Below are 144179 nucleotides of genomic sequence, written 5' to 3'. Positions count from 1 at the left end.
CACACAGGCCTTGAAGAACTGTATTAATAAACAGTCTATCCAGACCTGATGGATACTTCCCAAACTGCCTCCCTTCAGTGCCACGTGAATGCAGGTGTCAGAGCATGAGAGAAGGTAGGAACATGCTCTCGCCCTAGTCAAAAGAAAGAGAAGCCTAAAAAAACATAGCCAAATGACAGAGGTTTAATTTCATGGCGTGAAAATTAGTTGTTCCGTATGAATGTGCTATGTTTATGTTGTACATGATATACCTACTATGCTGTAGTAATACTGCTGTTGTAGCTATGATGGCCTAAAGACATAAAGAAAGCAAACAGGGCCTCCAACACAGAAATCCTTCTTCAAGGCTTGGAAGATAGCTTAGATGCTAAAATGCTGGTCTGCTTCTTCCAGTGCCATAAATGGATCCAGTAAGGATAAGCATACTTTTTTCTTTCCACTCAGCTGGCCTTGCTGCAGACATGTGTGCAGAAAAAGAGAATAAAACAGGTTACAAGCAACACAAATTCTTACCCCGGAAAGAGAAATGGGTGGCTTATTTCAGTGGGAGAGTTTCAGAAACATACTGAATAAGGACTTCAGAAGTTGGCCTTAGGGCTGTAAAGCGAGGAGCAGGCTTGTCCTCAGTGCTTGCGTGCTTGCCCAGGGGCTGCGGGACACGGTGCCATGGTTTCTTAGCCACAAGGTAGGTGCTTCATTAGGCCCGTTTTTTTTTCTCCAAAGCACTGCTGAACAGTGAGAAGGCTATATCCTTTTAGTTGGACCTGTCAAGGATCTCCAGCTTTGCAGGAGTGACTCCATGTGGCATTAGACGCTTTTGTTTATACATCTGCGTTTGAAGATTTTTAGCAAATCTAGTTTTAAATGTATAAACTGTAAAAAAAAAAACCAAAAACCCCTCATGGCTGTACTCCTGCCTATGTACTATTAAAATACGGTGGAAAAGACTAAACTCATCTCTAGCGGTGTGCTGGATAAAAAGCAGTGTTTCCTTAGGTAAAATTACTGAGATTTTTTTTTATGTTCTGGTTCTTGAAGTGGCATTTACAGCCACAGGAAATAAAGAACAAGGTACCTTAAAATGTCCTTGTAAACTTTATACAGCCACTTAAAATGAAGCACAGTAGTAATTTATTTCCAAAAGGCTGAACTTTGTAAAAAATTTTGTTACTCAGTGAAGATTTCCCTTTCCTTAGCCAGGTTACATTAAAATGCATAATGCTTGTTCTCTGAAAGGCCTCGTGCCCTCTCTCTCTGCTCCTGTTGCCCTGGTGTTCTCCTTTCTCCACTCATACCAAATACATTTGTGGTTAAAGCATTGATAGTTAAAGCAGTGTTAGGTCCAGAAACTTTATCTTCATGCACAGGGATGATATTTGCCATTGTTTTAGCAGCTGCATAAAAAAATGTCCTACAGTATTAAACAGAAGCACTCTGTTTCCAGCTTTCTCCTTGTTTTGGAAACTGTTTGGATCACTAAAATAAAAACAAAACTGTGCAGGCAGTAATTTATATGCCTGAGAGAGGGATTTGTTGTTAAAAAATGCATTATGTTAGCAATAACAGTATTCATTTGAGTTAGATGATATGCAGTTGGAAGAGTTGAACACTTCTAAAACCATATTTTTACAGCCTTCAGTCGTGTCAAATACAACATCTTGCTACAGATCTTTTGCTATTATCTATTTGAGGTTCAGAATAGTATTTCAGTTTGAGATTTCACCTCTGTAAAAAACAAAACAATCAACACAGTCCATCAGGATCACAATAAAGTCTTGTGTCATCAAAATTCAATGTACGGTTCAGAGCAAATCAAAGCCAATCAGAGCATTTTAGTTGGACAGATAGTCATTTTGGTGTAAGGGTATTGCACGTGTCAGCATGGCAGCTGCTGTGCTATGAAAAGATCACTGTGCATAGAGCTGAGGCATAAATAAAGCTGGTCTGGATTCATGTTAAGTTTGCTGTGGCCAAAGAAATTAGCTTCTTCTGCAAAAGTAAGTCAACCTTGAGTTGAGTATGCATTTTGTATTTGTACTGATTTCATGCAAGCTTCATTCGACAACTAGCCCGTAAGTACACTTGCTTTTTGAGAACAGTCTCAGAATAATTAATGTGTATGAGCACTGAGCAGTTATCTGATGAACTGTGTATTGCAACAACAGAAAAAATTTTCTTTGAGATGGATTACGACTTTGCCTTGCAAAGTGTTAGGAAACTGAAGATATTGCATATGTGCATCCAGAACATCTCAAGCTACAGACAGAGGCTGCTGAGACCCTGTCCTCTCCTCCTGCCCTGTGTTGGCCCTGGTGCTCATGTGGCTGCACAGCAAGTTGTTTCAGAGAAGTGATGAAAACTCGTCCTATGAGAAAAGTCATTACTACTTGGTTAGATCAGCTTTCTGGATGAGCAAGGCTGGGAACACACAGCCAGGAACAAGGGGGAAAGGCTTAGGTGGACTTAAGTTGCCCTGGAGGTACTTTTTGAGGCTGCTTTTGCATCCGTATGGCAAAATTCCTAAGAGGGGGGTTGGAGGACCAAATCTTTTGGGTGCATATTCAGTGAAAATTGTTGCTTTCAAGAGGAAGGGACCTGGAAAGCCATGGTAGGAGGAGGAGGCTTCTTCACCTTTGCCCACTAGGTAGATCGAGGTAAGCAGATCTGCTTGCGTAGGTTTTGCTTGCCTTGCTCACAGTAATTTGGCTGGTATAGAGCTACAAACAGTTCCCATGGTGAGTGGGATTAATTCCTTCCTGGATTTCTACACTGTACAGATAGAAGGTAGAAAATAGAAAATTCCTTGCTGAATGTCTGCCCTTTCCTGTTCTTCACAAATCATTTTTGTACCATACCTAAAGAATGGGTGGTCTCACACTACAAAACCAGTACAAAACAGTACACACACAATCTCTGCCTCTTCTATATCATAGTAAAAGCGCTGCAGTTTGTGAAGTCCCATGTTGCTGTTAGAAGTGACCTGTCCTTGCTCTTTCATTATTGATACGTTTACCCACTGCACTGAAAGATTCTTCACTCACAGAGTTTTTCAGCATGTGACTCTCATCATAGTGAATCAAACACCATAATATTGCTAAAGCACATCATTTATCAAACAGGCAGAGGACCAAATTCAGTTCCGGTCTAAATGGATATATAAAGATTACTGTACATGTGGCTTTTCTGGGTCACTCTGTTTTCTGGCAGTATAATGCTTCATGCGAGCTGGGCCGATTGTGGCTGGCGCTGCAGCTCTAAGCAACATGAGATATTAGTGTATGCTGTTTTACCACCATACCTACAAACTCAGGGTACAGCAGCTTTGATGAATAAGATTGTATAAATCCCGAGATGCCTATGAAAGCACTGCAAGCACTACAATGGGGAAGGATTTTCCCCAAACTACTGGCAGTGAAATATACACAGGGAACTAGGTTTGGGTCCTGAACTTGTTCCCTAAGCCAGAAGAGCCTGTGTGAGTTTTACACAGAGAACATGTTTCTCTTGTGGGAAGGACACTGCAGTCTTGGAGGCAGAGGTGTAGGGCAGTGAAAATCAAATATAATGATGCTTCTCACACAGAGGGAAGGTTGCCATGATAAAAGACCAGTTGAGTAAGGAGGCAAAGATGATTAAAAAGAATACACTGCACTCAGGGAGCAGGCCCCCTCTTCCTCTTTGCATACTGCTTAGTCATTGTAGGTATGAAGGTCAAGGCTCTTCAGTATTCTAATGTCTGGAATCAGTGCGATAGCTAACAGCTTGTTGTTTTACATTATAAATTCTTTGCTTCCCCAAATAAATAAAGCTATCTGTATTAGTTTTTTTCTTTTGTTTTTATCTGTGTTATACCCATTAAGTAAAAAAAGTAATAAAAGGAATTTAGGTAATGCTGCTTTTCATAATGCAAGGAATCAATTACATTATTATTACAAGGAAACTATAGGTGTGCTTTCTATTGCTAAGTACTTCTCCTAGAAAGACCACAACATAATGGCCATCCTAAAACCTGGGACGAAGGAGAAGCCTCATCTTGTCTTCCAGGATTGTTATTTTATATTAACTCTTTTCTTGTTGGACTGGAGCTGTCTTTTTTGTCTAATCCTGTTCCAGAGCGGGCATTGCACCAGGGCAGGCACAAATGGGCGAGTCATGAAGTCAATTAACTGCATATATACTGGATATCCCAGTCATCAGATAAAATACCTCTAGCAGGTACATGTGCTCTGACAGGCCTGATTCTCAGAAAACAAGGCTGGTGGTGCACCAGGTCGCGAGCTGGCATGTACTATCATGCACCAAACCAAAAAAACCATATGAGAACCTAGAGACCTTGTACAGCACTGAACAAACAGAGCTGGCTGAAAAGCTGGGGAGTGAAGCGACGTGACAGAAGAAAGTATGTTGCTACCGCTATCTCCAACGCGTGCTTGTAGTTTGTCTCATTCTCTGCACCAGGTAAAGCACCCGGAGCGGTACAAAGGGGTTGTCAGGCTCTGGTGGGGTGCAGATTCCCTGCATGGGGCACAGGGTTAGGGCTCGTGTACCCCTGCCCTGCCCTGCCATCAGCAGGGGTGTTGCATACCAAGCAGCAGAGACCCTGGGCAGCTGGCGGGAGAACCCCGGCTGTAAATGAGGCGCCCTTCCCTGAGTGTGCCGAAAGCCATCACAGCCTCAGGGCAGCGGAGGCGCAATGCTGGGCACCCCGGTGCAGTGCACTGCCTGCTAGCATAGCGGGAGGGACCGCAGCCTCCAGTAACCATGGCATCCTTCGCTCTGCTCCAGGACTGGAACCAATTTCTGTGGCCATCCTGTCATTTTAGTGCATGAAACTCTACTAGTCAGTGTGCACAGATACAAACTTTTTTTCTTGAATATTCTTCTACCACCGGTAATGTCACTAGGTGACCTAATTCCTTCATTCACACACATTTATTTTTAGTGAATGTCAGATAAAATAAGAGCATCATTGTGCAGGAAAGAACAAATCAACTGTATGAACTTCTTTTCTAGAGGTGAACAGTCTGGGGGGGAAATTAATGTCAATTTTTAATTACAACATGACAGTAATATTTGACTCCCACTAAAATTCTGCCATTTCAAATGCAGGGGAAGAACTATGGTCTCCTCTTAAATGCATTAAATAAATAAATACAAACTTATACGAAACTACATTTGAAATGTGTGATTTAAGTGTAAAATAGCTTAAAATGCAGCTGCTATTCACCCGTAGAGGAGAGAGACGTTAATTAGTATAATTTGGCAGTTAATTGTCATAAATGTTATTGAAAGATTCTAATCATAATCATCCATATCTAAGCAAATACCTGGAGACTATTTAGAATCCATAAACTACTTTATGCTAATATATTTATATACTCTAATATAATACATATATGTTATGTGTGCCTATCAATATATATCTCTCTGTCTCTATACACACACCACATACGTGCTATGTCCCTTAACAGAGAGTCATCTATTGTAGGTTTGCATCTATTGCAGGTTGTTCTATAACTAGAAGTCTCCTTTTCTTTTCCCTTCATATGTACCAGGTGTGGTAGATATTGGCCTCATTGAAAATGAAAGCTAAAACTTCCAGCCTTATGTCCAAATTTGTAATTTAAAAATAAAATTCCATTCAGTCATTTTACACATAAACCAAAAGTTACATGTTTGTATGTGTATGTACACATACATATTTATGATTACAGTATTCGTAATGGTAGTATGGTAAGGCTGAACAGCTTTCTGAATGCTGGAGAAAAGACTCCAGCAATTTGAAAGGTGAAAACTGGTCTCAAATATTCCCTGTATGCAAGCTTTTTGCTGGTAGAATTCAATCAGTGTAAACATTTTTATTTTGAACAGAACAGAAAGAAAACAGGTCACTAATAATAGGTAATGAAGTAGAAAGATAAATTACTTGAAATCAAATAATGTATCAGATTAGCTAGTGATTAAAATAGATTTTCTTTTTCTATCAGGAACCTAACCATTAGTTCCAGGCAACAGTATTCACTGTGTCAGCTCCAGGTTTCTTATAAATTCATGTCTGTGGCAATCACCATCTAATCAGTGATGCACCGAAAAGATTTTCTAGATGTTAAAGGCTAGGCTTTGATTTACGCAGAGAACAACCTCTGCACTCCAGTTTAATGGTGTGGCTGGGACCCAGGCTCCGTGAACCTGCTTCCCCAGAGCCTCGCAGAATTCACATCCAGGCCTGAACTCCATGGCGTTGGTCTGTCAGCCCAGGCAGAGCTTTCACTGTCCAAGTGACAACTCCTGATTCCCTTCATTGTATTTGCTATGAATTTTCCAGTGAGACTACACGTGGGAGTTGTCAGAGAGAGCAGATTAGCTGCATCGAGGGTGAAGTAGATGCAATGTAAAGGGTGAGATCAATTTACAGATACCTTTCATTTGCGGGGGGAAATGATATTTTGTGCCTTGGATTAGCAGTAGAAGAATATTCTAGCTTACCTAATAGACTTTTTAGGGGTATTATGAAGAATTTCCTGTGCAACACTTAGCATTGCTCATGAGGAAAACAAAGTCACGTCTGAAAGCAAGCCATGGGTAAAAACGGTCTGAAGAGCACTCCTTTCCTAATGCCTGATTGGACTCAATTAACTACAGCAACTTCTGCTTTGTGTCACTTGCCATCTGCTAGTCCTCGATTAGACCGTCCCCTGGGAACTGACCTGCACAGCTCTGCCCCGGCTGGGGCACGCTTTCTCCCACGGTTGGTCCTCAAGGCTCCCGTGAAAGTGCTCGATGCTGGAAGCGCTGCCCAGCCCAGCTCTTCGTGGCTCTCCAGAGGGAGCAAGCGGACGGACCGTGCTCGAAGCGCTTGGCAGGAGCCATTCTCGCAGGGAAGGCAGCACCTGTGCCAGGCGGCCGTGGGGTATGGTGGAGCAGAGAGGGTGGGTATCCACGCACTGGTATGTCCGATGGGAGCTGGGGCAGAAGCACCTACTGTAGTACACTTCACCCCTTGGCCACTGCTGAGGGCTTTTATGCCAGTGCTATATGTTAGAGCAGGTCCTTTGCTACTTTAATGCCAGGGTCTTATCGGCCTAAATCACGGATGTTATCTTAATAGCTTCATCTGCTGCTCAGCTGAGTGGAATTTGGACACAGAGAAGAACTGAATCCCTCTGCTTTATGAGAGAATATTATCTTAAAGCACTGCTAGAAATATTGTGAAGAAATATTCCTTTGGAAAACCTCTCAGTGCCTGCCCAGTCTCAAGAAGTGCTTTTGCAGGTAAAGAGAGGGAAATGTTGTCATTTGAGGAGTGCTGTCCTGCCAGAATTTAGTTGGCTTAGTTCTTCAAATGTTGCCTTTCAAAACCAAACTAGCACTGCAGCAGCCTACCAGAGAGTCCTCATGCTGGAATCATTTCTTAAGCAACGATTTGCAGATAGAATAACTGAGCAAAGTTTAAAGCCATATGCCTGAATTCTAGGAAGAGGACTGAAGTTTTTCTGGCCTTTGGAATAGCAGTATAGCTTATTATTGCCTGTAGTCCATATGATTAGGATAACATGAACATGCTCATAGGAAGTAACTGAGGAAGTGACCATTTATGCTGCTGCTGCCCAGAAGTCTAGAGCATATGGTTATTTATTTATCCACTGCAACAATTGCTTTGTAAACACCAGTACATTCTTGGAGAGAAACAAACCAGTATCTCTCAGCAGGGAAGAGGGAGCCCACTCGTGTGTCCCACCCAGCGACCATGGCCAGCCATTGTTTGGGGCTTCGCTCTCTGTTATCACACGGGGGATCTCAGCCCATGCTAAACACAGCCCAGAAAGCCACATTCCTGTGTCAAATGTTGTCATCCTCAGAGTCCAGATGAGAAACTTGAACTGAAGCAGGTGAAGTCATCAACAAGGAAGTGTCCCATTTTTGTGCTGATGTCCATGTTAAATAAAAAGTGTGAGAAATTAAGCAGAGAAAATGATACTAAAGTAAAGCTGTTATTAAAAGGGTACAAATTCCACTAAGCATCAACAGCACTGAGTTCAGTAAACAGAAAGGTCATCTTTCCATCACTGCCTCACTCCCAACTGCAGCATGACTCAGAAGAATAAACAATTGAATAGGTTTTGTTAGATGCCTGCATGCAGATTTGTCTGGGTTTTTTACTACTTGAAAATTCTTTCAGTTAGTTGTTTGTACCACAAACAACAAAATAAATTCTTAAAAAATGCAATTGTAAAAGCAATATTTTTTGGCATATGTTTAACAATGAAGTGTCCTGATTTCTGAAAGATTTCAGCCACAGATCATTTTATTACATGGCCCTGCTTCGACAGAACTGTAGAAATTGAAGGCAAGAAAGGAAAGGGAGAAGTGAGAGGAAAAGCCATCATGGATTTGTGCATGGATCTAGAGGTCGAAAGTGCGTACACAGCAGGTATGCATGTGCTCCAGAGATAACCATAGCAGCAGTAACAGTTGTCATAGTCTGAAGTGAAGAGGAATAAAAGGAATGCTGGACACCACTGAAACTTCACTTAAACCATCAGATTTGGGCTGCCTCTCTCTGCAGGGCAGGCTTCTTTCCAAATGTTTTGTGCCCTTTAGGGCAGCCAGAAAAATCTATTCCTTGTGACCTTTTTAAAAAAAAAGTGTAAGTAAAGTTTGCAGTATGATATTTGTATGCAGGGATTAGCTCTTGGTTTCTTTGCTTGGTACCTTAGGGTATATTTTTAAAGCACTACACAGAATTTCAGTCTCATTCGTCAACTTCTATTGACTTTAAACCTCATGAGTCACTTTGACAATATATCCCAGAGGCTTTCTATCTTACATTGGCTTTTATTTCAATTTCCTTGCTTTTTGGGAGTTATTTCTGAATTTAGGGTTAGCTCATATGGGAAGTTGGCCTTCAGGAGAATTTTCTTAGCTTAGAGTTGGTCTGCTTTCAGCTTTTCACACTATTATTTTATTTTCTGGTTTTCTTTGTGGAAAAAAGACATTTTTGTTAGTATCTGCAATTTCTTTTGCTTATTTGGTTTACGCATGCCAGCAATGGCTGCATTACCTCAACGTCACTATGCATGGCCCCCTTGTGAATGCTATTGTAACTTATGTGTAACTGTAAAAGTATGTACTCAGTAAGACCCGCAGTACTATAATGGCTAAGTGCTATAAATAAGACCTAGCAAAGCATTTATAAATTATTTTCTTTGCAGAATGGCTATTTTCTTCTCTCTTAAGAAGAAAATCCCAGCTGATTTTCCATATCAAATCTTTCAGTGAATCACATGATGTGATAAAGCTTTATGAAAGTGATACACTGCTCCATAGCAGCTGGACGCACATCAAATCCTCTGCCTCATAATCTGTTAAGGTGCCCAGACTGGTGCATTGGCTATTATTTGTGGCTCTCACATAGAAGTTATGTCAAACAGAGAAATTCACAAGGGTGAGAGAGACATTTTTTCTGTCCCTAGAAGGGATTTCTCCTGATTCACTTCATTACTCCTCCCAAATGCTACATAGATAAATACCGTGAAGAAGGGGAGCTTAGTGAGAGATAGGTCTGTGTTCTGCTAAATATGGATGGTAGCTAGAGTTACCCTGAGTTCCTCTCACTGACTGGTAGTACCAGGTGGGCTAAAAGGCATGACAAAGAGCCAGCTTCCTCGGTGCCAGAAAAATCTCAGTCAGTGTTAGCTACCTTTGCCAGGCTGTGCCATGATGTACATCTGGGTATAGCATCAAACAAGTTGTTGACAAAAGAGTAAGTATTTCCCCTGAAGCGCCTGGCAGAAAATAAACAGCTGGAGCAACTCTCAGTAAATTCTTATTTCCTCAATAGCATTCTGGTAACAATGAGAAGAGGAAGGAAAAGCCAAACAAACAGTACATCTGTTACAAGTGACACAATAGTCTAATTTCTCCTCTCGTGACTTTATGTGGTCACATACCAGTATGCAAATGGCGATAAATACTACTGTTAATAAAGGCAACTGATTTCCATCTGGGTATTCAGGTAGCAAGATGGTGAAAAGTCAGGCTGAGTATTGTTTTCAAAAACATTTTCTACTTTGCCATGAAATATCAGCTGACCTTCCATTTTCCTAGTGTCTATCTCATCTAACTGACAAAACGTTGCTCCAGGATTGGTAAGCATATTGAAAACATGAAACAATATCAATGACATTCTTATTGCAATTGAGCAGAGAAATTACACTCTCAGCCTTTCCTTAGAATTGTAAAGGTCTGGGCTATAACTATGGCATACATGATATTGCTGCACATCATTATCAACAGTATTATTTTCATTAAAAAACATCTTCTCTTAGTGTCACTAACCATTTCTCATTTGATTTTTGAATAAAATGCTTTACTGAACTCTAATTAGTGTAGGTGTACTCCATTACCTTTGGCTAGAGAGTTGGTTATCTTGGAAAAGGAAGATAAGATTTTGTTAGTATTTAACTATATTAAATAAGCCTGTGCTACATTCCATTCCATTTTCTTTGTGCCTTCAGATCAGATTGTTTTCCCCTTCAAAACTCTTTCTAAAGCTTTGCTTTTTGTTTGGATCAGTGTAATGGGCCTGTAGTGGCCCTGACCACTGTTTTTCTCCTTCCCTGATGCTTCACATGTAGCTACTACATACGTGATTTTCTGGTTTCTTGGTACCATTCCATTTGATAAATTTACTGCTAACACTTGGCATCAGACCTGGAATTTTCTGTGGCCCTCCTTTTGAAATTCAGTCAAGACCTAGGCCTTCACATGTGGAGATTTGTTTCCAAGTCAAGGCAAGTTCCACACCCTTTTTCCAACCTGTCCCTGCTTAATTTTAGGAACACAGCTATATGTTCTTTAATAACTACCTCTTCCTTCTTGTATAATGAGCCTAATTTTATATTTCCCTGCTTTTCAGTTTTATGACTAAAGGGCATTGTTTTCATTTCCTTTGACTATTGAATATATTGAGTTTGTTCTTATACCTCCTGACCAATAAGGTGTTTGTTTCTTGGTTGACTGGCATTTTTTTTGTCATTTCCTTATCTTCAGTAATGTTTTTGAGACTTTTCCTACAATCTTCTGCCTTAGTGTGTCAGTTCCAGATAGGATTGGCACCTTTGACTTAATGACATTCCCGCCTTCCTGAAGAAAGAGGTTTTTGAGTTTTTTGCCTGGCTGACTTCACTAGTCCCCTCACTTCCCTAAAGTATGTCCTTTTAAGTTCAGAGCTTTCACTATTATGTGTACTGCAACACTCACAGTAATAATAGCGCAGTGTAAACATCCATGGCAACTTTGAATTAGGTTACTCATGCACTACTCTAACTGTAGCAGTTAGGTTTGCTCAGGCTAACTGACTCTATTTCTTACGTAGGTTTTGCAGCCTGCCCTGAGCTCCAGGCTACTTCACTTCACCTCCTGCTAGTGCCCAAGTTCATTACAGACTGCTGAGTTACAGCCCGTGCTTTCTGTTTGTTCTTCCATTCCATTTAAATGGCATCAGCTTCAGATCATTCAATTCAAGGTTATTTCCTATGACCAAGTTCTTTTATAAATGTCCTTATTACTAACAAAACCAAGCTTAAAATAGAATTCTGTCCAGTTGTTTTAACAATTATTTGATGAAAATATCTGTTGGTAATTGTACCGGGGAATAGCTGGCCTCTGAATTGTTAGTGGCATTTCTCTCAATGCTTTTGCTTGGAAAGCTAACGTCACTTACAATTTGTTTCCTTCCAAAGTCACAAGTTTCTGTTTACGTACGCAGAATCTCCTCTAAATAGTTCTTGGTCAGAGGGAGAGAGGTTTCGACTAGACCTCATTTTGTCACTTGTTCCTAGGCAATAGTCTCTGTTTTGGCTGCTGCTTTTTCTACCATCTGAATAGTTGGCTGTGTTTGCTCTTAAATATCTTCATTTCTCCTGTGACGGAAAAGTTACATCACTTGTTCCTGATCCAAAAGAAAACAATAGATGGCTATTTCTTTGGTGGACTTTCTGCTCCAGTTTGATACCCTACCATTATCTCTTTGTATAGCATCAACCCTGACCTTAATGACCTCATTTCCTTTTGTATCCTTCTAACTGGTAACAAGAGTCTTTGCCACACTTCTCTGTCTATGTGGCCGAGAGGCTAGCTGTTGCAGTGCCTGCTGGTAGTTGAGGAGCAATTGTTATTGACTTGTAGATGAGAGGCACTTCAGCGATGTGCTCTTGGCTATCGCCAGGTTGAAGGGTAACAAAGAAAATCAGGGAGAGTTCTCTCAAGGTCACAGAATAAACCCCATCCTCGTTCCTATGCACTGTTTACCCACTGACATCCCTTCAATGAAAATCAGACAAAAACCGGGTTTCTTAAGGAAATGATGCTTTGTTTATGGAATTTGGTTTGCTATTATTTATTTATTTATTTATTTAGTATTCTCAAAATTTTTGCTGAAAGGGTAGAAAATTGGTGCCTGAAAGCAAAACTGGAGGAAATTCAAAGCACAAATTTAGAAGTTTTCCTTGCATATTCATGTAGAATAAATATTCCATGTTTTGTCACTGTTTTCAGGATATTTTCTGCCTGAATTCACAGATAGACTGTGGGTAAGTTTTAGAAAATGTAGTAGATCACCAGGCACTCTGTTTAAATAAATGTCATAACATTAAAAGAAAACTGACAATATTAACTGTACAACACAAGGATTTGTGTTCATATTAATTTTATTTAAATATCTGTGAGAATGATAGTAATTTTTATCACTCTCTGAAACAAGTCGGTAAAAAAATGCACAGGGCAAATAAAATCCACCAGTTAGAAGCTTTCTAAGTAGGATCCATTAAGGATGAGGGAAGTGCTTCTGTGCACCTTTCACACTCATGATGTACTTTAACTTGAATGTGAGGCCTCAATTACTCCACTTAAAATACAGTTCAAGCTTCACCCTAATGCATTTTCATTTAAAAATGAAGTTTTGACTATAGATATCGATAGAAAAAATCATCCATTCAGAAAACCTAAACCTTCTTAAAACTGTTTATTTTTGAGCAGTGTTCTTCAAAGTTAATACAAGCTATTTACATGCAGATTGAGCATTACCTATGTATCTCTGGTTTTGAGTCCTTTTTCCCTCTGTGCATATGTAGGGAAAGGCAAAGGAGGGGGGAGGGAGAAAGAAGGAGAGACAGAAAGTTGAGAAACCTCTGCTTTGATTGCTGATAAGTTCTCTGCAGAAGTCACTGATGTTCAAGGAGGCTATAGAGAAGTTTAACCACCACCATCAATAAAATATTTCAATGGTTTATAATCTCAGAGTGAGAGCCCCTTTCAAATTTGTTGCCTCTTTCTATTACAAAATCTGCAGCTGGCTCTTCAGCATGCTTCGCCTGATGCATTATGTTAATCAGTTCCCTTATTTTTGCTAGGCAGCACCCACTCCTCCAAAAACCCCACCTAATTGAGTGCACTATTTTGGGGTGTTTTGTCTTGCAGCTGGGAAGCCAGACTTTTTGCCAGTAATTTGTAGACTCTGCTTATGAATGAAACAACTTTGTAGCTTCCTCACGCTGGGTTTTTGGAAGCTATTTGTCAAAGCATTTTTCATAGTTCAAGGCAGAAGTCTCCACTGCGGAAGTAATGAAAAACATTTGGTAACTAGTGGAATTTGTTGATACTAGTTTTTCTGTTTTTAATCACAGAGGTGGTCTCCTGCTGGGAGTTTCCCCCTTTATATAAATCTTCTGTAGAGAGGACATTTCATGTCTTTCTCTTGTAAGACGTTTTGGATTCTCTAGATTCTTTCTGAAAAGTCTGTCTTTCTTCTTCTATGACTTGCTTCTTTTCCTTGTTTCTTTTCTTTTCCTGTGAAAACTTTACATATTCAATAATATTTTTAAAAGTTTAAATTATGCTCTTTGGGTTTTTTTTTGTCTCCTTCAAGGCTTTAATTTTCTTGGAATTTTACAATCTGTGTCTTATTAAGGTTTAGTTCTTAGCTTTCCCTGCCCTTTTGCCTTTATAAGAGCAGTCTTCTGGTAACTAGTGTTTCACGGTGCTGGAAAGATTGCAAAAATACTGACATGCTCTTTCCTCCCTCTGAAAAACTGCCTGAGACAGATTTTTCTCAAGCCTGTTCCATTTCCAATTTAGTCAAGCCACTAGGCTGCATCAGTAACTCTTCCTCAGTTAAGATTGTTTAAAGCAAGTACTCTATTTTCCTATTAAGGTATCTCCCTATTTCCCTCTAGAGAAGCGCTGCTACTAGAGATTGCAGGGCTGGCTGCACAGCATTAGGAGATATCAATTTTTCCCTCACCAGCCATGAATGAGCCTGATCACGGCCTTCAATTTGATTATGAGTGCAGGAATGAACGTTGGCCGAGGAATGGAGGAAATGTATAAAGCATGGCTATTTCTGTTCACAGGCACTAGTGACAGAGGGTAGTACAGTGTTTCTCTCTAAGGAACGACCATTTCAAGTCTTTTGTTGGCGCTCTCTGTTGCTTTGGCAGATGCCCAGGACTGATGGGTGCGGGGTGGGCAGGCATGCTCCTGCTCGAGGAACGGGGCCAGAGCGCCCGGGCGATCACCTCCGCGGCAAGAGGAGTCACAGGTGAGAGCTTTGCCACAAAGGACAGAGGGCAGGAAGCAGGATGCTAATGCCAGAGCCAACACAACGGCCAAATATAGCAGGACAGGACCTGGTGCAAATGGAATGGTTAGGAGTTCAGTAGGCTGAAGTCTGGAGGAGGAGAGCGCATAGCAACTGCTGAAAATCTAGAGGTGGTAGAGTTCTAACCAGAGGCAGTAAAATTCTAATTATTTTGTCTTCCTCTTCTCCTCATGTCTTCCATGTATCTCATCAAAACTTGAAATTTTCAAGGGAAATATTGACCTCTTCCCACTTTGAGAGCATGGTGCTTGCTAGAGTGCTGGGACCACAGAAGGCAGGCAGTTACCTCCTGGGTTGCCTTCTAATTGGATCTTTGCTTACCTCCTACCAATAAGTAATGGTCTAAGAAGTTACACTTGTGGTATTTACAGCCTTTTCTGTAGAAATGAAAAGCATTTTTTCTATTAAAAGTGCAAGTGAATGTAGAGCATTCCCAAAGGTTCTTGACTTTAGTAAAGAGACCCTTTACCCAGGAGACAGTCTAATCTTTTAAACTTCCTTCCCATGAGCCCGTTTTTTAGATAATCCATCTTTCCCTGCTAGCATACTACTCTTGATAATGAGCCTGTCGTCACATCAGGTTAAAATGTATCACTACAATTAATTTCTTTAAAATATATTGTTCAGAGGATAATGAGAACTAAGCCCTATTTTAAAGCTGATCAGACAGTGCAAGACAAGAATCTAATTCTTTTCATGAAAACCGACAGACTTTTACTTCAAAACCAACTACACTTCATTAAAACTGTGATAAAAGCCTGCAAAGTAGAGCTGAAATACTGCAGCTGCGAGTTCTCCAAAGAGAGGGAAGAATTCTTATATTGTTTCAGTATGACACAATGTGTATGTAATGGATTAACTCTACTTCCAGACACATTTGGACCTGAAGTATTGATTTTCTTCCTTCCTGTTCATATAACCAAAGGAATTTGGAGCCAGACCCACTAAAAGACTTTTAGGCACCTTAGGTGGAACTTAGGTGGAATTTAGATGCCTATATCCAAAATCTTAGTGCTGAAAACCTCTGCTTCAATTGCCAGGTGATCTTGAAGGTACCAAAATTCTTTCATTTGATCTAAAGCTTTCCAGGCATTTTTTGCACAAGCTCCAAACTGTCTCAGTTCTGTGCTCGTACCTAATCAAAATCACAAACTAGAGAGCAGACGCTTTTCTTCTTAGGGGCTTGAGGCTGCAGGTATTTCTGGAATGCATTTAATATTGCTGAGCCCTCTAAAAATAAATTTGTGATAGCCACCACCTTCTTTTAAGGCACAAGAAGAAGCACGTGTCATTTCTTCTACAGTGGCCTAGGGCACTAAGGTACCCTAAGAGATCCAGGTTTGGTCCCTTCCCTTCCACCACTTGAGGAAATTGAATAGCGTTCTCGATGGATGGCATATTCTGAATGGTGAAAAAGGGAGAACTGAAGAGGAGCAGAAAAATGATTAAAGATTTCACTGAGCTAAGGAGGAAGAACATAGAGGGTGGTAGAACTCTGTGCCTAGGAAGCTAAGATAAACCTCATAGATGGTAGGGAGGTAAATTCTGCTTCCACATGTCTTTTTCAATGTTTAATGTAAAACACTATTTTATATTATCCAGTAATTTTTTTACTAAATAATCTGATTCAAGGCAAATCAATTTTCAGTATTATGGTGTTATTGTATTATGATGTTATGTTCCAATAGAATGGCGGTTTGTTTTTTTTCTTTTTTTTTTTTTTTTTAAATCAACTTAATGGTAAATGATGCAATAAAAAAATACAAACCAATACAGGAAGGGTAAAACAAGTACAGAATTATGTGGTGTATTTATCATGTGCTTGTAGCTTGCAGCTTGCAGCAGTTTGCCAGTTAAACTCTTTAGGAAATGTAATAAATAGTAACAGAAATATGATGATCTCATCTATATGTCATGGAAATACTCTGCAACTGAGGTGACAGCTGAAACCCACCATTCTTTCTACAAATAAGCAGTTCAAACACATTAAAATTCTAGGGATATCATTTTTATGAATAAACTTAGAGTAAGGTTTCTTACTGTTTAAAACATAAAAGTTAAAATTTCTTAGCTAGTAATCATTTCCCATACATGAGAGCAATCATCCTAAAGGATGGCTTTGGCAGCCTGGCAGCGTAAGTGGTCAGAAAGCTGCCGGTGGACATTGTGGAAAAACATAATAGTTCCATATGTAATTATGGAGATACTCCTATCAACTCATACAGTGAAACCAACTCGTCAGACATGGAGGTCATTACAAGGGATGGCATTACATCTGGGAAGCAAGATGATGTTATATAGCTTTTGTTCATCAGAAATGCAGACAGTGTGGTGATGATGAGGACTTGTCTGCTGGATGCCAAAACAAACTGCTGAGAGACATCTATGGGACAGAACTGCAGTGCCACGGGAAAACACTTGGAAACGTTTGTAGGGTTCTCTGTGAAAACAACACAATGATGCACAGAAAATTTAAATTTAGAAAAGGGGTTGAGAGCAAACCAAAAAAGATTACTATAACACTTTGTGGACCTGTAGTGTTCCCATATCTTGACTATTGCATTAAGTTTGATGATTTCATCCCTAAGTGTATGTAGAAGAATTAGGAAAGAAGAACAGAACAGGACAATAAAAAACAATCAAATGTTTTGCATAACTTCTGCACGAAGCTAGAGAAGAACAACTTCAGAGACATGATAGATATCCATAATATCATGAATGATATGGAAAAAGAAAATGGGAAATAGTTAATGAATATGTCTCACAGTATAAAGGGGAACCTGATGAAATCAGGTTTTAAAACAAACCAGAAGAGGTTGTGCTATTGTGCAAGTTCAGATGTGGAACCAAAGATGTTGTCTAATCCAAAAAAGGGCTGGAATAATCTATGAAAAATAAGGAATCTTCTTAACATGGTCATGTAGATCCAACATCTAATTTAGGAAGTACTTCTGTTCCTGACCTAGAGAAGGTTCATACACAGTGCTTTTGCTCTGACTCAATATGGATTTCTGGGGTAAAGAGAAGACTGGCAACATGTAAACTGTAGTTGCTGGAAGAACCATGTTAACAACTTTCATGAACATAAAACATTGCAAAAAATGGCTTAGAGAATAGCGTGAAAATTAAAATAGAGACCCTCTACAGTCTTTCTCCCCAGCCCAATCAAAATTTGTGAAAACTTTCTAAGTCTTAAACTTGAAAAAATGCAGAACTGCCCATTTCCAGAGATGCTATCTGTAGCTGGTTTAAAGTTACTTATGATTGCAAAGCCTGGTACAATGCTTTAGGAGTGCTGTGCGACAGCAAATTAAGTAGCTGTGAGCTTTTTGTAGAAAAAGAGTAAAGAAGTTCTGGGGAGAGGAGCTTCCTTATTGGCCCACAGTGAGAATTTTGATAACATCTTTTCTAGCTAATCTTAAAGCCAGAAGGTTTTTTTTTGTACAGTATTGAGAAGAAATGTTGATTTAGAGAAATAAATTAGTTCCTTAAAATATATATTTTTAATACTGCAAAACAAAGGAACCATTAGAAATATCACTCCCAATGCTAGAATATGTCTCTTTCCCCTGAATACAAGCATTTTCATACAGGTCTAATGAGGATTAGGCCACCCTCTGAGGCTATGAATTTAGTGATTGGTTTGTGAAAGCATATTAAAAATCACTGAAAATGTTACTCAATTCATTGTCTGATCTGCCAGTAGGCAGCATCTGAACAAAAACATGATTTCCCTTTGTGAATCATGGGTACTATTGATTGTCTTTCCAGTAAATTTGTAAAGCTATAGAAAGAATAATATAACTTGGTCCTGTAAGTCATATTCTCAGTGAATGAGCTTTTAGAAGTGGAAGTTTTGGTGATTTAAATTTACAGCAACTCAGTCTGAATTTTAGTAGGATGCTTGTCAAAACTGAACCATGCCAGAGTCTAGATGGCTTAGCCAGTGCTCTAGGAGTCATGGGATGTACAACAATTATTATGGTTACTACTAATAATGAATAGAGCTCCTCTACCTCTCTTTCAGCAGATCCTTCCTCGAGGCTGAAAACATGCAACTTCCCTACCTTGAAACTAGTGAGAGTTTGGATGATTAGAGCCAAGTAAGAATAAGTAAATAAATATGCATATTAACTTTGTATCTGTTTGTATGGGTAAGAAATTTTCTCTTATTTCGTAAGAGCCCAGTGCTGCAAGATGCTGATTGTTCTTGATATACATTTAAGGAGGATGTCCAGCATTTTCTATCAGTTGGTTGGCATATTTGAAGCCTTTATGATCTTTTGAGCTTTTGGTAATCCCGAGGTGGTGTATGCTTAAAAATGTCAATACACAAAACTTACCTGTCTTTCACAAAATTTTAGTTAGCATAAAGGAATTCTTGGAAAATATGCTGAATCACTGACCTGGAAAGCAACATCTATTTAGGTTCCACTGCATCCACTAGTACCTTACCTGTTGACTTCAGTGAAATGGGAAATTATTTCAGATGAAACCCAAGTCGTACCACTATAAAATTCATCTTAATTACTCTGCCTTAACTTTGGAATTTCTTATTTGGAATGACCATTGCACAAGTCCATCACCTTGCTCAGTTTGGGTTTTTCAGCTCACTTATATCTATGTATATAATAATATAATGTAGAAAATTGGTGTAACTCAGGTTAGTGAAGCTGTATCACTGCTCTATCAATGACACGGAAAAGCACAATTGTGTATTTGGTAAGTGTAAGAAAGTAGATGGACTAATATACCTGATAGGACACGGCCAATATTTTGGGTTGACCCGACCCTCTCTCTCTCTTCAGCTACAGACACTGTCTTAAGAATTGAGAGGCATGATAACAATGTGCTTTTAAAAATATTCATGTTGAATTATTCATTGCATTTTAATAGTGAATAATCGTATGCAACAGGTGTTTTTCCTCTGGCTTGTTGAATTGCAGTATAACTAGCCTCCGGTTATTGGCCTCAGGGAAAGAAGCAGTAGAACAAATCAGCCTTATTTTAAAATAATTACTGCAATCCTACAGTGCCTGTCAGTTGTTATTTTCCTGTTTTATGTCAATGTACAGTACATGTACAAATAGGACTCTGAAACTGGGAGAAAATATGCAACCTATTAAATAAAATTTGAGAAAATAACTTGTGGATTTAGTAAATATGATTCCCATAGAAGCGAAGGGCTCATTCCATACATTGTGTTAAAATCCTTTTGAGCAGTGTGATGGTGAATTGCTAGCATGACAATAAAAGGAATAAGGATTATTATAATTTTGCTCCAAATAATTGCTACGATATAAAGATGTATTTGGGGCCTCAGTTTGTGGCTTTTACGTCAGCATTTAAACAAGATTAATTTAATTTAAGCAGGATTAAGTAAAATTTCAATAGGGATTGAAAGTATGTTTCACCACTCTGATTCTTTTACATTTCTAAAATACAATGGCAGTTAATAAGACATTAGTGCTATACCTAAGTGATAAATGCTTACCTATTTAATTCGACCGATGGAGCACAATCTTCTGATGGATTCTGGATATTAACAAAGGGGAAATCCAGCTCATTCCTCCCTCCCACGCTTGCGCACTTGTAACACTGCACAAAGTCTGCAGGTCAAGGGAGAGCTTGCAAAAGAATCTCTCTGAATTTGGGCCTCTCTAAAATCTACAGAAAACTCATATACTGGATGGCCCATTTTGGAAGAGGGCCTAGTGATCAGAGACATGCATGTGCATGTCCACCTCTCCAGCTGAGGGTTTCTGTTAGATCCCTTCTCTTACACACCACTCAGACTCCAACTCTGAATAATCTCTGTCTGATGCCTGGTCAGGAAGATGCTGCTTGCTATGACAGCGACTGATACTACCACTATTCTTGCAGCACATGTAGGTGCACTTAGTAGGTGGAGTCTTTGGTGCCCAGATATGATCCTCCTGAAGGTAAGTCAGTCACCTACGCCTAACGGCAACCATCTGTGACCACCTTTGAACAATATAGTGCGGCCCTATGCATCGGTTTAGGTCAGGGAGTTAAGAGGCACAGTCTTTTCAGAGGTGACAAATTACTCAGAGATTGATTAGGACAAGCACTGCTGAAAAGTTGCTGTAGTCCTCTGTTTTTTTCAGTCTCTCCCAGGCTAACATACTAGCAGGACCGCGAGCTGTGGACTTCTGATCAGCTGCAATGCACTGCGGCAAGATGTTGCTCAAGCATGCAGCTTTCCTTGAGCTGGTGCCATGTGAGGTAGAGTTGTTCCCTGTAGTGGACTCAGAATCTGAAAAATTTATTCCACTGTCCTCAAATCCACTCAGTGGAACGTAAAGACAAATAAAGAAACAGTTAAAGATTAAATTTGAAGCTATTAAACTTAGGTAAACGTGTAGACTGTTAAGAGGACTTTCCCAACCACAAAAACAATATAAATGGTTTTGTTACGGTTTATTCTTGCAAACCCAAAGCTGATAATTTTTTAATAACCTATATCTCTGCAGTGGTAGGAACCCAAGGCCAATTTACTTGTGCTTCTGCATGAGGCTGGGGAGATTTTGTTTCTACTTTAACAATTAAAGATGCTCTCACAGCACAGACATGGACATAAATTGTTTATAATTTTCACGTTGTCCCCTCACAGAAAATTCTCTTCAGAGCACATAGTGCTATCCAAAAATTGAAAGATGAGATAAAAGCATGTTTTCGGAATTGGAGAGCAATACAAATAAGTACTTATCATACTTCTTTTCACAATCTGCAGCATTTTCAGTAGTGTTTCATAATGTGAAGACTGGATGATATACCAGCACATAGGCAAATGATAACTAATGTAACTTATTTTTTCTACTTGTTTTTATTTCATGTATTTTGTTATTTTGGTACAGTCTGCACGTTAACTTTTTTAAAGAATAATAGTATTCCAGTTAGCTTTTTACACATAAAACGTTAAAATAAGAAAAAATGTAGTCCTTGCATTTAGTCAGAAATAATAAAAACTATGCATTTAAAATGTTAATGAAAGCTGTTGAGTAATTAAATAATTTTGTACATTTATTCTTCAAATTATTCACTAGTCTTGTTTTAGTGAAATACATAGATAATGAAAAGTAGAAAATAGACTTCACAGTTCAATTAAAGATAAAACAGAAGACACTTTAAAGGTTTTCCTTTCTATTCTATTTCTATCCTGTATCTCTCCCTCTCAATTTCAGAGGGAGGCAGGAAGCCAAGGAGTTTCTGCCATAATAAAACAGCACTTCCAACATGTGCCTTCCCATTTCTCCCTTTTAGGTCCACGCAAACATTTACTTCCCTTTCCTTCAGCCAGCAGGGAGACATATCGTGGGCCTGATTCTCAATCCAGAGGAACTCTCCATGGCCATCAGTGAAGTTATTGTGAACTTACTTTGAACTAACTGAACCGTAACTAAAATCAGAATCCAACTCTACATCTCTGAGAGGAGACGGACCAGCTGAACAAGAGTAGGCATGCAGGAAAGTCCTAACACCCTGCCCTTTTCTTCCTATTTTCCTCCTTTGGCATCTTCACAATTCCTCCTGAAAGCTGGAGCCACAACATGTGGGAATCCTGCATTTACTCCAAACTAAGGATTCAACAGAGCAAAACAACTTATTTGCAACAAATTTAAGAGATGAGCAGCTTAGGTCTTGATGCCTTATTTCTTGTGAATTGTATTAATAAAGGCACCCATTTTTTCCCTGTCAAGTCAGATCTGGAGCAAGGTTATTTAAGAATTACAGAAGTTTGAATTATTTTAATATTATTTTCTCTCTAACCAGATGGAAAATATGAAATGTTTCTTACCATTTAAGTCTTTTTTCCTATGTCTCTTATTGTTCTAATGGTGAACGATTAAAAGTTACTTAGATGAAACATCAGCCTAAGTAAAGTTAGTTATGGTGAATCTTCCAGTTGTAGCTCAAGATTTGTTAGATGTAGCCTGCATTTTCATTATACAGTTTAAAAGACCTACATCAATTCCAGGATTCCTTAATCTAAGAATGCATATGTGTACAGACTAACGTATCTTCTTTGGAGAGATGGTCCTCGATTTATAGGGCTTTACCTCTGTTAGAAACAATACAATTGAGGACCTTTTGGAAATGTGGACCCTAGTGGGATACTTAAAAATGCTCTACAGGTGTAGATAATTAAAAGCTCAGTAGCAGGTGCCTATGTGCATCTTCAGTTATATAAACTTTTTTTTTAAACACCCGAGAGCTGGAAATTCAGCTCTGAGTCCATTTTCAAAATGAAATTTAGGCTCCTAAAAAAATTTGTATGTCCTCATAAGCTTTACTCTGTAGCCATTTTTCATGGTTTTGATGTATTGCATCTATCAGTTACTAATTAGTTTAATGAACATATTGATATAGAAATTCTTCTAAACTCAACATATAAGCCCTATGATATTGTGCCACAAACACTGGTTCTTATCTCATCTGTGTGTTGTTTTTATTCTCATCTTTTACAAGGTGCATCTGTAGAAGGAACAAGCACACAAAATTTACAGTTATTCTGCCAGTATCTAATTGTGACCGGAACCTTCTAATTGTTCTAACAATACTAATTAACCATCAGGATCCAAAAGGTATGTGCACACACTCCTCTACTTGGATTTTTAACTTTTTAATTTTTTTTTTCTTTTGGCTTCTTGAAGCAGCTAGTGACAGGGTACATCAACTGTCTGCTTCACTAGAGAGGAAGCTGCTTGGGAGTGTGTCTGTCACTATTGTTGCCTGCTGTAATTAACCGCATGCTAAGAGCTGTAAGCAGCCTGGGAAGCTTGATTGCATCATGCATCAGGGAAAGGACAGCTCAAGAATTTGTGAGTCTTTTTAAATTAAAAAACCCACCTTGGCCAACCAAAGAAATAACTTTAGATATAGTCCTGGGTTCTGTGTGTTTGATCAAAAATCCTAGGTTAACAAAGTAAGTAATGAAGGTGATTTGACAAGAAGTGTCACTATAAGAGATAAATTAAATAAAATAAATCAAGTGAATCACTGATAAAATTAATTTACACATATTTAAACTATGATTTGATTTGATCATGCTCAGTGTTTCTGGTTCATTATGATTATAGGGTCTGATTTCCCAGCTCTTCACTCCTGATTTATGCTAAAGAATGAGGTATACCGTCAGTTTCAGGCTTTCTGTTTTAACTTAATGCTAAATTAACCTTAAATTATGGGTTGGATCTCATTACATTTCTGATTCCCCAAATTAAGAGCATGTCTGTGAAGCAGAGAGGGGGGGAAAGAAAGCGAGTGCATGGGAGAGAGAAAGCAAGAGTGTGATGTACTGCCCAGATGTCTCTAGTAGGAACTGTCTCTAATGCTGGGAAGCAATACGTTACACTGCTGTCCCTACTTCTCTTTTTTATTTGTGAATGTTTGCCAGAGATTATTATCATGCTATTTCTCATCAGAGCTGGAGTTCTAGTTTATCAAAGTGTCAGCATAAGGACTAACACTAGGGCAAATTTGCTGCAATATGGCTAGACTGTGAACCCTGGTCTGACAGCAAACTCACTAGAATCAAACCTATCTCTGTAGCTAAAAAGGGTTTGTAAAAATTATTGGGACAGATTTTACAGGTACTTAAGCCCTAAATAGTTTACTGTGGTGTCTACTATTATAGTTTTCAAAAGCATCTGCATGTCCGGCACTGTTATTTTACTGGGAAGCAAGCATACAGGCATTTTGAAAAATCATAGTGATTTTTTTTCTTGGATTACTGCATGCCTGACACTACAAAGCATATGCAATTTCTCAGTCGCGGGGGCTTCACAGGGCAGGAGGTGCCACACCTCTCAGGAGTCTCCAAATCTCTTCCTTAGAGCCTATCCTCATAGTGACAAGGAGAGCTCCATCTGAATTTATGATACTCCCCCCGGTACTGTTTTTCAATTGTTCTAATCATCAAGGAATTAATCACAAATATTAGAGATTTTCTAATTGTGATGCATATACCAAATATGAGCATGCATAGTCATCTTTTTAGAAATTTAACTCATTTAACAATAATTGAAAGAAATGCAGAACATTGTGCTATTTTGCCCCTTTCCCCTTGACAGCAGCTCTGCACCTATAAACTTCAGGTATTCCTCACCCCAAATCTTAATTATATTTGAGCTTTAAAAAACTCTTAGACTATTTGCAATCTTTTATATGTTTAATGTATTCATGAAGACAGAAATGCAAAGTTCATGGCTCAAACAGAGTAGGGGACAAAAGGGAGGCAGTAAGATGAGGGGCTGAAAATACCAAGGAACTGACATTCATCATTACATCAACAGTAGCACATAGCTGTACGGACACCTGCAGCGAACTGTTTGGCAGCCTCACCCCAAACAAGCACAACAGAAGGCTGTCACAGAAAGAGTCTGCAATTCCTTTTTACAGACTCCAACTCTTGTTTTGCAGCTCTGAATCACAGTATCATTCCCACTTACATCACCTGGCCTTGCAGAATAAAGCTGAACAGTTTGGTATTGTAATTCCCAAAAGCACCATTAATGCAAGTAATCTCACGGACTTCTCCTGGGACCAAATCTTCCCCAAAGTCATGAACCCCTGCTGTATGCTCTGGTGACTAACTAAAACTTTAGCTGTGACTGTAAATTGATCATTTATGTCAGCAGTTTTAACTATACACATTTTTTCCTGAAGACATGCGTTTGTTTAGTGGAACTAGAATAAATATTTCATAGGATGGTAGTAGCAAAACTGAATGGGAAACAAACACCTCTACTGATCTTGGACTTGCTGCCTTTCATCATAGTGAAAGACACACTGGAAACTCGTGAATGGATGACTAGTCGCTGTTCTCTGTGAAGCACTATGTTGGTACTCAAGTCCTGGGCCTGAACTGCTTATGCAGATAAAACACTGTCCATTGGAAGTCTGTGGGAGTTTTGCCCAGGTAGAAGTTGATGGAATAGTCTCAAAGAGCAGTCTTCTACAGGGGACCTCATGGGTTAAGGTCACTGCTGACTTTCTACAGGAGAGGGATGAAGGACCTTCTGTCAGGAGTGCTTTCCTGGGTCTAGTGACTCAGACTCTGGTATTGTTGACAATCATCGTGGGCAGCCACTGTGATGAAAAATTACAAGCACATCTTTGAAGGGTGCAATTTTTGTGATCTAAAGATTTTTTTGTTTAGAAATAGAAGGCAAACCACACATATTTAAGAGAGTTCCTTTTTCCTGCCACTGAAGGGATGTAAACATGAATTTCAGTAATTTTTTTGTTTGTTTTTCTATGGTTCTGGAGCCCATATCAAATCTCTGTTGTTAATTATTTTTGTTTTGTTTTAGAAGTATCTTAAAACATGCAGTGTTCACTGAGTATTTTCTCCAGAACAAAGACTGTTCTGAAGGAGAACATCAAATGCTAAAACACTGCATGATCCAAAACTGTTAGTTTTAAAAGAAAAGCATTTCCTCCTTTTTGAAAGTTTCTGAATTATTATGAGCTCCTTTCTGCATCAGCTCTTTGCTACTACAAGAACTATTCTGAATAACCAAAACTTAGAAAAAGGAAAAAGCTAGTTATAGAACAAAACTCCCTGAAGAAAAAAAAAGATGAAGCAAAATAACAACTAAAATACTGTCTTCTATCAAGTCTGTTTTTAAAACTGAACTTTACTTTCTTCTCTAGGGCTGTGACCAGACTTTTATTGCTAAACTGAGGAGTTTCATCGAAGATTTGAATGACACGGTAGTATACATTACACCCAAAAGTGTATATTGTGGGTTGAATGCTTGCCTACGTAATCAAGGCCCCAAGACAGTAGCATCTTGCACTATAAGCACTATCTGTAGGTGATGCTGTGTTGAAAGATGCCGTACTCATACATGCCATCTATTGCTATTTATTGTAATTCCTTTTTAAGACGATTCACAGGACTTAGAATGAGGCAAAAAAATGGTTTGTGTAAGTATATGTCACTATGCAAATTCACTGGTTTGCTCTTTAGGTTGCAATGGACTGTGAAAACTTCAGCTTAGTTGGAAAATGGTGTTTACGAGCTTATTTATCAGGGTTTGTCTGTGAAATGCAGGTATACTTGAGCTTTGTCTAAGGTTGAGAATTTGGCTTTAAATATAATTCATTTATCTAATAAAAACCTCTGTTGAATAATTCTGACTCTGATTTTATGGCTGTGTGAATATGTTTCTGTTATTTTTCAACTTACTAGTTTCTCTAAAACTCTGCTATTTCATTCCTGGTTGTTTTGAACTTACATGATTTCATTTGGGGGGGGATGAGATTTTGTAGAACTGTGCTTTGAAAACGTGCTGTAAATCTGTTGTGCAGTTCACCTAATTGCCCCCTTCAGTGCAGGGTGCAGCTTCGCATTACACACATTTGGTTTACCTGCTGTCAGATGCTAAAAATGACAGTCCTGTTTTCTTTGTCTCTCTGTCCCATATAGTTCCACTACATCCCTTACATAAAATCTAGGCTGAAAAGTGACTTACTTCAATTCACTGGTGTGACAGCATTTTAGTTGCTACTTGGCATCATCTTTTTTTTTTTTTATCTTGCTTCAGATGAGTCAGATTTCTGCTCGAGTGGCAAGCTGGTCCAACTCACCCTACAGCCACTGAGTTAATAGGCTGAACGTAAGCAAAATGAGGGCCAGACCATACAGGTGATGTATGACATAAAATAGCAGTCTCAATGACTGTTCTTTACTCTTGATATTTGCTATGTCTGGGCCAAAGTCCACTGCTCTGTGCTGCTGGAGCCAGCTGCATCTACATTACCTGTAGCAGCAGGTTTTGAGCTGCACTAGTTTTGATCTCTGAATCTTCCCCACCTGTGCCTGAGTCATCCCTCTTGACAAGCCAGCATAGGGGTGATGAGGGAGTTTTGGCTCAAGCCTGTGTGTTGGTATTGTCATACTAACCGGAATACCAGAATTTATAGCCATTTTTGTGAGGCCAGGTTGTAAAGTTGTAGCATCCCACTTCCAAGGGGCTGGCCAACACACATGGCAGAGCGCGGCGCTCTCAGCATGACTGCGGTGGCTCACCCTTAGCAGCAAAGGAGTGAGCATCCTCATCACCCGGGATCCAAGCTCCTGGCATCTCTTCCATCTACAATGGAAGTGGTAAGAGAAACAAACTGTACTAGTTTGTATTTTGTTTCTCTGAAAGAAAACGTCTAATATAGGACTGAAGAAATACATACATTCTTTCACAGACCTTTATTTTAACTGGGGAATTTAATCCCATGTAAATATATTGCATTTAAGTAAAATAGTGCAAATATATATATTCATGTAATTAGAAGACAGTTATCTGCCCGAAGGACCTTTTAATGATTTTGTTGTTAGACTTTTTCCCTAGAATGAAGAAAAATTAATGTGAATAGAATCATGTGAAGTCTCTGGGATACGTATCCCATGTATCTTCTGCACGTAAATTTACATATATTTTGGAATGTAAATACAGTGACAGCCTACTTTATATGGGGGGACATTAGAATCTAATAAAAAGTGTAATAACAAAAAGTGTTGATGTGAATAATAGAAGCTTTGTGTTTATGCCATGGAGAGAATAAGAATTTACATTAAGTTAGATAACTGGAAATATGCATAATTTTTACCATCACTAGAAAAATACTTGGTGGAGGTCAGTGAGAGTAGTTGGTTACCATTGTCATTTGTCTGAATATTACCAAAAGAGACAGTTGACTAGAAAAAAAAAATACAGCAAATATTTTTAAAAAAGTGAAAATCACCATGCAGTTTCTTCTTTATCATTCATAGCATGGGATGCGTATTAGTCATCATAAATGCTGTACTGGGGGAGTAGATGCTTTAAAAGCTTTCTTCCTCTTCTGAAAACATCTTGGATGAAGAGCGTAGAAAGAAATCCCTAGAGAATAATAAACTATCATGTTTATAAGAACATCCTATTGACTGACTAATTGGAAGGATACTAAAAAATTCCCAGGGGAAATGATCTAGAGCTCTATGACTTTTACAGTCAATACTAAGAGCAAAACTTTTTTTATAATGGCAGAGAAATCCATTTAAATTGAAAATACTCTGTATTAAACTTCCTAATCTGACCATAGATTCAAAACCAACCAGTGACAGTGAAGAAAATTATAAAATTAAGCATGTGGTAGAGAAATAATTCCTATACTGATAGTGTGGCTATAAGTTCAAAGCTGCTCTACTAAAATTTGTGAGTTTATTTCAGGGGGAAAAGAATCAAATACTGTACTTGACAAACAAAAGGATTGCTTTAGGAGAAAGAGGATGAATGCCTCATATCTACAATGCCCTGTCCAAAGGGTTGGTCTCTCCTCTGCATTTCATTTTCATGCCACCTTCTACTACAACAAAAGTACTACAAGTGGAATCACAGCAATGTCACTAGGGAAAGTCTGCAAGCAGAAGCTGAGGGGGTTTCCCTCTTTACAATAGAAAACATGGGAAAACTCATGAGCCTTTCAGGGAGGGGGTAGGGAACAAGCAGAGGAGGAGGTCAGTGAATCCAAGCATTTTACTTTTCTGGAGGCTTCATCCACCAACCCTTGCCCACCTTTCATTTAGTTTCTGATCTCTCGCTTCTTCTGTCTCCCCCCTCTCTCTCTCTGTCAAATTTCTTTCTCTCCAACGGAGCCAGCTTCAAGGAAATTTCAAGATCATCTTCAAGAATTTACTGTGTCCATTGCCAGCTATTTAGAGCTATACTATGAAAAGTACTACTTAGCTTTTTTTATAAAAAATTAACCTGATTATAGCAATATCTGCAGAACACCCCCCCCCCCCCCCCGTAATTGTTACTAACTGGAATGTGATACAGCTGAGCCATATCAGTTTATTTGAATGTCCAGAAAATTATTCATGTCCTTTTCTTTAAAATGATGAACTGCATTTTTGGTGAAAATTAATAATGTTGAACTTGAAAAAGATACAATTTTGTCCCATATTCTTCTTGATTTCAAAGCCATCTTTGTAAGACAAGTTACAAGTTTGTTTTCAGTATCTTTACAATGAAAATATCTTACACACGTATTATGCACTCACAGGCCTGAAAAGCAAGATTCAGTTTATAAATGCAGTATGCTGTACCTGTCTGCTAGTAAATAAATATAAAAGAATATTCAATTCAGCAATGTATTAGACATACCACATATCCTTTGTACTCTTCCCAGGGAGGATATATACGATATGAAAGATTTATATGGATTGGTTTCACATAATATCATGCTTTTCTTGGTGTTATGTTTTTTTGATAGCTTGTGTATATAACATCAGCATAGCCTAGAAGTTTGTTTTCATCTGGAGCTCTGGTACAGCTCTGCCTATCATATAAACAAGGAATTAGCATGGCTGTCTTCACAGTACGCTTATTCTGAAGGTCTCTCTAGCTCCGGCTGTGATTGAGCGGCATTCTGCTGTAAGTTCCTGTATTATTTCACTTCATCCTAACATTTCATTCCCTTTGTCAGTTCTTTCTGGCAAATACAGATGATTCGCATGGTGAGGAACGAGAGGTGAAAAGGAGAATAAGGTGTCCTTTCTCAGTGTCAGGCCTGCTCCCTTCCTACTTCCCAGCTCACAGCCAGAACCTAAAGCGTGGTTTGAACAGGTCTCAGCAGGCACATGGCGACAGACAGACAAGGCTGACCTGAAGTGTGTGGTCAGACTTATTTTTTACAACGATGGCGTGCCACGTTTTTAGCAGCAACATTTTTTTCAGAGTTCATTTGTCCTGCCAAACGGGAGCATTGTGGATTTTGTTTGGGAGACCTACACCACCCACAGTCTTCCCTGCCTAGGTGCCGAGGCGTGCTGGAGCGCACCCCGGGCTCCCCCTTCTAAGGCAGGCTGTGCAGGTGGAGGTGTTTCACATCACACACGGTTGCATCCCAGCGCTTCCTACAAACAGGGCAACGTTACAGTGGGTGCAGCTCACTTGCAAGTCTGCCAAGTCTTGATAGCTCCTCAAATCCCACCATGCCCTCACACCCTGCACACATTCACCACCCTCAGGCACCCATTGTAAAAAGCCAGTCGGTCCCACCTTCTTGGCACCACAGAAGCAGCAAAACACCAAGGAGCAACCTGAGCTCAGAAGAGATTCAGACACTCATCAGTACAGAGATGAGGATTCATCTGCTCTGGCAAGGAGGCTGCCTGACAGGACTGTATTCTGAGCGTGGCAGAGCTGCCCTAGGCTGGCTGTTCACAAAGCAATGAAGAGTTACGCTTTAAGTTCAAAGAAGTATCCACATCTGTGACACTAACTTTTGCAGGGAGACAAGTCTCCAGAATCCAGGACACCTGCCTGTAGCTGCTTTCTCCTCCTTTCCCCTTCGTAAGGACCTGAAACCAGGACATGTGGTCCAGCTAAACATCTGGAGAGGAGCTGAGTTGTGGTGAGTGCGTTTAATGTTTTGGGAGTGGGGAGCAAGTGTTGTGTAGGTGATGGTAGACTGCTCTGCTTAGATTTGGGTCATCTGATAATGATGGGCAAGTTCTAGCCAGACAAAGACAACAGCAAAGGCAGGACATAGCACTCTCAAGGAGAAAGGGAGCCTTTCAGAAACAACTTACCCCTTCCCTACCCATCTGCTCTCCCTTCCTCCTGGGCAAAGGGGAATTCTGGACTGCTCGTGGACGGAGCCGTTCCCTGCGCTGGGGAGAAGCGGTGGTAGCTGTAGCAGGTTGGCTGGCAACTCCACCTGGCAGCAAGCTGTGCCACGGCCAGGTTACTGCTGTGGCTGACTGCAGTGCTAGAAGGCGTTTCTTTCCAGAAGGGCATAGACCTTCCCAGGCACCTGCAGGTGACTTGCGCACACAACCCTCCTTCCCCCTTCTACGCCAGCCTGGATTAGCTGCCATGGCAGCATGTCCAAGTTGTTCCGTGCAACTGCTGAAGGCAAACACACCATTCAGATGGGTAAACAATTACCTGGCAGGACGCTGTTATGACTACATGGCATGACCTGGTCGTGACCAGGCGCTCCCCACCCCAGCTAGACATCCTCTCCGGCGCCTCCCCCTTCTTCTGCCCTTGGCTTGAGTCATGGGCTTGTTGAGGCACAAGTTAGCATCCTTCCCCTGGGGATTGTCTACGCATGGTTCTGGTCACATTCGGGTTGCTTTACCTCCTCATTGCTAGCTCACTAGTAAAACAGAGTATGGCTCTGCACAACATCAAATAACCCTATGAAGGAGAAAGATGCCTCCTGGCCACCCACCGGGACGGCAGAACAGGTTGGCGCCTGCTGCTTTCTTCCTGTGGAAGTGATCTCAGGCAAAGGGACGACAGCAGGGTTATGTGCCAGGTTTGGATAAGGGCCATGTCACCCACTTGTCTCCTAGCTGCCCATGCCGCCAGGTCCTGGGTGAAGAACTCCATTAGTACGGCTCACAAATGTGTATCCTCTGAGAATAAGGAAGTTTGGGAAAGGGGTGTTGTTGGTAACTCCCTGTGTGGACCCTGACAGACTAGTTAGGGCCATATGATCCAGAGCCCAAGGATTGTACTGTCTGCGGGGCAGGTAGGTAACTCGACATCACGAATGTCTCTCTCCGCCGTCAGGAAGGGAGTGCCACCCCGCGTGCGCTGAAAAAGAGCAGAATACCTGGACAGGAGAAGGTGAACTTGGTCAGTATAACTGGTCATGGCACCTGGGCCGCTTCAGAGTGAGGAAACGTGGAAGCACCCTTGGCGGGCATCCTATATGGGCTTGTTAACTTGGCTGTAGGTGTATATTTAAAGTGGTAAAATGTGAAAGTAGGTTCCCCAATTTTTCTGCAGAGAGGAATGTTTAACACTAAATTTGCATTGTGCACACATATGCTTCATCCTTGTCCAGGCACTGCAATAGCTAGCAAAGACTCTGGCCATGGCGGGCCTGGAGCGCTGTGTGGTTGGTGCTATCTTCTCTTGTCCCTGCCTGGCACTCTACGAAAGTGAGACTGCTTTGGACTACACTTGAAGCCTGGTCTAAAATCAGAGGCAGGCCTGCTCTTCTCTGGTGCATGGATACGGTCAGGTGAGGCACGCTAGATCCCCCCCAGTTTGCCTACCCATCTGGCGGTGATGGAGGGTGGCCCTAAAGTGGGCTGGCTGCCCCTCGGCTTCCGGGTGGAGCCTGAAAGACAGCAAAAAATGAGATCTGGATTATTTAGAGCACGCCGGGGTGATCCCAGGAGATAGCCGAGGCAGGGGAGTTTACTGAACTTTCCATAGTACAAAAGCACCTGGTTGTAGATGGCAGACCTGTGGGATAGTTCGTGGGGCTCCTCGCAAAGCACGGGACGGACATCCTGATGGGCTTTGCCGAGGCCAGGGCACCGGACTGGGTCTGGCAAATGACATATGCATCTGTGTGCTGTTAACAGAGATAGAATGGGCACAGCCAGAGTAATCAGTTTAATTAAATGCTTTGTATCTATAATTTGTCTGATTTTAGAGCATATTAAATTGAAATTAAACTTCCAATATATCATTACAGGAACATATTCAGTTTCCTTTATGTCCCATTATAGCTGTGATTAATATATTCAAGAGTATACATTACACTGCCACAATCATGAACAGAGCTAAATGAATATAAATATCTGCAGTAAAATACAGTGAAGTCCTGTGGTGCAATGGCAATGTTAGTCATTTTTGCATGAATAAATGAAGGTAGAGTGTGAAATTCCATAACTCTCCTATGAACCAAAGTCTCCGGCTGGGATGGAGCGTCAAGTCTTTGCAGAACTAGTCTATTGTAAATATTTATTGCTACTAATTTAATGCTTAGTCACAAAATGAACCTTTTTATTTTTCTAGGTGATTCCTTATCTCCACTGTGTTCCATTTTCATTCTTTTCTGGAAATGAAAGCTTGAGATTTGATTCTGACAGGGTGGATGTAAAAATCAACAGAGAAGCATTTGCTCTAGTCTCTTACAACAAGTGATTCAGCACTTGTGGCTGATTGCAGAGGATCCTTTGATGCTGAATTTTATTGGCCAGATTCATTGATTTTTTAAGACCAGAGAACAGTATCATTTGGTCTCAGCTCCTTCATAGCACAGACCATAACTTTAACTGAATTAGAGCATATTTTAAAGAACAATAAAATCTTGTTTGCATAGAAAACTCCACATGCTTTGGTAAGCTACTCTAAAGATTAATTATTGTTATATTTAAATATCTGCACCTTGTTTCTCTTCCCAATTATCTCATTTGATCATTTTCATCCACTGTATCTCTTACTTAAGCTGGGCAAGCAGTGGAGTTTTTCTTTCAATAGATATAGGATAATAATCCATCCAGAACCCCATGAATGAGCCAGTAAGGCTGCATAAAATGTGGGTGGAAGCTCATGTTGGGAAAATATAGATTGGCTTTTATTTTCAAAGAGACAAAAAATGTAAGAATATTTTGGGTTAATTCATAATATCTTTTCTATAAAGAAAATTAATTTATTTCTTCAAATGGTTAAATAAACTCTTTTAAGCTTTTTTCTTTTAAAATATTTTTCAATTTCTCATTAGAAGTGCTACAGAAAAGGCTTAAACCTTCATTTTAAAAATGTCTTAATGAAAAAATTAAAACAATTCTGAAAGACATTTAGCAAATGTTGAAATGAAATATTCTTATATCTTAGAAATTCTTCACATACCTATTGATCTTCTTTCTTTCTTTTCAGATACATTTGCCACCTTGTACTGAAATTTGTAATTTTCTTGGTTCTTCTGAAATACTACTTCACATAAAATGAATTGATTACTGAAATAAAAAAGTCAGCAACCTATAATCATTATCTTCTTGACTACTAGACTAAGGAGTCCTTTGCTATTCAAATCTTTTGCAGTGCAAATACATAGACAGCATAAATAAGTCAGCTCTTATTCTGTTTCTGATGTACACTGGAGAAGTAAAAAGTACAGTGTACGACAGGCTTTCCAAACTTCAGCCCAAGCTTGCAACTCTTTTCTAAAGTCTTTCTGATTTAAAATGCAAATTCTGAAAGGGTATATAGATTTTCTAGTACTTTCATTACCAAACATGAATTCAGAAGTACTAGCAATGTTGTTATACTGATTGATAGTCATAAAATTGGAGAATCATGTAGTTCGGAGGGGATCTCCAGACCTTGTCTGGAACAATGTCCGGCTCAAAGCAGGGCTAGCTAGAGCGGATAACTGAGGGTAATCCCCCGCCTGTACAAAGATTACCTTAAACCATTGCACTGGAACTTGTATTCAGATGTTATCTGCCATGAACCTTGATCCTTTTTCTGAGTCACCTCTTTCCAGGTGAGCAAGTACCGACTAAAAAAAGAATGGTTTAAGTCTGTTGACCTTTTGGATGCAATCTCCACATCTTCCTGAGAGATCCTTAGTGCATGTTAAAATGGCAAAAAGTAACTCCAATGTATTTCTAAATGTGCTATTAAGGGTACCTTTGGCATGAAGGAATCCTGAGATGCCCCAAAGGCAGCTTCATGTCCCTCCTTGCTGCCCCTGCCACAGGGACTTACAAGATTAGTTTGGGGATGGAAGAGTAAGCCAGGAGTGTTGTTCAGTCCACGATCTGTGGCTGGTTGCAAGATCTGTAGTTTCTCTGTTTTTACAGAAGAATTCTAGCTTGTGTTGGGGCGTGCTTTGGCGTCAGGTAGCTTCTGGAAGAAGGGGAAGCCATTGGTTGCTGCCTTCCAGAGGGTGCCTGGAACAAGGCCAGGGAGTCTCCTTAGCCTAGTCATTCGTACATCTCCAGATCCCCTTTAATCCAGGCTTAGTAGACTGAAGAATTCAACCTGACAAATACTGCTGTGACAGTAGGTCATGGACAGAGCCCTGCTGCCAGGGTACTGGAGCTGCAAGAAAAAATAGTTTCAACTTGAAAATACACAGTTGCCTGCATCCCAGGTGAAGTCCTCTCAAAAGCACCTACTGAGCATTTTGTACTGCTGGCAGGTTTTAAGAGATCTTGGTAAAAACCATACGTAGGAGCAAAAAAGGTCACATTTCTACATCATGGCTGAAAAGTCCTCACACAAAATGAATATGCACATTCTTCTAGGAATCTGGAGACAGTAGAAAACGTTTCTTACTATTTACCTTGCTGATTATCAGGACGAGATAGCAAATTCCTGGGCTAACCACTTTTTTGACATATAAAAGCACGTTGTCCTATTTAGAGTTCAAATAAGGTTTTAGTTACGTGTTTGCTCTTTTCTGTTAGTGTACTTCTGTGCTGCTGTCTTCAGCAGGTTATGCTTGAGCCAGTTTTTTTTTTCTTTTTTGAGACTTTCACTATTTCTATTTTTGAAAATAAAGTTGTAAAAACTATGTCAATGTCAAATACTGGGTAAAAACTGCTAGAGGTGACAGTATCAGAATGTAGTTTTACAGGCTTGTATAATTTTTGAAAGTGATTAAAAAACAAGAATAGAAATTCCTGTTCTGACATGTTAATTCTTTAAAAAAGTAGGTTTTCTTTGTTCAGCATAGATCCTTGAAGGTCTTAAGCAATCCCACTAGAAACCTGATTTTATTAGCATTTTAAAAGAAATACTTGTGGAAAAATTCTTTAAAATTTGTTTGGAAAACTTTGGAACATAGCTTTACTTTACTCATCCACAGTATTGTCTGATCTTTTAAAATGAGAATTTTGCCAGAATTGGCTAAATGTTATGATAGCAATGGTCTCATGCGGTCAGTTGCAAGCTGCTGGCTGCTGGTACTGTTAAAATACTTAACATGTAGCATTAAGTCATTCTCTTCTGTCATACATGGATCTCTCTAGGAATTTGTTAATAATCCTGGTCCTAAAGCCTGTATTTGACAATCAGAGGCTTTTGGTCTATGTTATGACCAGTGAAACCACTGTTTTCATTTTCAGGAAAATGGGGGTTTAATTTACAGCAAAAGCAGGTTCCTTCACATTACATCACTTTGTGCTGACTTTCCCTAGTGCCACTTCTGCACTTTCTGCTGACTCTGCCAACATATTAAAGGGCAAGACCAGCAAGCAGTCACAGGATCGTCAAGGTATGTGGAGGGACTGAGGAAATCTTTAGACTCAAGTAGTTCTTCAGGATTGTATTTCTGCTACCTGGTCCATCAATTTATTTTCAAAGTGTACCACATAAAAAACCTTACTATTTTCAAAGTATATTGAAAGTGACATCAACTCACTTAAAAATCTTAATTGTAGGGAGAAGCAAGAGATTTTGAACAGCTGAACTACCTCACTTCAAAATCCCCGTGATTACAATTTCTGCGATAGGAAATATTCCTATAAATGAACGCTTTGCCCTATCTCTGAGTAATTTTCAATGTTACTTGTGCCACATATCAGAATGGCTTACTCATCAGAATTACACACCATTTTGAGCACTGAGAAAATGCCAGTGAGTTTTTGTAGTACTTGCCAGGCAGGCTGTGTCCAGATCTGGGTTTAGCCCTTTTAAAGCCAGGCCTGGACCTAATTCTTCAGCTTCAGGAAGTACGTACTGGAGGACTTTAATTAGAAAACAGGGAAGAGAGTTAAAGAGCTTATGTTTCAAAGAAATAAAGTGAAAATTGAGCATCCATATCAAGGTAGCACTCCGTACTACAAACAGTCAAGGAATCTGAATGAGAGGAAGTGGAGTGAAAACGCTCAATAAGAACAGTATATACGTTATTGAAATGCCCTAAGATCAACATGCTTCAAAAAACCCCACAGATTTATGTACTTCTGGAAGATTTATTAAAAATGCACTTTTAAAAGAAGAATAAAGAAGATGACTATGGTATTTTTGAAAACTACCAAGAACCAGGAAGAAACCTTACCTGACACAGGAGAACATATAGCAATCATTTGACAGCTTACATTCATTTAAATGATAGATAAACTAGAATATCACTGACTTAACTTCTCAAGTTACTGTTGAATCTTGTAACTTTGGAAATGAAAACAATTGGTAGTGATTTTCTTACTGATTTACTCAGAAGTATAAATATTATATTAAGCACAAGATTTTTCTAAGATTTATGAGAACTGCAGTAGAGCAACCTGTTTTCAGAGTATTCTAATTTCAACTATAAGAACATCTTCCTTTTTAGAAAATGGAACCAGAAAGTACAACTTTTTGTATTTTAGGGGTCTCTATGCATTGTTTACTATAGACTTAATGTACAAATGGAAACTATCATTCTGCTACATCTGGCATATCTCAGTAAAGCCACTTTATCTACCTATCTAGCCATTAAGTGCCTAACTGGAACTTAAGTGCATGCCAGAAAAATAAAAGCATCAAAAAATAATGATGGATGTTATTTCTTTTAATGTCATTTCCTCTTATCTGTTACACAGGGAGAAGCTGTGACCCTGTAGTCACGGAAATATATGCTTAACTTTACAAACTTCACATGTCAAACTTGGCTCAAAAGAATTACCAACGTGTAGGAAGTTAACACATACAGGGATGTTCAGACCTGTTATCTTAAAGAAAAATAATGATAGAGAGAGTACTACTCTGCATTTTTCTGATGGTTTCTAGGCTTTTTACAGATCTGAAATTAATGAAGCCTAACAATAACCTGAAAGATGATATTGCAATTTGTTTGTGGATCTGTGCTGAAAATCTGAGCTGTAAAAATGAAGGATTAGTTACAGTAAAAAAGCAAAAGCACCTATAAATTACATGCCACAACTTGTAAATTTAAGGCATCTGGTGCTAAGAATGGGATCCAAAACCAGGCTAGACGCTGGTCTTCCCATCTGTCCTATGTTAGACAATCACTAGAAAAAACTAAAAGAACTGAAATAGTTTACAGCACTGGAACCGGAGACCAGGATTCCTTACTCCTAAGGGAATGCACTGGGCAATACAAGACAGGGTGGTCCGATGGTAGGTGGATAGGGTTTTTCTGGATATGTTTGTGTCCTGTTTGATATATGCATTGGTATTTTTAAAATCTGGCCCTAAGCAATTTGTTGATTCCACACAGCAATTTAGCTGCAAAACTAATACATGTTTCTCTACTGTGACCAGCAACTATAACTCCTGCAGAGTGCTCTTGAAAGAAATTTTAAAAGCCTGAGGCAGATGTCAGCAATTGATGTGACATACAAAGGTGTGGCAAATGCCAGGGACTCTGGTTACCTCTCCTGAGGGAGGAAGGGTTTTTCGACAGCTGACAGAAGGGCTGATTCTTTTCATTGTTTGGCCACAATGGGTTGCGTATCCCAGTGTAAGGTGGGGAAACCATGTAAGTATCTGGGCAAGAGTTCTTCCTATATCTGTATTCTTGACATAGGTTTGGCTCAGCTCTGCTGGGGATTATTTGCCACTCGCTGCTTGCATCTTATTATGTTAATGAATCGTATACATGCATGATGGGAGAAATTTGGATCCTAGCGGAGTTACTGGCAAACATCCCACTGACTAAACAGGAGACTTAGTTGAACCCAGTGAAGGCTAAGGACACGGATGGATTCGTGTGGGGTGTTTCTCAGCAAAAATGACCTGCCCTGCAGCTGGCAAGCCTCTGAAACAAGGAAACCATTAGCTATCCCATCAACTCTTTGAGTACTCCAGATAATGTATTTAACTGGAAACAGAAATGAACCATTACTTTTATTTTTCAGACAAAGCTAAAATGACACTTTTAGAAAAGTGAAAATAAATGTTCTTTTTTAAAGCAAAGAGCAAAATCAACTAGTCAGCTTTCCGAACGCAATCTGTATGATAAATGTGTCTCGAAATACAGACATTTCTATAAATTATTAATTACTTCACTTCTGGACTGTATTAAATTACATTTAGCAGTTTTGAATTTCCTTCCATATATTTTTATGAGTAAATAATATTTTTTTTTTTTTGGATGATGGAAACCACTTCCTGTGTAATTTTATTCTTTTTGTTAAAAAATCTCACTTGTTTGCCAGGCTCAACAGAAGTCCAAGTTGCTTCCTAGGGGCAGAGATGACTTTTGTGAGCAGGAATCTGAGGAATGTGCTTATTTTTGATTATAGCTATAGTGTCCAATATTTCAGACACATGAATGTTGAAGAGGGACTGATTTTTTTTTTAAAATCTTTTGCTTTTTTACAAGATAGCATCATTGTAGCTTCTCTAATTAAAATGATTTACATAGGTGAAACTATATGTAAGTTATGAATACAACTCAAATGCTTGATTTACCTCAAAATACCCAGAATGACTGCAATTTTCTGTTTTACTAAAAAGAAAAATTCCCCTAATTGCAAAAGTAATTTGGTGCCGTATTAGTTGTTTGATGTAATAAGCTTTATAGTTCACAAATACATCTAGCGCTTAACAAGATTATTTTCTGTTTTCTTTTCAGTCTTATTAAAATGAAACTTTGTAAAAAAGGATTAGATTATAAGATAACAAAATGGTAATAATGATAGCTACTGTTTAATAAACACCATATTTTCTCTTATTCATGTGTTCAAAGATAGAGAGGAGTGCCACACCTCTTTCATGTGCACAACAGATTCACTGTCAGAAGAGGAAGAAGTTGGCAGGCTCATGAATAATGCTCAAGGAGGAGAGCAGCTGTTTAGTAACAAAACCTTCTTAGCAGAGCCTTTCAGCCAGTTGCTGTACCATTTGACATGGTACTCGTGAGAGCGTGCGCGCATGCGTATGTAACTGGAAAGGCAGGAATGTAGGAAAAAAGATCACAGTGGAAGCACTGATTGTCATATTAACTAGGTAAACATCATTTTTATAAGAGGAAAGTATTTTAAGATTTTAAATATGAAAGAACCACCTGAAAGGAACCTCTCCTCTGGCTCTTTTTAAACTTCCTTTTGTCAGCACAGCATATCTATGTCATTACTTGTTTCTGCAACACCCAGTCAGGTAAATTGTGGCTTTTGGACAGTCAATGGAAGTTTTGCCATTCATACCAACCAGGTCAAAATTTTACCCTATGACTTTTCTCAGCTGTACCAATATAAAAAAAAAATAATAAAAAAATCATGCAATTGGAAAGGACAGTGTAAAAATTACTGAGGAATAAACAATGGGAACTAAGAAAACCAACTAACCAAGAAAAAACCACACTTGAAAAAATTGGCAAAGAATGACTTTCAGACACCAAATGAGAAAAATATCTATGCTGTTCTTTATTGGGACAGTTCCCATAAATGTATATGCATGTAAGTTTTTCCTACTCAGTAGAGTAGTTCTCTTGACTGCAGTCTGTAAAGTCTATATATAGAGAATGCGAAGAATAGGCCTGTTAGCCTGAATTCATACTACTGGGCAAAAGGAGAGAATTCATATCTGTTCAAGGCAATTACCATCTATTATGAAAACATGGCTGTTCTGCATTCTTCACACAGGCTAAAGAGCCACATACACTTTTGGTGAAAAAATAGAACACGTGCAGGAACAATAGGTTTCTAGGGGTTGTACTCCAGAGTTGTATTTGTTTGCTGTTGTTCAGGACTCCAAAACACATTCTTCACACCGAGGATTTAAAGATGCCAAGGTTTTGCTTTTTTTTCTTCCAAATTTGGGCTGTTATACTTCATGGCAGAAATTACCTTAAAAAAGAGAGGTGTACCACATAATGTCAACAAATCCTATTACATTAATAAATTTAGATTTGCATTTAAATGTGTTCATACAAATCCATTAACTCATTTTACAATGACAACAAAAGATCTTTTTCCTGTTTATTGTAGGTTCATAATAACTTGGGCTTTTATTTGGCAACACCTTTTAAGACATGTTTGCTCAACTGACTGTTTTCATGCATATGTGTTTTAATGTGTGATTTAGATGTAAAGTATTTGGCATAGGCATACAGAACCTATTTCAGAGTCGCAGCTCAGAATCCAGGTTTTAGGAGTAAATGTTCTTAACTTTTTGTTAACTTACTATGAGTTCAAATGGCCTGAATTCTCCTAATGTAGTCTCATCTTACTACATACTGGATTCATACCACTGGGCAAAAGAACAGAACTGCGTATCTATTGAAGGCAGTTAGCACCTATTAGGAAAATAATGTCTGTTCTGGGTTTCTTCACACTGAAAAAAAGAGCCACATACACTTGTGGTTAAAAAAACAGAACACATATGCACAATAAGTATATTTCCAGAGGAGGTATTTCGTAGCTGTGATTGTTTGCCTTTGCCCAGGATTCTGATACATATACAAAACAAAAGCCTGTTCAGCCTCTCCAACTTTTTAAGACAAGATCTGGTAATCCTTTCCAGCATACTTCTTTCCTAGCTCTCTGTTTACGTCTGGGGAGGGAGGACACAGGGAGGTACAGCTCTATAATTGTAATTTGGCTTGAAAGCATTGCAACCTACAATGAACTTCTTGGTAGTTGGTGAACATTTCTTTATTTCTATTAGATTTGCTATTCAAGACAATGTCTTAATAAGTAAAATATCTTTACAAGGATAATTTCAATATCAGAAGTCAATATAATCAATCACGTGATCACTTTCTAATTGTAATGTGTTGGTAAAATGAACATCGCCCCTGCTCCTTCCCATAGAATTTGTTGCCCTTAAATCTCCTCAGATGTTTGCAATTTGGAGGCAACTGCTCTTCTTGTGATATTAAAACAGTGCAGCCTCTGACAACTCTTTATTAGAGAAGGAAAGGTGCTTGCCCTATAAGGAAGACTGCTTTGAAACACAATGCTTAGTACTGTTTCTTTAGAAACGTAATATTTTAGCATATATTTCTTGTAACATCTAAACTGTTAGTATCTGATACTACAACAACTTGGTTATTGAAATCACCTTGATATGTTTGGAATTTGACCAGTAATATTGTAGTCAAATGAAGTGATGTATTATTCATGCTTAGTTAGGTCAGCTGAACACATTTCAGCCTTACCGTGTTTGCAATCATCTTGACTAGTGTCATAATATTTTCCATCACCTCTCCAGAGGCACATTTAGCACCTTTTTTTCCCCCTTTTAGAAAAAGAAATTCTCAATTATAGCTGTAAAGCAAACAGTCTACTGAAATCCACCCATTTCCTAAAGCTCTATTATCCCTGAGGCATCTGAAACAAAAACCTATCGATACTAATTACTTAGCAGAAAACAATCAAGAAAACCTTCTTACTCCCAACTCTCTCTTCTCTCCTTACTCCTACAACCAATATGCCTCTAAACAGAAAAGCCTTGGTTGTCTGAAAGCACACAGGGAGACATGGTGATAGCAAAGCAAGCCTCCTTTATGACCTTGTCCCCAGGAGTCTTTTCTGGTATCTTCTCCTCACAGCCCTCTTCTTGTTCACCTGTGATAAGTGTAATCTCTTCTGAGCAGGTCCCAATGCTTCACTCACTGATTTCAACAAGCAAGCAAGCAACAGAAGAAGTGTTGTTCATAAAAATCTATCCTCCTCTCCCTTCATCAGACTGACACCTGTACTGAAATGAGGTATCATCCGTAAGTCCATAGGAACCGGTATCCAGACCTGCGTGGGTTACAGCAGTAGCCTCTGTCGGCTGGAGAGGATGCTGCCGGCACGCCTGCTGCAAGCCTCCAGCAAAGGGTGCAGGGTGCTGCGGGTGGCCCAGTGCTCTGCTGAAGCCACGGCTTCTGTGAGGCTGGGCTAGAGCAGCCAGTGGTTGGAGCAGGAGTTAAAACTGGCTCATTATAAGTAAGATACCAAACTGAAACAATCAGCTATTTCCTTCTCCATGTTGAGCTAGGCAATAGCTCTCTCCTCAGTGTTTAGGTTTCATTAGTATATATGTAAGTGCTAAACTTATACCAAAAGGATTTTTTTCTTTCTTTTCTAAACTAAAATACATAAGGTGTCTGGCTAATTTTCTCTTCCAGTTAATTTTTAGAAGCAGAACTGGATTCCATGTCTTTGCACACTGTCTCTCTCCCACGCTCTGTTGGATCTTTCTGCACTCTGGGATTTCCAGTCTCTAGGAGTCATGGGCTCCATATTGGCCGAGTGGAACGTAGTGTGGCTTAGAAAAAGGCAGGGAGTCATGGCAGAAAGAGCGGATTATGTGAATCTGGTAGCTGTCACTCCTGTATTGGAGTGTGATATGGATGTTTTGATCCAACTTAAATCACGGGACAACTTCTTATGTATGAGAGATTTCAGTTTACTGCTCTTTCATGAGAGGAATTTTTTGTGCCTTGCTCAGGAGTAAAGTGGGACAGGAAAAAGAACTTTCTTGTACAGAGTGCTCTGCTCAAAGTCTCCTTCAAAACTGCTTTTGTTTTTACCCCTATCAAGTGAATATTTTTCCGGTAGTACATAGAAATATGGTTATGTAGCACCGTGCTGGTCCACAGGCGTGATCAGGATGACAAGAATGTGATGTGTTGGCATCTATAGGAAGATAAAAAAACCTGTTAAGTAGTAGTAGAGATACTGACCATACTCAGTTCCCTTGCCTATGGTTTGCCTACACGCTGCCTACTATTAGGTAATATCATCTAAAATAATGGATTTTGTGGGGAGAAAAAAAAAAATAAACAAAAACCCCCACCTTTGGATGCTACCTCATTTTCTTAGAGATGTGGAAAGAATGATGGTTCTGTCACTCACACTTAACCAAACCATAGTGAAGCCACGGAATGAGAAAAAAAATACATAATCTTGTGAGTATACATAATAATATTCTTGACAGAGAAATCATTAAATGAAATTATGATTTTAGGAAACAGTGTTGCGTATAGCCAACTTGTATAAAGCAATGCATTGACATATTCAAATATTTATTTACATTTCAGTTTTCAATAGATAGAATAGCATTCTGCTGCACAAAAAGTCAATAAAAATTTAAGGGGAAAAAATCTTCCATAATTTATTGCAAAAATAATTGACTTCTAGAAACCCAGACAGTGATCCATAGCTAATTGATTGTTTATTAATAGCCTTTTGTATTTATGTGAAGAATCCTTAAGAGAAAGAGTATTGCAGGGAAAAAACGCTTGATTTTGCATAAGCCAGGTTCAGTGCAATCACTGATCATGCTCCTGATATTCCCTTTGAAATGGTAGATCATCCAAATGAATAAAAAATGGTGATCAATGTAGTATTAAATTTAAAAATGAATAAAAGATTAGTTTAAAAAAACCACAACCCTAAAAACCCAAACCCCCAAACAAGAACAAGGGTGGGCATTAGAAGAAAGATAAAGAAAGGTAAGATAAAGAAAGATAAATATTCTACCTGCTATTTGTTTTGTCAGGTGTACTGATGATCAGGAAACCAATAATGCTGGTGAGCTTTCCCCTTAACACCACCAAATTATGCAGTGATGCAGGTCTCTTAGTAAGTGAATGCATTTATCTAAATGATTCCTATTAGAAACTGAGCAGGTTTTCCTCAATAATTTGAGATGACAGTGTAAGTACGCTTCTGTTTTGCCCTCTCTTCCTGTATACAAATGTTTTTACACACAGCGCAATAAATTAACATGAGCAGAAATAGTAGAACAATTTCAAAGCGTGTGAAGATTTTCTCACAGAGAAGGTGCTGTAACATTGATTCTTAAACTTTATGCAAAACAGTGCCTTTTCCTCAAAGTGAGACAGACCTGGCAGTTCTGCTGTTTAATGAGGGATGTTGGGGAAGAGGTCTGAAAAGCACCTTGAGGTAGAATAATATGTGCAGGTTCCATGTTCTACTACCAAAAACAGTGCATTGATTTTTGGTTCAGCACACTGGTAAGATTGCTTGCTTTGCATTTCCAAGTGGTGTAAAGAAAGCAATGATGGAAGAGTGAAGGCAATTAAGAAAATGCTGTACCCATGAGAAGTGTGTGCATTGCTGCTCTGGTTTGTGGTTTGAAATCCCCCAATTCCAGAAGCATGGGGAAAGTGAGATACAAACTTTTCTCTTGTTTGGCCCTGCTTAATGAGACAGAAAGAGGCTGGGAAATGGTGGATTGTTGATGCTGCTGTTGTTTTCCATCCCTAAAGCCCTGCTGTCCGAAAGGAAAGACAAGCAAACTACCCATTCTTTGCTCACCTTGCATACACTTCCAGATACCTAGAAGATGCTTACTTTATTTATGTTTATAATCAGCCCTTGCAGTATGAAGGTGTTTCTAAGGGGAAATCTGCTAGGCTCAAATAACAATAGTTCTTATAAATAACAAATGCTGCACATCATTAATGACTTTCTTCTGAGTTTCTCAAGGTTTACTAAAACATTTCTCTGAAATGTCTTTCTGTATAATTAACAAAACACTAACCTAGCTAAATTATTAATCGGATTTCATTATTATATTTTATTTTTATGCCTTCTCTAAGTTATAATGCTCCCTGTATTCTTCTCAGTCATGGAAAAGATTTTTTGAAAGATTTCTTCTGACAAAGATTCACAAATATTTCTGAACTATTTAAGTAAAATTTTATATTAAAAAATACTTTGATTGAGTTGTTGCCATTTATCGTATTGCTTCATTAGTGACATGAAATCTTTAAGTAGCCCTATAGCTCTAATTATTATGCTCTTATAAGGGCATAAAACTATCTGTACATCTACTGTTTTCTCATGGATTTGCAATTTTCTCACCACTTTCCCTTTGAAACTTTATAAACCTTGCATGTCTTCTTAATATGCATCTGAAGTGGGCTATCTCTACCCAATAGTTAACATCAAACTGCAAAGCTTATAAATTTCATAGAGTCTAGGAAAAACACTGTGTCATAAATCTGCTTATAACCCTGCTTGCTGGTTCATTGGCCATAACTCTTGACTTTTTGTAGCTTCATCCAAAATCAAAGGGTTTAATAAGCTCTGCAAAATCATAGCAAGCTGCCTACTGTAGCCTGCCAGAACTTTGCATACTTCCTGGAAGGCAACAAGCAAATGGAGTTTCTGCACATCAGTTTTCTCTAACTGCAGTGATCTGAAGTGAGGAAATCTGTATGAAAATCAATTTCTGACTTCACAGTCTTCCTCTATTATATTAATTTTTTGGGTAATATTTAGGGTCAGAGGAATAAGAATTAGCTGATGTAATTCTGCCTGGAAATCTCTTTCTTTCTTTCACCGAGGACTGCTTTGGGGATCTACTGGGGACTAACATCATAGGAAGCTCCTCGCGCCTGTTGCCTTTCGGCTGGTCGCTGTGCAGCGTTGTGAAGAGAGTACCTCCACCCTCCCTGTATCTAATGGTGTTGCCATCTGCTTCTAACTGAAGCACTCCTTCGCTGTCCTTGCGTGCTCCAGGTTTGAGCTTGCTGCAAAAGGTTTCCTGCTATTCCCAAGCTCATGTCCTGCTCCATCAAACTTCTTTTTTCACATCTATACCTATGTAAGCCTACTCACTTTGCTGAGGGTTTTTTTGACTCAGATCAGGATCAAAGTAAGTGATACAATCAATTCCTACATGAGCGGTCTTCTACATGAAAGGTCTTCTACATGATGGAACTTTACGAAAATTCATTAATATTAACTGCTTAAGGTAATTAATATCTACACAGTTTCAGAAGGATACAGATCTCACTCCTTTAAATTTCTATTTTATTAAGCTAAGAAATCTCAAAAGATTTTTCTTCATATGTATATAAGGTTTTTGATTCTGGTAATGTGAAATGGGGCTTTAATACCCCAAGGTATGTATTTTGAACAAAAAAACCCCAAGAAAATAAAAATCAGGCAATTCAAATTAAAATTAAGTTCTGATTTTAGGCTTGTTGAGCTTGCCTTTCTTTCCTTTTTTTTTTTTTTTTTTAGAACTAGGATGTGACCGCAAAAAACTCTTGAGCAGATGCTGTGATTACAATGCCAAATAATTTTATATCTCTTCAGTGTGGACCTACCTAGATGAGTATTTCTAGAAATAGTCTCCTGTAAGGCAGCATCCACACAAGGCCGTTCGCTCAAATGTAACACAAAAAGGTTTAGCTAGTTAGAATTTTCTCAAAAATTCAAGTTTACAGGCAATGTGCCTTTAGAAAGGATCTGAATTTTTAAACCTTTTAACTTCCTAATTTTCAGATGTAAAACACAATATGTAAAATTGCACAGAACAAACCATACTGTTATGAAATATTATGGTTACAAGTAAAATGCTCAAAACTCGGACTGTGCCACGAATAAGGTTGGAGTAAAATATTTATTTGTCCCTTTGTATGTATACATAGTAATGAATGATCCCTAGAACATGCGTTTCTGCCTACGCAGAAGTAAGGTGTACGTGCATGATGCCCACGGATGCCCTGTCCCCTGCAGCGGATAGAACAGATGAGCACCTACTTACTAGTTTTCGCTGTGTCCCAAGCCTCACCTCCCACTGCCTGTGGAAACCCAGCTCCAAAGGCAGAAGCAGAAAAACCCGTGTTGGCCGCTTCGCAACACCACCACTGCACGAGTGCTTCACCGGCCTTCGTTACAACCCAGGCGGCCTCTGAGAGTGGGAGAGGGATTTCACCTCCCACTAGCCACCTGCAAAATGGTGGCATGTGGGGATAACGCTGAAAATCGTGCATTACATTCGGTTGCTGAATCTGACTCCTGAATTGTCAAGGCGGCTGGTTATCGTCTGCGACGCAAACGTCCTACGGCTCCCTTGCAGGCGGACGTTACGTCTGTAGGCCACAGAGGGGGCTCTGCTGCCAGTCCTCGCTTTTTTTATGATTAAAAAATGAAAGCAGCACTGTGTTACACTGGCTAAACCCGGGAAAAATTGTGAAAAGTTACAGGCAGCCCGGCAGGAGCTAAGCGGGCGGGAAGAGGGCTGACCAAGGCAGCATTTTGGCACCTTTTAATTCCATCTCGGCCAACTGCCATTTTCCTCCCTTGGAGGCACCGCTGCTGGGTGAGAGCACAGGCTGGGCTCCAGCTCCCTCTCCCTCTCTCCCCCCCCGTCCCCTCGCTGGGGAACAAGCCCCATCGTGGCCTACGCGCCGTGTGGACGGCCACCCCCGGGAGCCGCTCTCACGCCGGGAGCGCGGTGGCGTCCCGGCCTGCCTCGCTGTCCGAGGCGGGACTAGAACCCGCGGCCCCCCGCCTCCCGGCTCCTCGCGCTACCCGTGCGGCCACCGGGGCGCAAGCCAGGCGCCTGGCGCGCGTGCCCGCACGGGCCGGAGAGAGGAGGGGAGGCGGAGCGGCGCGCGTGCGCGCGCAGCTGGCGGCCGGCCGCGCGCACTCTCCCAGGCTTCCCAGGGAATCCAGCGGCAGCAGGAAGAGGCGCTTCCCCGCGCACGCGCAGCTGGCCGGGCGGGCGCGCGCTGAGCCGCGGCGGCGGGAGGGAGGGGGGAGGGGAGGGAAGCTGCTGAGGTAAAGTTAGGGGGAGAGAGAGACTCCGTCAGCGAAGCGAGAGCCGGGGAAGCTCGGCGGCCGCCATTACTGAGTCGAGAGCGCCGGGGAGGGAACGGAGAGGTGGGACGGGGCTGCGGCTGCGGCGGCCGGGAGCGCTCGGGAGCTGCGGGCCGGAGAGCGGAGAGAGCCCCGCGGGGAGGAAAAGCCGCCGGGGGCGCCGGCGTGGAGAGAGCGTCCCGGGAATGCTGCCGCTCCCGCCGCCGCCGAGGAGCCGGATCCCGACGGCGCGAGGTGAGGGGAGGAATTCGGTCCCGTGGGACCTGGCCCGGCCCGGCGGCCCGGAGCGGGGCGGCCGGCCCGGCAGGCGGAAGGGGAGCGGGGGGAGGAGGCGGCTGTAGCCCGGCGAGCTGGTGCGGCGGCCGCTGGCTGTAACCAGTTCAAAGGGCTGGGGCTGGCGTGGGGAGAGGGGAGCCGGCCCCCCCCTCCTCCTCCCCCCGCACTCGGCCCCCTCGGCACCTCCACGCGAGGGAGGGGAGGCAGGAAGGGCAGGGAGCGGAGTGCTTGGTCCCAGACAGGTGATGAAGGCCTGAGCAATGGGAGGGTCTGAGCCTGCCGTACGAGGCTGCCAGCTGGTCACGGCTCTCCAGGGAGGGAGGAAGGCAGGAAGGGGAGCTTCCCTGCTCCTCTCTCCTTCCTTCCTCATTCCCTTCTTTCCCCTTCTCCTTTAGCTTTCTCCCTTCTTCCATTCCCACTGCCTCGCCCCCCCCCCCCCCCGTTCTGTTCTCCTTTCTCTGTACTTCTTTTCCTCCTCATCGCCCCCTTCTACTCATTCTCGTCTTCTCTGTTCTTTTCCTTCTCTACTGAATTTGAACAGTTGTCAATTTCTCTCCTCCTTCCTTTCACCTTCAAATATTGCTCGATATTAAATTTCAGAAAACTTCACTCTCCTAATGATGTGTGTGCATTTCTGTTTTTCCACCAGGTGGATTTTAAGGCTTTGAAATAGGGTAGCCAGTTGCAGTGTTGCAGCTTTCAAGCGTTTTGAATCCCTTCAACCAGCATAACCTTTAGACTCTCTCCACCCAAGGAAAGCACCAGAGATATACAGATATAATGCCATGGTGTTGTAAATGTAGGACATAAGGAGTATAAACCATTGTTTTAATTAAAAATAGAAGAAAGGTCATTTTCTTATAAAAGGAAGACATACTTGTCACCTTCCCCCTAGAATACACCCCACCCTTCCTCTGTACCCCGCTTTTGCCCTCTCCTGCGTCGCTTTTGATATCGGCGTGGAGTATTGCCTTAATAAGTAGGAGGGAAACGTTTTAAATCTAGACCAAAATAGGCCTGTGGGGGTATGTGTGTATTCTTTAGTTTAGTGTCATGCAGATAACCGGGGGATTTTTTTTTTTTTTTTTTTCTTAATAAAGATCCTTGGCAGAAATTTAAAAACTCTACACTGCAGAGTAAAAACAGTAAAGAGAGAACAGCATTTGCTGGTCAATTGGACGTCCATTTTAAACCTGTGTATTGAAGCCAGTTACAGCACTGGTACTTGCATACTTATTTCATAAATGAATGAGGAGTTAATAGGTAGGTTTTTCTGCTGTGCTGTCTTACCTTCCTAAGGTTCTTCAGTATGACAGCTGTTTTCAGCAGTGACATCAGTGACCAGAGTTAAGATCTTTCTCAAAAGCCTATACATATTTTTAAATTTATAGTACATGTCTAAAAGCAGCATATTACAAATATTCACCCAGGTGCATTTTTATAAGGGTTTATTTTCCTTTGTGCTTCTTCGAAAATTATTTTTAAGAAGTGCTAAAATTCTTAAAATTCTATTTATAGTACTCTACTGAAACTCAGTGCTACTAGAGCTTAGAAAGTGTGATGTAAATATGGTAGTTTTTTAAAAGAGTCTAGTACTTGAAGTGTCAGAAATTGTTTAAGCATTTGCTACATTATCAATAGCTTGTTTTAGTATAACAAGTCACTTTTAAGCTTGGAACATACTGAGCTTAAATAGTATGTTGTGCCTTTTTTTTTTTTTTTTAAAGTATCCCTATATAAAGCAGCTGCCAGCATTGTAAAAATGTAAATAATTGCAACCAAATGCCTACCACTCCCTGGTATTGGACTTTATTTTAGCTAAGGTGTTACATGTGTAACATAATCCAATTAAATACTTTAGGCTCAGACTAAATTGTTTTAAAATGCTATATTTGGCACTAACAGAATCAAACGCTGCACATGTTTTTGAGGCTACAGAGAAAACGTGCTTTCCTAAAGCCGTAGGTGTTTTTCCGTGTGCAAACTTTGTAGGAAAGAGAAGCGCTGGTCCTAATAGATTGTTCTGTGTAAGTTTCCCCTTGGGGACTTGTTATTTGAGTAGATGGTGCAAAAGTAATTCCATTCCGTTTAATAAAGATACTAAAAGGATGCTGATGGTATCTTAAGACTTCCAAAAGTACTTTCTTAACAGAAGAGAAATCCCATGTACTGGCATCCTTCAGGAATATTTTGCCGAAAACTTCAAAACACTCCACATCGCTGCTTCTAGTAGACTAATACTTGGTGTGTTCTTAAGATTACGCATGGAAGGCATCCTTCAGGGATGGTACTCTCTGACCTTTGTTGGGAGGATGGATGTTTGTGAAGCCAAATAGTCAGCGTTAAGTTAAGTTCTGCTGGCATCGTCACGTCGGTGAGCAAACAGAAAACAGTCGCATCTGTGGACGTGACGTCCCTCCGAGAGTGAAGCCCGTGATGCATTCTTGCTGTGTGATAAGAGAGGAATGCTTTTGAAAGGAGCTTGCGCTCTTTGGGCAGAGCAGAGCGTTCCCCGCTCTGCGGGAGCGCCCTGTGCCGCTGCCGGCCGCGTCGCCGCTAGGGGGCTCGGTGAGCACGGCTCGCCTCGCCCGGCCCGGCCTGTCCGGTCCCGGCACGGCACGGCCCGGCCCGGCCCGGCCCGGCGGCGGACGGAACGTCGCTGCCCGTTTTAACTTGGGTTTTGGCAGAAGTAGCGCGGCCTTTGGGCTAAGCGTCCCGTTGCTTTTCCAGTCCTCCGCCGTACTCCTAACTACGAGAGGAAGTTTCGTTTCAGGTAGCCCCAGTAACACTGGAAATTCTGTATTAGGACTGTCAGGACTTTTTTTTTTTTTTTTTCTTTTCCCCTCTATCCGTCCTATTTCTATCTTGATGGGCGCACAAAACTCTTAATCGCTTTTTTGTTGTTTTTTCTTTTTTTTCCCCTGACAATTTTTAGCCTAAAGGTCAGTGTAAGTGAGCTGGAATATTCTTGGGTTTTTCATCACCTTTAAAAAGTACTTTTAAGGGTATTGCGTTTTACTGATTATTGGTTGAACTGTCTCATTGCTTCCTTATATTTTTGGATTTTAGTGAAATATTAAAAAAAAAATGAGTTCAAAATTCCTCGCAGGAAAATCTGAAGCAATTGTAGTGACGCTGTTTTGAATTTGGGTATTAGCTGTGCTTTTCTAGTCACTAACACTTATCAGAAGCTGAAATAATAACTCTGTAGCTAGTTCTGCACATCACATTTTGTGCTAGATTAGAGTTGTTTCTTTGGCTTTGAGTTACAATTCCCGTGCATTTTTGCAGTTCTGCATCAGTTGACATACAAGCATAGCAGAAGAATGTTTGCATTTAAAAAAGTAAAACCCGCATGCACAATTTTGGAAATGTGTATATTGTTGCATCTTGGCATTAATTTATTTAAATAGGCTAATTATTATGCAGAATATTATTTGATGCTTACATATACCTTTTCACTAGTTCATTTCATAATTTAAAAAAGAAGTGGGTAACCAGTGTTCTCATTTTACATAGGTAAATATTACACATATGGCTTGTACAAGGTCAAACAACAAACTACTGTTTTGAATTAAGTCTCAAAGCTTATGGTGTCAGGTCATGGATGCTATACTGCAGTTCCTCACAAAGCAAAATAACATGAAGTGATCCAGATATGTGGATCAGTGAAATTTGTTGAAGTTGCTGCTGCCAGGATGCAAATTTTTCATTTTGCAGCAAATGCATTTTAGCCCTTTTTCTGTCTTTACCTCGATCCTTCCTTCCTCAACTGCTTCTTTTTCTTTCTTATTTTTTTATGAGTTCTTTCCTGAATCCCCTGTGTAAAATTTCTCCATTAGTTCTTTTGTGTTCTTCCCGAATAACTTTGTAAATAAGCCTGATCAGGTAATCTTGCACTAAGGAACTTCTGTGAGTGCTATGCATGTCTTTAGTAGCAGCTTGTCCTGTACGAAAACAATTAAGAATTTATTTTTTCTGTAAACTTGTACTGTTTCCTTTGCTGTTAAAATACAGGTTTTGAACCTATATTGAATGCTTTCAGGTATTCAGAAATCTGTAGATAAGTAAGTCAGGAGGCTTAAGTTCAGAATAATGCAATGCTGATAATTTGGACCTTTGCTGTTTACCTGTTTGTTGTACCATGATCTAATTTGTGTAGGTTGGTTTGTTTTTTGTTTGTTTGGTTTTTGTGAACAGCAACAATGATAATAGATACCCCCTGGAATGCTAGATTCCAGCTAAGGAATGATGTTCTGTTTTGAATTTAGAAATAAAGTTTAGGCCATGATTTAATTTTGGGTAATACACTGGCAGTCTTCAGGGTATTGTTATTAATATGAGAAATTTAGTAAACTTAGTAAGAACTAAGAGCTTTGAACTTCTGTTTTTAAACACAGTTTTGCATGGATTTGTAATATGAAGTTGAGCAGTCAGGTTTTCTCTTTTTTTATAAATTGATTATTTTACTTTTGTTTGCAAAGAATTATCTTGGCTATGTAACTTCTTTAGGGATGGTAGTTGGCCATCACACTAACCAAATCTGAAATGAGCAGCGGTTGGGGTAATCCGTTCTCATCCTTCATTTACCTAGCATGACTAATCACCATACCACTTAAACTGTATTCCTTTTCAGTCAGAGTATCACTATTGAAGGCATTTCAAGGCATTTCCTTTACTATCTTGTTATTGCTTGATTGAGCTTATTTCCTGGTAAGCAGTCTGAATCTTTTTTTCCTAGTGTTGGCTGGTACTTGCAGCATTTTGCCAGGGAGCACTGTGTTTACCCTTATTTATAAATAAGATTTCAAGTACGGTTACTTAATTAAGATTACCAGCACTTGTGAAGGCAAGAATATTGGCGTGTTAGTAGAGAGGACAGGACACATTAAGTGTCTAGGACCTCAGCAGACTTTGGTGAATTGAAACTGTTGATGACATTGGTATACTCCTTATCTAGTTTAGTTTCTAAAAAGGGTTTTGGTTTGAAGAGAAGATTTCTTATGCTTATTTAAGTGAAAAAGATACCTCTTGGTAAATATGGAATGAGAAGTAACAACATTACCTTAAGCTACATCAACATTAGATTTTTTTACTGGTTCTTGAAGTGAAAATGGTTGAATTGTTATTCTGGTATGTTTTGGGTAGAGCTGTAATTACTGATGTGCTGATAAGTCTTAGAATTTGGATACCATACTAAATATTTTCCAATGCCAAGTTTTGGTTCTCAAAAAGTGTGAAGTGAGGGATGACTCGGTATAAAAACTTGCTGTCAGCAGTAACCTGAATCCAGAGCTGTAACTTCCTTGGAATTATGGTCTTTGATATTTGAAAGTGCTGTGCATTCAAAAGTTGTCCTACAAACTATTTCAGCGATATCTAATGTGTTTGAATTTACTTTGTGATCTGCTGTAGATGTCAGAGTAGCTTTCTGTTGGTGTACTCAGATACCCTGCAAAGCAGACTACTAGGCTGTGATGGCCTTTTTTTTCCATGTGTGCTTTTCTTCACTTGGCCAGCTAATTTACAAACACTATCACAAGGCTATGGTAATTGAAACTAACCCTGAAAAACACTGGTCTGTAAACTGTTGCATCTAGACAACATTACAGAGTGAGTAAAGGACTGTGGGAAAACACTTTCCCTGTTGGCATTGTTTGCACCTGCTTAAATAGTTGTTGGTCATGAGCAATTCTGTAGAGTCTTTCAGATGACATCTCTGCTTCAGCCATGTTAGGTCTAGAGGTGGTAAACATTTTTAGGTTTGGAAAGCAATTTCGGAAGGTGTATCAGAAACATTCAGAGCATTTATCTGTTAGTGATTTTCTTGGCTATGGTTTTGTGATTTTTCTTTCACATCTACAAGTTTCTGTGCAACCACAGTTACTAAATAACGATAGGTGATTAACTATTTTAGTATTTATTAGTTGCTAATAACATGGCATTCTATGCTAATGTTTAGAATTCAGCTCAGAAGACTTTGGGGACACATGTATTTGAAAATAGGGGATTTCTCTGGCCTCAATGCTTCTGGCTGATCTTGGGGTGGAGTGGGGTGGTGGAGCTTTCTCTTGTGGCAGTGTGCATTGCAAAATGACTGGTGTCCCCCTCCCCCAAGCCCCAGATGCATTCTTGCAGGCACAGACACTTTTCTCTCAGTCTGTCTGCTCTTCCACATACTCTTCAGAGTCCTGTAGTCTGTTTCCTCATGTGCAACTATCTACTCTGCTCACCTAGCTGTGGACATAGAGGAGTGCCACAGCTAGGAGGTAAGGACAGGGAGTGTGATTTACCTCCTGTCTTCTCTTTCAAGTGATAGAGTTCAGCTTTGCAGCTAGGCCAGGCTTAGTGCAGGACTGATAGCCTGCTGCCTAATGATTTTGGTGTGGTTCAGTACCACAAGTTGAGAATGGCAGTATTGTTGTTGTATTGGTATATTGCTTATCACTATTGCTGAATATTTTTTGTTCAAAAGAAAGTTTACTAAAGCTTAGACTTTTTCAATTAGCTATGTTATTCTCAAAGCAAAGTGGAATTACTGAGAATATAATCGTAAGTGACAAAACAAGAAAAAACTCTGCTATACCTTCTTGATGTTTAGCAGCATGGTACTGCATCTTGCTTAAAAATGACACCTTTCCTTAGTTAAAAGTGGCTTACATCATGATCCAATTCAAGAGCCTCAAGTTCCTTTCCTTTTTTGCATCCTGATATATGCATCACTGGCCTGTCATTCAAAGTCTGGGGTTTGTGTGGATGCGAACTGAAGAAGTTCCCTGGAAGGGAGTTCCATTTTTGGTTACTTTGTAGCAGCATCCCTGCAGTAAAACCAACACTTATGGAGGTTATACTAACAATTTGTATCCTAGTTAAGAATTCAAAATGTATTATATTCAAATATAATTATGCTTTCAATTACTGATTTGTCACAGTCTGTGAGGCCTTTAAATTTAGAAATGCTGTACTACAGGTAAAAGGGTTTTGAGGTAGACTGTACTTTTTTCTAGTGATGAAATGTATATACATGTATTTAGACATGCATTCATTTTATGTATTTTGTACTATACTGACTTCATCTTACAAAACTATGTTCTTGATATTTTAGAATTCCAAATTCTTCTACAAGTGATTAGTGATTTTTATATCTCACATTTTGTGTGTTATCTGAGACACTATATTAATTTTTTTCAGAAGAGGCTTCTGCAACCTAGGTATTGTTAAAATACCAAGTTGAACTTATGAAATTGCAGTCACTTAAGAATTGTGCCCTCTCTGTCCCAAGTATTAGTGACTGTGCTTACAGGATTTAAACCCTTTAAGTTTAGAGGAAGACCAGCTTGAGCTCCAAGTTCTGTTTATGGGTTTAAAATGAGGAAAACAATCCTCATGTATAAGTGAAGTGTTGTACCTTCTCCGATTGCTGCTTCTGCTTTCATAATTTTGAAATTATTAACAAATCTTTCTTTTTCGTTTTCAGATCCCTCAGGGAAGAACTTACTGAAGGACACTGTTTAAATGTGTGACATTACTGCAGGAAGATCACAGCAGGATAATCATCTTGCTTTGCACCTTGTTTTCCTAAGGGTAAGTTTGGACTTTAGGTCTTCATAATCTTATGCTTAAGGGGGGAGGTGGGTGAATAAGTACAAAATGATACGCTTTATTTTCTTTATAACTACACTTGGAAATCTAAAAGTCTGTAGAGTCAAGAACCTATGGTGTGACTGTAGAAGGTCAGAGATTCTTCCTGCAGTGATGTCGTATACTTTGTGTCTTCTGTAGTTCTTCAGAGTTTTTCTATTTAAACATAGAAATGCTCTATTATTTTCAATTTGAAGACTGAAATTAGTTGGGGAAATCAAACAACCACTCCTTTGAATCTGTAACAAAGACAAAGGGAGTGTGGGGGGCAATGAATTAGAGTGTTTTCAATTTGTTATAACAGAATTAGGCAGATTGAAGTAAGATAATTGAGCTAACTTACCATAAATTTCCAGAGTGTGTATTTTAAAACTGTACAAAACTATAAAGTACCTTTAAATTAGTGGTGTATTGAAAAGAAAAATCTTCCATTTGGGGAGCAATTTAATAATTATGTATTAAATGTGAAACCATTATAATGTCAGGTTTTTACCAGGTTTATTACTTAATTAACATAGATTTCATTCTGTGACTTGCTTTGTACAATCAATGCAAAGTAGAAACTGTATAAAAAATGAAAAGAAAACCACACTGGTTTTAAGTATCCTTGGTGATACAACTCCCACTATGGTGAAATTCTTCCATGTCAGAAGTTTTGTGAGAGACTAATGTGTTTGTTTTCCCTTTGTCAGTGTCCCATTTCACCTTACTCTTTGTACTTAATCACTTAAAAATGTATTGATTTGACAAAACATTTATTGCTGGAGGAGGAAGAACCTTTGCTATGTGAGGATGTAGAGTATCTGAAAGTATTGATTGTTTCTTATAAACTAGTTGCAAATTGACAGCGTCTTCCTGATTAAATGAAGTAATCCTGTGGATGAAGATTTCTGTGTTCTAGTTTAGTCCATGTCAAATCTGTATTTGCTGTGGCAAACAGAAAACGTTTTATAGTGGAAGTGCTGACTAAACTTCTCATTCTAATAGTTTGAATGATGCTGCTATGATAAGCTTTGCTTTAGAAAGAAAACACTGGGTTTATTTGTAATAATATAAACACTGCTTGTGAAGGATTTACTTTTGCTAAGTATTTTTATTCCCAGAGCCGTTTTCTGTTAGCTCTAAATTCTGTGTTTTAAGAGTATAAAAACCATAGTGGAAACAGTAAAAAGCAAAATTAAAAATACAAATTCTCTTTCTGAGTGTGTCTTTGAGAAAACTGATTTAAACCAAAAAAGAAAAATCATTACTAAAACATGTCATAAAAGTTTCAATTCTTGCAATATAAAAACTTCCAAGTATAAAAATTAGACCAAGTTTACTTTGCTCTTCATTTTGTAATGAAATTGATACTTCATTATAAAAAAGATACTTTCCTTGACTATGATTTCTATAACTGAAAGCTCTTTTTACATATGGGTATTTTATATTTTGGTCAATTAATTTCATTACAAATATTGTTACATAAATACTATGCTTCCAATCAGAACATCAGTTTTCTATTTCTAGGTGTTAGTAAGTTGGAAAGCCCTGTTGGCCAGGCATTGATTCTATATGAGATATTAAAGGCTTCAATGTTTTTATCTTCTGTTACAACTTTTAATGATACAAATACTTTTTACTGCTGCATGTCTTCAAACTCAGATATGTTTTAGCAGTTGTGAATTAGTTTTACAAGTATTAAAGCAGATTTTGAGAGCTTTTTGCGTGACAGATTCTACTTTTTTTTTTTTTTTTAACTAAAGGAAGGTACTACAGTCACATGCTTAACAAATTGTTGCTAAGAATGACAAAATGCATAAAAAATAAAGCTGAGATATTGAAACTAAAATTTCAGTATTGATGCTTGTTATACTTTTTCCCTTCTGTAGGGGCTATTTACGGGTTCTTTTACACGCATTTATGTTGTTATTTTGTACTCCACAAATCTAAACCCAAATATAGTAAGTACATTAGTCTGTACCTTTCATTTATACTGCCATGTGATAGCTGTCTTTTTACCAAGAAAAAGAAAAGTATTTTTATCAAAATATTTTCACAAAATTATAGAACAGTGTAGGTTGGAAGGTACCTCTGGAGGGCATCTTGTCCAGCCTCCCTGCTCAAGCAGTGTCATGTAGAGCAGCTTGCCAAGGACCGTGTCCAGGCGACTTTTGAGTATCTCCAGTGAGGGGGCCTTTACAACCTCTCTGGGCAACCTGTGCCAGTGCTTAGTCACCCTCACAATAAAAAAATGTTTCCTGATGTTCATATGGCACCTCCTGTGTTTCAGTCTGTGCCCATTGCCTCTTGTCCTGTCACTAGGCACCACTGAAAAGAGTCTGGTTCTGACTTCTTTGTACCTTTCCTCCAAATATTTGTACACATTGATGAGATCCCCTCCCGATCCTTTTTTTTTCTCCGGGCTAACCGGTCCCAGCTCTCCCAGCCTTGCCTTATATGAGAGATACTTTAGTCCCTTATTTGGCTTAGTGACCCTTTGCTGGACTCTCTCCAGTAGCTCTATATCTCTCTTGTACTGTAGAACTGGACACAGTGCATCAGGTGTGGCCCCACCGGTGCTATGTAGAGGGGAAGGTTCACCTACCATGACCTGTTGGCAATATTTTGTCTCATGCCACCGAGGGTACTGATAGCCTCGTTTGCCACAACGGCACATTGCTGGCTCGTGTTCAGCTTGCTGTCCACTGACATTCCCCAGGTCCTTTTCTGTAAAGCTGCTTTCTAGCCAGTTGGCTCCTAGCATATACTGGTACGTGGGGTTATTTCTCCCTGGATGCAGGACTTTGCAGTGCACAAGGTTCCCGTCAGCCCATGTCTTCAGCCTATTGAGGTCTCCCTGAATGGCAGCACAATGCTCTGGTGTATCAGCCAGTCTTCCCAATTTTGTCATCAGCAAACTTGCTGAGGGTATACTCTGCCCCATCATCCAAGTCATTAAGGAAGATGTTGAACAGTATTGGCCCCAGTATTGGCCCCTGGAGTACACTGCTGGTTACTGGCCCCCAACTAGATTTCACGCCACTGATCACAACCTGCTGGGCCTAGTCATTCAGCCATTCATTTTTTTTTTATATTTTCCTCATAATGCAATTGTTTCTAAAACAGTAAATATCTTTCCATTTGTAGTATGTAAGCAAGCAAAGTCTTCTCATGAATAACTGAGAGTTAGTGGTAACTGTATACTTGATGACAGCTTCAGTAAAGCCACTGGAACCTTGTTATAATTCTGTGGAAGTTTGAGTGTAGATACAGTAGTTTTTGTTTACAATTACTAAAAGTTTTTGCTTTTTTCCTAGGGATGGAATGATACCACATTGTAATCTTAAAATCTCAGACATAAATCTTATTTTTCTGTACTTTGTATGACAATATTTTTATTTTTCTGTAGAATTCATGTTAGAAACTTCTTAAAAGCAGCTTACTGTTAGTATACAAATAGAGTAGTTTACTTCTGCAGATAGGCAGCAGCTGAGCCACATTGCTAACTTCCTGGTTTTACAGCTGCTTCTTTTGAAAGTTTCTTTACTGAAACCTAAAACCAAACCTACAAATGCACACAAAAGTAGTGTTATTCACGCAGGTAAGCATGCTATCTAGTGGAAGTATGAGTGTGAATAGAAGTATGTGTATGCGAATATTGGGTTGGGTTTAGAGTTTTTGTGTTGTATTTATTGCAGTGAAAAATGCTGAAAATGCTTTCTAGTGCCTAGTACCCATGAGCTATGAAGGAGAACAGTAATTTGGGGCTTTGGGTGTAGTTTGGTTTTTTTTGTTAGAAGTATGCTGATCACCTATCAAAATAGGTGATGAACTATTATTAAACTGTGCCTAAAACCTGTTTATTTTAAAATTTATAATATAAATAGCATTTACATGAATGAATTATGAGTTTAAGATCTCATTTAAAGTAGTTGTAAAATTTTCATATACATAGAAAATGATTTCAGGGTGAGCAAGCAAAAGTGTTTTTTAAAATCTCTTTTCTCTCATGAATGTTAGAAAGAAATACCTGCAATCTTTAAATTTTTTTCCCTCTTTGTTTTCTTTAGGAAGATGATCCTCCTCATCCTGGTTATCTGATGTTCTCTCAATGACGAGCTGAAGCAGGAACAACTGAAAGCTATTTCTGGAACCCTGGATATACAACTTAAATTTGTAGGAACCTTTCCAGAATGAAAACCACATACAGTTATGTTGATAATTGCAAAAGGATGAGAGGAAAGTTATGATGGCAAAAAACAAAGAGCCACGTCCCCCATCTTATGCTGTTAGTGTTGTTGGACTGTCTGGAACTGAAAAGGATAAAGGTAATTGTGGAGTTGGAAAGTCGTGTTTGTGCAATAGATTCGTTCGTTCAAAAGCAGATGAATATTATCCTGAGCATACCTCTGTGCTTAGCACAATTGACTTTGGAGGAAGAGTTGTTAACAATGATCACTTTTTGTACTGGGGTGACGTAACACAAAGTGGTGAGGATGGAATTGAGTGCAGAATTCATGTAATCGAACAGACTGAGTTCATTGATGATCAGACTTTCTTGCCTCATCGGAGTACGAATTTGCAACCATATATAAAACGTGCAGCTGCCTCCAAACTGCAGTCAGCAGAAAAACTAATGTACATTTGCACAGATCAGCTAGGCTTGGAGCAAGACTTTGAGCAAAAACAAATGCCTGAAGGGAAATTAAGCATAGATGGGTTTTTATTGTGCATTGACGTAAGCCAAGGATGCAATAGGAAGTTTGATGATCAACTTAAATTTGTGAATAATCTCTATATCCAGCTCTCAAAATCTAAAAAACCCATAATAATAGCAGCAACGAAATGTGATGAATGTGTGGATCATTATCTGCGAGAGGTTCAGGCCTTTGCTTCAAATAAGAAGAACCTTGTGGTAGTGGAAACATCAGCGAGATTCAACGTCAATGTTGAAACATGTTTTACTGCACTGGTACAAATGATGGATAAAACTCGTGGTAAACCTAAAATAATCCCCTATCTGGATGCCTATAAAACTCAAAGACAGCTAGTTGTTACAGCAACAGATAAGTTTGAAAAACTTGTCCAAACTGTGAGAGACTACCATGCAACTTGGAAAACTGTTAGTAATAAACTGAAAAACCACCCTGATTATGAAGAGTACATAAATTTGGAAGGAACAAAAAAGGCCAAAAATACATTTTCAAAACACATAGAGCAGCTTAAACAGGAACATATTAGAAAAAGAAAAGAAGAATACATTAATGCATTGCCAAGAGCTCTTAATACTCTTATGTCAAATCTTGATGAGATTGAACACTTGAGCTGGTCAGAAGCCTTGAAGTTAGTGGAGAAAAGGCCTGACTTCCAGTCCTGTTTTGTAGTGCTTGAAAAAACACCCTGGGATGAAACTGACCATATAGATAAAGTGAATGACAGAAGGATTCCATTTGACCTTCTCACTACGCTAGAGGCAGAAAAAGTTTATCAAAACCATGTGCAGCATCTTATATCTGAAAAAAGGAGGGTTGAAATGAAGGAGAAATTCAAAAAAACTCTTGAGAAAATCCAGTTCATTTCACCCGGACAGCCATGGGAAGAAGTTATATGTTTTGTGGTGGAGGATGAAGCATTCAAATATATCACTGATGCAGATAGTAAGGAAGTGTATGGTAGGCATCAGAGGGAGATTGTTGAAAAAGCCAAAGAGGAGTTTCAGGAAATGCTTTTTGAACATTCAGAGCTGTTTTATGACTTGGATCTTAATGCAACACCAAGTTCAGATAAAATGAGTGAAATCCATGCAGTTCTGAGTGAAGAACCTAGATACAAAGCTTTACAGAAACTTGCACCTGATAGAGAATCTCTTCTGCTTAAACACATAGGATTTGTTTATCACCCAACTAAAGAAACTTGTCTCAGTGGCCAAAATTGCATGGACATTAAAGTAGAGCAGTTACTTGCCAACAGTCTTCTGCAATTAGACCATGGCCGCTCAAATTTATACCATGATAGTGCCAACATTGATAAAGTCAATCTTTTCATTTTGGGCAAAGATGGCCTTGCACAGGAATTGGCAAATGAAATTCGGACGCAGTCCACCGATGATGAATATGCATTAGATGGAAAAATATATGAGCTAGATCTTAGGCCAGTTGATGCAAAATCCCCATACCTGTTGACTCAATTGTGGACCTCAGCCTTCAAACCACATGGTTGTTTCTGTGTGTTTAACTCTATTGAATCACTGAATTTTATTGGGGAGTGCATTGCAAAAATAAGGGCTGAAGCATCTCAGATAAGGAGAGACAAGTATATGGCTAATCTTCCATTTACGTTAATACTGGCTAACCAGAGGGACAGTGTTAGCAAGAATCTACCTATTCTGAGACATCAGGGACAGCAATTGGCCAACAAATTACAGTGTCCTTTTGTAGATGTGCCTGCTGGTACGTATCCACGCAAATTTAATGAGACCCAAATAAAACAAGCTCTGAGGGGAGTACTGGAAGCAGTTAAACACAATTTTGATGTTGTAAGTCCAGTTCCCACCATTAAAGATCTGTCAGAAGCTGACTTAAGAATCGTCATGTGTGCCATGTGTGGTGATCCATTTAGTGTGGATCTTATTCTTTCACCCTTCCTTGACTCTCACTCCTGTAGTGCTGCTCAGGCTGGCCAAAATAATTCTTTGATGCTTGATAAAATAATAGGTGAAAAGAGGCGTCGAATACAGATAACTATATTATCATATCATTCTTCAATTGGTGTAAGGAAAGATGAACTTGTTCATGGGTATATACTGGTCTATTCTGCAAAGCGGAAGGCATCAATGGGAATGCTTCGGGCATTTCTTTCTGAAGTTCAGGATACGATTCCTGTCCAGTTAGTGGCTGTTACCGATAGCCAGGCAGACTTCTTTGAGAATGAAGCAATCAAGGAACTCATGACTGAAGGAGAACACATAGCAACAGAGATTACTGCTAAGTTTACAGCTTTATATTCGTTATCTCAATATCATCGTCAAACTGAGGTTTTCACATTGTTCTTCAGTGATGTATTAGAGAAGAAAAACATGATTGAAAGTTCTTATATGTCAGACAGCACAAGAGAAACAACGCATACAAGTGAAGATGTTTTTCCAAGATCTCCCAGAGGAAGTTCCCTTGACTATAATTATCCAGATTCAGAGGATGATACTGAAGGACCACCACCTTACAGTCCAATTGGTGATGATGTAAGGTTACTCCCAGCACCTAGCGACCGCTCAAAGTACCGATTGGATTTGGAAGGAAATGAATATCCTATTCACAGTACACCACTCAATTGTCATGACCATGAACGCAACCATAAAGTGCCTCCTCCAATAAAACCGAAACCGCTTGTTCCAAGAACAAATGTGAAAAAACTGGATCCTAACCTCCTGAAAACAATTGAGGCAGGTATTGGCAAAAACCCCAGGAAACAACCTTCTCGAGTGCCTGCGGCACCACCAGAAGATATAGACCAATCTGACAACTATGCTGAACCTATTGACACGATTTTCAAACATAAAGGCTTTGCAGATGATATCTACGCGGTTCCAGATGATAGTCAGAATCGTATTATTAAAGTTCGAAACTCGGTTGTTATAAACACCCAAGGTGAGGAAGAAAATGGGTTTTCTGATAGAATATCCAAAAGTCATGGGGAAAGAAGGCCTTCAAAATACAAATATAAGTCTAAGACTCTGTTCAGCAAAGCTAAGTCTTACTATAGGAGAACACATTCGGATGCAAGTGATGATGAGGCTTTCACCACCTCTAAAACTAAAAGAAAAGGAAGACATCGTGGAAGTGAAGAAGATCCACTTCTTTCACCTGTTGAAACATGGAAGGGTGGCATAGATAACCCTGCTATTACATCAGATCAAGAATTGGATGATAAAAAAATGAAAAAGAAAACCCAAAAAGTAAAAGAAGATAAGAAGGTAAGTCAATTGATTTAAATTTTATTTAAAACTTCTGGTGCATTGTAAGAAGGGAAGAGTCAAAATATGCAAGAGTTGCACCCTATTTTGAAACAGGTGCTTTAAAATTTTCATGTAGCATTGTTTGATTTTTGTCCAAGTTTCTACTTAACTTGCTCGGAACTAGCAAACCTCATGGAATGAAATGGTTTGTCTACCTAATCAGCTGTTCAAAAAGTTTCAGCTCTCTTCACCTTTGTATGTACATGTGCAGTCTCCCTTCCATATGAGTAAGTGAAAGCAGAATTGGCTCCACAGATCCTTTTTTTTTAATTGTAACAACTTCTTTTTTTTTTTTTTTATTTTTAAAAAGCTGCTTTGTGAGTTCTTGGTTAGAACTGGTTCTTTCAGTTCTTGCAGTTCTGGCTGTTGGAATGAAGTTTAGGGCTGGTGAATGAAAGGGGTGGTTTCTTTTTAATTCTCAGTTGTCTACTTGGAACTCTAAAACAAGAGCACGAAAAGGAAACTTTGTATAGTGGTTTTAATGACTGCTGCATTTTCCTAGTGTGGGCAAGCAAGTAATCAAGTTGAAAGCTGTGCTACCTGTACAATTCTCTATTCAAACAAAATAAAGGGAACAAAATGCCTGCCCAGTATGGGTTTCTAAATAATAATGTGACATTCTACTTGGAAAATGTCTATGTTTTATTTTGCTCTTTATGGTTGATAGTTACTTATTTTTTTACTTACTGTTTTAAAAATTATTATATCAGGATTTTGTTGTGGTGTAGGTTCTGGATGTATACTCTTTATAGTTTAGATTTTAATTTTAGGCTAGCAGTTGTTGTTTTGCATATGGATGTTGTTTAACATTAAATCAGGAGTGTTCCTGGTCAGTTAGATATTTTCTTTCTTGTCTCAAAATAAGTTAACCTTTTTCAAATTGTGTTTTGCAGCATTTTAAAAATGTCCCTTTTAGCTTAAATCTGGCAGTAGTTGAATGGCATTTAGAAATAAGTTTTGTTCAAGTACAGCATAGTTAAATTTTACTAATGGATTAAATTCTGAATCGCACGTCCTAGTATGCAGCTGTGATTTGAATTACACATGACTGATTTAAAGGGCACTAAATTTTCTTAAGGCTTACTCATAAGCATAGATAATGATGTCTTGTGGGTATAAAATCATGGTTAAAAATACTTTGAAGTTATTCCTTTTGGGAAACTTAAATGTTTTTTAAAGCAATAATTTATATACTTTTGATTGAAATAATCTTGCTACATAGAAATTGAAATGTAGTATTCATAATCCTCCTACTGTCTCAGCTGCATTGAGTTGACAGAAAGTTACTCTGAATTGGATATTTATGTTTAAATTGTATAGACCTAGTACAGTGGGGTCTTCTCTTCTTGGCATTGTGTGAGAAAACCCCCTGATATCTTTACCAAAGCCACCACTTTTTGCTTTGGCCTGTTGAGAGACAGCCTGAGTTGGAAGTTTCAGGCTGTTCTAAATTTTTGTAGGGTTAAGACTCTTGAAGTGTACAAGAGTTGTTTCAAGTTTTCTTTAATGTGCCTCTTAGTTTTGTGGGGTATTTTTGTTTTTTGGGGTTTTGGGTTTTTTGGTTTTTGTTTTTGGGGGGGGGGGGGGTGGTTTTTTGGGTTTTTGGTTTTGGGGTTTTTTTACTTGCAATTTGTGGTCTAGGGCTGATACTTTCAAATTAGTGAGAGAATACTTTTAATAGTAGAAGTACAAATTGTTGTAATGATGGAGAAAGCAAATTTAACTTGATAGCTAAAATGTTTGCAAGCATTCAAAGTATCAAAGAACGATGAGGGCTTAGTGCTTTTGATAAGTAGTGACTTCTGTGTGTGTTGACTTGCATTATGTTGAAGTGAGACTAGTTCCAGTTCATGTGATGAGTCATTCTAGTTTGTAATATACTCCTTTGGTTTTTTTTAACTGTTGATTTTTTTGCAAGAGAGATGCAGTTTTATTAGTTTTGGAACTTATTGACCATGTTTTCCTGTGTTGTTTCAGATAAGCAGCTAGCAGTCTTTAATTACAAAACCTCAGAAATTATTCAAATTATATTTTCCTTGTTGAGTGTTATTTAGTCTGTGTGAGGGATGTTATTGCACCACTATTTACAGATTACTTGCTGGGTTTTTTGAGAATTTTGAACCCTTGAATGTGAAAGATGTAAATAAAACTTTTGTACTCCTTTCTGAATATTTCTTAAAGCTCCTACCAATACTTTTTCTAAACTGTTCAGTTGTATGTAAAGGGAACAAAAGAAACATGTGTAACTATTCTTGCTATAGTTACAGTGATTCTGAAATACAGAAATCATACAAACAAAATGAATTTGTTTGGAAAAACTCAACCTTCGAAATCTGAAGTCCTTATTGTCTCTGTCAAAGATTACAACTTGATTTTTAAAATCAGCTTTGTAGTATGCTGTTGCTTTTTTAAAGCCCAAATAGGATGTAACATTCTTGATACTCCTTTCATCTTTGTTGTTTTGAGGGGTTTGAGATGTGGTATTTCTGGGTGGGTTTCTTGTATGGTATTGCAGAAAGCTCCTATGCACAGTCATTTGTGGTTTTTGCACTTCAGTTTTCAATTACACAAAGCAGATTTCGTCTAGAGACAGAATTTGCCTATGCAGATTTTTACATTTAGAATTTTTTAAAAGCAAATGTTGGGGTGGTGGTGGTTTGTTTTGGTTTTTTGGGGGTTTGGCTTTTTTTACCCCATTTATGACAATTACTTTAAAGTTAAACACAATAAAAGTTCCTTAAAGTGGTATTTACTTTCCTGTTGGAGGTTCTGGAAAATATTTTAAAGGCAGGCCCAGAATAAGAGAATGTTTAAAGATAATGTGTTTCAAGAAAGAGACATGACCTTGCTGAAGGATGCTCATTCTGCCCTGACACTTTCAGACCGCAGTCTCCCAACTTACAAGATAAAATCATATACAGGTACAGGTAACTAGAACAGATACAGGGATGCAGGGGATGGGTGAAAATGATCATAGGAATCAGGTAAAAAATTGAAGGGAAGAAGGCAAGAGCTGGATGGGTAGGAAGGAGGAAGGGAGTTTTGGCAAACAATAGAATAGGAAAAACAGCAGTTCCTTTTTACAACTCTGAAATTAACAGCCACAGTTTGGCTCGTCTGCTAACACATACGTACCAAATGTTTTTTAAAATCTACTGTGAACACAAGTTATTAAAGGCAGAAGTAAATACTTGGAGTTGTGCTACTTGTTGCTATTCGGAAGCATAAATTAATATGTTTTACTGTGGAAAGTATAGCAGTGACAAATCTGTGGCGAGCAGGTAACATGACTTGCAAGGTCCTCTTGACACCACTTACTACCAAAGGAAATTAACTGGTCTCAGTTTTAAATTGTTTAAGTAATTGTGCTTTGGTCTGAATTATTTGCCCATTGTTGTCCATAACATTGTGTTTGTGTTCTCAGATCTTGTTTCTATATACTGGTAGAACTGGAAGAACCATCCTTGAGCTCTGTTTTCAATTATCACAGAAATAATTCCTCCAAAAAGTTTTTATCCCTTCATTCTCACTATTCTGTAAAACTCCTCCAGAACTTCTATTTCCTCTGTATTGGTGAGGAATCTTCATGCAATTTCCAGTTTTCACCTTTCCTTGTGGTAACATTTCTCCTGAAATGTTTTTTTTCCTTTTATGATATGTCACCTCCAAACAGGTGTAGAGAATATGGCTGCTTCTTGACCTGAGTTTTAGAAGATTAAAAAAGGTTTTGTAATTCCCTCTGAACTTATGTTTTTGAATGAGGATGACTGAAACTGACTATAGTATTGCAATCATAGCACTGCATCATATAATCTGAATGTTTGTTGATCTGTACTAGAAATTGCTACCTGACAAAATTGTGTGACTGCACCCAACTTTTTCTTAGTTGCAGTTGTTACTTTAGGAACCTTTGGCCTATTCTTGTCCTTGGTAATTTCCAGCTAATGACTTCCTACTTTATAGTGTAGGTGGTTTATAGTACATGCACATTATAGTACATACACACACATATAGTGCATACACATAGTACATGTACATTCTAGTACATGCTACACGCACATTCCAGTGCATGATTTTTCCATTAGTCTGTGACTGTCCTTTTTGTTGAATATCATCCTGTTTCCGTTACTCCAGTTGTCGCAGTAGTTTCCTATATGCCACCATCAAATGCCTTACTAAAGTCCAGATTGGTAAAACCAGCTGACCGTTGTAGTTTCTTTGCCTCTAGAAAAGAATACATGTTTTCGATGGAGAAGGTTGAATCACTCTAGCATAGTCTAACTTGCGATACACCCATCTGTATCCTGTTTTATGTGATTACCATGTTTCTAAATGTTCTGAAAAACTTATTGTATGGCCTTGCACGTGTTGTTAACAAGTGGACTGTTAAACTTTTTCTGATAGGGAAGTATATGAAGAAAAGTGGAGAGAAGGAGAAAAAAGAACACAGACTGGCTTCAGAGTCATAGGACTTTTTAGCCAAGTTTGTGTGGAGTTGTGTGTGCACCCTGTGCTTGAAAACTTTCAAGTGCTTGTTGTGTGCCAATATTTGTTTAAGCTATGATGTGCTTCCTCCCCCTCTCCCCGCCATGGAACTTTATCTGTAAAAGTTTCTCATGAAAAAACACCTAGTCCTTTCTGCTGTTATTATGCAAAGTATCTCTTAGGTTAAAGGCAATTTCCAGAGTGAATTCTCCCCTGTATCAACATGCTTTCTATGTTTGATGCTCTGTTTCCTTACTAGTGTTCACAAACTGGAGGAACAAGCACAAAGTACAGTGTTACATGCAACTTTGCTTCAGCTGAGATGTGTGTTCATTCATCTTGATGTCTTTTTCAAAAATTTCAAGTGGGAACTACAAGTAGATGCTTATCTCAGAATCTTTAGCACTGTAATAGTAAGGTCTAGTATTGAACATTATTGTGTGTTTGTACACACCAGTCTCTTTAAAAGCAGCAGCCTTGCAGGCCGTATAATAAATTAATTTTGTCTTTAGTTTAACTTGATGAGTTTGGAGATAGGAAGCAACAGAGGGAAAATGCAGAAAATTTCAGTAGGTGAAAGGGCAGTGACCATTCCTAGAGGATAAATATATTGCTGGAGGAAGCCTTCTTAGATCTCAGACAGGAGGAACCTCTTCATGTGTGTGCAATAATCCTAAAGCTGCAACTGTCATGCAGTTTATGCACTGATATAAGGCCCAAACCACAGTGCTTCTTGGCTTTTCATTGTTCTCACCATGCTTTTCTTATGTGTAAACAAGCTTGATAGAAATATTTTTAAAATTATTTATCAATTATTGATTTATCTATTATTATTATCATTACTACATTAAATAAATGCAAGTTCTTTTTTACCCTTGTCTTAATTTAGTAATTCCCAGTACAGCAGGAAGTCTGCCTGATCTGGAAACCTGTAGCTATTCCATATAGTTACAATTCCTAATCTTATTATTTATCTTTGCTATGGAATTGGTAAGTATTAAAAATTTACCCACCTAATTTAGAGCTCTGATCTTTGTGAACGCTTTGAGATATGTTGAGTGTCTAATTTAGGCTGTATTTTCCTCCCCCTCTTATAAAGTATTGTTGTTTTAGTTCTTATCCTTCCCAGCATATCAACAGCAAATATCCTGAATAAATTTCTGCAAAGGGAAAGGCAGAGCCAGAGCCTCATCTTGAAGTAAATTCTGCAGGCTTTTTGCCTTGTTACGGAAGAATTATTTTGTTGATACATTTGTAAAAGTAGGAATAAGATTAGTATGAGTATCTTTCTTTTTTTTTTTTATATGGAATATAGTATTTGAAGTACTTCTGAAAACAAATCCTAACTACAGAGATCTTGTAAACAGTATAGTAAATTAACTGACCAGTGATAATTCTTTGATGTGCCATTGTTAAAAGTTATTAAATCTGAAAAAGTTTCATTATTTTTGTTCTTTGACCAATAGTCAATAGTTTTATTATTCAAGGTCTGATTTTTTAATTTTTTTATTTTTTTTGTGACTGGAGTTTCCATCTGTGTTAAATTAAATCTGAAAAACAGTGCTTTAAAACACTATGCCTTGTAACCTTGTTTGCAAACATTTGTTGCTTCCAAAGAAGATTGTGAATTAAGTTCTGTTTTCCTTTATACCAAGATGATTGTAAGATGCCTTTTACTTTATCTGATAACTTGTCTCAGTATTTCAGCAAGAAAAATCCACTAGCACCTAGATGAATTCTTGCATATCTTACTCTGACTTGTTTTAGAACACGATGTAAGTAGTACAGGTTTGACATCTATTTTTCTATGCTTAAACTTGTTTGCTCTCATTATAATTTCAAAACTGTATGAAATTTTATGTTGAAACTATTACTGAAATAGTGTCAGGAACTGTATAGCCCGTGTGTGTTGATCTCAGTTTTAATAAGACTATGGTAAACATGTGAGAAATGGGAGATCAACTTACATTTTTATTCAGCTGTTCTTGTGTAAATTCAATGGTTGATTTAGCAAAGTACTGTCTACTTCAGAATGGAATGTGTAGTGAATTTTTTTTTTCTCCTGAGGAGTATAGGAAATATCAAAATCTGTATTTTCAGGTTTCATCTGTTCAAATTTAACACTCTTAAAATGCATATTTGGAGCCATATGCCTTCTTGAACCTCTGTAGTTTAAAACTTAGTGTAACAAGCTGGAACTCTAAAAATGGTAGAAGGCATGAGGGGAAGAAAGAGAGAGCATGTTAGGGACCATCATCTGCATTATTCATACATCGTATAGCTTCTGAAGAGCTAGCCATGAATTGGAGATTACAAATACTTTATTAAGCCTATAAAATGAATGCTGTTCATGGTGCGTGGTTTTATGAAGTATTTTAATAGTCCTGAAAATATTGACTTTGCCCTCTGTGACCCTAGGGCTGACTGCAAATGAAGCAGGCAGAAAATTTCCTTTGTATTAAAAGTGGTAGTGAAGTGTGTGGGAGGTAGAGAAGGGGCTGAATTTCCCCTTTGATAAATAAACTATCATGGTAGTTCTGGTGGGATGGAGGTGAGAGACAAAAAAAGAAGGGGAATCCCTCTTGAAAAGAGAGGACTTGCTAGAGTAAGCAGCCCATTCATAAAGGGGTTTGATAGGTAGGTTTGGGCAGTTTTTTAGTTTTCTAAGTTAATTTTAAAAGATTGTATTTAAGGGCCTTGTACTCTCAAGACTCACAGCTGGCTGAAGTCTCAGCCTAGTTTCTCTCTAGAAGATGAGTGCTGCTTAGCTGTGGGTCCTTGGTACCTATAGTCAAGAGGGTTAATCTTGAGTATACTTTAAATCTACAGTTTCATGGCTTTATGCTTTTTATAATAATATTTCTAGTTTTGAAATCAAGAATTGGATACTGTGCCGTGCTAGAAAACATGTTTTCATGATTACCTTGTCTTTTATTAAGCGGACTTCAGCTAATCTTTTGCAACACTCATTTCAGTGATTAAGCTACTGTAATTAAAGCAATATTCCAGGTAAATGCTTTTGGTATCAGCAACGCAAGGCAAATTTGGGATTATCAGAGTTAAAATGCTTTCCTGCCAAAGTATATACAGATCAGCTGGAGGTTTGGCATTAACCTCTGTAAGGGTATAAGGAGATGTTGTGTTTGGCAAGAAGCAAGTGGTGAAACTCAGGCTGGAAAGCTCAACGTCAGTGCAGCAATCAGTTATAAAACCCCCCAGATTTATATGAAAACTAAGGATTTCAGCTTTATGGTGTTGGGCTTGTGTTTTAGTTACTAACATAAAACAGTGGTATGTGAAACAATGAGCTTTTTGCTAGGATTAACTAACAAAACTTCTGTGCTGGTTGTTGTCTTCTCTAACTTGGTAATTATTAGTCCTTTTTTTATTATGATGTAGAAGAAGCATACAAAATTGTCTTTGTGCCTGGATTAGTGCTCCCTGTATCCATCGTTAGGTGACTGCTGTATTGTGGGGAGCAGGTGTATTGGGCAGAACTATTGAACTAAAAATACCGTGGCAAAATCATAATTGGTCCACCAAAATCTGAATTTAGAAATTATTCACCCTTTTCAGGTCCTGTTTAACTAAATGAATAATTTAATGTTTAGCAGTCTTTTTGTTTAAAAATTGTTTCATTAGAGAACTTTTAAAAAAGTTAATTTTACACAGAAAAATTTATCATAGTCATTATCTTGACTAGCAGATTTAAAAGTTGCATGCTATGACTGATGGATCAGAAAAGCTGCTGTTTTCTCAGAGTGGGGAATAGGGATTAAAAAAAAGCTTTCAATAAAGCTTATTTTTGTTAGAAATAAGACCTGTATTTTTTTCCTGAAGTCAGTTGATCACTTGACAAAGATCAGGTCTTTTGCACAGTAACATGCCTTTTTGTTCAGAACAAGTTCTTCGCTTAAGAAGTCTAGACATGCAACTTAAGGAAAGTATGGAAGTCTCAAATCAGGAAATAACATGGTGTTTTTTTAATACCTTAATGTTTTATTGTTAATTTGCAGAAGTATTTTTTGTGTGAAGATCATGTAGATAGTGTTATTTGCAGGAAGATTTGATTTGCACTGTCATTGGAGAGTTAACCCACTCACATGCCCCAAAAGAAAGGGAAATCACAAGAGAGATATTTTAATAGATATTGGACAGGAGAGCGACATGATACATAATGGGAATTAGCTGATAAAATTATTATTGTAATTTTGTCTGCCTTGTGAAATCCTAATTTCATGTTTACAGAATAGCCCTGTGATGATCATCTCTTCTACTCTACTTTTAGATCAGTTTGAAAAGGAATTCAGAGATTTTTTAATTTTCTTTTTTACTTTATTCTTTATTCTTCTATAAATTCTTTAGACAAATTCTGACTTTCCAAATTGGAGATTAAACTTCATCTAAGAAACCTTTCTGCTTTTTTGAGTGTATAACATCATACTTGATATCTCAGTCCCTTACAACCATTCTTGTAAACACAGGACAGTTATTAGAAAAAAGCATCCTTTATTCCAGTTTTGCAGACATGTTAGATATTTCATTCTACGTCCAGGTATTCTACACAGATAGTAATATTCATTAGTATTATAATTGTCATAAAAATTCTGTAAAACCCCAGTTTATTATTCCATTAATGAGATTGCTTTTCACTCAAACAAAAAAAAATTGTTTATATTTAATTATCTTATGCTAATATTATGTCTTAATCAAAGAGACACACACAGTCTTTTTCTATCTGCTGGGTCTGAAATACACAGTCTGAGTGTTGCTCTGTTTATTCTAAGATGGTGGGGATGTGCACAGAACACCTTGGAAAAAAAATAATTTCAATTTGTTTTTGCTTTTTTCATTGCGTTAATGTATGTATCTCTAAAAGATCTTTCGTTCAACATTTGACAAACATTTTTTCACTGAGTTTTACATGTTCTTTAGCTTCAGCTTGGCCCTTTCAGCTGCTGCTCATCTGAACTGGATGTTGCCTATATAAATATGATTTTGCCACTAAAGAGAAAACAGCCAATGAACTAGGTTGAGTGCTGGGGGTTTCAAAGCAGGGGACTGTGACAGTGAGAAGGAAGGAAGGAAGAAAAAGCTGTTTCTAATCCGAAGGCACATACTTGTGGAACCATTGATATCGTATCCAAGATGAATAAAAGTTATGCAAAGAGTTGACAGGTGAAAGGAACGCTTTCAGATAGTGTCTGCTTTAGTCGTGAAAGTTTATTCTAAAGTTTTACCCTAAGCTTTTTATTAAGTTTTTAGTTAATGTAAAACTTGGGGAGAAATGAATTGCTGGAGAGCAATTTCTTTCTAATGTTTTGAAGAACTCTCTAGTAAATGTTCCTTCCTTCTAAATTATAAGTGCCAAACCTACTATAAAAATCCCAAATTTGAAAGATAAGCCTATTTTTTTGTAGCCTTCTGTTACCATGGTCAATCATGGCTACTTTGATGCTGATTTCAAGAAGTGCAAGCTGTCTTACAAAGAGATATTCCACATAAAAAGTCTTACTTGTTTAATTAGGTTATTGAAAGGCTTTGATTACCAGATTTTTTTTATCAAGTGTTGGAGAAGTTCCACAGGTGCTGTAGGGTGATGGTTGGAGAAATGTTCTTTAGGCTGTAGTTTTCACTTTCCCCCATAGAGTTCAACTTCAGCTCATTAATTCTCAGTGGGCAAGTCAATCATGTACATATACCTTGCTGATGTGAAGTTCTAGGTACTCCGTAAGGACTGATTAAGTAAACTTGATGGAACAAAGGTAGAAGTTAACCCCCCCCCCCTTTTTTTTTAACAAAAAGATATTGGAATTCAAGACTTTTCTAGATGTAAAATAAAGAAATGAGACATGTTTTGTCTTAACTGAGGTGTAGTATTATTAGAAATTATAAAATTCTAGAAACCTTGTTATGAAATTTAAATCTGGCTGTTGCGCTTTTTGTTTTTCTTTTATTTTGTACTATTAGATGTTGACTGAAGAGCTTTTATATGAAAATGTAACTGCTTTTAACTAACTTATTATTCTGTATAAACTTAAAGATAAAATGCTAGATTTTAATGGTGATGTTCATTCAGTTTCCATATTCAGTTGCCAACGTACAGGCAATTGATTGACCACTTTATATGGCTATCTCTGAGTATTTTTATTAACATTCAGAGATGAAACATGGTATCTGATACAATATAATTTTTGTAATCGTCCAAAGGTGATTTATCAGTTGCACTGATAAAAGTCCCTCTCGGGGTGGAAAGGGGAGGGAAGATCAAAACAAGCAAGAAAACTCCGTATGAAACTTGTCATCTTATTAGATTTGATTGGGTGCAAACCTCCTTCTGGCTGAAATCCTGTGCCTGTAACAAAGCAATCATGCTTAATAGTTGTACATGCAACTCTAACTCTGAATTGATTGCTATACGTTCTGGATCATCATGTTTCTAGCACAGTTGCAATATGAAAATTATCTTTAATGAGATGCATACAGAAGACATTCAATTTATTTTGGTGATATGACACTCCACAATCTTATCCTAAAAATTTCTGTAGATATGTGGTTCAATTGTGACTCATGTAGATTTGTTTGTGAGTGGTGCTGAAAATTAGTATGTAAAGACTTGCCATAGCACTCTAAACAAGTAGTGTGTTTATTTTTGTTCCTATAGTATTTCAATTACTGGTGCATTGGGTCATCCTGTTCCTAAAGCGATACAAAAATGACCAAAGTTATTAGAAGTTATTTGAGTGCTTTGTATCTAATGTATGCTATTTTAAAAGTACCTTTGTTTTTATTCAGTTTGCCATAGAGGAATTTTAATGTCTGATAGATGTGTGATCAGTTTGTTTTTACTGAATGGTTGCAATATGAGTTAGTTAAAATATTACTTAAATAACTCTGTTTTGTTGTAGCCGAAAAAGAAAACTAAGACATTCAATCCTCCAATCCGTAGAAACTGGGAAAGTAATTACTTTGGGATGCCCCTACAGGATCTGGTTACACCTGAGAAACCGATACCTCTGTTTGTTGAAAAATGTGTGCAATTCATTGAAGATACAGGTAAGATAGGAGAACTATTGGAGGAAAGACTTTCCCACTTCGCATAATGAGTAAAGCCTGTTATTTTCTGTTTTAAAGTACTTTTAGAATTTTATCCTAGAAATAAATAATTATGGGAAAAGCACATTCTAAAAGTAGAATGTGTTCTCTAAATTGTATGCTTGATGTGTGATGGTCTTTTGTCTTTATTTACACAAATACTTAATTTCTTTTTGACAAACATTTGAAGTTTTAACATTTGTTTCCTGTAATGTAAAAAACTTATACCACTTTCTAATGCCAAATGACTTTTAACCCAATGGCTTTCCAGTCTTACATGTCTCACTGTTGTCACTGTATTTGCTTCATATATTAAAATGCTCTGAAATCCACTTTTTCCAATTGTGGAAGACAGGTAGCTGGTATGGCTTAATTAGCTTGCTTGCTTTATTTTGCTGGTAAACCTAGTTTTGCATTTTAACTTGTTACAGAGACGGAAACATTTCTTTTCTAAATACTGTGTAATTCTACATGAAAAATATTAAGCAATATGTTTAACTTGCAGATTTCCAGTTTAATGTAAATTATTAACATATATGTGTTTGCACTAAGGTGAAATTTCACAGTATGGTTTTCTCTCTCTCCTTTCTCACTGGCTTTCTGGTTGTGTGTTTGTCCATGCTTTCAGCCTATTTACTGTGTGACCATGAAGTGAGTAGGATGATCTTGCTGGTCCAGCAGAAGACTACATTTAGGAGTGGGGAGTTGTTTTGAGGTTTGAGAGTGACCAGTGGTTGGGTTTTGTTTGTTTTGTAATTTTTTGTTTTTAAAGATGGTGAGCACCAGTTTTTGGTTAGTGTGTAGATCGTGCTTGCTCTGAAGTTGCATAAATCCTATATTGCTATATTTGCAGCAAATGAGAGTGTGAAACTGACTGGAGCTGAAACATGAGCAGGACCATCTTTTGATTGGGTGTCTGCAGTTCCATATTGTTTAGCATAAAGTAAAACAGCACCTTTTTTCAACATTTCCTTAGTTCTGTAATACAATTTTGGCTGTAAGATGACAGTAACGGTTTTAGCAAGAGTAAAACGGAAGGGTTTTCTTTCTTAAACTAAAATTCAGTTTTACTGCCATCTGTAAGAGTAGTGTTTCCAAAAGAACTACTACAGGTGGTAGGCCTAATAGCTGTTTTTGAAGACTTATATACTGCATTATTGCAATCAAAAAAATTAGGTGAAACCTCAGGCACTTATCTTTTGGGAGTCAGAGATGTTAGTATAAATCTGTCTTTAATCTTTACCTCCTATTGATGCCTTGCCTAAAAGGAAGAGCTGTATTTTTTTCCCTCTTGCTTTTGCTTTCCCTACCTCACCCAGGAAAAAATGGGGAAGGAGGAAGAAGGGCAAGGAGTAATAGAATGGTATAGACAGTTTAATATATATTTTGTGCGTTTGTGTTATATGTTGTTTATTGTATGTAGCAAAAAAACCCAATCCCAAAACAAACAAACATAATTTTATGGGTGAGTCACTGTCTGAATTTGTGTTCTTAAAAAATGACTGCATACAGCTACTACGTACAGCTATATAAAACAGACATTCACCAGTAATGGAGACCAAATGACTTTTTGAAGAGTTTGTAGAATCTAGAAGTAATATCTTAAATTTGAGCATGTTTAACTTTGTAAGAATATTTTCAAGCAACAAAATTACAAATACAAATCTAAAGAAAATTGTATTTGCTTAAAAATAACGTTGTCTGATATCCATTGACTTTGTGGTAGTATTTCTCCCAAAGGATTTTCACCAGCTCGTGGGGTAAGAGAGAACTATAGTAGCGTGGGAATGTGATTCATTGTCTTTTTTTCCTCGTAATCATCAAATAATGGAAGCACCCAGAAGATTTAGCACTTTTATTCTTTTCCAATGACCTGTCTTTCAAGAATAAGGTGTTTAGTTAAGCTGCTGATATGCTCAAAATGCAAGGGGCTCCTCAGAAGTGGTGACTCAAGAGGTACTGCTTTTCCTGTAGCTGGTTGAGTATATGTTAGTTCATCCTGGGATGCTGCTGTGCAGCTACTGAAAGCTGGAGAATTTTAATTCCAGCCAAATGTGTAAGCTGGACAAACATTGTGCCATCTGCATGCTTTGTTTGTGGTTGTGAAGACAGTTCGTTCCCTGCTGTTTCTGTTAAGCACTTTGTGAAGGTGGAACAAAACCTCTACTTTTGATCTGTATTACAATTTTCTTTCTCCTACTCTGGATTCTGTGTAAGTAGCTTTGGTTATTCTTTTCAGCTTCCATACTTGGCTGTAAGAGTTTTATTTTTGGTGTGTATTATTTCTATATTGGGTTAATATTCTGTAGGTATTTGAGTTTCAAGCACTGTTCTGATAGAATGTATTCGTTGCTTTTGAGAGAGGAAGATGTTCTTTTGCATTGCCTTCAACTTATACTAAGATAGACTCACATCACTGACTTCAGGACTGTCTGAGAGAAAATTCCACAAATACAGTTTTGGAGATGATCAGTCTGCAGGAGGCAAGTCAGGATCTATTAGCTTCAGGCTAGAGTCCACAATGGTACCATTCCCATTTGATAAAGCTGTTGTATCAGCTGCTTGGCCCTGGGGAGTCATCCAATACTTCAGCTGTCTCTTAGCAAGTCAGCCTACAATCAGTACTAACTGAACTGAATACCAGTGTTTATTATCATTGTCTTTTTAATCAAGAAGTGCAGTCTTTTCCAACACTTCTTGAATGAAGCTAATCAGTATATTTCTCTTAAAGAGGACATACTTGTTAAGCTTTTCCTTTTAAGGTACTTTCATGGAGTTCAGCTCCTTCCCTTTGTATTACCACGTGTAATTTGCATTGTGGCTGAATTGCAGGTTTTTTGCGAAGATATGATTAATCTCAAATTGAAGGGCTAATCTTAATTTTTAACGTTCCCTATCTCTGCCTCATGAAATGATAGAAGATGGTGCTTTGTATCCACTCATCTAAATTGTGACTGAGGCTAGAAAGTACGCAGTGTGAAAAACAGTTTTCTCTGCTTTGTTTTGGATGCTTAGATGAGAAGATAATATCAGAAAGTGTCTTTGAAGATTCTTGCTCCACTGTAAACCTTAAAGAATTGACCCCATGCAGAAAATACCATCAGATTTTTGTTTTACCATACTGTTCTGGAATATACTCACCAAAAAAAAAAAAAAAAAAAAGGTGTGCAGTAGAAGAGGGACAATTTGGAAAAAAAATAAAGTAAATCTGGGAGCTGAAAAGTTCTAGCTTCTTATAAATCAACAGATTTTTCTTTTGGAGGAACCATATGGATCCTGTCAGGGTAAAGGGAGATCTGGTAAGAGTTAAGGGATCCTAAGTCAGGGCCCGCAGCTCTAGGTATTTTTTGTGTGTTCCTGTTCAGTTTGATATTTTCCAGCAGGAAATTTTATTCTGAACTGGATTAGCTTTATGGAGTCAACTAATTTCTATGTTTGAAAGATAATCTAGGGCTTGAACCCCTTTGGAATCTTTTTGATAGTATTGGAAGTAGAAATTGAGGGCGCGAAGTGGTTAATACTTGAGCAGATCTAAACCTAATAAGCAGCAAGTATGTATCAGAATCTTCATTTCAGCAGCAGTGTGTACTGAGAGAAAATTCCGCAAATACAGTTTTGGAGATGAGCAGTGTGTACTGCTGCTGATACTACTAGTACAAAGCAGTAATAGCGCATATTTTGTCTTATTTGAACCTATTGGTTAAAAAAAAGAAGTACAATACCATGTAAGATTATATTAAATTTAATAACACTGTCACTTTTGGATAAGGAATGAGGAAAGCTTGGCTAAATATCGTAAACAAACTTTGCTTGTGTGTTTACACATTGTCCCTGATTATAGGAAACCTTTTCGCTATTCAAGCCTTTCATTTTTGAATTCATTGTAATTATAGCAGGATGAGTAATCTTTTGGTTGGTTGTCAGAGCTCTTTCTTGTTGGTTCATTGAACAAGATGATCAAAAGAATTTTTATCTTTCAGGTAAGTAACTTGATAATAGTGAATTATCAACTTTTCCACTAAATGTCTTGGTGTAAACATATAATGTTTTCCTGAAAACTTATTTTCTGGTGAAGATACTGTGATCTTATCTGAAACCTTCTACAGACTGTATAAACCCTTTCCTATCATTAGTGACACAGCACAGTGTGTAAGCTGCTGATGTTTGTATGCTTTTACCTGTCGCATTCTTTGCAAATCAGTATATAACTTGTTCTTGAGGGCAGCTACTTAAATTGACTTTTTGACATTGGTAATTATTTTCAGTTATGGGCTTCCAAAAGAAGATTTCAATGATACAGTTGTTCAGGTGTATTTTGTTGCTCTCTCCTGATGGACTGAATAGAAGGTCATTTTGTTACATCACTTGAAATGAACTTTTTAAGTGTGTTGGTTTTCTGCAAACTGGATTTATGGAAATGTATTTAGCAGGGAAACTAGAGTTAAGTTTTGATTTTTAAGAAAATTGTGGTGGCTGGTTTTGTATAGAAGTAATGGTGCTATGATAAGACGTGCTAGAAAAAAATAAGCTGCCAATTTTTTAAAGAAATTCTATCCGTTACTTTTTTTAACACAATTCATTTTTTCTAAATGTAGGCAGCAGAACTGAGATAATTTTTGAAGCTTAACTGTTTGTTAACTGTATTAATAGCATGAATTCTGTGTTTCTCTAAGAATTACCATGTAGAGAGTAAGGAGGATATTCTGATACTCTGATAGTTTTGTTTGAGAGAGGAATGCAGATTTCTGAATGCTAATTTAATGTTTAACTTCAACAAAATGTTGGTATGATTTGATTTTTATATTGCAATACCATGTAAAAAATATCTGTTGAATATCTGGGTTTTTAAGTGTAAAAATTTTACATGTTTATGGCAAGTTTGTAGCTCGAGTGTTTTGTTAGTGACATTTTTATGCTGTTTTACATGCCACCAATTTAATTTCAAGTACTGTTTCTGTGCTATTCAGCACTTACTGTTGGTGATTATTTTTAACTTTCCCAAACTTTTAATAATTTGGTCAAAAATTACTCATGCTAACTGATAGTATTAGCATATGAGGGTTTTTAATATTTCAGTATTTTTTAAATTGATGTGTTGGATTTACTTTTTGTATGCATTGTTATGCATTGGTGAAAATTTTGGTATAAATTACATTTCATTCTGTTTACCATGGAAGGAGGCATCAAATTAATATTATGAATATTAGCACGGTTTTACCATTTAATAAATATAGTTCTTGACTATATTCAACTCTAATAATAATAGCAGTATTTGAATATGTTTTTTTCTTCGGGTTTTCAAATATTTTAAAAAAATCTTTGTAGACTATTAATATCCATATGCTTCATTGACAATATTAGAAATTTTAGATTCCGTACTTCATAGAAAACTGATATCATTAATATAGTGTTAATTCTACATGAAACAACTGAGGGAAGAGAAGCTTATTAGAATAATATGTATTTTAATAATTTAGTTACTCAATTTGAGACAAGTAATAGAATAAAGAAGGAAGAATGAATTTGACAGAGCCACATCTTGTTTAATGTCTCACGTGGTCTCTGTGTAGAGCTATAAAAGAGCTGTGGAGAGCAATTAAAAGTTGTGTACTTGGTATGTGTACAATAATTACTGCTTTTGATATTTATACCTTTTTGTAATGGTGTTAAAATTATGATTTTGGAAGTAATTCGAGTAAAAATATTGCCTTCTGTGAATTTCCCTCTCACCTAAGTTATACCCAGGTCTTTCACCATGAGGCCAGATTTTGACATTGAAAGCATAGATAATGCAAAGTTTGTCTCCAGAGAATGAGGATTGGGTAGAAATAGGCAAAGAAAACGTCAGCAGTGCCTGTTGAGGTAAAAAGGCTGGTAAATCATTGAAATATATTGTGGTTTAGGCCCAGCCAGCCACAAAGCAGCACATGGCTGCTCGCTCACTCCTCCCCTGCCCAGTGAAAGGCTCCTGGGTTGAGACAAGGGCAGGGAGGGATCTCTCACCAACCTATGGTCATGGGCAAAAGAGACTCGGTTTGGGGAAAAACCAAAAGCAGTTTAATTTGCTACTAATCAAATAAAAACAGGATAATGAGAAGTAAAACTAAATCTTAAAATGCTTTCCCCCTACCCCTTCCTCCTTCCCCCTTCCTGGGCTCAACTCCACTCCTGATTTTTCTACCTCCTCCCCTCCCGAAGCTGCACAGGGGGACGGGGAATGGGGTTTGCCGTCAGTTCATCACACGTTTCTGCCGCTCCTTCCTTCTCAGAGGGAGGACTCCTCACTCTTTCCCTGCTCCAACTCTTCCCTCCTCCCACGGGAAACAGTTCTTCATGAACTCCTCCAACGTGAGTCCTTCCCACGGGCTGCAGTTCTTCATGAACTGCTCCAGCATGGGTCCTTCCTGTGTGTTGACAAACTTGATTGAGTCTAGCAGAAGAGGGTCAGTGGCTGGAGCTCCTGACCTGTGGGTTTGTTCAGCTTGGAGAGGGGAAGGCTGAAGAGATATCCAAAAAATGGCTTCCCATACCTATGAGGAGGTTACTGAGAAGGTGCAGCCAGGCTTAAGTACTGAAGTACGTGGCAGGAGGATTAGAGACAATGATTATTAAAATATGAGGTTCCAACTAGAAAGGAAGGAAAAACTCTTGCTCTGAGTATTATTTAAGCCCTGGTTCAGGTTGCCCAAAGAGATTGTAGGCTCTCTGTCCTTGGAGGTAGTCAGGATCAGATTTAGATAAGCAACCCAATCTGAATTCGGTGTTGACCCTTATTTGAGCAGGAGGTTGGACTAGGTGACCTCCTGCGCATCCCTTCTGTCATCACTTCGAAATAGAATAGGTTTTTCAGTAGTTAGGAAACTGTACGCCAGTTTGTGTTTTGCAACTTTGGAATTAATCAACAGCGAGGAAACCCTGTCCAAACTTGAGAGGAGGGGAAAACAGGCATCAGTTGTTTCTCCTAATGGAAGACTGACTACCAGACGGATGGAGGAGGAGCACATGCATTAATTTATTAGCGTGTGAGAATCACTGAAGACTGTAAACAAATATGTTTTGAAATATTCATAAACACATGTTATGCACTTGAGCTGTATTGCTAATTAAGGTATCTTCAAAGGAAACATCACAGGAAATATGTAAAGAATTCCCAAACAATGCAGATAGGACCAAGATGTCAATATCTTCTGCAGAGTACTTATGGTACTTCTGCTGCTCCTCTTATTCCCCTAGCTTTCTCCAGGCCCAAAGTGACGAAACAGCTAATATGCCTGGAAAATTAGAGTATCTTCAGATGTCACCCATTTTTAATGAAATAAAGAATGCACCTACCTTTTCGTAGGCATGTTTGTCATGTCATAGTAATTGAAGTCTTTTATTCTTTTTCCAAAATGAACAGGCATGAAATATGTGATTGAGTGACACTTCATAAAATGATTGAGAGCTTGTTTAATAATTGGTTAATGTAAATTATAGAAATGTTAATTCAGCATTGGATGAAAGCTTCCTATTTTTCGAGTCTTTCTAAAAGTACTGCTTATTTTCTTAGACTGCTTACTTTTTACTGAACATTTCAATATTCTATAAATTATTTTATTACAAGAAACAGTAAGACACTTATTTTTGGTTCTGGTTTCCAGTGTGTGAGTTGCATGTCATGGATCTTTAAATGCCAGTGTTGATATGCACAGATAAGAGCACACTAAATGTAGAATTTTAAATGTATTTTATGTAGGTAAACTTAGTGCTAGACTCTTACTTGAAAAGAGTATGGATTCTTTGCTCTGTAATTACATACATTCTAGGTGTACGTAGAAATTACCATTCTGGATCAGTAAGCTGGTAGTTCCTTTAGTCTTTTGTAGTCTAGATGGCATAGGGGTTGAGAAGAGGTACACCAGGTCACTATGTGGAATAAAATTACAGAATGATACAGATCACAAAATTTACAAAGGTAAGTGGGAGTATGATAGTTTCACATATTGTAGTGGAGAATGATTCCTGAAAAGTTTGGTTGGTCACTGTAGGGGAAGGAATTAAACGGGAGAGATAGACTTGCTGTGACTAGGTGGCATGTATTCAGAAATGCAGACAGAACAGTGATAGTGGAACCTGGCTGCGGATGTCAAGTTGGCAGGTACTGTGTAATTTTTCAGCAGGATAAATATTAGTATAGCTGTTGATACTCAAGGAAAGGCTTTAAAATCATCATAGACAGCTGTCTGAAATCTTCAAGTCTCAGTACTTGCTATCCAGCAAGCAAAAAAGAATTAAAAGAATTATGAGAGTGAGTGATATGGGGAAAAAATCATGCTATTACATGATTCCATGGTAATGCGTGCAGTTTGAATACTGGTTACAATATGGGTCAGTCTGTCTTAGAATAGAAAAGTTGGAAAAGATACTGCATATGACAATAATAGTAACTCTTGGATAAAGAGGGACTGAATTGATAAGCTTAGAAAATTTCTGAGGAAGGGAAATGATACAAATTTTAAAAAATGGTGCTGGGAAAGAGTAGAGAAGTTACTGCTTCATGTTAATAAATAGAAAAAAAGATTTTGTGAAAACTTCAGGTACTGAGAATAAACCCAGTGTGCTTTCGTGATGTACATTCCTGAATTGCAAAACTGTATTTGCTCTGGGTTGTTGTAAAGACCACAAGTAAATGACTTAAAGGGGTTTGGATGAATTAGTGGGGGATAAATCCCCAAGTGGCTATTACAACACCGTATGCAAAAGCCTATGTAAGCTACTATCTGCAGGAAGCTGGGAGGATATACCACAGAAAAATTGCTGGGTTTTGTTTTTGTTTTTTTCCTCCTGCTCTTCCTACCTCTCTCCTCAAGCATATACTACTTAACTGCTGTGGAAACTGGATATTGTACCAGGTAGACTTTGGTCTGCCCTTGTGCTGAAGTTAGTATGTCCTATGGTGGAACCAAGAGGTGTGAAATATATTGGTGCCTAAGAATGGAAGTGTCCTACAAACTAAGTATGCATATAGGTGCAGATCCACCTTGCTCATTTTCTTTGAAAAGCTTTGAACCCCATATGAAGTTCCAGTTAGATGGGATGGAACCCTGATCACAACCAGCAGTACAAAAGAAGGCGCAAGAAGATAATTTATTAGGCACTAGGAGGTACTTTGAGAAAGGAATAGTCTAGACAAAGGAGATGAGCTCTGTCTTGAGGTAAATATAGGCTATTGTGATGTGAAATAAGGAGGATCTAATTCTTTAAACCTAAAGGTGTAGTAAAACTAGCAGTACAGAGAAGCAAATAAATCAGATGATTCTGATACATAATATTAAAACAGCCATTGTGTCCAGTAAGGATATCTTGAAAATTACAGCTGGACCAGAAGGGAAGCACGATAAGAACATAGATAAGAATTCTGAAAAAATCAACAGGCTTGCAGGTGAAGGAACTGTGAATTTTTAAAAAGCCATCAAGAAAAAATAAATGTTGTGTTCTCTCTCTCTCTCTCTCTCTCTCTCTCTCTGGATATATGTTATAGATACGCAAGACGTTTAAAAGCTAGAACTAGTGAACTAGAGTGTCTTATACTTGATGCAATGCGTGTTACATCAAAGATCTTCAGAGACCAGGTTGGATAATAAAAAACAGCAGAGAATTGAAGCATTACTTAAAAATTATACTTTCAGACTTCTAGCTCTGTGTATGCACACAGACAGATTAAACTTGTCTCCTTGGGTGCCTTTGAGAAACAGTATAATGACAGTTGACCAACTGCTTCATGCAGTGTTACTTTCTAGAATATACAAGCAAGAAAAATTATTTTTGCTTGAGGAATTTAAAAGACAAATATAGTTAGCTTAATCCAGAATTGGAGCACTTGGCTATTTTTGGAAGATGCCTAAATTCAGTAGGCATCTCCTTGTTTAACCTGAAAATTTTCTGAAGTACTGTAAGTCGTCTTTCTATGTTTCTCAGAGCTGTACTGGTCTGAAGTAGGAAAAAATTGACATGATGAAATGGGGGGTGGGTGGAAAGCCCAGATACTGCAATAGAGCATCTCTGTCTCCCGAGCAGCCCAGTTCAAGTATTCAAGGTTTACACACTCCTACTAAACAGTGACTGGATCAGACTTCTCAGAAAATGCTATTGCAGCACATTCAATTCCTTTTGTGCAGAAAGAAATTGAATAGTAGTTGGATAAAACACAGAATACCCTGGGGCTGTAGGGTCTCCAACTGAGAATTCTCCCATGCTAAACAAAGAGAATCTCCGCCCTGGCTTGTTCTTATCTACCAGTGATTATTTCTTTATTTACAACTTCTGGAAGAGGAATGCAAAGTGTTTCTGTCTGTGCTAGTGTTGTAGCACATTTGGGGCATTCTTTTGAAGACATGATTGAAACCCCTTCCAGCTGTGGAAACCATTGAATCATTGAAACCACTTTTTGCCCTGTGCCACCAAATTATACCTTCTGGTGCTTTTCGAGGATGTCAGTGAATGAGGCTCAGTTTTTTTGAAAGGACTGTTTAGGTGTATATTTACAAGAGAAAACTCTTGGCTATGGATTTGGAAAGCTAAATGGTACATATAGAAGTTTATTGAAGAAAAGCTTACTAAAATAGCCTTGATGCAGCCAGTAAAGATACAGGTGAATTGTCAAGTCATTAAGGAGAAAGAATTGAGTTAGAAGAGTTGATATCAAATTAATTGGTATAAATTTCCCAGCAGTATGAAGCAGTTAAGTGCTTTCTGTACTTTGAGAATTGTAACAGAATTCCTAGTGTTTCTTGGTAACTTAAAAGGCACACTCAGTGATTGAGGTGTCACAGAGGAGTTATGTATTGATCTGATAATCTAAAATGCATTCAATTACTAGGCTGTGATGGTAAAAAGCCAAAAGATTTCATAAAGCTCTAAAACTTGTGAATTTTTAAATAGAACCATGTACTGTTACAGAGATCTAGCATATAGATAATTTTGCACCCATAAAGGTAACTTGGAGAATTATGGAACTGTAAACTGCTTGTATTCCTTAATGTGTTCTAAATTAACAAAGAAAAAGATCTTGGGTAATGGTGTGATTAGTAGTATGGACGCTTTCATTCAGTGAGTAGCTGTGGGCAAAAAAAGATAGCAATGTGATAGGAAGCATACTGGAGTGGAGTGAGCAAGTATGTCTATATATGTGTGTCTGCATAATAAAGGTGTATTTTTTTAATGCTGTTAACCTAGAATGGCTGCCGTAATTTTGACGACTCCATAACACGTAATAAAACAAAGTAATAATGAGAAGCCTGGAGAAATTCCTCTTCCTCACACCCTTCTTCTTCTCTTCTTTCCCCGCCCCTTAAAGAAAGACTTGTAAATGATGTGATAATTTACCTTATAGAAGAAGTGAGGAGAAATGGATGCAAATTTTATAAAATATGAATGGTAAAAGGGAAGGTATGTTAGAAGATTAAGTCCTTGTCTCATACAGGAGTGTGCCACACCATGAAATTAAAAAATCAGGAATCAATTACAAATGTTTGATTTTTCTGCAGAGTATTTTATTAGTGTGTTGTTGCTTGCCATAGTAAGTTGTTAAGCCCAAATTGTGAAGACAGTTTTTAAAAACATAAATTCTGTGGGTACCAAACCCCAGAATTAAGATTTTTGATGATTAAAAAAAAGATGCAAATAACAACAGGTTAGTAGAGATCAGGAATAGAATCGTTTTGGGTAAATTATTCCATGAATGCCTGCAGTCAGGTTCTTGTTATCCTACAATGTGATTTCCTCTGATTCATCTTAAATGGAATAGTGGACTCAATATACAACTGGTATTTTGTGTTTTGGTAGTCCTATATAACTGTAATGGTTAACATGTTACTTTTTAGGCACTTAAGGTTGGTATTCCTACTTTTGGTTTCTGAATTAGTAATTATGACTGGCTCTGTTTTGCTCTATAGTATATAAACTTGGTTTTGAATATTTTTTTTCTCCTCCCCTTGTAAGGATTATGTACTGAAGGCCTGTACCGTGTTAGTGGGAATAAAACAGATCAAGACAACATTCAGAAGCAGTTTGATCAAGGTAATGACAGATTTTGTTATTTAAAGCCAAACCAGAACTTGAATTCTCCATGGATTATCATATTGCAATATAAAAGGGTTGCACTTTCAAACTGGCTTCCATAGCACAGACCACTTAAAGCTCTGGTAGGTTGTATTGGTATAGTCCAGGTTATTACCAGTGAAGCTGTGTATAAACCAAAGATTGGATAGAATCTTGTTGCAGCTGTCTTTAAGTGCTGTTAAAGTATTTTCTAGGAGATATTCTAGTGTTTAAATGCAGTCCTAGCTGCTCCTTGTGTTAATAGTTCATCAGTCCCAGGCATTAAGGCATTCACTTCCCCCTCTTATCCCCCCAAAAGTAGTACTTCATGATACTTATTTTATTGAAAGCTTTCTTGGATGATACGGATTAACAATTAAATCTTGATAATAAATTTCTTAACACATCCTTTCTCATGCTAGAATATAGTGGAATATGATTAGTAGATTATGCTGTTCACTTTGATGCCTTAAAAGAGAGGGTCAGCATTATTTTTTTTCCTTCTGTTTTCTCACATAATTTATGATCTCAGTTGATACTTCAAAATGAAAACACTTATTAAAAGTTCTTGGATATTAATCATGAAGTTGAGCCTATGAAAAATAGTAAAATTCCTCCTCGATGATAAGGAAAATAAATGTACTAGGTTTTTATGCCTCACTATGCTGTTTCAGATAATCTCAATATAATGCTAGATTTTCTTCAGTAACCTTATTAAAGGATGTTCCAGAGTTTCAGGTGGAGTGGACTTTTGAAAAGTAAACTTAGCATTTTCAAAATTTCAGTTTTTAAGTACTTTAAGTTCTGCAGCTTACGGTGCTTCCGCTTCTAGCCTTGGTTTAAAAATTATATAGCATGGCTTTATTATTATAAATTTCAATAAAAAAAATTCTCTAGTTATAAAGCTTCTGTTATTTGGGAATCTAGCAGTAGATTATATGGCCATGTACGGTCACTGGTATGTTTTGTTGTCCTTTTTTAAAAGGCTTCATGTGGTCACATGAATTCTGCAAATTGATGTGCCCTGTACCAGTTTTTAACAAAATTTTGGGAAATAGAATTTAAAATTTAGTATTGGACAAAACTGATTAATCAGAAGCCAGTCAATGGCAAATAGAAAAGCATTTAAGTCTGCATGGAGAATTAGACAACTTTATTTTTCTGATCTTGTACTGTTTTCTTATACTGTCATATTTTCTTTTATTTGATTTCATGTGGGTCAAAGTGATGGCAGATTATCCATAGGTTCACCTTTCTGTGCTTTTTTAACAAATGTTTAGCAGCTTTTTCATTTTCAGTGTTTTGAATAAATTCTTGTTTTCTTAAAATACTATGAGGAATGATAACTGTAGGTTTTACTTACACTGCTGTTTAATTTTGTTTTACAGATCATAATATCAGTCTAGAGTCTATGGGAGTAACAGTAAATGCAGTGGCTGGAGCTCTTAAAGCTTTCTTTGCGGATCTGCCAGATCCATTAATTCCTTACTCTTTGCATCAAGAGTTGTTAGAAACATCAAGTAAGTAATAAACAATCTTGTCTTGATCCAATTATGTTATATTGATTGCCCTTATTGCGATTTTTACTTCATTCTAAGTTGAAAGGACTAGCTGCACTGAAATACTTTTTAAATTACGTAGACGTACATTTTTTAATATTCTTTAAAATTAACTATATGATGAAATTAACTTAATGCTTTTTTTTTCTAAATAAATTGTGTCTTATTATTTCTCCTTTTCCTAGAAAATTTAATTGGAGAAATCTACTTTTTTTTTTCCATTCTGTATTAGTGCTGCATATGATGAAAACTCTTGGAAATGTATTGCGGTTGTTAACAGGGGGGTGAAAACCCCTTGAATTCATAAGGTCTTACATTCAGAGTAGGCTTTAGAAATCAGACACATCTATGGAATATTATGGTAATTCTCTTTTAGATTTTTTTCAAGTTCTTTTTGAACTCCTTATAAGATGAAATGCTTAATTTTGTTTGCCTTACAAATGTTTTACAGACACTTCAAAGTGAAATGACTAAATTCTTCCCTTCTTTTAAAGAGTATCTCTCTTGTATTGGCAGCAAGCTGTTTCAAAAAAAGACTGATATGCAATTTTGCAGGATACAACTGTGACATACAGTATTCTTAACACTTTTTTGTTCAAAACATGAAAATACTAGTGTAAACCCAAGGCTTGGGCCTGGACTTGATTCATATATAGTCCATTAGAAATTTTGTATTTTTGGACGATATCTGTAGATACCTATTTGTGGTATTTCTGCTGTACTTCTCAGGCAAATTCCTTGTTTAATGTAATTAGTTAGGTTTTATTTTTTCTTAAAAGTATATCAGTTAAATTTCAGTCAAAACATGCAGTAGCTTAGAATATAAGTGGACTTACTGTTTTAAAGTACCATTAATATGGCTTTAAATTTCTCTTTGGGATATATTGGAGCATTTTTAACATTATTTCTATGGTAATAGGGTAAATCAAATTTCTTTTTAGCCATGCAGTCAAGTAATAGAGGTGAGCTTGTATTCCTTTTCATGATACGAATCATCATGGAATAGAAGTATATTCTGCAGAATGTATGGTTCTACAATACTTTAGTGGTATTTTCCATAAATGTTTTAGCAGCAGCATTAATTGTTTTGGTTTTTTTTTAAAAAAGTTATGTTATTCCTTAGTCATTTCTTACCTGTTGCTTATTTCCTCTTTGAAGCATAAGTAATGTCCCTTGGGCCTGTGAAAATCCCTGTTCTTTAAACAGTATATTTAAAATAGCTGCACCAGGCCCACTCATAATTTTTTTATTATTTGAGTAACTGATAAGCTTAAGATATTCTAAGTTCATGTGCATGTCTTCCTTTGCCCAAATCTTTTTGAAACTTCAGTCCAAATAAATCTTACAGATATACCTAAGTCATAATATTTTGCAAGCAGAGGAAAATCTAGCAAGAAATGACCCTGTCACATTGTTAGTTCTCATTCTACAAGCCAACAATGAGCTAATCAAGTGATTCTTTGCTGTTAAACACAGATAAACAATTCTGCTTAAATACAGAAAAATATTTTTGTGTTTAAATAGTTACCTCTATAATAAAAAAGTTATTCTATGCAATAATATATGCAGATAGGAATTTTATCAAATATTTTCTCACTTAATATTTCTCTGTGGGTATCTTATCTGTACCATTATGCTAGGAAAAAGACTTAGCAACGCTTTATTCAGTATGTCACTTATTTCTATAGAAATCACGGATAAGACAGAACGGCTACATGAGTTAAAAGAAATTGTGAAGAAATTCCACCCAGTGAACTATGATGTCTTCAAATATGTAATAACTCATCTAAACAGGTTTAGTATTTTTCTACTAAAATTTTGTTTAATTTGTAACAATTGCAAAAAAGATTGTGTTAGTAACAATGAATTGACTGCTAGAATTGAAAATTTCATGCTGCATTGCTCGTGTGTTAATAGAAATGTGGAAAATGAAACTAAGAGGTTAATTAGAAAAGCTTTGTATATTCTGTTCTCAAATGTTATTGATGTATGACTATCTGGTATCATCACTACTATGAAGTTATAAGAATGATTGGTGAACACAACAAAAAAGCTTGAAAGAATAACTATGCAGTGCAGTTAACAGATCTTTTTTCTTTTCTTCTTTTCCCTCCTCTCCCCTCTCTTTTCCCCTCCTCTCCCCTCTCTTTTCCCCTCCTCTCCCCTCTCTTTTCCCCTCCTCTCCCCTCTCTTTTCCCCTCCTCTCCCCTCTCTTTTCCCCTCCTCTCCCCTCTCTTTTCCCCTCCTCTCCCCTCTCTTTTCCCCTCCTCTCCCCTCTCTTTTCCCCTCCTCTCCCCTCTCTTTTCCCCTCCTCTCCCCTCTCTTTTCCCCTCCTCTCCCCTCTCTTTTCCCCTCCTCTCCCCTCTCTTTTCCCCTCCTCTCCCCTCTCTTTTCCCCTCCTCTCCCCTCTCTTTTCCCCTCCTCTCCCCTCTCTTTTCCCCTCCTCTCTTTTCCCCTCCTCTCTTTTCCCCTCCTCTCTTTTCCCCTCCTCTCTTTTCCCCTCCTCTCTTTTCCCCTCCTCTCTTTTCCCCTCCTCTCTTTTCCCCTCCTCTCTTTTCCCCTCCTCTCTTTTCCCCTCCTCTCTTTTCCCCTCCTCTCTTTTCCCCTCCTCTCTTTTCCCCTCCTCTCTTTTCCCCTCCTCTCTTTTCCCCTCCTCTCTTTTCCCCTCCTCTCTTTTCCCCTCCTCTCTTTTCCCCTCCTCTCTTTTCCCCTCCTCTCTTTTCCCCTCCTCTCTTTTCCCCTCCTCTCTTTTCCCCTCCTCTCTTTTCCCCTCCTCTCTTTTCCCCTCCTCTCTTTTCCCCTCCTCTCTTTTCCCCTCCTCTCTTTTCCCCTCCTCTCTTTTCCCCTCCTCTCTTTTCCCCTCCTCTCTTTTCCCCTCCTCTCTTTTCCCCTCCTCTCTTTTCCCCTCCTCTCTTTTCCCCTCCTCTCTTTTCCCCTCCTCTCTTTTCCCCTCCTCTCTTTTCCCCTCCTCTCTTTTCCCCTCCTCTCTTTTCCCCTCCTCTCTTTTCCCCTCCTCTCTTTTCCCCCCTTTTTTCTGTCTTTTCTGTTTTTTTATTTTGGTGTTTTGTGTTTTTTTTTTTTTTGTCATGTCCTCCCCACCCCGCCCCAAGTAGCTGTTAAAATTGTAGACTAATATAGGTTTTAAGGGACCTGAAAGTTATTTGGCCTAAACCCACCCTGCCCATCCCTCCCCCCGCCCCTTAAAGCAGGGCTAGCTTTAATCAGAATCTAAAATGTAGCAATACCCCTGCTGATTAAATAAAATATAGAACAAAGCTATAAGTAATAGTAAATTGGTTACACTTGCTTCCTAAATCTTGCCTCTTGCTTGGAAATTTAATGGTTTTCTCATAAAAATTATTTATCTAATTACTAAAATAATCTGATATTAGTAGATGTATACTACCTCATAATCTGACCCTTTATGTGCACAAGTGTACAATATTCAGTCATAAAAACAAGACCAGCTTACTCATGTTTCTTTTTCAGCTAAAATGGGATTATTCTCTGAAATCCACTGAATGAGATTAACTACATTATTAAATAAAAGAATAAACATTGCCAAAGCTAAAATAACTTTTTTTTTAAACAAAAAACTTTGTTATCCAGCAATCTGTCACTTAAAGTTTAGCTTGTGATATTTTTTTCTGCATTTTTAGACAGAACGACAGAACTGTTGAGGTTGTAAGGGACCTTTGGAGATTTAGTTCAACCCCCGTTGCTTTGGCAACTAGAACAGATTGCCCAGGACAGTGTCCAGTTGGGTTTTCAGTATCTCCAAGGAGGGAGACTCCACAATCTCTCTGGGCAACGTGTGCTAGTAGGGCTCAGTCACACTCACAGTAAAAAGTCTTTTCTTATGCTCAGCTAGAATTTCCTGTGTTTGTGCCTGTTGCTTTTTGTCCTGTCACTAGACATCACTCATTTGAGAGATCTTCAGTCTCTTGATGATCTTTGTGTCCTTTCACTGGGCTTGCTCCCGTATGTCCATGTGTCTGTTGTGCTGGAGAGCCCAGAGCTGGACCTCGTACTCCAGATGTGGCCTTTGCAGTGCTGAATAGAGGGGAAGGATCACCTCCCTAGACCTGCTGGCAGCACTCCTAATGCAACCTAGGATGCTGTTGGCCTTCTTTGCCACAGGGGCACACTGCTGGCTCATGTTCAATTTGTTGTCCACCAGGACTTTCAGGTCCTTCTCTGCAATAGTGCTTTTCAGTCAGACAATTTTGTGTATATACGCCAAGCTTTTCGTGACATTTAAGTTGTTAAATTGTTCTGGACTAGTGTGTGTGTTTCTGGTTTTGCAGGTATTTGTAACAATCTAACTGGGCATGTAATGTGGGGGCAGAAATGAGACCTTTTAACTTGCTTGTTTAGTCAACAGAATGTAGGTGCTCTCTATTGCAGTTTGGAAGGAGTCTTTCCACTGAATGTATGAGAAACTTTAAAATTTTAGGCATCTACTTTTACACTTCTCTGTCATGTATACAACTTGCTAATGCTTTGTAAAGTTATCCATTTTCCTTTGCAGGGAACTGGATCAATTTTTCCATTGCAATCTTGCTAAATACAAATTTAGGCCTAAAATAGATCAAATCATATCAACTGATAAAATCATTCCATGCATTTACATATTACAGAATTGTAAGATGTGCTTGCGTGTGTCTGAAATAAAACAAAACAGCTCAAACTTGACCTAGCTGTTAGTTACCTGAAATGTTTCAATAGTTGGTAATGGACCTGATAGAAATTTTTGTGGAAGAGTGGCAATTTCTGAATTGTCAAAAGTCTTCAGCTGGTCACCTGTTTGCATAGCATAGCTGAATGTACAGTGTCAAGTACCTGGATTGCTGCAAGTAGAAGAGCTAAATATCATTTTAAAAAATCTTGAATAGGTTCTAATGCACATGTATCTACAGAACTTACTGGAGAATGTAAGTGATGTACACGGGCTTTTGCTCTCCAGTCCACTCTTTCTTTTAATGATGATTTACATTGCAGGTAGCTAGTAACAAACTAATCTTTTCTTAATTAAGAAAGGCTGTGATTTTTTTGTCTCATTTGCAGTGTCAGGTAGTTGCGTTCCATTCAACAAGAAAACTGCTTGAATGTAAGCAATTGCATGGAGAGAGAGAGAGGTAGATATAGGTGGATACAGGATCTTAAAGGGAACTTGTAACTAAATTCTTTACAGCCTATTTTTAAGAGATTAATCTGTGGTAAATTACTGCTCATATATAATTGAAATGGAAGTGTTCATCAAATGAATACTTTGTTAAATGACGTAAAACACTCTTCTGTATGATGGAAGAGTTCTCATCACAAACTGATGTTGTAAATGCTTTGTTTTTACATCATATGTCATTAGAGTAAGAAATGTGGTATTGTTGTATAGTTAATAGTGGTTGGTGACTGATACTATTTTGGTGTGTCCACAAGCACAGGACTTGGTTATTGAAACAAAAAATACAAGTATTATCAAGATGAGTTTGCTATTGAAATACGAGAGACCAATAACCATAATAAATGGGAACAGTGAGGTGCATTTTTCTGTAGTGTGATAAGCACCTTTCAGAGCATACTAGGTATCTAATTGTGGTTGATTAACTGTAAGCAGAAGAGAGTTTTAAAGATGGAGTTGAAACAGGACAGTGTTGGATTGACATTGCTTTTTTTTATATTGCTTGTGGTTTATGTTTGTTCTTTGATAATGACTTCCTTTATACATATGGGCTAATATGGCATTATATGCTTCTGAAGTCTGGGAAAACATAGGTGTACAGCTTTTAAAGTCTGATCATAGAGCAGGCTTACAGCCTGAAGTTCCTGAAGAGTTTGCAGTGGAGGAAGGTGGCAGGAGCAAGAGAAACGGCCTCTTCATTTTTCATTTTAAGTCAACCTAAAAGAAGGTGAATAGACATTTGCTAAGCACTTACAAGAAGATTCTACAGTATTTTGGGAAAGTTTGGTAGGAGATGGCATACAGGTTTGTAGGTTTTTGTTTACCCTTAGAAAGGACAGAGGTAAAGTTTAAACACAAGAGAGAATAAAGTTGATTGTTTATCATATTTAATCTAGTTGCGAGCTGCAACTGAGAAAGAGGCGCAATGCTCTTATTTTCTAGCTTCTAGACATAGGTTTCCACTGCTTCATTTGTTGGATCTAATGATTATGCAGCTGCAGCATGTTGTAAAGGAAAACGGAAATAGTGGAAATCTAATTTTCTGTAGGATACACTAGCTGATCTCAGACACCCTGTGGTCTGATGCCAGAAAGTTGGTGGAGAGGGAGAAGGAAGAGGGGAAGACTTAAACTCTTTAATAAAAAAGCTAAGCAAAATGTAGGCTTACATTTATATTTTCGGGTTCTTTGATCCTTAAATGAAGTTAAAATGCAATTCTTTTAGGAAAGAGATTATGAATATTACTGTCACTCAGAAGTAGTATACAAATATCCTTTGGACCAAACTTATTCAAAACAGATCGAGAGGCAATATTTGTGTACCCTCACACTATTTGGAATAAGTAATGCGCATGCTAAAATGGAAGTCTACCCTTTATAGTTACCACTATATATGCATTGTAAATGAGTGAAAATATTTTCTTATAGCATCAATTCTGGTGTTTACTATGGTTTTCACAGCTTTTGAATTTATGGACTACAGCCAGCTGTCAGAAATTCTTGCAGTCTGCTCTTGTTAATCATCAAAATTGTAACTGACAAGTTGCTGAAGTTTCATTTTCCATCTATTTCTGCAGGACAACTGTAGCTTGGTTACCTTTGTGCTCTCTACTGTATGTATAGGAATTGCATGTTCCCAGATGAATGAATATCTTAGGTGTTTGTTAGATTTATTAACACATTATTTTTAATGTATCTCTCAACACTTCTAGATAAAATTGTGATGTTACTTTAGAATGCAGAGTATTTTTAGAAAACAAAGTATCCTGGCTCTTTCTAGCCTATTACTATGAAAAGCAGTGCATTTTTTCTGGGGAGGCATTTAATTGTAGATAATAAATTTGGTAACAGGATGGTTTGCTGGTTTGTTTGTTGTTTTTTTCTTCTTCTAATAAAGTATTGTAATAATGAATTTAGATCATAAGTGAAAAATCTGCTCCAGCACCTGCTTAAAAGCAGGAAACTTCTAGGAACAGAAACCCAGTTGGAAACCTTTGTGTTATACATTGAAAAATAAAACAAAATTAAAAGTGTGTTGGTATTAGTGAAATTTCCACTGATTATGTTCTTTACAGCTTGGCCAAATTCTCATGATGGCCAATATGAAAAAACCTGCAGAGATGTGCTTTAATCAACACTTAATTTTTTGGTTTTGTGTTTATTTTTAACATGTGATCTAATGTGATGCCTTTTTCTTTGAGTACCACAGAAGTTAATATCTGACTGTCCTACAGTAAGAAGCCATTTCTGTCATTTTTCTTCTAGATGTTTTAATGGATGAAATTTTAATTTTATGAAATCCAGTAGCTGGTTGATAAATTCAGAGTTTGTTTGTGATTGTCACTTCAAAATGTTGGTGGAATGTTGAATTTCTTTCCTGATTAAAACTTAATCAGATTTATATTTGTCAGCTATCCAAATCTGGAAAAGCCATGGTTTCTAAGTTTTCTTCTGCATAACCACTTAAAAAAACCCCAGGAATGATTGTTTTAATGGATAGCTGGAGGAAAGTAACAAAAGTCTTGAGATTGTTTGATAATAATGCTTACAGTTAGAGCGCTATGAAAATATTTGTAGTTGATTACATACCGGTTTTAATTCATTCTGTGTATGTCATTCTCATTTCAGGGTTAGTCAGCAATATAAAACCAACTTTATGACTGCTGATAACTTATCGATTTGTTTCTGGCCTACTTTGATGAGACCTGATTTTGAAAACAGAGAGTTTCTTTCTACCACCAAAATCCACCAGTCGGTTATAGAGACCTTCATTCAACAGTGTCAATTTTTCTTTTACAATGGAGAGATTGTAGAAGCACCTAACCCAGTGGCATGTCAGCCACCGCCTTCCAACGCAGTGCAGATGGTGGAACCAATGGTACCTCTGCAGTTACCACCACCACTGCAGCCTCAGCTGATACAGTCACAATTACCAGCAGACGCTCTTGGTATTATATAAATAGAAGATGATTGCAGGCAGCCTGGCACTGGACAGTAAGGACAAGCTATAGACATGCATGTTTCAGGATACAATAATGTACTTCATATTTATGAAAAATAATTCCCATCCAGCTGATTGGACATCTTTTTGTTATATCCCGTACTGTGTTCCTCATTTGTACACACTGCAGATAAAAACTATGTGATAAGCATGACTGGAGAGGTTTAATTTTTAAAAGCAAAAATAGCTATAAAGTACAAAGCTGCTGCTGCATGATACCTTATTGCAATCACTATATCATTCCTGTGACGGTTTGTCACAATATATTGTGAATAAAATTTTTCTATAGAAATTTAATGATTTAAAAATTACATTTATGAAACATTCAATGCTTACAGCCTGCTTTATGGCTGTTTTTGTTATTTAACATGCTATTTTTGGCAATTTTATTCACATTCAAGCGTTCTGTGTAAACAACTAAAGCCCAGCTATAGTTTATTTTGTAATCTCCTGGCTACTTATGTGACGGTATGCTTAGGATGGTTTATGGAAGAATGCAAAATGCACTGTTGAGAATTTTACAATCCCTCACCATCCATCTTTACTTGTAAGTAAACCTGTGGACAGTTTGTTAAGGGTGGGTGAACTTGCTTATTATTTCTTACAGCACAATACCAAGGACATGCTTGTTGTAAAAGTGAGTTTCAAATATTGTACAAAAATTTTGATGTTGCCTACTTATTTCTTTGTTCCATTACTGAACTAAACATTTTGTAAAACTGTTAATTCTGTAAACAGCTGCATGTTTAAAAGATCATTGATGGTCTTGTAAACTTAATCTAATATATTTTAGATATTTTAATTTTTCCCACTTGGGAATACATGTAGTGTTTAGAAAATAGTTCATGACATTTTCATATAAGGTTATATAACTTTTCATACATAAACATGGATTTTGTTGTAGTAAAATTCTCTAAACCAAACAATGTTTTAATCTAGGACTTCAATTAATCTATTCTTTAAATCTATTTTTATGTGACCCTTTAAAGATATACAAAAATGCATTGCTAATACATAGCAATAAATACTTTGGGTACTGACAATTAACCTCTTTGGAGTGTGTATATATAAAATCACATAAACTTGTATTCATATTTTTTTCCTGTGGTATGTTGTACTAAAAATTCAAATGACTGATTTTTTTTTTTTCTCCACCATATTTTTAAATTATCTTCTTTTTTTTGCCCCCACTTATTTTACTTTTACTTTGGTACCGATTTTGCTGTAAAAGAATGCTGCTTAATTTAAACAAATCTTTTGGTTAAATATTTTGTTAGTGGTAAAAAATTTAGAAGGTTACAAATCATAGCAAAGGGGAGACCATAGATAAACACTACCTGTGAGACTTTTCATAGCAGCTTTTTTTCCTTCATGCTCAAAATATACCTTTTTAGGTCTGCAAAGAAGAAAACAGTTTTGGCTCATTCAGCTGCTAGAATGTTTTGTGTAGTTTAAAAAAAAAAAGCTTTATGATGGTCACTGTTGTAATCTTCACTTATAGCAAGATTTAAGATCGTCTTGTATGTATTATAGTAAATAGATGATTTTGAGAATTAAGGCTTTTAAGAGTTTGATTTGCTCCATTTTCCCAAAATAAAAATTGCCTTTCCCACTTATGTCCTAGGTATTGTACTTCTAATTATGACTTGGATTATCATTCTAGATTACTATGATACCATAAACCTGGCTGCTGTTTGAAGTACATGTATATTATAAATTATCTTGATATTTGTGTTATATTCTTGCAAGTAATTATCTTTTCTAAGAAAACATAAACAAAAAAGAAAAGTCAACCCTATTCCTATTGCAAAGCACACAGGAATTAATAGTACAATAAAGTCTGTCCTGTAAATTGTAGTATTCTTAACTTGTTCTACTTCACCTTTTGTCTATATAGCTTTTATTTATAGTTGTCAGTCTAATCTTGGCATGTTTAGCAAAGAAAATGAAACTTCAAGAGTTTTATAAACTATTTCTAGGTTGCTAAAGAATTTATTTTTCTACTGTATATGGTATAGACAAAGCATCACCTGTACAGGAAACAAGTCTATTTCTAATAGAAGTAAGCTTAAAAATAAATGCCAGTCATATCCCTATTTAAAAGTTCTAACTATAAAGTATCTCCAGTCTTTGTAATGTGAATTACATTTTAAACTTTCTACAAGTTCCAAGTTGTTTACCATAATACTTAACTAATCTTTGAATACTAATTTTTAGAGTAATTTACATTCCATTTCATGACAAACTTTCATGTTGAACTTGTGTTCAGAAGTGTTTGCAGTATCATTTATTTCTTGTGTATGTTGTTATGGCTAAATCACGTCATGATTTTTTAAAATCTTAACACTTATATTTGGCCAAATATGAAAGTTTTATTACATTTACTGGATGAAACGTAAAAAGAGAAATAATAAGAAAGCATGGCATGTGGCGCTTGATTGTCACATGGAAAAGTCCCTGCATACTCTTTGCATTATAGAAGTGTTATATGCAGGAATGTGGATATGTGTGTATGTGTAGTATATACACTTTGATATTTTTTATGTGTTTGTGTGTTTGGGTACACAACCACATATGCACAGGCTTGCATGCACATACACCCACATAGTAAAGTTTTTAAAAGATACTAGGAAATTATACCATCGTTATTAAAGATTTATAATAGAGCTTTCTCTATTATTATTTTTATTAGTGCTATAAAATGAGGAAGCATGTCATTATATACAAATTCCTCATACTTTGGCTCATGTAGTCCCTTCTAGTTTTAATGAAAATCCAAACAATAATAACTATATTTTTTAATGTGAGCATTTTTACAGTAATATCTATCTTGATAAAGATACAAATGTATATTATTTTTGGTTGAGCATCTCGGTGACACTTTATGGAGTAGTTTGTCTTTTTTCTGTAATATTGATATAGACATACTGCAGTGTATTGTCTTTCAATGTTTTAGCAATTTTAAAATCCCAGGCCTGAGTTACAAAAGTGCCATTTTAAGTAATGCTTAACAGGTTATTTCAAAATTCCTTACCCTCCATGATCTTGTGGAATTTTAACATATATAGTGTAAATAGATTGCAGACATCAACTTAAGTGAAAATACACTTTTTTCTTGTTGTATGTTTTCTCCATTATTTGAATCCTGGTTGCTAGGAAATTATAGATATGTTTAATTTTAGTTGCTGGAGTTTAGCTTCCAATATTTATGATAAATATAGAAAAACTATCAATTGGAGATTTAAAAAAATTGGCCTTAGCTTACGTGCTTATTTCAGTTTTTTTCAGTAATTGTGATGCTGTTTGTCAACTGAAAAAATTAGACGTATATAAAAAAATTTTGAAGTCAAAATTTTGTTCTTTGTTTATAATGTAATCTTTTGTTGCTACATCAGCAGAATACTGCAGTGAATTAAGTATCAGTGAAGCTTATTCTGTATAAAAGATGCAACGAATAAAATACTAAGATGCTTACTGTGTAGAATGTTCAGTTTAGTTGCCTACTAAATTTTTAAAGGCAAAAGCAGCCTATCTTTCACATACACAGAGATGAAATGTAGCAGTAAATCTTGCTAAACCGAGTGCACCAAGTGTGTGAGGTATTCTGGGGGGGGGGAGGGTGTTTCTTCTTGCATTGGATGCGTCTTTTAAACTGCTGAATTTTGGAAGGGATTCTGACAATGGTGAAGATTTGTCTGTAGGTAATGCACCCCCCCAAGATGGATATTGCATACACTAGGGAACAGACCTCAAAAGTGACACAGTGTAAGATGTTCTATTTTGCTGTGCAGTGCATGTGAAATTCTGTGGCTCATGTGACCTCTTACATTTTTCACCTGATTGAGCTGCTCATCAGGAAAGGCTGTGATTATGCAAAGCAGTTTTTCAGTTTTCTACCATGCTAAAGGAATGGGTCTCTTAAATTTTTTTTTCCTACAGAATCCTTAAACCTGAAGTAAAAACTGTGGGGTTTGAGGTCAGCTTTAAATTTTCAGACTTGTATGTTATTGGTTGTAACACTGCTAACTATATGGGATAAATCCAACTTTGATAATAGTACTGCTTTTAATTCTTGTGCATGCGACACCTATGCTTAGTTTGTTTCTTCAGAGCATCTTAAGTCATATGGCCAATGCAGAAATAACTGCAAAAACTTACTGACAGCCTTCAAATCTGAACACTGTTCAGGTTTTATTATATATCTTAACCCTTTTAGACACTGGAGCATTTAAATCTCAAATAAGATGCTATATTTAGCATCTTAAATATAACTTACCTATAACATACTCAGTGTGCAAACCTCAGTTTTTTTAGATTGCTATATCAAAAAAATCCCTACTGAATCCGAAGCATAATCCAGTGTTCAGGCTCTGCAGCAGACCACAAGTTTCTGGTGAATAGCTGTCCTAGAGAACCAAAGTGTAACGTTAGTGTTCACTTGTGTCAAAGTCAGTCCTTCAACTAATTCATAGTTTCCATAGAATCGGAAGGGATGAATTTAATCTGTCATCATGGCTAGTGAAAGTGAACACTTCCTTCCTTTTCTTATTGACAATTTCTTTCCCGAGTGTGTAGATGGTGCATGTTATGGCTGTTGCCCACATGTTTCTCATCTTCCTTATAAAATGCAACGCATGTGCGTTTAGACCTGGTATTTTTGTTGCTGAATTGAGTGTCATTGATGCCTAGCCAACATTCTGGCACTTTTATATTACAGAATAGGGTTTAATATACCTGATTACATTAATAATAATTTGTCTGTTACTGTTTTTATTTCATGTAATGTAGAAAATACAGAGAATTAAATAATTTCCCTGAATGCCTGCAGTGCAGTAATTGTGGATTTTCAGTCTTAGAGTGTGATAATAATGAAAGGCCATTGTTGCTTCTATTTACAAGCAGTTTGAGTTAAGAAAAGATGGGAAGGGAATCTCGTGGTGGTACTTCTAGCCATGACTGCATGTCAGTGCGTCAGGGGTAGATACACTGACTCGAAGAGTACCTCTGGCTGCTTATGTGACTGACTGATTTATATAGTGTAGCTGTAGCTTGTATTTTCCCTGGAATTACGGTATCACAATCTATCTGTTCTTACAGATTTTTCTGCTTCACAACTAAAGAAGGGAAGGGAAGGCAAAGTAGCCGTTCTCATCCCTTCCTGCCATTCTGTCAGCTTTGCCACTGATGAGAATTGTCAGGGGCTCCTAAATTGCTCTTGCAGGGTTTTACTGAATTAAAAGTAGAAAATGTACAGTGTGGTAAGTTATGAGTTGAAGTTCTTTGGTTAACTGACACTGAGTGTGATGAATTGGTGAAGCATCTGGAAAAAACCAAGTTGCGCTATTAAATTACAGGTGGTGTGGTCTCCCCTTGAAGGTTCCACCCTCAGTACTTGGCAGTGCAACCTGAGTTTCTGCAGTGACTGCCCTTACTTGGTCATATGACCCTGTGCAAGTTGGGAATGAAGAAGAGATCAAGAAACCTACCTCAAAAATCATGTACTTTGAACAGCTGCCTCTTAAAAGACTTAGGTGAAATTATTAAACATAGAATGTAGCAAAAAAAAATATGGAGAATGAAATGTCCGTAGTTCATTATTGAAATATGTATGTATAGAAACATACTTTTTTTTAACTTAGTAAAGAAATGGATGTTGATACAGTGGTTCTGACGTAGTAACAGGTGGCCAGCCTGCTACAGGTAAATATTGCTAACAATTCAGGTGTCAGGTTTTGAAAACTGAATGTAAACATATGTATCTCATTTTGATATCCTATCTGTGAGTTGTCTAGCTCTAACGGTTTAATTTTGTTATCCTCTGTGGTCACACAAATAAGCCTGATTTTATGTCCTTTATTTAACTGTATTTGAGTTGAAAAGTTTTTTTATCTCTTCACAGATGACTGCTTTCTTTATTCTTTCTTCTCTTAGTATTTCTTTTCTTATTTAATTAGCCTTAAAGTCAAAACTATTTATAACATGATCATAATACTTGTCTCCTGTAAAACATACTGGGTCCCACATAAAGTTTATAAAAGTCTGTCAATACTCTTTTGTCCCCTTTTGTCTGCACTTGTCTGTGTGCACTCATTTGCTCTTTTGGGTATGCAGGGCCTAGGGCAATGTGGCACTTGTCCATGTCTGGAGATTCTCGTCGCTAGGAGATAGATACTGGGGTGATCCTCTTTCGTATCTTAACCTGGTTTTAATGAAAGAGTGCTGGAAAGAGCAGCTAGGAGACCACTTAAAAATGGTGAGGGATAAATATTACGAGTTCTCAGTACATCAGTGAGGTGGAGATGCTCGTCTCAACTGGGCTTCATTTCTGTGCTAGAGGTTTGTGTGTAGGGAGCTTTCAAGCCTTCCACTGATAGTGTAAATGGAGGAGGAGATGGGAAAGCTCTTCCCTATACCCTTCTTTCCAACTTCAAGGGCCAGTGTTGTTCTTGCAGAGTTTGGGGGACCAAGTCCTCCATGTTCGGTGTGGAGTTTCAGCCCCACAGAAAGAGGGTCATGGATAAGCATGTGGTCTTCAGCCAAAATTGGTGTAGCTAAAGAGTGGGGACGTACATACCAACCTTAAATTGTTTCTCAGCATCCCTGTTCCTGGAGCATGGTGCCCTGAGAATCGTTTGTTGTTGTTTTTTTAACACAAAATAGTTTTGAGTGGCATTGCTACCATAATGTGCAGTTCTAAGTCATCTTTACATCTCATCATAGCTGGCCAGATCTATTTACCAGGATACAAAGCTTCTCTGACCTGAAATACTTCTGAGGAAGTAGAAATCAAGCTCGATTCTCCTTGGACTCGCACATCGTGCTATCAAGTATTATTTTGTATTCTCTCTTCTTTTCAAAGAAGGTAGTTTCTAAGAAAAAAGAAAGGGCTGAACTGTTACTTCTCAGAGGTGTGTTTTTGTAGCATCATAGTGTCACTGAAGTAAATGCCCAGCTCATTCAATGAAGTCATGGAAGTAGTGTATGGGGATGTGAATGCTGCTGGAATCATTTGGAAGACTATTTGTGGCAAAGTAAGTGAACTGTGGAACAAATTATCCTCTCAATCATGGCTCTATGGTTCTTCTTTGAAGGAAATCTGATAATTTTATTTTTTTTTTTCCCCTCCAGAAGGGAGGTGAACTGGTGTGCGTGTAAGGTGATTGTCAAAGCTAAGCTCTGACCCAGTGGGGAAACAAGCAAACAATTTGACACCAGAAACACCCTAAAACACTCTGCAGACATCTATGTCCAATCCTAGTAGTCAAAGTATTGAGAAGACCTGCATGCTTCTCTTTTTCTCCAAGACCATGTGCTTCTTGTAAGCTGAGGGTCAGGGTCTTATAGCTCCCTTTGGATTTTGACCACTGCCCCACATCCAGTATTCTGCTTAAAACATTGGCTGTAATAAATGTGGTTTTAAGCTACTGATCTGTAAATAGGTTGAGTCTGATTTCCTGAAATCTTATCCCCCTTCCCTCCTTACCCCCCCACTTCTTTATTTTTTCTTTATTTTTTTTCTCTCCCCCTTCATCTGCCCTGGAAATAGCAGAGCTGCTCAGCTAGAATTCCCTCAATATGAAGAAGGGATTCTGCTGCAGGGCATTCTCATTTGGGAGTACTTAGCTTTAGATCTTACCTCTCTTCCTTTGCACTGTAAGAATGTATGTTTGTTAACTTCTGGGCTTGCTACAAAACATATTTTTTTCCACCTCCCTAAAGTTGCTGAGGACAAGCAGGCTGAAGCAAATGTCTACAGGCAGTTATTTATCTTTGTGCCTTAATTTATGGGACAGGTGCCTAGAGCCCTAGGATGGCAAAATTACTTCTGAAATGTAAAGACAAAAATAGCTTACAACTTCTATGAGTCTCCTTCCTTCACATGTACTAGTTACATTCTGATGTACTGTAGTAAAGAGTATGTTCTGAATTCATTTCAGTGATAAATGTATATTCTGAATTGTCTGGCAAAAAAAAATGTAAGCAATTGCCTACTTGCAGGTAAGTGTTGCATATACAGCTGAAGTGAAGGACTACTAGAAAGCGTGCTAAATATGAGCAAATAAGATGTGCGACTAGTTTAGCTCATCGGTAGGAAGCTAAGAAAGTGGGAATTTTAAGAGCTTAGAAATTTTAAAAAGAATCAAAGGAAATATTTATGGTGGGTATTTTTTCCCTTCTAGTGTTTTCAGTGGCTTCTGTCTGCATTTTTATTATATGAGGACATGTTCCAACCCACTCCATTCCCAGTGCTGCAATGCTCTTAACAGCCATCTAGTTGTATGCTTGATGAGGAAACGCTGAAGACAATTTGCACCAGCCTTTTCCCTTTCAACATAAGAACCAAGAGCTTTAAAAGAAATGCTTGCTTACAGGAAGTCTTTTCTGGTTTTGTGTAGCATAAGAGAATTTCCCACCCCGACAAAGTTCTCAGGAATATATATGGTTGGCCAAAACCACAAACTCAACAGTTTCTTTGGGTTTTTTGGGTTGGTGGGGTTTTTTTTTTCTCCTTTTGTTTATAAAAAGGAGGGCAACCCCCCCCCCCCCCCCCCCAATATGCATTTTTATTGTTGAATTGGAAACAACATTTTTGGGGTGTGTGTGTGGAATTTACTATTCAAAGAAAGTGTTAGAATTAGCTAAGTAACCCTCTGGAAATACCAGTGAAGTATTCACATTGAAGAGAATAACCTTTTATTGTTAGTTTTCCTAGTGGCATCACAATTTTCTGCCTAGCAGCCAGATTCTTTCTTATGGCTTTGTTTAAGTATATTTTATTTGCAGGTATATTAATGCCCTTTTTAAACTACTACAATTGCATTCAGTAGTTTAAAAAAAATCTTGTGTGGAGGTATCTGCTTACAGGAGGCCCTGGACTATTCTTTATTCTGATGGTGAGTAAAAGGAATCCAGATTTCTTACTGAGAATATAAAAAGGACACAGCTGACATTCTTCCTTATTAAATAACAACTAGGGTGACCTTTTTTTGCCTGAACTGGTGGAAGTCTGTTTTCAGCTGCAACAGGCACTACTGCAACTGCAGCATCTAGAACACCACTGTTCTGTGCATATAGCTTTCCAAAGAGGGAAGCAATAGGTAAAGCAGATAAAAGCATGTCTTCATTTTTCCGTACTGGAAATTCGACTACAAGAATGACTGCCATTGCCTGTTTTATAGTCTTATCCCGTAATCTGGCAGAGTATAAATGCCAGTTTTGTGTTTGCTACCCCGTCTATCAAAAATATTTAGCAGACCTGTGTTCCTACATTCATTGTATTCTCATTTCTGACTTGTACCCAGTTTCTTTTAAAAGAGAAGTTGTCTACACATGTACAAAACCTTATTAACTCAATGGCAGTATTAGCTCAATTTAGAAAGTTTAGTGAGTGTTGTCAGAAACGAGTCTTTGGTTAGACTTTATATGAAAAAGACCAAGTCCTGTGTTATTGTTAAAATGCTCTCCTTCACCTTAAAAATGAAGCAGAAGCTAACTTGAGATGGAAATGTTGCACTGCCTGCTTTGGCGAAGGTTCACTTAGCAAGGAAGGAATTACAGTTTTCGTTTACCTGTGAAATCCCCAGCAGGCAGCTTCTACTTGATCAGTGGGAGCCTCACATACGTGCACATATGCAGGGAGAGTTATGAAAATGGCTCTCCGACAGTGTTGTTTTCTGTACTTGTTAATGTATTATTTCTGTTCCCCAAATGTCTCAGATTCAGCTATGTATAGCACAACATGTTGTTTTCCACTTTGTGTTGGAAACTAAAACTCAAATTTGCTGTAAGTGCATGAATTTTTAGTCTATGCTTCCTGAAAAGCATCTGTGCTTTATCCATATCTTTGGTATTCAAGAAGCAGAGGAGACATTAAAGGTGAGTGATTTTACCTCAATAAATTTCAGAAAAATCTGGGAGTTTCTGCATTGGGCATTGGCCCCTGTTCTGTGGAAGAGATCCAGCTGCACTGTTCCTGCAGGCTTGCTGAGGGTAGCTGGTCCCTTGTGTCTTGTTTCTAGGCAAGGCAGAGGCTCAAAGGTTGGCCTTTCATGTGCATTTGTATCCTTGAAAAACCTGTGGTACATGGTTGTGTACTGCCCTCTTTAAATACGGCAGAGGGAAAGATTTCTCCCTCTGATTTTGAAAATAAGTTTAGAAAACTGTCCTTTTGTTTCACATCAGCAATGTGAATATTTGCCCTTTTCCTCAAGAGGCTTAAAGGAACACATTTCTGTTTCTGAACTGCAAACTTTCCGTGATACTTCTGATTTTCATTGATGTACGAGATAAAAAATTGTGTAAACAAGTTTTCAGATTAACTGAATGGCAAAACAAGAAAAGTTCAAATACATGCATGAGATCTTCCTGTGCACATACTCACTGAGCAGAAAGTAATTAAGTCCTTTTGCTTTTTAACTCTGAAAAACAGTTGTTTAAAAGATGTGTATAAAAATGCATGGGCACGAGTATAGTAGTCTTGTCAAATCTAGGCATCTGATCTCACCCTTTGGTTTGTTGCAAGAACTGCAAATAATATTTTTAGCAAGCTTACTGCTAAAAATTCTTTGGCCCTCCCTACTTACTGAAATGAAACAAGTAGCAAAGAGCAAGGAATGACCTTGCCTGACTCGCATCGCCCGCTGTTACGCTGTAGGTTGCCTTGCCCATTTGTTATAGCCACCTGTTGTTGGAACAAGAAACTTTTCATGCTAAGGGGTATTTGGCACCTTCTTGGTGGTGCATCTAGGAGCCACACCTGTACAATAAAAAAAGTAAACTGGCCACTACACGTACAATAGCTGGGATTATGCTGATTTTTGTAAATCATATTGGTGAAGTTTCACTGGATACAATACCAATAGCATTGTAATAACTTTGTGTATATTTTCTAGAAATAATAAGCATACAGTAGGAACTGTATTTAGAATTGAAAGGTCTTGTAGTGATTCTGTCTTCACTCATTACCCCCTCTTTTTTTTTTTTTTTTTCCTTCCTGATCCTCTGGAAGTGCTTTCACTTTTTTCCTTATGTGACAACCTACTTCCTTTCTGTTTTCCCTTGCTAGGTGGTAGACCTCTATGGCCGTATAGTGTTTTCTGCTAACAAGGTTCTGGAAATTGTGGAGACTGCACAGATTGTTTGACGAATGTATGGTCTGGGGAGGGCAGGGGGAAGTTCTGTAAAACTGAGAATAATAAAAAAAGGCCATAAAATAGGGAACCATATATGGAAATAGATAAAAGCTAGAGTTAAGGCAAAGGTCTTCACAGGGAGAAGAACTTAGTTTTTAAAGAAGGTGAAGATCCGCTTCAAGATGCAAAAGCAAGCTACTTCAAACAGAGGGGAGCAGCTGCATGTGTGAACATAAGGGTTCTAGCTCAAGGTATGCAAGTGGGTTTATTTGTCTACTCTGTATTTAAACTGTTGTGCTGGTTTAATTAATACAAATGCTCATAAGGTTTTAAAATTTACACAGGTATTGAGATACAACAGCTCTTGACCCACAAGAGGTATTATAAAGATAAGTACTATCTTTGAATATACAAATGTAGGTCTTAATCATTCTTGTATCTTTGATGGAAATTCATCTATACTTGTCTTCTAAACCTGTGAAATAGATTCCACAGCTTTCTCCATGTCTTATTTCAGTGATTCAGTATCCTTATGGGAAGAAAGATTCTCCTGATAGCCAAGCTAAATCTTTACTGCAAGATAAACCGACGACTTCTTGTTCTGTTGCAAGTGGATGTGGTGTATATTTATCACTGCCACCTTTATGGTGATCTTTAGATGCTGGAAGACTGCTGTGTCTCATTTCTCTCTCACTGCCTTCCATGACTGTCTTTTCATTGTCCAAGTAACACATTCCTTTAAGATTTTCTACAGCTTGTGTTTATAAACTTCATAGTATTTTTGTTGCCTTTCTTTTAAGTATATTGGTGGTCCAAAGTGGGCGCAGTCCTGACCACTCTACTAAGACAAATTACACCCGTGTAATATCTCTTGTATCTTGTAAATAACATGTAAGGCTAATTAGCCCCTAAGCCAGTGTACTGTAAGCCCTGAATTTTATTACCAGTGTGTACTTTTAAAATAGTACCGTTCAAACAGAGGGACTGGTTTTAGCTGAAGCTCACGAGACCCGAGTTCTTGTATTGCACTGGTCAGTGCATGTTTCTGTCCACTCGAGGAACTGAAATGGTGTGAACTGTTGGGTTCCAGGCACCTCGTCAGTATGCGTGCAAGTGACAGGGAGAAGATGTGGGATGAGGCGCTCTGCAATTCTGCCTTTCAAAGAAGTCGAGAGGCAGGTGGGTTTATTATTAGTTGCTCCTGAGATACTAGCTGTTAAATTGTGCTTCAACTCTGTGATCCAATGCCATCATTGAGAAGGATGATAGAGAAAATACAGAAGACACAGTGAGCCTTGGATAAAAGCAAAGGTGGCCTTTCAAAATGGTTACTGAATTTAGTGGCAAGGAATAGAAGACGTGTCTCTTCTTAAAGCACATATACTTAATGCAGATGTGCTGTTTTCCTCAATTATCGTGGCTGGCTTGCTATGAAAAATATTAGAATTGCTTCATTCAGTGAGGATTCTAGAATTAATGTTTGTTCTTTAGTGGATGCTTCTAACATTCAAGAGAGAAATATAGTTACGTGACATAAGCTAGATGTCTTCACTTCTAAATTACATTGATGTAGCCAAAATGTTAAAATACTTGCCATTTCTCGGAGTACCTAATTAACATTTTATAACTTCATACTCTAAAATTGCAAGAAATGAGGATTTTCTTGCAGCACTTTTAGCTTTGTCTGCAAAGATATATGTGATGTTTTATAAACAATGCAAATATCTTTGGCAGTGAATCTCATAATAAAGATCTCATTTATTCCATGCTAATTTAAGATTTAATGCCATGTTTCCATAAGGTTTGTTGACTATTAAATTTATGTTTCCCTTTGCCAGTTACAGGGCTAGATAAAAGCAACAAAAAACCCAACAAAAACCCTGCCTTTAATTTGTGAAATAAATACCACTGTCTGAAAGTCTGTGATTTGGCCTTTTAAACACACAGCTGTTCTTCTCTCATTCTTTGCACTTTCTTTGCATTCATAGAAAGGTAAATCCATAGCACTGCAGTGTGACTCCTCATTGCAATAGAGGCCATTAATCAAGTTATGCTGGTTTTGGAGTGTGATATCAATATCACTCCCTTCAGCCTCTAGTGTTGACAGTGCATTCCAAAATATTGAAGCAGCAGTTTCTTAAATGACAAAGCAAACAACTTGCAGAACACCTGTAAAAGGTAATAACATGAAAGGATTGCTTTAAGAAAAATATCCTATTAGGAAGCATATTTCTCTAATGTTCTTGTTGATATATTTATAGATACAGCTATGCACACATGATATGATACAGAATGCACCGTATATTGTTTTAGAAATGCAATCCATTGTGGTGTCAATATGATGGTTTTATTGACAAAAGTGTGGGATAACCACAGGGCCAACTGATTGCAAAGCCACTGCAGAAAGCACTAGTACACATACAATAAAGAATATATAAATAGATTTATTTTTTGCAACCTAGCACGTCTGCGTATTGTTGAGATACTAACACAAAATGAATTTGTTTTCATTCTACCCCAATTAGGTTATCAGTCTTCAACTGGAGCTTTATTTAGGTATGTCTGGGAACACAGAGGGCATTTACTGGGGTACTGGCCATATTACTGATCATGTGTCTTTGAGTTTGGAGTGGAAGGGGAAGATGAACAGTGCACTTAGGCTATTTACTTACATTGCGCTGCTTTGAATAGGCACCAAAATAATATATATATAACAATGATATGTGAATTCTTTTGGCTAGCAAAGGCCTTGCTGTGAACGTGGTTTAGGTAAGCTTCCTTTATCTTTGTTTCAGTGGTTTGGAGGATCTGGTGACTAGCTAGCTGGATGTGGTATTATTCATTTGGCCTGCAAGTGGTTATTTTATTCTCAGCAGCAGCCCACTGCGGGGCCTCAGCAGCGAGCTGGTTCTGGGTTGGCATGTGTTGATGTGCTCTCTGTGACGGCAGGACAAGATGCCACGTGGGCTGGGGTTTCCAGCTGTAGAGACAGTGCTGTCTATGGACCGCAAGTAAGCTGCCTTCAGTGGAGATTCACAGCTGGGCTTCAGAGCTCAGCGAATGAGTTTCTTTCTAATAACAAAGCAGGCAAAAAGAAAGCACATAACTAAGCAAGTAAAAAACAAACCCCAAAATGTTCCTCTTCAAAGATAGGAAACGATTTCTCTTCTAGCTTTCTCTTCTCTATGAAATGCCATAGTGCTTTCAGTGAAGCGATAAGATTTGTGAAATATTTCACTACACACTTTCAGTAATAATGTTTTAAAGGTAAAATGTTAATTTGTTTAAAAATACATACCTAATTGCTTGATCTATGAGATTTTACTCTTTTAAAAATGATTTATTACTTTAAAATATCATACCTGCTTGAACCATTCCAAAAAAATCACTTACGTTCCTGTTTGCTTAAAATACTTTGGCCAGTTTTCATGTTCCTTCTCTTAACCAGATTTGCACATCTTGATGTTTATCATTGAAGGCATTCGCTACCAACAGCTTCAGGTCTCCTCAGGCTGAATTAGACGTAGGAGTGATCCTCCTGTTATCTTTTCAGTCTGAATACCTTCCTTGTTTTTTCTCCTTCCTTTTTTTGGGAAGGGATCAAGTGCCGAGTGGTTCTCCTCAGCAATGCTGCTCGCCAACTTGGACAGCAAATGAAGCAGAACTCTTGCAGGCCTTTCGCACAAAGAAGTTGTTGAGCAACATCATACAAGTTCCTTCTCTCTCAGGCACTCAACTGCCAGTCTTTTGAGGTGATGGTTTGTATTGGCTGCAGGCCTCCAGATACAAAATATTTGCTAGGGGACAGGATACCCCTGAGTCAACGCTCCAGCAGAGAGACGTGCGGTAAGACAGCAGACAGGTTCATTAGAGACAGCTAAAGGCCAGGAGGTCACATAGCCCCAAGTGCATGTGTTGTGTAGGAGGGACGACAGGATGCCTTCCCTCGGAGGTTCGATATCATCACTCAGATCTCCAGGTGAGCATCTGGGAGCTGGCGTGCTGCCAGCCCTTGTGAGCAGACTGGCCTCTGCAGAACCGCGCCCCGGCAGCGTTTGTACACCTCTGTTCCTTTCTTCGCTGTCTTTCAGGTCTCCCGCGGCCACAACGCTCTACTGAATGTTCGCTTGTATTTTATCGCTGTGTTTCGGTTTCCTTCCTCACAGGTGGATTAACTTGTGTTTTTCCTGGCTAAAAATCTCTATTCTGCCAATACTGAAACCTTCCTGAATCTCTTCTCTCAGTTACGGTGATGTTCATGCGTTGTATTATTGACTAAGAACTTGACCAACATGCTGCTCTCTTCTTGGCATAGTCCTTTCAATTAATCAATATAGCTGTTAAACAGAATGGGGCTAATATGAGTCTCTGGGATGAGATGTGATAAAAGCTTCAGCTTGATGTTATGTCATTTACTGCTATCCCTTGTGTGTGACTGTACAGACAGTTTTCATTTGTGTGACTTGCACAGCTGGACTAGACCTCAATTAAAGACTCTGGAATAACTGTATTGAGTGTTTTATTAATATTTCATTTAAGGTATTCTCATCATCTGTGATGTTCATTTGTACAAGAAAAAAGTTACACATGGTGTCGTCTCAGATTTGCTGTTGATCAACTGTGTCTCCCAGTGTGGCCACTTTCTGTGCAGCCTAGTGTGCAGTCATGTCATTTCCCCTTTCACCAACAGCAAGCCCAATAAACCACTGGATAATATGTCATTATTACATGGAAATTTATGACTAATTCTGGTGGGGGGTTCACATCTTTGATTCTCATGTTTAATTGTTTTTTTAGTATAGTTTCATTTTTTTAATGAGGTTTTTATGTTCTTGTGAGGTCCCATCTAGCTATTCTAGACTATCTAGAATTTAGAGTTAACTCATACGGAAAGTAGAGTAATAGTCTTGCTCACTCTAAAACAACTTTTTCTTTCCATTAACATAACAAGGCGAAGAGTAATCCCTCGGGCAAAGTGGATAGTGCTGTTCTTGGTGTGGTATCCTTTCTACCCTTTTCCTGAAGCTGTGCATGGGACTTCATCCAGATTTATTCTCTCCCAAGTTTTGCCTTATGGTTTGCCTTAAAAGCACACGTATGACTCAACCAGAGATTTCTTCTAAGCATTATTTTTGAATGTGAGGAAAACCAGAGAATTAAGTACTTTCATATTTCTAAATTAATTTCTCCTCTTTGTCATCTAAAAAAAGTCTTTGCTTGAGCATGTTCGTGGTCAGAAAATGAGCATATGTAGTGGTTAGGACATAAAACAGAACCCATGGCACTCATACATATTTTTGTGTTGGCTGTTATCTCAAGGTGTCCTTACTGTGCCTATAATTCTCCAAGTCTGCACTGCAAAGAAAACAGCTTTTCTCTTTCTCTACCACTGTGAGAGACTCACTACTGCCACTTTAAATAATTATCTTTATGAAAACAAATGTCAGCTTGCCATTGCTACTGTTACTTTATTTTGTCAGCAATACGACTGAGGCAAATACTTCACTAAAATATCTCTATGTTGAGTAATGACTCTACTGTAAACACTGACTATCCTTGTTTAATAGAATACGTAAGAAATAATAATCTTCCTCATGGGTTACTTTTAGAAATTTTTTTTTTCTATGTTTCATACAGTAGGTTTGACCTCTAAGCTAAAAAAAAAAAAAAAAAGGTCTGCGAGACCTCCATTCACGTTCACCATTGAACCTTAGAGCACAGCAAATATGTAGGAACAGGAAAAATAAAGACTTAATGCATCAGGCCTGCATGATGGACAGACCCGCTCTGCACGTTGCATCTCTTTTAACCAGATGTGAATTGTATTATAGCTAGAATAATGGTTATGTATGCTAGAGGCTAATCTCTTGAATCAGAAAGCCATTTGTTTTATTATTCTTAAGGCTTTTATACTGCAGGAACCTGCTGCGATTCAAAAGTGTGAGTAGACAGGCTGATGCTGATGAAAGTAAATATTTCAAAAAACTGTTTATAGAGAGAAGCATAAACTGATGTGTCTGAGCACGTTATTTCCGTTTAGAAGATTTCCAATGTTGCATCAGTGCAATTCACCACATATAATTGAAATTATTACTGGGTTTTGTTTTGTTGGTGCAAACGTTCTTACTGTGGCTTTTTATCTACACATACACATTTACTATATGTTGAAATGATTTGAATATTTTGGCTTGCAACAGGTTAAAATAATTAACACTTAAAAAAAAGCCAAGTCACTGCTGGTTTTCCTTTCTGTCCATGCTCTACTGAATGCTATGTATGTAAATGTTAATTGAAGCAAAGATTCAAAGCCCAGTTTTAAAAAAAGCAATTAAAACAGCCCACACTATCACTGGAAGTAGGACAAAAAATTTCAAAATGTCTGAAGAGGAGAGCGGATCCAGACAAAACTCTTCTGTCTCTCAAATATTGCAGCAATTTAACCATAGGATGAAACTAAAAAACCACTGCTTGGTCTCCTGGTTTTGTTTTATGAGTAATGGCTGTTGAGACACCAAATTCCAGGAGCATGCTCAAGACCGTGATTTCCATGCAGACACGACCTCTCAGTTTGGTCCATATTTCTTCTGCCAAGACTGTTTTTTGTAGATCCATTTTTAGTTATCAAATCTTTCCACACATCATAATGGAAGTCTAAATCCCAATTAAAGGCTGTGTGTTGTACTGGACCGTGAAGTGCTGAAAAATCGGTCCTCTGAAAGCCAACTGTGGATCTAGCCTGATTAACGAAGGGTATTCTCAGGCCTCTGAAAATAAGCAGGAAAGGCTTACGCCGGGACAACTTTCGCCCTAACTTCTCCAAGTTTCCTGCCCTACTCTGTCCATGTCCAAGTTGTTTATGGTTCAGGGGCTTATGTTTTAGGTTAGAATGTAACATTTTACAGAGAATGATCACTCGTTTCCATGTGCTTTAAAACTGTACTGTAACACAGCCCTTTGGGAGCTGTTTCACAAACAGTTTGAAAATCCATGCAGTGGAGATAGAGAGATGTAAGCTTGTCATGTGTCCCAAGGTAATACGTTCTGGATGGTTAATCAAATCCTTCAGTTAAAGCAGGGATTGGAGTGACTGACTTCTTTTGTGTCCTTGGAGCATATTTGGAAAATTGGCGCTTAAAAGACTTAAGAGGTTGTTAAAAGATACTCCTCTGAGGGAGGACTGCTTGCTTTGATGCAAACTAGTTGTCTAACAGGCGGCCAACTCGGGTCCGTTTACAGCATCAGGAGAGGTGGACTGCAGGCAAACTTCTTCTGACTGTCTATTCAGTTGTCATCCAGAAAAAGCGGTTTGTATATGCTGACGTTTCAGTACGATGTTGTGGTATGTATCTGATATTTTTTCAGAAGTTACTTTTATTGCTTTTGTGACATGAAACAGGCAGGAAGCAGGAGATAAAGGTAGTGGCTGAGAGACAGCAGTGCTTGTTTAGCTGCCTTCCTCACCACGTGCCGATACAGTCATCTTTAATTCTCATTTATATTTGGTACGCTGGATTTACATTTTTTTTTAATACTTTTTTGCTTTGTTCACCTTTACTTGGTTCTCTTTTTCAGGCAGTTACTCTGCTTTATTGTTCTTGTGTGCACAATTCCATTGCAGTTATATTTATGAAAGAGAGTTTAGCCAAACAAACCAGCTTAGCCTGGGCTCCACAGGGACCCATTAAAGTTCTTGTTATTCTTACTATTCATGTTAATGCTTTGAATTTTAATTACTTTCACATGCAGATAAATAGTACATGTTCTTTATACTTGTAAAGCAGGTTCTATGAATTCTATAAAATCACTTCTGTTTCATCTAGTATTTGTTTTATAAGATTTTCAAAAGGAGTGAATTCTGTAGAGTTTGCTGGGTTAAAATTCACACTAAAGTCCTTAGTGATTTTTATCTGTGCTAGATTTAACTTTTTGCAGTGTTTTGTACGTTATTGCAAGCTTTTACCATATGTGCATGTCGGGTCCATGTTTAGCTGTGTCTCCGCACTTTTAGAAAGTGAATGTCACTCGTGATCCTTTTTTTGAATTTTAAACACACATGCGTGTGCACTCACACACGTGAAGAGCTTGAGCAATGATGGAGCAGACCGAACACATATCGAGGCAGTATACATGACACAAATAATAATGCACCGGTTGAGACATAGGTAAGATCGTATTGAGCCGCAGAATCAGCAAAGATGATTTCTAACGGAGCTCCCAGAGTGGTGTGGATGTATTGAAGTGGGAAGAGTGCTGCTCACCCCAAATAGCCTTAGGGAACATCACCATTAGCAGTGGCTGGTTCAGAGGCAGACGCGTGCTTTGGAACTTTCTGAAAGCCAGCTCCTCCCATAGATAACATGGCTGAGGACTGCCATGTTGATTTGTATTGTGCAGCTAATTCAAGTTCAGGAATGACACCTAAATCTGGCTGACTTTGTAAGACCCACAGCAGTGGAGTTTATTATGGGTTACAGTATTTTTCTGTGGGAAAAGAATGTTTCTTGACACCTAAGATAGTGCTAAGAAACCATGCAATAATTTCTTAATATCACAAGCAATTTGGTTGTTGAGTAAATGATTCCATATGTAGAATAAACCACAAAACATTTAGTCCTTGAGTTCTGTTGTTTGAAATGCCTCTATAGCTGTGGATTAGGAAGGAGCTTTAAAAGACTTAAAAGGTAAAATCCCATAGATGGAATTTAAACAGGAGTAATTTTTCATTTTGTTTTGTTTTGGTTTTTTTTTTCCCTCAGAGAGAACATTTCTACCTCTGACAAAGGTTTTGAAAAGTTTAATGATGTTTGTGCTTTGACTTTGATAGACAAAACTGTATATAATCTTCTATCCTCCAACACAGGTTTATTTCAGATTGTAGCTGGTACGATGCTCAAAGGAAAAAATAAATATCATAGGTTTTCCTTGGGCTGCTGTTGCAAACCATGTTTTCCTTAAAGTAATGAAATTTATTTCAGCTTCCAAATTAATTTGTGCAGGTATTTAGTTCTCTAGAATATTTACAAGAAAAAGAACCCTTTAACTCCTATATGATATAAAAAACATACACAAAAAGCCATTTTGGTGTAGTCTTCTAAATCAGCAGGTGAACCAAGATCTTTTAACATCTTTGTAGTGTTGAAATGAAAATTTGAACTCAAATGTTTTTTGCAAGAAAAAAACAAGCAAAAAAAAAAGGCAGAAAAAGCAATGTTTAGTTTTCACTGGAAGGTAGTATCCATTTTACTTAGTGTCCTGGATTTGGCTGGGGTAGAGTTAATTTTCTTTCTAGTAGCTGGTATAGCGTTATGTTTTAGATTCAGTATGTGAAGAATGTTGATAACACAATGATGTTTTCAGTTGTTGCTAAGTAGTGGTTAGACTAAGTCAAGGATTTTCCAGCTTCTCATGCCCAGCCAGCAAGAAGGCTGGAGGGGCACAAGAAGTTGGGAGGGGACACAGCCAGGGCAGCTGACCCAAACTGGCCAAAGGGTATTCCATACCATGTGACATCATGCCCAGTATATAAACTGGGGGAGTTGACTGGGGGGAGTCTGATCGCTGCTCAGGACCTAACTGGGCATCAGTTGGTGAGTGGTGAGCAATTGCATTGTGCATCGCTTGTTTTGTATATTTTAAATCTTTTATTATTATAATAATAATTTTATTATTATTATCATTGTTAGTATTTTCTTCCTTTCTGGCCTATTAAACTGTCTTTATCTCAACCCACAAGTTTTACTTTTTTCCTATTCTTTCCCCCATCCCACTGGGTGGGGGGGAGTGAGTGAGCGGCTGCGTGGTACTTAGTTGCTGGCTGGGGTTAAACCACGACACTTGGGTTTACAATGGCCTGGTTGTGCTCAGATGAACAGTTACCATGTCGTAACTTGTAACAAGGCTAACAGGAGTTCAAGCATTCGTCATATTAAAACCTCTAGAGAGAGGAAGGCAGCTTATATATTTTAATATTCTCTGGCTTGGTGTGCCCTGATTTAAAATACTCCTATAACATCTTTTACGCATACTTTGGATTGGCTGTGTTCAAAGTAATGGTATGCAAGTTGTGGTAGTTAACAATGACTTAGAAAATACGTAGTGTTTTCCATCCAAAGATCCCAGAGCAGTTCAGCACATAATTTCCTTATAACCTTTCTGAACACACGGCTTAGATTTTAAATCTATATCAAGACATATTACAACTGTTACTAGAGAGGGTTACTGGTATTTTTCATTCTTTCTTTATTGTCTGTTATGCATTTGGTTTATCTGCTTTGAAGATGGAGTGCTACAGATCCAAGCAGAATTACAGCTGGGGTGATTTGGCTGGGTACTGGCAACCACTGCGTGTGTTATTTAAATTATTTATATGCTCCTTTGGGAGACTCTTTTCACTTCTGTCAATTATAAAAGAAAAAAACAGACAATGAATACTTTGTGATTGTCTCTTTGGCAGAATGGGAGAAAAGGTACACAGGAGTCTTTGGGTATTTCTTTCTTTCCTTCCCTTGGTATCTCTGACTTCCTAGAAATGTTAGTCATCAGTAACTGAGCAACTTTGCATACAGGTTAATTTTTCAGCTACTAGGTTGTGAGATTCGATATCCTCAGGTTTTTTTATGAGGGTCTCCTCATAAATGTTGTGTGCAGAAGAAAGCAAAAAGACAATTAGTTATTAGAACCGAAACAAGTAAGTACCAGGGCGAAGCTGATTCCATTATTGCAAAGCTTGGCTAGTTCGGCCAGATTTTTCAGCTTAACAACTGGGAGCTGTGGATCATGTGAAGTATTCGTATCCCTACCTTTAGAGTTTGTAGGGGAATGAAGTTTACTAGAACCATTCCTAGTTTTTACCTACAGGAAGAGTGAGCTGCACCTCCCGGGGTCGGGGCTTACACTCTGACCTGTACCCTTGATCCCAGCCTCCCTCGTCCAGCCCTGCCGGCGGGTGGCTGAGCAGCCGGCGGGGACACGGGGCTGTCTATTCCCAGGTCCTCTGTCCTTTGAGCCCAGACCAAGCGTTCTGCTGCCTTACTGACCTGCCGTGCTGCTTGCCCCTTCTTGGGCTGCAGCAACCATCTCACTAGTGCCCCGTGGGACCGTCCCCTGCTCCGGCACCGGCAGCCCTGCCTTTACGTGTCCCTGCAGCTGGCTGCGTGCCCTTTTGCAGGGCGCTTCCCGGACAGCAGGCTCCTGTGCGTGTCCAGGTGAGCCACGACCATCGCTCTCAACCCATCCTGGCCTTTTCTTATGCGGTGGAAAGAGGGATGAGATGGGAGGAGGATGCTAAGTCCTGATCCTCAAAACTTGAGACTGCATCTTGGCTCCGCTTAACGTGAAAGGGAGTGAGAGCCCCACGCTGCAGTAGCCCGTGAGGGCCGACCTCCCCCTCACGGCCTTGTTTACCTGGACTGCTTTTGGCTGTTGCATGTGCGCAAGTTTGCGAGGTTTGTTTTCTTTACAGGGGTGTTATTCATAACTAAAACTCTCTTTTCTTCTGACTCTTGACCTGAAGTTGTGCTGGCTGTGATTTAATGCCTTCTCTCTCACTGGCAGTCCCTGCAGTTGGCTGCCAGTACGAGGCTGTGGCAGGACTTGGACTCCAGCAGTCTTAGTACGGATTCCAGCTCCTTCTCGTTCGGACTGAGGGGTACCCTAATTCCAGCTTGCTTCTCCTGTAATGTATTTCATTATTGCTTCCACATTATGAGGAAGAAATAATATTCAGACTATTTTTTTGCACAGACAGATGGTGAATAACTGAGCCTAATGAGGGGAATAAGTTGGATCGTGGTGGTAGTGTCAAAGAGGGGGATTACTGGAAGTCTGTCTTGTACAAGCTGAGAATGCAACAAACATAAATTGTAGCCAAAGTATATTGCTGTGCGGTTTTCTTACTTAATTTGTTGCCTCTTTGCCAACATTTTTACAACTGTCCTTATTACTGAAAAGTACATCAGTGCCATTCACATGTAGGCATGTGTCCTTGTCAAAAAATAGCTTTGAAATCTTTTTTCCTAGCTCTGTGCATACATGCGTTTTAATACCTCTCTTCCCAGATCTCAGATTTTCTCTTTCTTTTTCTCCAAAGTGATAGGAATTGAGTCAAATCTTTTATTTTTTTGTTATTTGTGTTGTATGCGGAAAATGTTTGGCAAGTGTTGCTATGCCTGAGGATTGCTCTGACTGACTGGCGAACTGAGAACACTTAATTGCACTTTGCTGTCTCTGTCTGTTCTTGGGAGATTATGGTTGTGCATGCATCCCCAGGCCTGGCAGTTGGCCTAATTTAGGTTTAGGACCCATTGTATCTAGAGGTATTCAGGGCTGGCGTTCGGCCAGGCCTATTTTAATTGCAGCTTCTTTCAGGCTCCTTCCTGGAGTTTTGCTTTTCTCTCTCCCCTACTCTTCAGTTGTGTGGCTGGAGGGGGCGTAGAAGAGCAAACCGTTCACAAAGACTTGAATCTTGGAAGGCATGCACAGGCAAACTCCTTTGCTGCAGACTAGCCACCCATGAACTCTCGTCATCCAACTGGGTAAAGTCTTTGGCACTCAGTGGATCCAGTTTCTTTGGACTATAGATGGTAACAGGAGTGAGTTCAAAAACGGAGAAGGAAGGTGTAGTTTTCACCACATCTATCTTATGAGCAGTTGATCCTTGCCCGTGAAAAAGATTTTTGTTTGTGAAATTATGGCCTGCAGACGGTCTTAGGTTCCTGAGTGGGTTGTTTAAATCAGGCTGTGCCTTTTACTTACATTTTTCTTTGTCAGAGGATGAATCTTGAGCCAGAGCCCCCTTACTGCTCTTTTTTGATTTGCAGTATGCAAATACTTCAGCAGACAATTGAAATTTAGAGAAAGAAATATGATTAGGTGTTTCTAATGTCTTAAGTGTTTGGAGGAAAAAGAAGAGTCTTGGTTGTGAGTTATTTCTTCACTTTCATGTTATTCTTTGTGACAGACTTGTCGTCTAACTATAATTTTTCTTCCATTTGCCTTTTCTAGCAAGAGGGAAAGGAAACCTGCATGTAACTGAGATGTAACCTTGCAGATAGGTTATCTGCTTCACTGCTTTTGTGTGGGGTGATGTGGGAGCGTTTAATTCAGCAGGAAACTTGACCGCCTTTGTCCCCTATCTTTTATTTCAGCTAAAAAACTTATTTTCGTTTTGTCCAAATCTGGTGGTACCACTCCTGCTTTCTTGCTAATACATTTTTTCATCCATTTACAATTGAAATGCAAAGTTATGAAGCCTAAAATGTCACATAAAAAAATATTCAATACAGGGAGATGATTTAAGTGAGTTTCAGAGGAAGGTGATGAATCCTCCTTTACTTAAGTATTTTATTTTATTTTTTTTTTTACAAAAGGTGGAAAACTTGGCATCATATTTTAGAAAGAACATGCAGTAGGCTAAATGTGCCAACATTTCTCTCTTTCCTGGAAAATATTTAGAAAATGACCTCAAAACAAATCCTAAATCCTATTGCTGCTTTATTTGCAAGATTGGTTGCACATCTGGAACATGGCTGGGAAGAGGTTTCTTTCCAAAAGGAAACAACTATTAGAAGAACTGCTCATTTTTCACCACCTTTTTATTCCTTCCTATCTGATCTGTTCTGCAGCATAACACAGGTGCTCCCAAGCACCTCTTCCTAATGTAAGCATTGACTAGCATTTCCAGCAACAGAAAGTGCTCTCAGAAGAAGATCTTTGGTTGATGGGTAATGATAGGGGATAGAAGCTGGGGAACAATTTGTGCCTATAATAAAAATTGCAATCAGGTCTCCTGCCAGTGAGAACAAAATTCACTTATCCATTGAAGTCAACAAGATTTTTTTGCAGAAAAATTGCTCAGGGAGAATAATGTTGGAAGAATGTGGCTCACAGCATCCGCTGTGATGATACTGAAAAATCCGGTAGAATGACCAGCTAATATGGATGACTGACCTTCCTGATCACAAATCTGATTTGTGGTGATCAAATTCAACTGCATCTGATGTTGCCATTGAAAGATCTGAAAAAGATAAACACTAAAAAATACAAGAACAAAGCACATGAAACTTAATGATTGCATCTGATTCAGCCAGAAGAAACTACTGTGATCAATCCATAAGAAAACCTTTCTTCTTGAAGGCTTGCATACCTCTCATAGTCTGCCAGCCTTTTGTAACCAGTTCCTGTTCTCCAGCAAACACAAGCTTTAAGGCAATCTCACCCTTCTCTGAATTTTTATTCTAAACACCATCCATACCGTGTCTGTCCATTACATCAGAATACAGATAAGGTTTTTGCGTTTCTGAACAGGATGTTGCAGCTGAGCTTCCTAAGTCAGTTAGAAATGCTAATAAACGAAGCCTCCTAGGCTCACCGTGTTTGGCAGTTACTGTTATGCACAGGTTTTCACAAACAAAGGCCCGCGGTGTTTAAATGAAGGACACACATACAATACTTCAAGGAAATAGAAAAAGAACTCAAATATCCTGTCCTTCTCTCTTGAATATGCAGGTGCTCACTTATTTCTTCTTTCTCTTCTTCCATCTCACAAAGATAATAATAATACTGAGCTTCACACCATGGTTTGCTTGCTTCTTTTTTTCCCAGTTTGGGAATTTAATTTCACCTTTCCCTTGCCAAAAATAGGCAACATTTGGTAAATTCTAGTTCTTTCAGAGCTATCTCCAACAATCCCTTTTCTTCAATTTTTCTTTTCTGGTAGGAATATATTTCACACATGAAATTTCTGCCAACTTAATCCTGTTTCAGCTACAACATTTTCCTGCTTTTTTAATCTTTTTATTTTGAAAATGTTTTAAATCTTTGGATTAATTTGTTCTGAACCAGACAGGGCTGTTTCAGACTCTTACCAAAATCAATTAGTAATAGTAATAATAGTAATAATAACAATAGGTATTATTATTATTATTATTCTTTTTTGCTTAATCTGAAAAAGAAGACTAAATTTCTGAGAAGTCGGATGCTTCTAATTTTCAAAAGGAAAAACTAAAATTGCTGTACTGCAAGAGAGTGTTTTGTCACTCCTTTGTCTATTTTCTGGCTTTACAAGGGCTTTTTTAAGGTGAAAATCTTTGTACTAATCAGGGGAACAATCATGTACTATGCAGGAAATGTCGTCTTGACCTTCTTGAGCCCTGGAAGTGGTTATCCTGAAACATGAGGTTTAATATTTCCTGCATTCTCGTAGTGTGTTTTACAACTTGTTATATCACAAGATCTCAACAGACATCTGAAATATTGGTATTACTTATCTAGCAGCTGTGAGTACAGATAATACTTCAGAGCAGTAACAACTGAGAAAAGGAGCAGAAGTTAAGGGAATGCTGCTACTTATCTCTAGTAAAAAAAAGAGTATTCTCTTAACTTCTTTTCTGTATGTGTATGATTGCATTATCTCTTTTACATGGTTTTCAGAAGTACAAAACTCTTCCTCTAAATTTCTCTTCATATCAAAGCACCATTTTCTCTGTTCTTTCCTTTCTTGTCTTTTTTTTTTTTAATACTATTTTTTTTTCAAAGAGATGCCATAACTGAATTCTTTGTCTTTTCAATATGGTATAGAACATCAGTTTCTATTTCAAAGCTTGTAATAGTTTTACATGATTTGTTAAAGTGTTCATTAATTCCAGCTGGTCAAGTTTAGCATTTATTTAGACAGAGGTCAGTTAGGATAGGGAAAAGTCAGAGGAAATAGTGTGTCGTAAGGGAAAAGGTAACAGGTTTTATTTTTTGTAGAGGTCATTTAACATTTAGTATCATACAGTTTATTCACTCTCCTTACCTGTTTGTCAATGGCCTTGGAGTATATCTGTGAAATCCTTAGAAATCCATAAAGAAATGCATTTTCCCTTGCATGAGAGGAGATTGTCCTTCTCCTCCATAGCTGCAGTTGGGGAAGATGGGAAAGTCATCGTTGGCCGTGTACTGGAAGTCATCTGAGAATCAACTCTAATCATTACAAATTCATATTGGGTGCCAGGTGGACATCCTTCGTTCTTACTGCCAAATACCCAGAGAGATCATTTCAGTAAATAGGATTTAACCAGTCCTTGTTTATTTGTCTGCTTTCCTAGATCCAGTGTGTAATGAGATATTCATACCAGAGCTCTCCAGAATTCAAACATAGGATTATTTGCTTCAAACAATGAAAGGAGGTCCTCTTTGGTCAGAAATCCACCTTCCAAGGTCCTTTAAAACAGACTGTCCATAGCACGTGTGATCTAAATAGACCTCACCTGTCTGAAAGAGAAATCAGGAAGAGATGAGAAAAACATCTCCTTTTCCTCTTTAAGGAAATAAAGCCATAGAGAAACACAATTGTCTCAACCAAAGGAAAGGGCACTGGGTTTAGCTAGTAATAATGTTTACTGAATGAGAAGTGTTTAATTAACTGACATGTTTTCACAAAAAAACCTTCTATGATAGGAAGATAAGCCTTATTATGAACACATATATGGAGAGGGAGAATGTGGCAGAGTGGCTAAATAACAAACTGGATTCAGGACCTAAAGCAGAAGCAGAGCGGGCCAGAGAATGAAAATCCATCCCATGAAAAATCTCACTGGGAGGCCCTTTCCAGGCAAAACCTCAATTTGAAGCTCCCTGAAAATGAATGTTTGCCTCCAGATTACTTGCTGGCAAGGATCCCGTCAATTTTGCTCTCTGAGCTACACAGACAAGATATTGGAGACTGACAGTTTGGCCTTCATTTTTCCCAGGCCTCTCTTTCCTTTCCAGCCTAGCAATAGTTGCTGTTTATGTAGCTGGGTCTGGTATGTTAATCCCATAAGAGATTTTTCTTTCCTTGACTCATATACAATTTATGGGAAACATGCCCATCTGATAGAAAGGAATTGCAAGTGTCACCTTCATTTAAGTCCATAAAATTCCTTGTCCGATAAGTTTAACTAAGTATGTCCCATATGTGCCCTATGGAAACAAAAAATTTCAAACACTAGTATTTTTTGAATTATATACTTATATATATATAATAATATAAGTATGTATTTATATACACTTTTATTCAGTGTATTGAATAAAGTTATGGTTGTTCAATTCAAGATCAGTTCCTGTTTTCTTTGCTTTTACTGAAAGAAAGTGACTATTTGGTTATAAAGTCTATAAAAACCACTGTCTCTTCCAGAACTAAACAGGTCTTTAGTAGTGTCATTACAGTTTGTTTTGTTTTGTTTTTGTTTTAATAATCTTTGTCAATGATGTGACAACCCCTAGTAATTATTTCTATGAACGAATTTCAGTGCTGTCTATTCACCTCTGGACCTATACTTCAGCCTCCCCTTCTTGTCTCTCTTACATCTAGCATGCCATTAATGAAGAATGCTATCAAACACCTTTATCTTTTCCTACTATCTTGGACAGCATTGCCATAGCTGTGCTCCATTCAGGTTTACTGCACCACTGGGTTTCTGCTTTATGGAGGGTATCGTATTTTGTGATCCTCAATAATACATCCATTTCTTCTAACTTGCTCTCAGGATCTTGTCATTTATATAAGGATGCTTTATTTTTCACTGACCACACTTAGTTCTTTAGTCCAGTTAAACACGGTCCTTTCACTGAACATACTATCTATCTGAGTACGTTACTTTTCATAATTAGACATCCTTTCCCAAAGTAAAGTTCTTTCCATCATCTGTGCCAATCTCAGGGCCAAAGGCTGTTTCTCCAGATCCTTACATAGCATCCACCCTTCAAAATAAGTGTTTTTATGCAAATTTCACCCTATGAAAAAAAAAATATATAAAATAAATCCTGGATGCAGTAATCCTTGAGCCTTCTGTTGATCTGCATTATTTGCCATTGCAGTTTCCTTGTCAGAAACTCTAAAATTTTTACATAACTGAACTTCCGTGAGGAAATTTTGATTTTTGGAAAAAGGTCACTTGTCACTACTTCCCCCACTGTAACTACTTCCAATCTAAAATCTGTCTACATGCACTAGAGCCTACCTATTAAATTCCAATTATTGGCAATCAAGGTAGGATTTGTTTTCAAGCAAGTGTTGTATGATTCATCTTTCTTAGACCAGCTTATAGCACTTTCTTTATAACCCTTGATTAGTCTTTGCCTGTTAATATTAATTAGATGCTTAAACATCCTGTGCCATCAAGGATTATCATGCTTCATTAGTATTGTTATTTGAACTGAATGCCCAGAAAGTGTTTGGTCACAATGAGTTGTAATATCTGTGGTTTTAGAAACATTTGAATTTGCTGCCTCGCTTACTAAAAGGATCAAGACTATCTCATTAAGACACTGCTGAAATTCAAGTTCTTAACAGATTTCAGATGCTTTTCCTGTGAAGGATGAGACCGACAGATTTGAGTCAGGACATTTTTGTGTAATATATTTAGTTTTTTATGGTTTCTGTAGAAGCCAGTAAATTAGCACATATATGGTATCAGACGTCAGTAAGCAATATACATTATCTACTGTGTGTGCTAGGAAATTAAAACATATTTGGCAACTCTTTATTAGCATTTCAAACTCCTAATTACTGTGGTAACTAGTGATTATTAATAAGGCTAGGAAACCTTAGATACACTATTGTTTAGTGACAGAGAGGATGGGCTACACATACTACATATAAGCATCCGCTTGTTTCCTGAAATAACCATGACCATTAAATTTCCTTATGAAAATGGCAGCTTTGCATGTTTGGAAGCACTTTTCTGAAAGGCAATTCATTGAATGGCTATGCATTATTTCAATTTCTTCTGCGTTTGAAGCAAGTAGCAAATGAAGTTGGAGCAGGCTTAAAAAACGTCTCCAGGCTTTCAATTGTGAACAGTTTGGTTTGTTTATCTGGATCAACAATTCCTATAGACATGGGGGCAGAGGCTGAATTTCCATGCGGTGGACTTGCTGCGGTCAGAGGCACTGTCTGTGGTAAGTCCTGGAGTGCCATCATATGTGTGTGGCAGGTACACGATGAATCTGTCATAATCTGTGCCTCCAGCTGGTTCATTGAGGACATTTGATTTCCAAGAGCTGCCCAATGTTGTGGGCCAGCACAGTGGGGGATTTTTGATAGAGGAAGGGCGGCAAATACTTCTCTCCTCCTTCCCCACTGGAGTTACTCTGATTGACACCTCCATTATCTTGTACTTCTATGTTTAAAAGGTTGCCCTAAGCAGCAGTGAGTAATGTACAGAACAACTATGGTGTGACGTTAGTAGCACATGTTTTTTTCTGTTCACCAGCTGTGTCCTAATGTAAAGGATCACCTGTGGTAGTTCTATATCTTCCTCCTTTGGTCTTTGGCATAACTTCTCAAACAGCTGGTCAGGAGGCCTGTTCTAGGGTATGGTTGGGGAATGAAACTGATATGAACTGGCCTGAAAGGTTAAATGTGTGGACAGTTACTGTGGACCAGCAAGTTCACAGTAACACTTTGTGTATGTGCTCTTAACCAGAAAAACTGTTAGGTAATTAGATTTAGCTCACTTTCATTGAAATTCATTAGTACAAGCTGCTATACAGACTAATTAGCCCTGTTTATTAGTCAGACTAATACTGCACTGATGTGTCTGTCTTGTTTCTGGTACTTGAATTAATGCTTTTGGAGGCAGCTCAGGTAGCTCACCTCAGGTTTGATTTATGGGGTGTAGACATACCCATGTCATACCATTTAACAGAGCTATGCCAGGCCACCTCCACACATGGAGCAAGAGTAGGCAGTTGCACAAGTACTAGAGGTCAGGTCAAAGTTGATCCAACTCAGCCCTAGCAAACATCTAGGTATACTACAAAATGTAGTATGTTACTTGGGAGTATCTAGGATGTAGCTAAAATATGTTGTAAGACTTCTTTTTTTTTTTTTGCTAAACAAAATCAGGTTTTTTGCAGCTGAGATGTATATGCAATTGTCTCTTCACTTTACTAAAAGTAGCCTTCAGCAAGATGGCTTAAAATCTTGAAAACACATTAAAGACATTGAGGTAGTGGGAAGTGTGTTTTCTTTTATAGGTATATCTTTTGGTCAGTGCTTTAATGCAATGATTGATGAAAATGTTGTCTGTGGCTGACATCTGGGATTATTAATGGATGTAGAATCAAATTTCTTTGGCATTAGAGGAAGAGGGTGATCTGTGTCTCACTAGATAAAATGCTCAAATGGGAATGGACCTTCAGTTTAATTTTAGGTATTACATTTTAAACCTGTCAGACTAATAAACGATGCTTATTGCTTAGGTCTGTGTTACTTATGAAAATGTGTAACTTGGTAATGGATAAGAACAAGAGCTTTGAATTCTATGGCTAAAATCTAAAGTTTTGATATGTGCAAAATTCTAATCGAAGCCAAAGGACATCAAGTAAAAAGCAAATAGGCAAGTTCAGAATGTGGCACTTTGCTGTGTAATTGTTACTTTTTACAGCACTCCATGAGTTAAAAGTAGAGCACTGCACAAGGCTGCTATTGTGAGAAACCAACTCAAAGATTTTTAATGCTGTAAGACAAAGGGTTCCCTTAGCTAAAAATAATCTTTTCTTTCCTCCTGCTCCCAAGCTTTTTCCTCCAGGGAGCAGACTCATTATGCTGCGCATATGCGTTCAGTGTGTTGCGGGAGTTGCTGAGATTTATGACGTCATGGCTCTAAGCCTTCCCCTTTTGCCACAAGGTCTGCACGCGTAGCTGTTGCCCTTTGTGTCTCGCTAAAATGCCACTTCAATGTACTAATGTGCTTTTTACCTATGTAGAAGACAGCATTTGCTGTTCTAGGTCAGTAAATTTGCAAAGGGAAAGCATGGTTAAAGAAAGTGGGCTTTGTTTTTGTTGTTAGACAAAGCTTTCCCTCGATTTTAGGGCTTGCTAATCAAACAAAACAAACCACGCACCTCATCAAGATTTTACACGGTTCACTTGTCAGGCAGAAGTGTGCCTGGAATCCATTTCCAGCAGAGGTCAAAGATCAGAAGTGCTAAGGCAGCCAAGGGAATGATTCCCCTGTGACACTTTTGCTGTGTTTTGATGAAAGTGAAAGCCATGTGGTACATGGATGAAAAAGCAAACAGATTTTTTTTTTCCTGTGGCAGTGCTGAATTTTGAAGCTAAGCACAGTGGGTAGGAAGAGTCTAATATTTGAAAAGCACTGGTACTTCAAGACACCAAAGCACTTATCTCTGTCTTTTTAACCCCTTGCATCATTTCTTACACAAGTCTGTGTTTTTAAGATTCACACTACAGTTTGTTTTTTGTGTTTTTTGTTTTTGTTTTTAAATTCTCTCCTAAGAGCCTGGGTGTTTCTCTTAATTAATCCCACACTGGGAGCAGGAGAATAGTGTATGTAATGCATGAGAGGACATAATGTGGCAAATGTTATGTATAATATCTTACTAGAAGAAGTATACTTCCCCAGTAGAAATGGCCATGTTAACTTAAATATGTGAGTGATATATGTTGGAGTATTACCTAAGGATGGGACTAAAAGCCAAGGTTATAGTTCACTTACTAAAGCTTTTTGACTATGTCAGAAATAATGTCTTGTTCATATATTTGGTTATACAATTCTATTCTCCTGACTGAATATTTCCTTTCAGTAGGTAGCAAGCCTCTTCCGACCCCTTTGGCTGTTACATAGTGTTGATTTCATTGTATTGCTATATTTTGAGGGTCATTTAATGCAAATGCTTCTGTCTCTTACACTTGCAGCTTTTTATTATGCATTTTTCTGAAGCTTGATGAACATGCAATTTTTATAAGACAATAAATAACAATACTGCAAAAGCCACCTAGAAAAAAGTTATCAAGGGATTTTATGACTCAGGGGATCAGTAATGGAATACAGAGTTTTTCACCTCTGGGGCACTGATTCAAATATAACCTAGGTCATTAGTGAGCAAAAATCATTACCAGCAGCTGTTCAGTGACCTACAGAATGTGAAATGGGTTTGTGGTCTCAGTACAGTTTCTACTACATGTGTATATAGATAACAGAAAAATCACAGTCAATGTTGGCCTCCTTGTTGGCATTCTCACTGGAGAAAATAAAATCCAAACAGATGCATGGAGTGACTAAATGCCTTTTACATTTGTGATTATGAAAAGCATTTGATTGATATAACGAAGAAGAGACAACCCATTGACAGTATGTTTAAGAAAATGTACAGCTGACAGTTATTGATCGAAAATCCTTTCTCCTCTAATAAGGATAGATTCCCTTTCAAGTGATTGCTGCTGTGGACATCTGAAGGTCTTGAATTAGGCTTGTAGTGATTTCATTGTCGTTAACATATTACGCTGCCAACGAAGCAAAGAATCGTGGGTTGAAATAACAAAGCATTAGGATTGCCAAGAGATGAATTTCAGTTTCTTAAAGTTTAGGTGGGGATTGTGCAGCAGCACAAACAATGTGGGTGGAAAAATATTGTGGGTGGTAGGAGGGATTTCATGGCAGCTCTTTCCACATGACTGAATTAGTTATTGCCTTATCTTCTAAACCAGTTATGTGTTCTCGCCTCAGCTGATGGATGTAGGAAGAAGATACATTTTTTCTTGGCCTTTTTGCTAAGAACAAATGTATCCTCAGTTTACTATCTGATACATCTTCTGTGACAGCCCTTGCAGTGACATAAATTTGATGAGCTTTGTAAGTCATTTCCATCTTAAACTACAGTGCAATTAGAGCTTAACTGACTAAGGATTTGACACTGAGCAAATTTTCTTCCTGTGTGATTTTTATAGAATTTGCTAAATTCCTGGTTGCATTAATTTCTTCCTTTTTCTTCTGGTATTCCCAGCAAATGAATATACAGCGTTATAAATGCTTTCATATTTTTGGACAATTGATCAGGTTTGTCACATTTTGTGACAGGATTGGGACTTTCTTTTAAAGAATTTGCAAACTTGATTGCACTTCAGATAATGTTTATGAGAATAAGAAAGATGTAGCCATGCTGTCTCTGCCACACTTAGTTAAACAGGTTAATTGGGGATAAATCATCTGTGAAGATGCCACAGAAAAAAGCATTTGCAAGGGAGGTTCCTGACTCCATTGCTTTTAGGACTTTATATTATTTATCTAGGTATGACACTAAATGATAGCTGCTAGGTAAGAGATACGGAGTGCATAAAGCTATCCTCAGTTTTGCAGAGAGTGGGAAAGGCAGTTACAGCTGTGTGAACATGATCAGTAATGGCTGTATCAGATATGTGGTGTTTTAGCTTGGCAGAGAACTGCCTTCCTTCTGTGTAGTGCTCCAGTAACTTATCTTCATTTTACCTAAGCCCATTTGCTCATAATTTTCTCTGTACCACCCTGATACCCATTAACTATAACAAGTAGCTTTGCAAAGTAGATTATCCCTTACATAGTGACACACACAAACACACACACGGCCCCGGCTTGTTGAAAGCTGGGAACAATTTGCAGGGTTTCCTCTGGCTCATTCTTCTGGGGGAGGGAGCAGGCTGTTCTTAGGGAGTAACTCAAGTATTTAGCACTGAAACCAGGCAGCTTTAGAAGACTGCAAGTTCTCAGCAAAAGGATGTAAAAGCCAGTGTACTGCTTCATTCCTGCATGCCCCACGTTCTGGCAGCGTGGAAGCCTAAAAGTTGTCAGCCAGAACAAGAATCCACCTGGTACAGCATGGGTGTGCTTATCAAGGTGAGAGTTTGCAATGTAGACTGAGGAAATCAGTACTGACTCTCTTTGGCTAGACTTGAAAATACAGATCCAGCATACTCTGGAGATGGTGTCTTCATGGAGAGAGTACATTTGCCCTACTCCGATACACTTCCTTCTTAACTCTGATACAAAATGTCTTGGGGATATGGGGAAAGGTAGAAGAGCAGAAGCTCCCCCACTCAACAGCCTGTGCATGGCCTGCCGTGCTCTTATTTCCTCTTTCCTCTGTAGTGCAGTGAATAGTTTGGTGTAAGCACTGAAGGACAATTTATTGATGTTTACCTTATTAGTCTTCTGGTAAGAAAAAGCAAGCCCTCAGCATTTGTTCCTGTCCTAAAAAGAAGACGATTTAAGTAGATCAGAAAGGCACAGATGAAGCAGATGTGACACACTGCCTCCATCATTTCCCAGGTGAGAACAGAGATGCAACTCACCTGAGGCCATGCGGAGAACCTGTGAACCATCAAGGTGACAAATCCCTGTCTCCTGAATTTCAGCTGCAAAATCACCTTTTTTCCAGTTTAGGTCATGAATAAGATTCATCTTTTTCATACATGAAATAGAAGCACTTGAAATGTGTTTTCTGTTTCTGTGAGGAGAATCTTGTTAAATGCCCTGGCTTCTCTCAGATGTAGGGCAATATCTCTGTAGACACACAGTCCCACTGGTATAAACAGAAGCTATTCTTAAACTCCACTAAATTACCTTGGAGACTCTCACTGCTTTAAACCGAAAATCCAAAATCTAATAAAAGATACTACAAGGTTTCCTTGTGGCATCCCAAACATGTTAATGTATTTCAGTGAACTAATTTTTTTAACTTAAGTCTGGCTCACCTGATTGTAGAAGAGGGGGAAAGGCAGAGAAGTTCCACTTAGGTTGGACTGCTGACGCTGCGTGGACGGGGCAGAGATGAAACTTGAGGTACCTTTGCAAGTCTGATGGGTTTGCACAAAACCAGCCAACTTCTTACAAACTTATTTCCCTGATCTTTAGGGCAGGAGCAGGAGGGAGGAGTGACACTGCTGAGGTTGCAGTCACTGTGGCACTATGGTGGGCATCGGAGCTGTCGCATAGCACAGCCCAGCTTCTTGTAGCTGTTCTGTTTGCATGTGGGCAATACAGTCAGATGATGTATTTTCTTCCTGACAAGCAAAAGTGATTCAAAAATCCCTTTTTTTACACTTCACAATTTTAATCACTTTAAGCTGATTTTTAAATGCTTTCTTAATTTGATTTTCTGGCTTCAACAGACATTGGAATAATTCTTCAACAAAAACATGGACATTTTCACAAGTTGAAGAGGGTGTTTGTCATTGAGACAAGGTCGTGTCAGGCCTTCTTAGCACATGACTGTGTTTACTGCCATCACTGCTGTGTACTTGGCTTTAACGCCTCTGTCCGTTTTAACTGGCTTTTGCCCTGACTTCTGGTTATCTTTTGGTTCTTATTTTATTCTGAAATAATGACAACAGTCAGTTCCACTAAAAGATATTTCATAAGCTGTTATTTTTTAAGCCTCTTAAAAGGCCAGTTACTCATATGGTATGCCAGGGCTGGAGGCCTTTCTGGAGGGGGTGAGGATTATTCCTACTGCTGATCCTCAAGGGGGAAATTGCAATTTATTGATTGGAGGTGTAGACAAACCTGGGAGGATCTGGTATAGAAGTGGAGAGGGATTCTTATGTATATGCAGCACGTCTTTTTATCTGCTGTAAAAAAACAAGGTCGGAGGGACACTGAGACAGATACTCTGGGGGAGCAATCAAAAAACACGGTGTTGGGCAAGAACTGCTTCCCTTCTGGATTGCAGTGATCAGTTATAGCCAGTTTAGGCAAAGTTAGGATAGGAACAGAAAGGCAATCTCTAGTTTAGAGAGGTGGGTTGGAACCTTTTTGTAAGGAGGGAGCCCACTGTGCACTGCAGGGCCCTGGCCAGGCTTGGGGCTGGGCTTGGGGCTCAGCCCCTCTGTGGTGTGCAGGAGGGCACCCCAGCCCGCCAGGCATGGAGGTGAGAGCTCACAAGTTACTCCAAGCTGCAGAGTCTGTAACCATGATCCCAAGTCTCGTGCTTCATGCTGAATTCATGTCTTGCTCCTGCCCCTGCCCTGAATCCTGGATCTCGAGTCCTGCCAGAAGGCTCCCGCTGCCAGCTGGCCTGGCAGCCTTTGCTCTGCCTGCCTGCCTCCCTCCGCGGCCAGCCTCCTCCTCTCAGGGTAGCCCTGCTCCCCGAGAACTGATTGCCTGTACCATCCTCCTGTCCGACAAACACATGAGCGTTACCTCATTTCATTGCCAGAGGCATAGCTCTGTGTGGTCTGGGGCTGGGGGGGCTTCCCCACACATGCCCTCTGCCCTCATTACCCGTCTTGAAACTTAGGTTTTAAAGGCCACTTTATCTTGAGCTTCTTTTTTTGGAGCTTTATTATCTGAAAACTCATCCAACGTGAGGTTGTTGCCCTGCAGGCTGGTTTAATTTATATTAAAATATGATCCTCTTTCTTATCCAAATTGCTTTCATATCCATTTCCATTCAGATAACCAAGGTATCACTGGACGACATTTGTGCAAAGCCTCCATTTGCATAATAATGTTTGAGTAGGTCATGATGACTAAGCAGTTTAATCTCTTCTGTTTGTGATCTTCTTCCTTAAACCTTTGTTATATCATACGGATATATTGCACTGTTCCAATTAACACAGAATTAATTGTTTAAGGATTTATTTCGCTTGGGTGGTAGGACTTTTAAAGTGGTAATTCTGTGACAAGACAGAGGTTGGTTAGAACCATTATTGGTCAACTGTGTGGTCTTTCTGCCACCTTGTGGAGAAGAATCACCAAACTGTTGAGATGAAACCGAAAAGAAGACATGGTTATTTAAAACCATACTTCTCATAATTGGGTCTAGGAACTGCTGTAGCAGAGCAAAAATCATCGCGCTCTCCAAAAGTGTTTTAAATTTATTTAAAAAGAAATTCTGAGATCACCCCAGATCACTAAAACCTAAACCACTTGCAACTGTACTAAACTATTACCACATATATTCCTTAGTTTTTGTTTTCTGCATGGCCTTTCCATACCTGCATATCACCAGTCCTCCTAGCCTTCCTGGCTCACCCATTTTGAACAATATGTGTTGATATGATTGTCCTCACTTGGACCTGCAACTTCATAGCCTGTTTTACAGGGGTTACCGTGCCTATTCTCCAATTCAGTCATAGCACATGTAATTATCCTGAGAGATGCACCAGCCTCTGTTCATTGGCTATGATGAGTGTTAGTGAACACCAGACGTTACTCATTTCTGTGTTCTAATTCCTGGCTAAGCCTCTAGCATCCAGCCTGTATGTAGACACCAAAATTATGCTGTTGCCAAATGGGGAAATTTCTGCCAAGGGCAACCAGGTTATTCAAAGATGAATTTCATCTGGAAGCATGATTTGTTTCACCCAGACATGTCAGAATTTGTTAAATGACTATGTTTAGCGCTCTATCGCTCATATGCAAAACCTCTAAGTTCTTTGCTTTATGCTGCACATAGAAAGTTCAGATTGTTGGCAGCTCTATGCGTTACAGATCTTCAGTGAACCAGTAGGTAAAATCTTCTTCAAGGATTTCTGGCATTTGACAGTCAGTCGAGAAGGGTCCTGAATTTTGCTTCTTCCCTTCCTTCTCTGTTGTATAAAGGACAGAGAATCCAGCTTCTCCTCTTCCATGTGTTGGGACTTAAGGAAATGGAAAACATCCAGTTTGTTCACTCCTACTTCCATTTTGAATGATCATTGATTATGTGAATGCTTTAAACTAGATATGGAAAGGAAAAGCCCCTCTGATTTTAGAGTGTTTTATGAAGATGGACTATTCAACCAGGTTTTTCTCAGCTTGCTTGTGCTACTGTTAGAATGACATATGCCAACCAAATTTGGGTTCCTTTTGTGCTAGGTACTCTACAGGTATATACTAAGAGAGGTCACCCAAGACATATTCTGATCTGATCAAGACAAAAGGTGGGGAAATAGAGGTACATAAGGAGAAAAGTGTCATTAGCCCATTTTATATTTAGTGATCTGAGTCGTATGGAATGACTGACTGATGCTGCAGATAGATAGATTTGTGAATAATTTAACCTATGTGAAAAGAACGTGAAAAGAAGGGGCTATTGGCATGAGTAAGATTCCTCATCTGCATGAGAATAAATATGGCTGCCTCTGAAGCATCCCAAGATCATGCAGATAGTATGCATCAAAACCCCTAAATAAACTCAGATTTCTTTTATTCTAGTCAAATCCTATAAACATTTATACTCTTCAGTATGAATGCTTCTATGGGTTAAAACCACAGAACATATCTATTTAATAGAATCGATATGTTTGCATATCTATATTATTCATTATTACAGTTTCTGAATTATTTCAAGTTTAGACATACAATTTATATTTTTACACAAAAGCGTTGTACTTTTTGTAGATGACAATAGAAATTATTCTTTTGCTAGCTTGGCTTTTTTTGCTTCTATAGCTCTGCAGAGAAAGAGCTTGTGCATTAGTTTATCTTTGTTTTATTTGTTGCTTTTTTTGACTGATAAGAACAAATGGTACAACATAGATGTTTGTGGTAGGAGTATCTGTATCTTGTTTTTGATTAGCTGTATAATTCCAGTCCCTGTAAAGATCTTTCTCACTGTGCCAATGCCCTGACTCCTTATTGCTCTGGGTGACAGAAATCTACTGGTATTTCCTCCAAGATCTGTAGCAAGTGACCAACAGTTTGTGGAATGCTTTTGGGGATCGCATTTTCAGTTTGGCAGTTCTTCTTTCAGTTCACTTGGCTTTCTTCTTATATTTCACTGCCAGATGTAGCAAAGAACACAGTCCCTAGCTTTTCATTGTATTTTAACATGTAGTTAAATACAGGTTGTGAACATAAGTGTATCAGAGGATAGAAACAAAGTTGGTTAGCGTGCTGTATCTTACAGTATTTTTGTCTCAATGTAGGCCAAAGCAGTACAGCAGAGGAAAGCACAATATAGAACAGAGTAAGAACTTGTGTGTGTCACCTCATTCTCCTTTTTACAGAAGAGGCAGGTTTTCTGTGTTGCAAGTTGCTGTGTTAAATCTTTCAGTGTCATGTTGGCTATCTTGGCACTCAGTCAGGAGAAATCAACTAGATTTTCCTTTTTGCTGAGAATGAATACCACAACATGAAATTGCTTTAATTGCTGTGACTGTTAATTATCATACTTATCTATTCCACTGTGCTGTTGAGGATTAATTCTGAGGTAAGTACCTGGATGCTATTTCATTGTTAGCTGAGCCCTGGCAAGTTTAATTGCAAAGAGATTTGGAGGGGGCTGTATGAGGGAAGCAGACACAAAAGCTGGAGAAGGGAATTCTGACTCTCCCAGGGGGGCTGGCTTTATGTTATGGCTCTCTAGCCTCTAACAACTTTTATTGTCTCTGAAATCTGTCCTTCCTTGAGGTATAAATACAAATGCTGAGACGCAGGTTAGTTCTGTGTAGACAATGATATCAGGGCAGATACCTGTATTTAAGAAAGAACAAAATAATCTGTTTTCCACTCCTTGAATCTATGTTCAAAATTGTGGAGTCCCTGCTCAGGTGCTTCAGGCTGAGGTAATTTTACGAAGAAGGAAGACTGCCTCAACAGAGGTAGTGGCCTCTTCCTGGGTGCCTATGTCACCAGGAGAGAAACTGCCTTGTCTCTGTAAATAAATGCAGAATAGCACTGAAGAGAATGGGCTCTAGACATCTTCTGAGTCAACAAAGCTGAGCCTTAATTCAGCACTCTGCTGAACTGGGTCTAATACCTAAGAAACGCTTAGCAAATTCACAACAGACAAGTTATTATCTATTTTGTCTGTTTACTCCTCCTTCCTGTTATGTTGTTATAAAAAAAAAAAAGTTTGCACTGGAATGTGTCCAGATCACTGAGAGAGCCAAGCTCATCTAAAACCCTGAGAGGAATATTTTGATTAGAGAAGTTAAATTCGTGGAAAGTGCCGCAATGCAGTACCACAGAGGTTACATTTGCTGGCTCTGCTTTGTGGTAGTGTAGGCAGCTAGGTGGGCTACAGCCTGTGTTTTGCATACATTGAAAATATTTGCCTGTTGAATGAGCAATTCAAGTGGTAGGGGAGTGATTTCTCCAGATATTTTCACATACAGGATTTGAAATACTTTATGTAAGAACCTGCTGAACTATCCCTGCTTAGACTAGAAATACTGGATGCTAAAAAGTTTTTACATTATTATCTTTTTATTTAAGGAATTTGCCTTAGAACATGTGGCCTTTAACGTGCAAAATAAATTCTATGTTACATTTAAACACCTACAAAAAAAAAAAAATTCCATTCATTTAAAATTCACACTTGAGCCAATTAAAGTAATTTATTGCTCTCATATGACATATGATATGTAAACTCTGAGAATTTTAATATATACCATATGTAGAACAATCTAGGCAAGGTAGAAAAATGTTTTAGTCTCTTGTATTGCCTTCACTTTTTCTTCTTTTCAGAGGGCTAGACATCCTTCCTTGAGGGAACGTACTGGTGGTTTGGGTTTTGTTGTTTTCCCTATGTAGTTTTTATATAAGGAGGTTAAATACTAGAGAGTGATTGAGCCTGGAAGGCAGTGGCTGAACCAAATGAAGTAGTAGCTACTGAATAAAACCTTTTGATAAGTGTGTAAATATAAAACCCGTTTCATAGTACAACTCAGAAGTGCTATTCTGAAGAGCGAGATAAAGTGGTAGTTGAAGCTCTGTGTGACAATTTTGGCAGAATCTCTGCTAGATCCTAACTTCTGTTTTCCAAAATAAAAGTGCAAGTATAAAGAATTTTCAGTTACATTTAGGATTCTAAATGGTCAAGTCAATCTGCAGTGTAGGACTTGGGAGCTTAATTTTTTTTGTTGCAGATCAATTTCATCCCAATGACTATCATGTTCTGTTGCATAGTGGTAACCTGTAGGTGAGTCATGCTATCTGTGTAGGCTTAAATCTACACTCAGGTGGTCTCATAGACTCATTCAATTTGGCAATAAGAGGAAAAAAATAGTCTTTCAATTGAAATGAGATGGTTTTATTGCAACTATTTCAGTCTAATGCCCTTAGTAAACTTTAGTAGGTTTCACATCCCGTGGTGACTATTTGTCTCTTTCACACTTTTATGCAGAAGCTTAAAGCAGAATGAAGCTGCGTTGAGATGTGCAATCTGTGGCTGACTGGTTCCATCTAGTCCACTGTTAGTAGCATCCAACTTCTTGCAAATGAAGCTAAGAAAAGTCTTTTACAGAGAGCAGGATTTTCCCTACTTCCCCTGCAAAATCTGTGTAGAGGAGAATGCCCATATGTTTCCATCTTTGAGCCAAACAGCATTGTGAGATGATGTTCATAGTCTCATTATCTCAGAGGTTCCACACAATTATATGATTCATTAAATGACGGAAGGTCTTTTGAAAGCTCTGGAAACAGGCTGACACCTCCCATTGAAACTGTCAGAACGTAGCTGAACAAGGAAACACTCAGAGTTCTGGAGGCAGCGTGGTTCAGGCTGATGTGCCTGTGTCCTAGGCTCAGGGGGCAGTGTCTGGGGAGACCTGATTGTCAGACTGGTTTCAAATCCACAAAAGCAGAGAGCAGTGAATAAATATTTGAAATAACAGTGAATTTAGACACACGCATTTTCCCATTGCATTCTAATTCTGCCAAAGATTTAAGCTGTTAAATTGTGCCTCCTTCTAAGTCCTCAGTCTATGAAAACTGTGCATTCCACCTTAGAGCACCAATGCTCAACCACTGTAGCCTAAATCTGACTTCAGTTCCTTGAGGCATTTCAGTCAAAGCCCTGCATGCCCCAGTGTAGCACAGGGAGTCCAGAACTGGGATGTTTTCTATGTCATCTGCTATTTGTAACCCTACCTGGTTGAGGCAGACTGTTTTCAAGAATAACGTGTGGAGGGCTGTGTAACAAATGGGAAAGTTCTCTTTTGTATTTACAGGGGCAGCTTTGCAAGGAGGGCAGAAGGGAAATTTCACTCCGTCCTCCCTCTGCTAGCTACCATGTTTCTTCTCACTGTTCCATCATGGCATGGGTACTTCATATGCTTTTTGCTGTTTTAAGTTGCCATTGCTGTCTCCTAGTTCACCTGAAGTCAGAGAGACTATGACACTGCCATTGGGATATGCAGCATATATAGTGTGAGCTTTTTTATAGTGTCCTGTCATTTTCCTACTTTCCAGTCCCATCTAGACAAGAAAAACCCAAACAAAACAAACCAGCTTCTTCACTAGGAAAGTAGATTAACAGTGGAGCAGGTTATGCAGAGAGGCTGTGGAAGCTCCATTTTTGGAGGTTTTCAAGACTTGGCCAGACAAAGCTGTGGCTGATCTGATCTAGTGCTGGCAATAGTCCAACATTATTCAAGCCACGGGTTGGACCAAACACCTCCAGAGGTTCTTCCCAACCAACATTTCTATGATTCATCCCTTCTCTGCAGCTATGGGCTATAAAACCTTGGAGGGGCATGACCCAGTGTAAGGGATGGATTCAGTTCTCATCTTTCACAGCGGAGCTGTGTCTGCTGCTAGGGGAACATTCATGTCTGTTCTTGCCTTGCAGTAAGATTACTCAAGCACACCTGCTTTTATGGATTTTTTTTTTTTTTTTTTTTTTCCATTTTGGTCACTTCCTGAAAGAGGACAAAGGAGGGAAAAAAGAAAGGAACATTAGTGTTACCACTTTCAGAGACTGAGTAGCTACGGAAAAGACGGATGGAATGGAAGCCCACGCTACATCAGATAGAATATTTTGCAGGTTCAAAGTGTACATGCTTCTATGCATATCTGTTGCTTTTGAGCAAATCTGGATGGTGACTAAGTGTAGCTTACCATGCGCATTTCCAAGAAGAGATGATGTATTGAAATAGGCACATATTTTAATTTTCCTGGCAAGGCCTGGTTAAAGCTACCGCATCACTCATCCCATTGGGAGAGAGCATTCATCCTTAATTAGCCTGGAAATAACATCAGTGATGTGCCCAAAGGCATTTCTGGGATGTCTCTCTCAAAATTCTGACATAAAATTTATGGGAGGATTCCTGGGATAATTCTCTCTTCTCTTTCAGAGTTTCCAAAATGCCCTATGGATAGTGTTCAGTTATTTCTATATCTTACAAAAATACATCTGGAATATAAATTCTTTGAAATGTAGAAAGCTTAATATTTTCACAAATTGCCCTAGAATATGGAACCTATGGATTTCTATCTCTTTTCATTTTACAAAAATTTTACTTTCGTGCACTATGCAATAAGTATATAACCCTCTATCTATCTTCCAGAGCAACTATAAAGTTTTATAGGGAAGTCTAGCTTATTAGAGTATTGTTCATTAAATTACACTGCTTTATTGATGCTGATGTTCTCTCTTTGAGTTATTACTGAACATATTTAAAGCTTGTTGCACCAAACAAACAAATAACTGCCTTCAGGTAGGGAAACATAATCTTTGTTCCCTTCGCCATCTTCTCTGTGGCTGTGTACATCTTTAAGATACAGAAGGTACAAGAGTTGAAGAGGCAAACGTTTTGGTAGTCTCATGTTATGCTACTGATTCTGTTAGAGATTTGAAATAGTGCCTTGTAAAATGCAGACTTTTGAACAAAAATTTTACCAAATATCTGAGAAGTCAAATATTCTTGCTATGTTACTAATACCAGTAAGCAATTAGTATTTAGGAAAAGGTAGGTGACAGCCATTTAAACAAACTATACTTTTATTCCCAGTTGCACTAATATGATTGATATATATTTTTAAATAATCTATCTAATAGGGAGAGTTTCTAAACAGTTATTTTAAAATATGCTCAAGGTTTAACTTTACTGAAGAACATGACTGGCCACTCATTTCTAGCTGCTGGGAGCCAGCATAGCAGCTTCAGTGCACTGCCAAAAAAGTTATTCTGTTAGCAGGTTACAAACAGGATGGCTGGTAGAGTATTTGAGCACTTTCAGGGAGAACCACGGGCAAAGATTAAACTAGTATGAAGAAATTATGAGTTGCATGTCTTCTTCCTGCTTCTGGAGCAAGGGGGGGAAAAGTGACCAGAATTCCCATGCCAAGGAGGAGAGACAGATGGGCTGTGGCCTTGCTTCCAGTAGGGGAGACACTGACTTTGGCTTAAATACCTTTATTACAGCAGGCGAAGTTCTTGCTTGTGCTAGCCTGTCAGGAAGTATGAAGTGTTTGATTTGCTTTTTTGATTTCTACAGCACTGAGCTCAGGTTTGCATTGAATTATTTATGAAGTCCACAAGATCTCATTCCTGATTCATAATGGACACCTCAGCACCTATCACTGTATTTGCAAAGTTAGGATAATTTTTCTTAGGTACGTTACTTCACACTAAAGTCTACTGAATATTATCTGCCATTTGAATGCATAGTCACTTACTCTTGTAAGCTCTTCCTGCCCTTCTTCAGAGACAGCCTTCCTCTTTACTGGACTGAATAACTTAGAATTATCAACACACCATGCCACTTCAGCTACAGGCAGAAATCCCTTGGTGACCTCTCTCTACTGTAAAAACTGTTTTCTTCTACCCTCTCTTTCCAATATTTCATCTGAGAATTCCCTTTTGTTTCCAGGCTGCTTAATATCCTCGAGAGTCTGTGGTGAGAAACTTTGTTGAGTACCTTTTGGAAATCCACGTGGATAGTATCACCTGGACCTTTTTTGGTCACATACTTGCTGATACCCTCGAAGGTCTCAATAGGTCCGTGACGTGCGTGCTCCTTTATTAAAACGTGTGGCGACTCTTCCTCACCATATTGTTTGTCACAAATTCTTTCTTATATTCTACTTATTCCACAGTGTAGACACCAAATTAACTTGTTCGTCATTTCCAAGATATTCTGTGAAATCCTTTTGAAAATTGGTGCCAGGTTTCCCACATGCCATGCTTGAGATATCAAGGCAGTTTTAAAATGAGGGGTAACATACGATTGTTAGCATCTTAGTTATTTCCTGTTTGAGTTTCTTTTGTAGTCCCGATTGAAGACTTTGAATCTGTTTGTTTTGCCTATTTGTTCCATAACAGCTTCTC

At 38.2% G+C, this 144179-nt stretch overlaps 1 protein-coding gene across 1 annotated transcript; it reads left to right on the top strand.

Annotated features, from left to right (window-relative positions):
- Positions 1-48913: 48913 nt before the first annotated feature.
- On the top strand, positions 48914-101736 carry ARHGAP5 (Rho GTPase activating protein 5). Its single transcript, XM_075030309.1, has 8 exons — positions 48914-49187; positions 56707-56813; positions 60923-64821; positions 76257-76404; positions 88423-88500; positions 89910-90041; positions 91769-91874; positions 97890-101736. The coding sequence occupies exons 3-8, from the start codon at positions 61099-61101 to the stop codon at positions 98218-98220; spliced, it is 4518 nt and encodes a 1505-aa protein (XP_074886410.1). The 5' UTR covers positions 48914-49187; positions 56707-56813; positions 60923-61098; the 3' UTR covers positions 98221-101736.
- The last annotated feature ends 42443 nt before the right edge of the window (positions 101737-144179 follow it).

This window comes from Buteo buteo, chromosome 6 (assembly GCF_964188355.1).
Source record: "Buteo buteo chromosome 6, bButBut1.hap1.1, whole genome shotgun sequence".
Lineage (NCBI taxonomy): Eukaryota > Metazoa > Chordata > Aves > Accipitriformes > Accipitridae > Buteo > Buteo buteo.
This window is presented reverse-complemented; position numbering and strand designations above follow the sequence as displayed.

Excerpts from the sequence above, each read along its gene's own strand:
- ARHGAP5 (XM_075030309.1), top strand. The coding sequence starts at position 61,099 with ATGATGGCAAAAAACAAAGAGCCACGTCCCCCATCTTATGCTGTTAGT. Across the intron at positions 76,405-88,422 it reads GCAATTCATTGAAGATACAG|GATTATGTACTGAAGGCCTG; the intron begins GTAAGATAGGAG and ends TCCCCTTGTAAG. Across the intron at positions 88,501-89,909 it reads TCAGAAGCAGTTTGATCAAG|ATCATAATATCAGTCTAGAG; the intron begins GTAATGACAGAT and ends TTTGTTTTACAG.